This window comes from Gracilinanus agilis, chromosome 4, assembly GCF_016433145.1.
Source record: "Gracilinanus agilis isolate LMUSP501 chromosome 4, AgileGrace, whole genome shotgun sequence".
Taxonomy (NCBI): Eukaryota; Metazoa; Chordata; class Mammalia; order Didelphimorphia; family Didelphidae; genus Gracilinanus; species Gracilinanus agilis.
Window position 1 is genome coordinate 499883723 of NC_058133.1, and position 118490 is coordinate 500002212.

At 40.4% G+C, this 118490-nt stretch overlaps 1 protein-coding gene across 7 annotated transcripts; it reads right to left on the bottom strand.

Moving 5' to 3' along the window:
• Positions 1–12313: 12313 nt before the first annotated feature.
• On the bottom strand, positions 12314–88565 carry GTF2I (general transcription factor IIi). Of its 7 annotated transcripts, none has more exons than XM_044673067.1 (35): positions 88464–88565; positions 86265–86403; positions 84502–84636; positions 82711–82894; positions 82465–82493; positions 81288–81339; positions 80944–80984; positions 70670–70747; positions 61321–61380; positions 59063–59119; positions 57008–57070; positions 46466–46564; positions 42526–42591; positions 40914–41097; positions 39632–39690; positions 36248–36319; positions 34904–35087; positions 33161–33219; positions 32858–32929; positions 32207–32390; positions 30823–30881; positions 30499–30573; positions 26016–26114; positions 25482–25547; positions 24936–25119; positions 24236–24288; positions 23245–23382; positions 20659–20736; positions 20210–20293; positions 18985–19168; positions 16701–16729; positions 15790–15831; positions 15088–15129; positions 14501–14576; positions 12314–13517 (listed from the first exon to the last, which is right to left on the bottom strand). In XM_044673067.1, exons 1-34 carry the CDS (start codon positions 88560–88562, stop codon positions 14518–14520), a joined length of 3108 nt encoding a protein of 1035 aa, XP_044529002.1. In that variant the 5' UTR covers positions 88563–88565; the 3' UTR covers positions 12314–13517; positions 14501–14517. The 7 variants fall into 7 exon arrangements, with proteins under 7 accessions (XP_044529002.1, XP_044529001.1, XP_044529003.1 ...); XM_044673066.1 differs by having other exon boundaries at positions 14501–14579; XM_044673068.1 differs by lacking the exon at positions 61321–61380 and having other exon boundaries at positions 14501–14579.
• Between the last annotated feature and the right edge of the window lie 29925 nt (positions 88566–118490).

Genomic DNA, 118490 nt, shown 5'->3' on the forward strand with positions numbered 1-118490 from the left:
TAGAACTGTTATAACATAGATTACATATAATATAATATATATTATAGAACTATGCTCTAACTTATATATGTCATATAATATATCATATATTAGAAAACTATGTTATAGCTTATATGTTCTGTGCAATATAATATATTGTAGAACTGTTATAACATAGATTACATATAATATAATATATTATAGAACTATGCTCTAGCTTATATATGTCATATAATATATCACATATTAGAAAACTATGTTATAGCTTATATGTTCTATGAGATATAATATATTGTAGAACTGTTATAACATAGATTACATATAATATAATATATATTATAGAACTATGCTCTAACTTATATATGTCATAATATATTACATATTAGAAAACTATGTTATAGCTTATATGTTCTATGTGATATAATATATTGTAGAACTGCTATAACATAGATTACATATAATATATATTATAGAATTATGCTCTAACATATATGTCATATAATATATATTAGAAAATTATATTATATGATATATAATATATTCTAGAACTATTATAACAGATTACATAGAATATAATATATATTATAGGACTATGATTTAACTTTTATATCATATAATATATATTATAGCTCTGTTATAGCAAATTGTATGTTATATATCATATATTACATAACTATATTATAAGAACCCTGAGGATTATAGATTTATTTTTATGATTTATTTATAAACATTATATATTTTTATAAATAAAATGTATAAGTATATAATAATTATTATACTTGATAATGATGATAATAATACTGGTTACTCAGTTATACCTGTCTTTTTAAAAAATACATTACCTTCCAGTTTAGAATTGATACTAAATATTAGTTCCAAGGCAAAAGAGTGATAAAAATTAGTCAACTGAGGTTAAGTGACTTTCCCAGGGTCACACAACTACAAAGTATATGAGGCTATATTTGAATTTAGGACCTCTTGTCTCCAGGACTGGTTCTCTATACAGTGAGCCACCCAGTTGCCCCATTGTAGCCGTCTTAACGGAACAAAGTAGACAGTTTTCTCTCTCTTCCTTTTCAATTTAAAGCTCCTTTGGGGGCACAGTGGATGGAACATTGTACCTGGAATCAGGAAGACCTGAGTTCAAATCCTGCCACAGATACTTCATAGTTGAGCAACCATGAGAAAGTCACTTAACTGCTGTCTGCCTCAGTTTCCTCACCTGGAAAATGGGAACAATGAGAGCATCCCACCCCCCACCTCCCAACCCAAGGTTGTTGTGAGGATCCAATGAGATAACAGTGCTTGGCAGTCATGTCCCCCTCCCTCCCCCCTTGTGTTCTCTCTTCCTAGCAAAGTGCTCATTAAGCCTTCATTTCAATATGTGATCCAGAAATCCAAATCCTGGCCTCCGCTGCCACCAGCTTGGCCAGCTGTTCACTCGCCCTCCTCTTCGGAATTTCTTAATGTCAATCCGCAGAGTGTAGAGATGAAAACAACAACCGGCTTGAACTCCTTCTGTTCCCTCCCCCTGGCCCGGCCCACCACCTCACAGTCTGGAGCAGCTGTCCAGGAGGTTCCTTCAGGCCATAGATTTGTCCCTCATGAATCACTGGCTGCGTGGGTGCGGCCCAGGAGATGGGACCCACCTGGGGAGGCACCTGTCAGCGTCCCGAACACCTGCCCGGGGAAGACTTCGGTGCCAGCTCCTCAGTGGGTCACAAACTCCCACCACCCTGCGCGTCCACCTCCTGGTGTTATCTAGAGGAGAGACCCTTCCCAGGCTCTGGGGAGCCACCGGGCATCGTGTGTGTGTGTGTGTGTGTGTGTGTGTGTGTGTGTGTGTGTGTGTGTGTGTGTNAAGGAAAGAATGTGTGTGTGTGTGTGTGTGTGTGTGTGTGTGTGTGTGTGTGTGTGTCACACACACATATACGTCATTTACATTATCATTGATAGGTTTTGTTTCTACAGCCAAAGCCACAACAAACATCTCTTCCCCCCTTCTGTCCCTCCCCTTCTCAAGGAACCACCCTGGTAATGAAGAATCAAAGCTGGAGGAGGAGGCAGAGCAATTTAGCAAAACTGAGCAGCATGTCCACTGCTCCACATCCATTGTAACAAAGATGCATTTCTCCTCTCCTTTCTCTCTCTGTCTCTCTGTCTCTCTGTCTCTCTGTCTCTCTGTCTCTGTCTCTGTCTCTCTGTCTCTGTCTCTGTCTCTCTCTTTCTCTTTCTCTCTCTCTCCCTTTCTTTCTCCCTCTCTTTCTCTCCTCTCTTCCCTTCCCTTTCCTTTCTTTTTTTTCCTTTTTAAATTTAGAATATTTTCCCACGGTTACATGATTCATGATTCCTCACCCCCTCACCCCTTTCCTCCCCTCTTCTCAGAGCTGACAAGCATTTCCACTGGGTTATCCATGTATCATTGTTCAAAACCTGTTTCCATGTTATTCATATTTGCAATAGAGTGGTTCTTTAACATCAAAATCCTAATCATATCCACATCAAACCACATGATTAATCATATTTTTTTCTTCTGCTTTTGCTCCCACAGTTCTTTCTCTGGATGTGGATAGCATCTTTCCCATAAGTCCCTCTGGATTGTCCTGGATCATTGCATTGCTGCTAGTAGAGAAGTCCATTACATTTGATTGTACCACAGTGTATCAGTCTCTGTATACATTGTTCTACTGGTTCTACTCCTTTGGCTCTGCATCAATTCTTGGAGTCATTCCAGTTCACATGGAATTCCTCCAGTTCATTATTCCTTTCACTACAATAGTATTCCATCACCAACAGATACCACAATTTGTTCAGTCATTCCCTAATCGATGGATACCCCCTCATTTTCCAATTTTTTGCCACCACGAAGAGTGCAGCTATAAATATTTTTGTACAAGTATTTTTCCCTATTACTTCTTTGGGGATACAAACCTGGCAGTGGTATGGCTGGATCAAAGGGCAGGCATTCTTTTAAAGCCCTTTGGGTATAGTTCCAAATTGCCCTCCAGAATGGTTGGACCAATTCACAACTCCACCAGCAATGTATTAGTGTCCCAATTTTGCCACATCCCCTCCAACATTTATCACTTTGTTGCCATATTGGCCAGTCTGCTAGGTATAAAGTGATACCAGAGTTTTTTAAATTTGCATTTCTCTAATCAGGAGGGATTTAGAACACTTTTTCATGTGCTTATTGATAGTTTTGATTTCATAGTGCAAAAACTGCCTATTCATGTCCCTTGACCATTTATCAATTGGGGGAGGGATTTATATTGATATTTAGAATCAATATACAGTATTGATTCTAAAATGGAAGGTGAAGGTTTTTATTGAAAAAAAAGAGAGAGAGAAGTAAGAGAGTTGGGAAGATCTTTGGGTGTTGTTTCTCTTTACATTACTATAGTTATCATGTTGGGTTTTTCCTGTTCTATTTACTTTACATTACATCAATTGTAGGCATCTTCCCACATCTCTCTGAACTATCCAGCCCTCCTTCCCCAAATCTTACTCCAGTTCTGGAATCATGAACTATGAACAAATTCATTCTGTCATTGTTCCTGGACTGGGTGTGTCAATCTACTTCCTTATTATCCAATTTACTATTCTTTCACTTTCAAGAACAAAATAGCCTTCCTTAATCCCCACTCCTCTATGGATGCTGACTTCCTCTTTTTAGAATTACAACCTACAAAATGCCTCTCCCCAATTTGTGTTATTTTCCCCATTAAAATGTGAGCTCCTGGGGTTAGCTAGATGGCTCAGTGGATTAAGAGCCAGGCCTAGAGATGGGAGGTTCTGGGTTCAAATGTGACCTCAGATACTTCTAGCTGGGTGACCCTGGGCAAGTCACTTAACCCCATTTGCCCAGCCCTTACTTGGAATGAATACTTAGTTGTATAGATTCTAAGAATCAAAACTTAGTAAAGATTCTAAGCTACCTTGGAATGAATACTTGATATAGATTCTAAGAATGGAAACCCAGTAAAGATTCTAAGACTGAAGGTTAAGGGTTAAAAAAAAAAAAGAAGAAGAATGTAAGTTCCTTGAGGGCAGGAACCATTTTTTCATTTGTTATCCCCAGGACTTAGCATTGCCCTTGTAAGTATAAATAAGTGGTTTGTTGTGTTTTTTTTTAATCCATTCTCATTATCTTGTCACATTCCTACACCCTAGTTCTTGTAGCCATTTTCTCATGGAGGAGCCTCCATTTTGTTTCCAGTTCTTTGCTATCACACTGAAGCCATCTATGGCCATTTTGACATCTGGTACCCTTTGGTTTGTGTTTCTGACTTCCCTGGAGGCACACGTGCCCGGTATTAGGGTTGGGACCATCTAGTTGTTTTTCCTGTAAAGTTTCTGATTGAAATCCAGAATGGTGGGGACCAGGTCGTGCCGGACTAACCTCGTTCCTTTTTCCCCTCCAGAGTAGTCAGAATTGGCCGATCGATCGATCGGCAAAATTCTGTCCATGAACAAACGATGCTTTGATTTCAGCGATCCACGCGGCCACGTCTTTCATTCTCTGCTTGTGGACCAGGTAGAAGAACGCGGGCTGGAACAGAGCCAGGAGCGCAGCTTCGGAGCCAGCGCAGATCTGGTCAGATCTACCAGCGATCCTTGGAGGCTGGGGTCCCCTCGGAGGGAGACGTCTCCTGGGGTGCCTCTGGGGGGCTGCCTTTTCCTCGGGCCATCCAACCCTCTTATCAAGGACTGCGTGCAGCATTTGTCCAGGTTCCAAGCGGCCCAAAGCTGAGGGACGGCAAACACGCCGCCTTTCAGGATCAGAATTCACAAGGAGTTTGTCAAGCTAAACTTTAGGGCTGAATCCAGCAAGATGACATTTACTGGGAGGCAGCTGAGTGGCTGTGCTGGGAGAGAAGGCCAGGCCTGCAGAAGGGAGGTCCTGGGTTCAAATGTGCTCTTAAGCACTTCCTCGCTGTGTGACCCTGGCAAGTCCCCATCGCCTAACCCTTAAAGCTCTTCTGCCTTGGACCCAATATTTAGCACTGATTCTAAGGCAGAAGGTAAAGGTTTAAAAAAAATCATAGGTGTAGAGCTTGCGGGGACCTCGGGGGCCATCAAGGCTAGCCCCCTCGTTTTATAGATGGGGAAACTGAGGCCTCGGGAAAACGATCAGATCATAGACCTAGAGTGGGGAGGACCTCAGAGGCCGTCTAGCTCAATCCTCTTAGAAATGAAGAAGCTGAAGCCAAGAGATGCTTAATGCTTTGCTCATGGTAACCCATGGAATCCACGAAAGACACGACATTTGAACCCGGATCCTCTGGCTTCACACCTCTCCCTCTTTCCGCTGTGGTCCGAGGTTCACTGGCCGAGCCCTGAAGGCGCCGAGGTCCGCTCTGCCCCGCAACATGGTCTCAGGACAGGACAGGATGGAACGTGAGGCCCACAAGGCCGAATTCCGAGACCCGGCGCTGGAAGCGCTCAAAGGACTCTGAACACAAACACCGACTCTACAGATTAACCGTCCAAGAAACAGGGACCAGACCAGGCCGACAGCAGGCCAGGAGCCACCCTGGACCAGTCCCCAGCCCGAGCCCCAAAGCCAGGCCTTTAGGCCTTGCTGGTATTTTTTTTTTTTTGTATCCAAAACATGAAGTGGAAAATCCCCAGAATTAGACAATCCTCGGGAGAAAGAGCCGGGCGGGCTGGAGGCTGCGGATCAGCGTCTGACGGGCCTGCTAAGAACAATGACCCAAAGCCGGAAACCACAGATTTCTATTTCAGACCCAGAAATACTCGTGTCCTATTTATGAATCCGAGCAGCGAGGGGCCAGGAGGCCTGCTGAACCCCGTGTGGAAAGGCCCGCTTAGGCACGGACGTTTGTGTGGCGAAGAATGGAGGATATCAAGCCAGGAAAGGGAGACAGACAGGGACAGAGAGACAGACAGAGAGAGGGAGAGACAGAGACAGAGACAGAGACAGAGAGAGAGAGAGACAGACAGAGACAGACAGACAGACAGAGGGAGAGAAACAAAGAGAGGAAGAGACAGACAGAGACAGACAGAGAGAGGGAGAGAGACAAAGACAGAGAGACAGACAGAGAGGGAGAGAGACAGACAGAGGGAGAGACAAAGAGACTGAGAGATGAGAGAGATGGAGAGAGACAGACAGAGACAGAGAGACAGAGAAAGAGACAGACAGAGACAGAGAGACAGAGAGAGGGAGAGACACAAAGAGACTGAGAAACTGAGAGAGATGGAGAGAGACAGAGAGAGGGAGAGAGACAGACAGAGGGTGAGAGAGCAACAGAGAAAGAGACTGAGAGACTGAGACAAAAAGACAGACAGAGAGAGGGAGAGACAGACAGAGACAGAGAGACAGAGAGCAACTGAGAGACAGTGACAGACAGAAAGATAGAGACAGAGAAACAGAGAGATAGACAGAGACAGAGAGAGGGAGACAGAGAGAGAGACAAAAAGAGAGATAGAGAGAGGGAGACAGAGGGGGGCGGGTTGGGGAGCGGTTCATCATCAGCCCTGTGGATTTGTGGTTGGTTGTTCTATTGATCAGAATGCTTAAATTTTTCAAAGCCAGTTTTTTTTTGTTTTGTTTTTTACAGTGTTGTAGTCACCATATGATGGTGCTCTTCCTTCTGCTTACCTCATTCTGAATTAGTCCCGTTTGGATTTCCCACTGACTTCATCCTATTTCATCTTTTTTTTTTTTTTTACAACATGATTAACAGGGTCACACAGCTTGGAAATGTCTGAGAGATTTGAATTCAGGACCTTCTATCTCTAGGCTTGGCTGTCAATCTTCTAAGCCACCAGCTTCCCCCAAATAATTTTAATAATTATTACTTTGGATAATTTGAGATATGATCCTTTTAAGCAAGGCCCTTTCCTACTTTTTTCATTATTGCCTCTGAAATTTGTCTTTTGTTTCTCCAGATGAATTTTGTTAACACATTTTCTAGCTCTAAAAAATAGCCCTTTAGTAGTTTGCTATGGTAATGTAAAGATTCATCTATCTCAGTTAGTGATTTTTTTTGGTGGACAAAATCATTTTGAATGATTTCCTTTGATTTGGGGGGAATTCTTCATTTTTCATATTGATGATTTTATTTTTCTATCTCTTTTTAAAAACCAGGTTACCTAACAATTCATCTATTTTCATAGTTGGTTTTTTTTAAACCCTTATCTTCCATCTAAAAATTGCTAAAAAGCAATATTTTGTACTGATTTCAAAGCAGAAGAATGGTAAGGATTTAGGCAATGGGGGTTAAGTGACTTATCCAGGGTCACACAACTAGGAAGTGTCTGTGGCCAAATTTGAACCCAAGACCTCCCACAGAGAGACCTACCTCTCATTCTACTCCTCCCTGTTTTCAAAGGTTTTTTAAAATGACTGATTTGATCCTTTTCTTTCAAGGTGATTTATCTTCTTTGATTTTTCATAATTTTTTTCTATTTAGTTGCAGTATTCTGATTTTTTTTTCAGGTTTTGGGGGGGTTTCTTCCACAATTCATCGATCTTTTCTTTCTTTGGTGATGAAAATGTTTAAAGATAGAAAATTTTTCCTCAAGACTGGTTTGGTTGAATCCTAAACATTTTGGTATGTTATTTCATTGTCCTTTACTTCAATAAAATTATTATTTTTAAGAATTGTTCTTTGCCTCATCAATTCTCTTTAGGGTTAAATAATTAAATCTGTGGTTATTACTGAATGGGAATAGAAAGAAGTATGCATATTTCCCAATTGTACACGAAAATTTCATAAGAATTGCTGTGTACTAGAGTGTAAAAATGTGAAAACAAATGCAGACAGGTAGGAATATTAGCTACATTATTTACTGATGAGGGGGTGCACGGGGTGTTCAGGTAAAACTAATACCTGTTGTGAGGGCTGAGGAGCCCTTTTCAGGGCTGCTGTCCACTTGCCCCTCAGTTCTCACGTGTGGCTCCAAGAAGCTGCAGCACGCATAGTGGCCGTCCGTCCCCCAGGAAAACCATGTTGGCAGAAGAGAGCCTTGGGGGACACCCGCCTTTAGCAGCATCTGATAAATGCTTGTTTGACGTAAGTTAGCGCCGACATGGGTTTCTAGAATTGTCGATATTGCTGCCCCCTTCAGTATTCTACTGGACTGTCCTCGATTTGATCCCGTTCGGTTCAGTCACCCCCACTCCCCCCCCCCCCCCCGACCTGCAATGTATTTTGTCTTCCCAGAAATCCTTCTCTTCCTTTGAGACCCAGCTTGGGGGTTCCCTGCTTCATGACTTCCTTTGTCTTTCCTTCCCCAAATTCCCTCTCCTTGGTCCTTCGTGTCCTCTGCAAACGCTGTCGTACTTTTAGGTCGTCTTAGATTCTGCTTAGGTTGGAAGCTTTTGGAAGACGAGGACTGGTTCATTTGTACTGTATTTACAGGGCTTCACAGGGCACCTGGGCACAAGGTAGGTACTTAAGAAATGCCCCTCATTAGATTTATTTATTTATTTTTTTTTTTTTTGAAAAAAAAAATTTTTTTTAAACCCTTAACTTCTGTATATTGACTTATAGGTGGAAGAGTGGTAAGGGTAGGCAATGGGGGTCAAGTGACTTGCCCAGGGTCACACAGCTGGGAAGTGTCTGAGGCCAGATTTGAACCCAGGACCTCCCATCTCTAGGCCTGGCTCTCAATCCACTCAGCTACCCAGCTGCCCCCCCCTCATTAGATTAAAAAAAAAAAAAAAAGCCTTCTAGGGGCAGAAACGGAGTTACTCTGCTTTTCCAGCTTGATTATTTATTTCTTCCCTTCCCACACTTTGCTATCCAGCTATTGGGCTCTTTTCTGTGCCCCCCCCCCCCAACTCTCCTCTGTGCCATCCTTGGAGCCTCCAATGCAGCCCCCTCACAAATACCTTCTAGTTTCTCTCTTCCGTCAAGGGGCAGCGAAACACCTTTTATGTGAAGTCTCCTTCCCTGATCCCATCGGCTGGCAGCCTTCCCCACCTACTTTGCATTTATCTAGTGTCCTTATACAACATGGGCAGGCATCGCTGATGGAGGAATGTGTCGGCGTCTACCTACAGCTGGCCCTTCTAGCCAGACTACACCCAGTCTTGTGTTCGATTCTGGCCGCGAGTGTCCCAGAAGAGAGGTTGGAGCGCACCCAGGAAGACCAAGAAGACGAGAAAGCCAACGAGTCGGGAAGGTCTATTCTGGGGAAAACGGGGCTTGGAGGAGAACATTCAGGGTCCTGACAAACAAGAGAACACCAGGGTGGCGTGTGGGCTTGGATCTCATGCCATGACCAGTTGAAGGAAGTGGCAGCGTTTCATTTGGAGAAGATGGTGTCCCTTTTTTTTGTTTTTTTTTTTCCTTAAACCCTCAACTTCTGTGTATTGTCTCATAGGTGGAAAAGTGGTCAGGGTGGGCCATGGGGGTCAAGTGACTTGCCCAGGGTCACCCAGCTGGGAAGTGTCTGAGGCCAGATTTGAACCCAGAAACTCCTATTTCTAGGCCTGACTCTCAATCCACTGAGCTACTCAGCTGCCCCTCTTTTTTTTTTTTTTTTTTTTTTGGTTTAAAAGAAAAAGGGCTACCCTATGGAAGAAAGATCAGAGCTCTTCTGCTTGGGTTCCAATGGCAGAACTAAGAGAGGAATTTGCAGAGGCAGATGGAGGCTCCATTTAAGAAATGGCTTTTAGCCCAATTAGAGGCATTCAGAATCAGCAGGGCCTTCTTGGAAACGGGTGGGAGGCCTGTCATGGAAGGTCTTCAAGCCTTTAAAAAAAAATACTCAGCTCTGAGTGGGCCCAGGGGCTCCCAGGGGGCTCTAGAACTCTCCATCCCAAACACGGAGCCCCGTGATCTCCGCGGGGGGAAGCCTCTCGTCCTTCCGAGGCCAGCAGCCCCACTTTCTCATCATCCCAAGCCGACTCTGGCGTTGTGCACTACAAAATCGGCCGACCTTCTCTTGAGGTGGGGTGCGCAGGGACAATGGGCGTCCCGCTGGCTTCAGATCTTGGCCGAGCACACCGAGATCCAGGTACGACTCGAGGGAGGCCCAGAAATTCCCCAGAATGCCTACAGACTGCCTCGTGTGCCCTCACGAGTTAGTCCAGGAAAGGTGGTCTTCTCCGGGGAGCTCAACATGCTCCCCTCGTTCCTGCCAACCCTTTTCCATGTTAGTGGGTGAACGAGCGTCGCCCGGTGATTGGCGGTTGTACTGGATCAACGCTGAGGACCAGGGAGCTCCCGGGCCGTTGGGCCCCGACGTGGGGGATGTCGTGCGGCCCGTTCTGTGCAAACCCTCCTCGGCTTCCTTCCCACCAGGGTCCTCATCCTGGAGCCCCGGGCCAGAGCTAACTCACTAAAATCAAAGAACAGGGTTGGCGGAGCATAACTGGATGGAGAAAACCAAGTGGCCAGGATACAACCCTTGAGGCAGGGCTTATCCAGCTTGTTTTTGCCAGGTGGAAGGGACAAGATCTGGCCTACAGGGAGTCCGAGTCATTTTTGCAAAAGCAACCTTGAGTTTCCTTTGTGGCTCCTGAGATCATGGAACAAGCTTTGAAAACGTGAAAGCCTTAAACACTGACTAGAGTTAACATTTATCTCCGGGCAGTTAGGTGGCTCAGTCGTGTGTTAGGCTTGGAGTCGAGAAGCCCTGGGTTCAAATTTGGCCTCAGGACCTGCCTAGCCGTGTGACCCTGGGCAAGTCACTTCACCCCAGTTGCCTAGCCCTTGCCACTCTTGGGCAAACAGGTCAACTTCCCTGTTGCACTTTGGTCTCTCCATCCCTTTTCTAAGGGAGAGTCCCAGGCAGCAACATCCCAACACATTCACAATTCCAACATTTAAATTCCTAGATGAGAATTGTTGTTGCCCACGTCTAGCCTGCCTAACCTATGGGAGCCCATCAAGTTGGAGGGGCCCCAGCCCTGGCTTCCACTTTGCCAGCCAAGAGCAGGGGGTGCTACAAAAGGTGTTCACCAAGTGACGCCTGGTGGTGTAGACAAAGACCTGGTCATCACCAGAGCTTCTACAGAGGCAGCCCTGGGGCCCGCGGAGCCTCTGGCTACTGACCTGGTCCAGTCCACCTCAGCATCTCACCTAATGCTCTAAGCTACAGGGAGGAGGGAGCTTTAGTGGCACCCAGGCAGAAACACAAGTGGGTGGCTCTTTGGGACCTGGGGGAGCGTGGCAGGACCTCCCAGGACCCCCTCTCAGGGTCACTTCAGAGGGACAGAGCACCCATCCTTTGGGGAGAAGTCCTCTTCAGAGAGGGGGTCTCCAATTCCCTGAAGAGCCAGAGGCTCGGAGAGAGCGCCCATCTCAGGAGAGGCCAACAAGCAGAGCCCACCAGGCTTGGCTGGCTCAGAGAACACGCATTGTAATAACTGGGAAAGAGGGGCACCAGGAGCCCTGCTGCCCCCCTAAGGAACGAAGCCTCTCAGGAGAAGGCAGCCCACCATCTTGCCCTTTTGTCTATTTGAACTGGGATGTTTCCCTCATTTTATAGGACAGGGAATGGTCCAGGAGCTGTGCCTTGCCTTCGGTCACTCGGCTAGTGAGGGAAGGGCCAGAGACGGGCCCCACACGCATTCTCACCTCTGCCCCTCGGGGCCACAATCTGACCCAATGATTCTGCCTCCACAGCCTGGCGAGTTCCATTCATGGAAACTCCTCCCAGCTGTGCTCATCTGCGACTTAAATTGAGCTTCCTGGAGAAATCCAAGTCTGGGTGCCAGGAGGAGGGAAGGAAGCGGGGCCTCCCTGCCTCCAAGGCCAGTCCTCTCCCCACAGCAGCCCCTGCTCTCTGCACGACTGCTCGGCCCACGTGCAAGAGCTCAAACATCGACAAGTCCAGACTGCGGGCGTATCGCAGCCTGCACACACTCTAACCTGCTCGTCGCAGTGCTGGGGAGGCAGCTCTTGGGGCACGACCTGCCTCCCTTGGAGCCTGCTAATGCCGTCACCATCTGCCGTACAGGCTATGGGAAACCTTAATCTTTGGGAGGAAGCGACACTTTCCCCAACAATCCACCATCAGCCGGTCCTCAGCTCACTCGAGCTCTGGGAAAGCAGGATCACACGGCAGGGGATTTGCTCCCCCAAGTTAGTCTGGCAGAGATCAATGTCGAAATTCACTCACATTCCCCTCCCACCCCCGGAGAAATGGAGGGAACACGGAGGGGCAGAGCAGGAATGATCCTCCCGATGGCATTAGGTGGGGGCATCTGGACCCAGCTGCCCCCCACCCCAAATCTGCTCTGCCTAGGAGGACCCCTTCTCAGAAAATAATCTGCTGGCAGCACCCCAAGGCATCCCCCAACCCAACCAAGTATTCCCAGAGATGCGTAACCATAAAAGACTTTAGAAAGAAATTAGTGTGTGAAAGGCATGGATGAATTTTATTTATTACCCTATATCTACAATTTAATTTGAGGTAAAATATAAGCAACACATTAAAAGGTCTATTCTGCTACCATGTCATATAATTTTCCATTGTGAATATTGTGGCAAAGCTAATGAAAACTCTAAACCATCACATTTTCTAGCTTTTCATAGAGCTGGTATCATACAATTTTTTTTGTTTGTGAAATTTCAACACATTTAAAGTTTCTCCTACAAAGTGTGGGGAAGATATCAGAGGATGCGTAATTAGCTTCTAAACCTCTTAAAACAGAATACTGAAGCCTCTCTCTAACGCTGCTAAAGCCGCCACCTTTGGGAGAAGGGAGCAGGGCAGGTGAGCTGGCATTCTAATGTGGGGCTCTCCTAGCAATGAGACCCCAACCAAGCTGGACACCCCCCTCCCCCCCCATGCTACTGAATCCCAGCTGTAGCAGCTGGTCACGCTACAGGGAGGCTCCAGCGTAAAACTTAGCTTGCCCAAAATTCCATACCTGATTTTTAACTGTGCTACTATTCGGATACATCATGCACTCTTTATTTGGACAAAAATAAGTAAAATGGGAAGAGGGTTCATTGTTATCCACACACTGAGATACTGACCTCTTACTAACTGTCAGGTGAACCAGATGGTTTTTTATTTATGAAAAACATGAACCGTGATAGATAGCGTAGGAAAAAGTCCAGTCAAATATACATATACTATTGTCCACTCAGCCGTTAAGGAGAAACGGGAACCAAAAATCATTGAAATGATTTTTCAAATAGAAAAACTAAAGAACTGAACTATCGTAGGTGTTTTCGTCACTGCAAAAGCTGAGATGTGTCCAGCTGGAGAGATCTTCACTTGGCTGGAAAACGAACACCATTTCTGAAGTCTTTGCTGATTACGTAAAAAAAAAAAAAAAAAAAAAAATATCGATGAGATTCATCCCTGTCATTTTTCCAGCATTGCTGCAAAATCCTTAGAATATATCCCAAAGTAAACCAGCCATTCCAAATCTACAGTCACTCTGCTCTTTAATTCAATTCACAGAACTGCTGAAAAAGTAGACATTTCTATCTAAAAGTAGAAAAAAAGGTTTGTATAGAAGGTAATTCTGTTATACAATTATATTACACAGCTTCGGCTGTAACAGTTCCGGCAAGCTCTTCTCAACCACTGATACTTTTAAGCTAGAGAGGGAATAAAGAAAAATCTATTAACTTAAATTTCAGGAATTTCACCTTCATCCAGATCACAAAGTTTGAAGTCTGGTTGTGACTGCCTCGTTTATCACAGTCATCACAATTACTGGCATTCCAGTACTTAAATTAGGCCCCTGACACTCAAGTGGATGCTGGGCAAATGCCAATTACAACCCCAAAATCCATTTTTAGGAATTCAATCATCAAGGCCTTCAACGAATGTAAAATACTAACCCATAAAATAATTTTAAAAAACTGGACCCCCCACCCCCACCCATGAGTACTCATGATAATCCATATCTGGCATAGACATCAATGAGGAGGAGGCTGATCAACCAGAGCTATCACCCTTCTTCTTTGATGGGAGGGAAACTTAAGACTCTGGATATTATCTTCATGACAATGTACTAGCGTGTCTATGCTTTATTTAGTAAGGGGAGAGGATGGGCTTCCATTTCTCTAAGAACCCACCACTTTATCAGAATCCAAGCATCCTGATGCCAAATCAATGATTAGAAAAATCACAATTCTTATTTTCTTATTTTCATGGGAGGACCAAATATTAACCCAGAAAAGCACCTTCACTTGTACTTAGTTACAACGATGCTTCACTGATGATAAACATAAGAGCTGGCCTTCAGGTAGTACGTGGAGGCTTGCTTGCCCAGCATCCATACCTAGACCTAGCAAGGCCTCTCTTCCCAGCATTTCTGGAAAATGCTGAACAAGGGAGGGAGGTTTCAATCCTGCTCCAGGGTGGGCACACATCGAGCCAGAGTCCAACCAAGCTCAGGCCACAGAGCTGTGGGCATTTTAAAGAAGACTTCGACTGGGCTGGGGCTAGGGGCCTCTCAGCAGTGGCCGAGCACTCTCTAATCCTAACACCATTTGCTGAGCCCGCTCTCTAGGGATTGTAAAGTGCTTTACACAGTCTCTCCTTTTCATGTGACACACAACAGCTGCTCATTTACCCTAGGAATGAAGAGGTCTACCACGTTGGGTCTGGTTCCTGTTTGATCTGAGAACTTCCTTCTGTTTCCTTAATGTCTACTAAAAGAGAAGACAATAGTCACTTAAATCCTGCCAGGAAAGCAAATATGAATCAGTGCACCCATCACAATAAACTGCTTACTATATTAAGCTGTGATGTAATAATTTCAACATAATCAAAAGTCATAATATTTTCAAGGGAATAACTATTTCTCTGGCAATAAAACCAACTCATCATGTCTTAGGTATTTATTTATGGAAAAAAAGGTTCTGGGCATAGAGAAATACAGTGTGCAATTTATGCAACAACTATTCATGCATGTAAGCCTTCATCTTCATATCTCGTTTAAGATCCCTAAAATGACTAAGAAAATATGGCAACGAAAGGGCCCAAATGAATTACACAGCACTTCAGGTATCTTATAAAATGCTAAAAAATGTATTTATGCAAACGAGAACTAAACAGTCATTTGGTTCCACTTAAATACTTTTTACAAAGTCTACCACCCCCTAATCTTCCTCTCCTCATTAAGAGAGGCCACAAATTCCCTCTTTTAACCTTGAATACCTTCTGTTACAGGAACCTCCAACTGGCTTGGATCAGCAGATTCTACAGAGAAAAAAGAAACAACTTTTTTTTCCAGTGCCTTTAAAAGTTATTTTACAATAGATGTTGGATAAAAATTATGTACATGATAAAAGGGAAATATACCATATAAGATATAAAAATGATAAGTGACATATCAAAAATTACAATGTCCTTACAATGATGCATGCAAAATGGAGTAACTCTCCTTCATGAGACTTTCAGCAGCCTGGCTGCATATACCATCCTATGTGAGGAGTGAAAGCGCCCCTCAGAACTCTGCCCAAATGGAAAGCATCCCCACTGGTCACCCATAAAAAGCAATAGGAGCCATGTGGAATGTGTGACCAAGGCAGCTGTCCAGATTAGTGAACCCTTTAGAAAATGCCATTGCCTCTTAGTAGCATGCTCTAACCACCTACAGCCTGTCAGTGTACCCCCTCCAAATTTGCAGCCCTTCCTTTCTATCACGTCTCCCCCAAAGTGCCTCAGTGGAACCGGGCACACGTGCCACTGGGGCTACAACCACTCAAGAGGGCGGGAAGACGAGGTCCCTAAAAAGGTGTCTCTCTCCCAGCCACGTGGCAAACGGGCCCTAAACTACGGCATCTCATCTTTGCTGTGGGGTCTGTGGTTGATCAGAGACAATCCTGGAGGGGTGACAGCGTCTGTTATTGCACATACCTTGTATTACTGGGCCTTCCGATTCAGTTTGATCAACCAACTCTGGGAAAATAAGCGACATGATTGGATGAGTTCAAAAGGGAACATATCCTCGGGGCTTGTAATGTGTCCCTGTCTCTTGGTTAAGCCACACTAACGGGCACACAAGGAATCTACTTTGCCAAAACCTGATGAACTCTGAGGCATTCCATTGTTTGTATGTACACATACACACAGGTACATGCCTGGGGCCGAGGACACAATTTCGAATGTGGGCCCCATTTGAATGTTGCTGCATTTACAGGCTGTAGTTCGAGAGGTGTGAAATCTAGTAGGAGCTTTTGAGGTAGCAGCATTTTTAACTTGAACATGGTCAAGCTGATCTATAAACTTTTCTTACATGACTACCAGTCAAAAAATAAGGATCAGCCCACATCTAACAAATAAGCCCCAATCATACAACATGCTTTCCAACCTAACAAGACTGCTACCACCCTTTTCAATGTGGTCTCTGTCCCATTAATCACACTTTCTGATGACCACTGGAAACAAGAAGCTGTTGCTGGAGCACAGACTCTTCTGACTCTCCTTATTGTGTCCAAGACGCCTCAGAGCCCACAGAAGGCTGGCAGGTGACTGACTATGCCCACTATTCTACAGCCTTCCTTCCACCATCCCCACCTGTTCCCTAGGCTTTTCCTAAAGAGCTCTATTGAAAGGCTAAACTTTTAAAATTGAGGGGACAGGAGACCACCACCATGTCAGTCCAGCAAGTCCCAAGTGTCGTAAAACCCAAGCTCTATTTCAGGACAGGTGCTGGGTGCATCTCAGTGTAGAGACAGAGGAACAAGACTCCAGAGAAGTGTCACACACAACCAATGAGCCAACACTCCAACACCAGTCTCACTCCTATGATCTCTTGAAATACTCACGGTTATTAATGACAAGTCCTGGAAAAGGTCTGAAAAAGAGAGGCAAAATTGCTTTATGTTTTCTTCTATACAGCCTTAAACATATCCAAAATCAATTTACTCAAAAAGGAGTAAAATTACTGGCCCCAGAATCCCCGTTCACGTCCTTCTTCCCCACCTCTCCCATCCCCAACTTGCTCTTCCTTCTTGAGCATCACTGTCTATCCCGTGCCTCATATCCAAAATTTAGAGTTAGCAGTTACAGCTCATGTCTCAGAGACCAAGATTCAACTGCCACCTACTGCTTGCACCCACCCAGAACTTGCTTTAGACTCCTACTGAGATCATCCTAATCTAGGCTGGTGACTGATATGAGAGATTAGTAGGGATTTTAATAAGCAGAGAAAGTGGACCAATCATCAGGGGACAAAAAGCAGGTGGTTACCAAGATTAATAGAGACCCACGGGAACAGGCAAAAAAAGGTAGGTGCCCCCCAACAGATTCAAACCTATGAGGGGAAAGCAGCAGCTGTGACTCAGTGGCCATCCCCTGAAGCAGTGGCGTGCCAGCCATAATCTCCCCGACTGAGGCAAGGCTGCTATGGGCTGGGTCAGCCTAGATCCTCTCAGGAAGACATTAGTGCTAAGGGGACAGAGTTTCAACAGATCTGGCCAGGGTAGGGCATCAGGATAACTCCAAAAAGATGGTAAAATAACCAATGATCAAAATAGGGCCAAATACATGGTGTTAAACACAAGTTCCCAAAATGAACAACATTATGTGTCTAAGATGGCGGAAGCATGTGTGATCAGCAAGTTTTCTCTGACAAAGATCTGGGAATCATCCATGTCTTCAAGGACTGTCCTGTGGCAGAGAGGGAGACTTAAAGCAGAACCAGGAATATTGAAGGAAACTGAAAAGGGGCAAGATAACAGCCAAGGTCAGGAAAAATGTCTTCGTAACTAGAGCTGATTAAAAATAGCAAAAAGCTCCTTCAAGGGATGGGACTTACATCCAAACTTACACCCTATCCCCACCACTGGTGATCTTCAAACAAAAGCCAAACTCCTATTTGGGGGGTAGGTTATAGTAGGGACTTCTTTTCAGATTGCATTGAATGAGATATCCAGTGAAGGAAATCCCTTCCTACATTCCAATCCTGTGATTTGGGTTCATTCCCATTATTCTCTTTGGGCTCAGAACCCTCCCAAGTCAAGGGATGAATTCATAGGGGGGGGGAAACTATCCAAAAGTAAATGGCTCCATCACCTCCATGAGTCTAGAATCTTTGGGTTCTATCTACAACAGGTAGACTATGGTGAGGGGTCAGTGATCACTGAGGCCCAGTTTTCCAGGCCCAGAGTTCCATATATTCCTGTCAGAGGGTGCGCAGCACAATAGGTTGTGTCACTATTATCTGGGGTGGGGGGAGAAGTGGATAAGCAGAATGTGAGGAGGAAAGGGCACAGTCAGGCACAAGGTACCATTCCAGAGATCAAAACAGCAGCCAGTACACATCCCTAGAGCCACGAAGGCAAGAGATCCAAGATAACATGTGCAGCCCAAGTTGGGGTATGCCAAGTATGGAGGGAAGCCGTGCGTGCTGGGTTCCTTTCAGGGCAAGGTCAGAAAAATACCAGAAATCTCCAAGATAACCAGCCCCAAGACAGCACCATTTAATTCTGTCCCACTCTGCCAACAGCCACAAAGATATGGGCTAAGATCTACTCCTATAATCCACCTTCCAACTGATGCCAAACTAATTTTATGTTATCTAACAGTTTGCTGGTCACTTTTCAGCAGCCTTCCCCAATGATGACCTACCACATAATGCCAAGCTCTGGCAAGAAACTCCACATAAAACCCTCTCCAATTAGTGAAACCTAATTCAGAAGCTACCCATGAAGCCTCATGATGTCCTCCCGGTGTTGCAACCTCAAACAGTCCTCAGGAGATTGCTTTCTTATGTCTGTACCAGTCCTAGATCTGCCCTATATTTCATCAGACTAGAAGTTCTAGAAGAGGAGCCATTCCTGGTCTTCACTTTCTATCTGCCTCAGTACCCAAAAGTCTAGTGTGCTGAAATTGTTTTTAAGAGAGGAGCACAATTAAGTGAATTCTAAATTATAATTATATACCACCGACTTCTGCTTTTGCTCACAGTGAGGATTATGTGTGTGCCTTCCATGGGGTCAGTTGCCCTCACAATTTCACGGAAGCAGAAATTGCAATGTCAGAATTCCCCTTTATATATGGGTGCCACTCTTGGGACAGTTACTAGTGACAACTTTTTAGAAAACTTACCTAATGACAGTGAATTTGATAAATTCTGCTGAATCTAAGATCCTTCTCATGGAGCTGATTTCCAGGTAGCTGGGGGCTTTGAAGGCAACCCCAGGAGGCATCCCATCTACGACCACACAGCCAGGATTGATGGTTATTTTCCTATACGGGACTTTCACAGGAAAGCCCATGCCAATCGCTTCACCTGAGATAGAGAACACAAAGCAGGAGATGGGTAATTTTTTCACGATTTAAAAAATGAAATTATCCAGCTTTTCCCCTTCAAGAAATCACCTTCCATTTCCAACAGTAATTTTTAAGTATTGTCATGTGTCATTGAATAAGAATCCCCACGGCCCTTTTATATTTATTTGCCAAAGACAAACTAATTACTAGCTATTAAAGAGTGAACTTCATCACAATCCCATGAGTCGACTAGCATAGGAAGTATCATCACCATTTAAAGATTGAGAAAATCAAGGCTCAAAGCTTTGGCAACTGAAGAGATCATGTTGGTGGTGCAGTGGAAAGATCACTGGGGCCCAGAGGCAGGAGCCTCAACCTCAAAACACTTCCTAGCTGTGTGTCCCTAGGCCTGGACTCAAGTCATTTAACCTTTGTCTGCCTCAGTTTCATCAACTGTAAAATGGGGAAAATAACAGCAATGACCTCACAGGGTTACTATGAGGATCAAATGAGATATTTCTAAACTGTCTGGCACAGTGCCCAGTATAGAGTAGGGGCTTTATAAAACGCTTGTTCCCTCCCTCCCTAAAGATGATCTTGGATCTAGAGGTAGAAAGGAGGAAGGGTCCTCGGCCCCACTGTACTCTCTACATTGTCCTTCCTCCTTCTACAACTCCTCCAGAATGAGGAAAGCAAAAAGCAGAGTCATCATTGGCTGGTGCTACTTTTCCCTTCACCCAGTAACAAGGGGATCCAATAGCACTAAGACTTATCTTGGTAATTAGTGCTGATGAACACAACGAGGATTTTCTCAGTCTCTGCTGCCTTTTCCAGCACTGTTCAGTGGGAGGCACAGGACAGCCAGGAAATTCTTTGCAAATGACTAACTGGGAGATTCCTTTCCTTAAGTCTGAAGGGCCGTCTCTTAAGAGGGTAGTCCAGCAGTCTGGACACCACCTCCAGCTATGTCCAGATTAGGAGAACCTTGGGATGGAGTCCTCAAACCCTCGATGCCAATCAGATCAATATCCAGCCCTGGCCTGCAAAGCCCCAAACTCACCAAATTTGCGGCTAAAGAGGTCATTCACTTGTTCTCGCAGCTGCCGAGCCTTTTCCACTTTTGACAGCCTTTCACTCTCATCATCTAATAAGAATTTAAAGGGGAAAAAAACAAAAACCCAAGGCTATGAATGCACACTTCTTTACAGAAAAAGGCCTGCTGAGTGCATGATATAAATCCAATCCTTGATGTCACAGTCAACACTGCTAGTGATCTCTTGTAACTACAGGAGGATCAATGAGTATTAAGTTTAAATCAAGCTGAACACTGTTTCAAATTATAAAATCAATTCCGGAGAAGCTGAAGCCTCAATCTCCATCCTGAAGGCAGCAGAGCTATTTACAGGCTGGTCATTCATGACATCAACTCAATCACAAAGCCCAGGAGACCCAACTAGGTAAATGAGTGTGGATAAGAAGCAGGAAAAAAGAAAAAAGCAAGAATCATACCTGGAATTGTGACCTGAATGATGTTGAGGTCTTCCACTCCTGCTGCTGTGGTTGTGACATTGGCTGAATTTATTTTTCCTTAAAACAGAGAATCAGAGTTAGACTTGCCCAGGAAGAATACCTACATGTCTCTGCTAAGCATTTCTCTAGGGCCAGCACTCCCTTAGGACAGCATAGTAGGAAATGATTCTTTTTCACGTACACAGAGTATCTGATAAGACTGCAGGATCTGGGGATAGGGTCTGTGGCCTTCTCTTATCTTTTACTTTACCAAATAAACTAGTGTGCATGGGAGTACCATCCCCAAAGTACTTATTGAATTAAAAAATGAAAATTACGCCTCCCAATTCTAGACAATGAGATTTCTAATTTTGGATCAATCTCATTTAATTGATGATTAAACTCCACAAAGTCTCCCTCTGAAGCTTCACCCTGCTTTGGAGGTGACCCTGGACTCCAGAAGGTTATAGGGAGTTCTAGCAAATTTTGTCCTGCTGTCAAGACTCTAGTTGTGGTCCCATCAAATAGATTCTGCCCATTTCCCAAGGACCAGTTTGGCCTCTGAAAAGGCTCACTAGTCATCAGAAACTGGCCATGTGATAATGAATGCTTTGGCCATGACAACCCACGAACCAAACAAGATTCAAAATGGTGCCCATGCAGCCCCTTCCTCTGGCTTCAGTGGTAAAGGTGGCCACAGAGCAGAAAAGTAGAAGCACATGCTAAGACCTTTTCACAGCTATAAGATTGTTTGGAATGATTAACATGGTGGTTGAAACCCTGAATGTGAGATCTATGCCCAGTGACAAAAACAGGCCACTCTGGAATGCAACCTGGCTCGTCTGTGCCATTTTCCTGATAAACAAAACTATAAGACAGAAGGAATTTTCAGAAAAATGGATGGTTCACAGGCTTTTCTTAGAAAGACAAACGAAAGGACTTAGCTGTGGCTATTAATCCTGTCTGGTGCTCAAAGGCAATAGGAAATATCCCTATGAGGAACCTTGGGTCATCTCCCATGGTACTCTGTGCTCACAAGCTCATACTGACTGACTCTTTTCAAAAAGGACCTTCTGTTGCATAGGGTAGAAGCAGAAACTTTGTAAGAGAACTTAGGTGGAACCTCCAAATTCAATCACTATGTACTGACACTTAGTGGCTTCCACGCAAATGGCGAATGCAAAGGTAGAACAGGTGAGAGCAGTGAAAATACCAGGCAGAAATGGAGAATGAGAGAGGCCAAAGACTTGGAGACTATCCAGAAGCCTCACACATATTCATCATGGGAACATTCTCTGAGGAGAGAACAAGTAGGTCCAAGGAAATTCCTGAATAACATTTTAAAAATGACAGAATTTGCTTGTTACCACTGTGAGAGTCATTCCTTAATCAGCTCTACATATAATCAGATCACTACTGTTAAAGACAAAAATATAAAGCTTAAAAGAATTAAAAAAGGAGAAAAAGGTAAGAAATGAAATCAAAACAACTCCAACCCGACCTATTTAAACAAGGTACTGACACTTCAATACAAAAAAAAGAATGATAGGAAGGGCAATGATCATTATTATTACAATTTTGTATACAAATTTATCAAATGTAAATCTAGTGTCCATCAAGGCAGACCAAACGAGCCTTAAAAAATGTCATACTTGGTCAAACAGTAGGAAAGAGATATGGATAGGTAAAGGTGACACTTTTCAAATATGAACTTGCCTCTAAAATCTTATGGAGAAGTCTAGTATAAAAGATTAGGAGGAATGTACCCTCATAAAACAGTGAGAAGCAATAGAGAGGAAAACCAGTTTAAAAAAAAAAAAAGACTGGAAAGAGATCCAACTAAGTAAAGCAATTTTGAGGGCATTTAAGGAAGAAACTGGAAAGAGGAGAAAAAAAGAGATGCAAGATAGCAAGTGGCTGCTCCTCATTGAGGGACAGCAAAGACGCCAAGCTTGGACTCAGGTCTAATATACTAATTTTGGATGTGCTTTTAGAGGACATATAAGTGGCACTGAAGGAAAGAAAGAGGAGAAGCAGCTGGATCAGAGCAAATATATGTACAAAGGACTGTCGCTGGAAGCAATATAATTTTGAAGGATTCATTCTAAAGGAAAGGAAGATTTAACTAATGGTGCAAAAAACCCTCTGGTCATTATTACCCCCAAAAGGGACCCCCCTTTTCCCCCCCAATTTCCCAATATATGCATTCTTTATGAGAATAATAATCTTATGAGAATAATAATATGCCCCTACACATACCAAGGGCATGCCTGAAGAGGGTATCAAAAGGGAATAATCAGAATTTTGGAAACAATACAGTAGACTAACTCTATCATCACATAATAGGCTTACAAGAGGCAAGGAATACAAAAAAAACCCACTGGGCTACTAATAAAATGGCATTTGTTGGAGTAGAGCAAAATGGCACCTTAAAAGCTCTCTTCCAACAAAGCATCTCCCATGCATGTGTCAAAAATTTTCAAGATTCTTTTTAAGATATAACAGAGATAACCCTGTTTGACCCCCTGATCCTTTTATCAAGTGAGGCATAAAAGTGGGAGATGTATGCTCGCCAAAAGTGTTCACCAGTGTTATGGAGGAGATCCAGCGCAGGGTCCGAAGTCAAAGAGGGATTCCCTATAGATGGTGAAGTCCTCCAGATTGGTCCTTTTTGTGGGTGACACTGTGGAGATTTCATCAAGCCCGAGAACACTGCAGAGCCTCCTAAATGAGATCCAGAATCACTCGAAAGAATTTGGCCTGACCACCATCCATATGAGAAAAACCAAGTGGATGAAGAAGGACGGTTATCTAGGCTATAATATGCAGCTGAGTGGAGGACTGTTAGAGCTCATCTCGTGCCTCTATTTATTTATATGTACAGATACAGATAAATACAGAGAGAGATTGGCGGACACTGCAAAGGAACACTGCCTTGGGCTGAATTGAGTAGTAGGACAACAGGCTGGATGGCCTTTGGGAAATTGCAGTTGCCTTAATGATGCCAAACTTCTCCTTGAAACAAAGGCCTATGTTTTTAATACCAATATTCTGTTGCACGGCTGCAAGTCAATCATAGAACATTACAGTCTCCTAAGAACTGGAGCTGAGGATCCTTCAAGGACCATGAGAGGCATTTGGTAGGTGGGAGCAGGCTGCAGTACACCCCAAACAAGGCATTATGATGGGAGATGGGGCATAAAGGATGTCAACAAAGAACTGTAAGACTCAAAGACAGAAGGGGCTGGTCACATGGCTGGAGTAAGACTACATGACACCCCATTTGTTTCGTTGGTATGTTCACGGGGTCAAAAGAGACTGTGAGGAAGGCCCCCAGAAGGGTGGGCAGACATGCCCTTGGAGGAAGTTGCAGGAGGACATGGAGGAGTCCATGGGATGGGGAGGCACCAAGGAATTGTGATCTGCATCACTGGAGGGAATGCCCTGATCAATGAGCTCACAGACCCACTGGAGTAGAATTTTAAATGCTATCTTTGTAACCCAGATTGTTTAAAAAAAAAAACAACAAAAAAAACACCCCAACTCATCAAATATTCTTATTAGTAATCATACTTACTTGGAGGGCTTTTGGAAGTGCTTTCTTTAATGGCAGTTTCAAACATCTCAGGCCTAGGATGGAGGTAAGATGCAATTTTAATCAATAAAATGACACTGTAATTACTCAAATAGCAAACTTTAACCTAAAGAATATCATATCCCAAAGACCTAAAATATATACAAAACAAGTATATAAATCTTTGTTGAGAGTAATATTTCTCTTAATTCTCTTCAGTAATGAATGACCAGGGGTGTTATGTATAAGTGAAATCCAAAAATAATTATTTAACATTTTCAGCTTCTTCTTAGTCCTCTTCTCCTGAACCACACAACCAACAAATAGTCTTGAAGAAATCAGCTAAAATGACAGGCATTACAATTTCCTCCCTCATTTTTCTTGGCTATATATACAATGTTAATATACTCTCAAAACGTCAGAAAGAATTCTTGAGACACATTCAAGTCTTCCCAGTCTGGATTCTAAAAGGACAAGGCCTTGAGGAGGACATGCCCTTCCTGTGGGTTAAAACAGACATATTTAGTGCTTTTTTGAATAATTTTTCCATTGCTGAAGACTGGATCTCAACATTAACTAGCATTGAGTCTAACTTCTTAGAAAACAAACTAGAAGAGCATCAGGGTGATTCTAGCTATGCCTCACAGGAAGTAAGCCAAAAACATATTTAATGGAAGGGGTGGGATTAGCTTCACTCCCATACTTTTTAATGATAAACTTGATCTTGGCTTTATTTCTGAGTATCTTCTCCAGCCTTGGAATGCCAAAAGTTGATGGTCGTCTGAATGGCACACCCTCCGGTAAGCCTTCAACATAAAAATCTTCAGGGAAAGATTCGAATAATGCAAATGGTACCTTCACGGGGTGTTTAAGGCCAAGAGCCTCTCCTAAAACAGAACAGAACATTGAACAAATGCTATAATCATGGAGCACTGTGACTAAACCCACATGGATTGTGACACTCAGAAATGGGGAGGGGGAAGGAGAAGATGACACTGGAAGAAAATGGGGTCATGGCCACACACACACACACACACACACACACACACACACACACACACACACCCTCTCAAGTGGGGTAGAAAAAGTCTGAGCAACCAAATGGACACTTTAGGATCTCTGAGTGAAAGGAGCATCTATCTGTAGATACATTATTAAACATTCTAGGACAGCATACTTGGGATCTGGGATGCTTTCTTAAAAATCTTTAAAACCAGAAAGTGCTTACTTTATTTTAAAATATACTTACCACACTTTTCATTAAAGAGATTTTCAACCTTCTGTTTGAGGTCTGTAATTTTAGCATTCCAGGCCTCTGCAAAGAAAGAGAAGAACATAGCCAGGTCACGCCACCATAATTCAGTGACCTGCCAAGGAGCCCAGGAGCATGGAGGGAGTGATCCTTGTGGAGAATCTCAATGGCATTCTGAGAACACCCCAAGCCCCACCATTTCACAAGTCTAAAATTAGTGTGAGAAAAGCTTTGGAGACTTTCTCATTTTGAAGTGTAATACCAACAAAAGCAGATGCTCCAGTATTGCCTTCACAGATTATTTTGGCCCCTTAAAGAAAAGGCTATCCCACCAAGAATACTCATTATCGTCATCTTTACAATATCAATTTGACCATTTAGTGCTACCAAGTATAGGGTGTGAACTTCAGTCAACCAGAATTTTCTAAACAGACTCTTCAACAAGATGAAAGAAAATATTCTTATTAAAATTCCCTTTCATATGAATTTAAAATTATGAAATCCACTAAACTGAGAGGAAAAAAAGCTTACCAAATGAAAATTCTCTCCCTCGAGGCTTGAAGGGTGTATTGGAACCATTAGTCTGGGTAGGAGTTCGAACAGCTGTAGTTTGTGGCTTATTATTAGGACCTAGAGATGCATAAATAAGGATTATTCACCAATGAATATAATCTTAAGGGATAGCCATTATAGAGCAATAACTAATATACACCATCTATCTTAGAGAGAAATATAATAAGAATTTTTAAAATAATGTTTATTTAAAATTTCTCAAACCATTAATCACCCTTTCATTAGTTCTCTCTCTTTCCTTCCTTCGAACAATTAGTGAACCAGTTCAAGTCTACACTACTGTCATCTTCCAGTTCCTCACCGAGTGTGGCTTGCCAAGTGTCTGTTGTGAATCCTGCTGGATGAAGCTGGCTAATGTTATGAAACCCTGCTCACTAAGTCCATAACCAATTTCTAGTACATCATCTCGACTCGGGCCTCAGTGCCACCAGGCAATCCTCTGGTGCCCCTCTCTAATGGACTATCTCACTGACCACGCATCTCTTTACTTTTCTCAAGTGTCCTATAGTTCCCCATTCCTCCTCCCTCTCAGATGAGGAGGACCTCACCTCCTATTTCACCAAAAGATTTGAGGCCAGTCACTCACTAGCTATAGTGTGACCCTGGGCAGTTCATTTGTCCTCTGCTTGTCTCCATTTCCTCATCTGTAAATGGGGATATAAGTTCTTCCCTCCTAGAGCTGTGGTTGAAATCCAATGAGGTAGTAACTGTAAAGCACTCTGCCTGATGCTTGTTAAATCTTGCTATTCTTCTCCCCTTTTCTCACACTTGGCAAATCCCTCTACATGTATAAGTGACCCCATTCCTCTTAATAATATTTAATTTCTACCTGGCTCCTGGCTCCTTCCCAGACTCCATTTCTTCCCCATCTTATAAAAACCATCAAGTTCATCCATCCACCCTACTAGCTGGCCCTTTTTATCAGAGGGTTCAGAATTTTCTAGCTAATTCCATCACCTTGCATGGGTTAGACTGTCATCTCTAAGCAGATGGCTTTATCTGATTCTGCCCCAGCTTCTCTCCTGACCTCCAGGCTCAGTGCCTACTCAATAACCAGAACTGGCTGATTCAGGTGTTTCAAACTTTCCATGTGCGAAACAGGGCTCCTTTTTTCCAAAACTTCCCCCTCTGCCAAACCTCCCTTATTACTGCTGAGGGCACTGCCAGCCTCTCAGGCGCTCAAGCTTGGAAACTCTCACCTTCCCAACTTTTGCACTCCCCTCCCTCTCCCTTTTACACCCACTACTCTCCATTCACACAGCCTTTACCCTGGTATAGGCTCTCAAGACCCAAGGTACCAGCTATGCCCCCTCAGCTCCCAGTCTGACCATGCCACCTCCCATCCTATTCAATAGAGCTTGGACTCTGAAAGTCCTTCACAGAGCAGGCTCCTGTCCAGGCACTCTACAGTCCATGCACAAAGGCAGTCCTCCATCCTCAGACTAGGGGTGTCTGAGTGTCCCCTTCCCCCTCATACTTGGTCTTGTTGGTTATCTTTCCCTCTAAGCATGATGAAAAGTGACTGTGCTGCTACTAACTCATAAGATTGATAGGATTGTGGATCTAGAGCTGGAATGGGACTCGCTATTCCCAACCTACTTTGTTTTCTTTAAAAAAAAAAAAAAAAAAAAAAGGAAGGAAGGGAGGGAGGGAGGGAGGAAGAAAGAGAGAGGGAGAGGGAGAGAGAGAGAGAGAGAGAGATATGAATAGAAATTCAGGTGTGAAATAGCTAGGCCAAGGGGACATGGGTAGTAAAGCAAAAGCAGGATTTAGATTCAAGACCCTTAACTTTCCCCTAAAGATGTTTATATCACCCATTCTCCTTTAGCTTAGCATATAATAATAATATTTTTAATAAACAGAATGCTCATTCCCACAACCTATAAGCATATCACTATGGTCAAATACAACCAGAATTTTTGCAAAGATAATCTTTTCTTTTAAAGCCAGGTACATTTATTTAAATTTAATAAATGTAATAAATGATGTCAAAACAAAATTCCCACACATATACAGAAGCACACTTAAAGAGTTATGATGCTACCAGACATATACATATACATATAGGTATATATAGATATATACTAACATATAAATGTATATATGTATAGTACTGCAAAGACAATCTTAAAGAAAACCAAAAAACTGAACAAAAGGAAAGGTAGAACTTCTTAATAGTTATTATTGGCCCCAACAAAATATTAATAGTTTAGGTAAACATAATTTTTGGACTCCTAATGATTGATCTTTTTTTTCATAAGAACTCCAGTCCCTTTTCCCAAATATGAATTCCTTTTTTTAAGATTTTCTATTTTAGCCTACCATGTAGCTCCTATACATATTCTATTTTTGTAAAACATGCAGTTCTGCAAGCTATTTTTCCTCCAGAAACAAAAGGGCCAAACCAAACTCATAAATGACCTGAAGCAGAGCAGACAGAAATAGGCATGTGGACTAATCAGGTCTTTCTTCCTGCAGAATCAGAGAAAACTCATTCTAGAAAGGACTTTGAGGAATAATATTTCTGTTTGGCCCACCCTTTTGTCTTTAGATAGAGGTTAAGATGGCCTTACAATACTGATTGCTTTCTTCTTTCCTAAAGACCTCCAGGGCCAGCTACTTGGCTGGAAAAGTTGGTTGAAGGGAGATCACAGAGGCCTCAAAGGCCAGGCTTTAATGTGTAGAGAATGGGGAGCTATTAAAGGCTTTTATACAACAGAATGACAAGGCACAACCTGACACTGCACTCCAAATTGGTTTAGGGCAATTGGATCAGTTAGAAGGGAAAGAGATGGAAGGCAAGATACCTGTGGCAGGCATGGGATGGCAGCAGGAAAGGAAAAAGCTGAAGGCCAGACATGAGACAGGGGAGTGAACAGTCATCTGGAGAGCCATCAGACACGAAGGATGATGTAGCACTAGAAAGCCAAGAGTGGCTAGCTCCTGTGCTCTGAATTCAGCTCAATTGAGAATGGGGCTGCCAGAGTTGGGGAAGGCAAGAAGAGCGAACAATTGGGTGGAAAAAACACAGAGTTCCATTTTAGTCATATGAGCTCATCTCCAATACGAGATGCAAGAAGAAATGTCAAAAAAGATAGGAGTGCAGACAGCAGTTGCTAGAGATACTGAAGCTAAGCTATAGATCTGAGGGATGGATTTCCACAACAAACTGAAATCTTCTGGGCTTAAAGTGAAGTCATATTTCTTCCTTTTGCTCATGTGATTATCAAATGAGTCATTCAACTTTTCTTCTTCCTAAACAGAACCACCAAAAACACTTAACCACTTCTTCCAAATTCTTTTTCTAACCCTTTATCTGCTATTCTTTTTGAATTCTGTGTTGAACTTGAAGCAACGTGAGAAAAGATACTTCCCAGACTGCTAGTTACAGTGCTTTGTATCTAGTCAACCTGTATCATGCTGGCTCCGGCCTCTGCTTTCTGGAGCTTTAGCTGGTGAGACTTCATTTGTGCTGTGTACAGAGCAAGCCCTACAGAGATGCTAATTATTTCCTATTGGGTATAAGACCAGCAGTATAGAGAGCGGCCAACAGGTTCTTGGGACAGGACTGTTCAGATAAACCAGTGAGACTTCCTTCTGGTTCGGGCAAAGAATTAAAGCATGGTCTATTCCAAAAGTTAGTCCACTGGTCTATTCCAAAAGTTAGTCCACAAGAAAAGGAAGAAGAGCCTTCCTCAAAGAGGCTCCTCCATTCCCTCCAACTGGGCTAAGTAATAATTCTTGCTTTTTTAGGAAGAAACTTTGAACACTGAACCTGTTCCCAACAACCTGTTCCTGACATTTGTTACAGCCCCTCTAAGTGTTCAGCTTCCTAGGTCTAGGTCTAGGTCTAGGTCTAGGTCTAAGCCCTTTGACAGCTAGGGTAAGTAACTCCTAGTTCATCTACTCTGATCGACTTACTCTCCAATAATCTCAATGAAGGCCTTAGGCCATTTTCCAACAAACCTAATTTCTTCCTCAGGAAAGGAAAAAAATCAAATAAACGGGCCTCTCTTCACTACGTGTTGGCCTCTCTCCAATTAATAAAAGCATGAACCAGGAAACTTTGCCTCTTGTCTAGAGACCAGGGTAACTGTGCCCTTATGCCCACTCCTCCATGAAGGAAAGCTGGCTTCATAACAAAGGAGCGTCCTAACAGAGTGTGCTCTGACGACCCACACAAGAGGATGTACTTGTTACACTTGAGATGGCAGTGATAACCTTGGGGGCAGGGACTTCCCATTCAATCTGTCCAACAGAGCACTAGGGATGGACCAATGTGCTTCTTGAGCCTTGCCCTGTGGAAGGGCAGAAGAAAGAAAAAACAGAATCTGGTCCACCGCCATCACAACTCTGTCCATCTCAGGATCTCCAGTTCCTGATCAGACACCAAAAGAGTACTGCCCAGAAAGGCTGGGCAACACTGTCCACAATGACTCACCTTCCACGGTCACTTCAATCTCTGGCACCTTGGAGTTGCTGCCAGGGCTCCTTGCTCTCTTGGAGCTCTGCAAGGCTGCAAAGTAGAGCAAGCCAACATTGAGTGATTCGCTGTATGGGGAGGGGGGGGTGTGGGTGTGGGTGAGAGAGAGAGAGACAGACAGACAGACAGACAGACACAGAGAGAGAGACAGAGAGAGGGAGGGAGAGAGAGATCCATAGGGACATAGAAGGGAACAGGGCTCCACTGGGTCAAAGGTCCTGCCGTCCCAGGGCAGGCTGCAAAGGTTTCAATCAAAAGCATCTGGTACAGAGTCCGTCTTACCTTTAGTGTTGACTTTACTCGCCATTCCAGGGGGTAAATAGGAAAGAACCAGCTCTGGTCTACAAAGGGAAACAAAAAAGGCCATCTCAGCCAGCACGACTCAAGCCCACACTATCATGACCCGCCACAAAGCCCCATGGGGAGCAGGAGGCTTTCAGAGTAGGAACTCCAACATTAATCTGAGAAGAGGAAGCCACCCAGAGGTGGAAGGGACTTGCCCCAATTCATACGTAGCTAGGTAGTTACTGAGCAGGAGGTGATCCCAGGTCACCAAGGCTACTGCTGCCTGCCTTCCAGGGTTCTTCCTGTGATGCTGTGATGCCCTTTTTATCTCCAATTCCCTTATTTATGGAAACTGAGTGTAAGGCCCCTCAGGAGGCCAAGGTCGTTTGAAGCCTCTATATACAAGCATCTCCTAAGACAAAGGATCTGTCACAAACTCTTCCACACCTCACAACTCCCATGAGGTTTCTTCTTTTTTTTTTTAAACCCTTAACTTCTGTGTGGAAGAGTGGTAAGGGTTGGGAATGGGGGTCAAGTGACTTGCCCAGAGTCACTCAGCTGGGAAGTGTCTGAGGCAGGATTTGAACCCAGGACCTCCTGTCTCTAAGCCTCTTAATCCACTGAGCTACCCAGCTGCCCCCATCCCATGAGGTTTCAATAATGACCAATATGGGATTTAAATACTTCCCCCAACAGATGTAAAGGAACAAGCAATCTTTAGCCACTTTGTAATTAATTTTTTCCCAGAGTAATTAGTTTATGCCTTATTACCTGGTGCAGGATCCATGAAAGAACTGTTAGAATTAGCTTCAATATCTATAATACCTATTGCTCAGACCACTTATATAGCAAACACAAGTATGTGTTTTATTCTAATCAGGTCCAAAACTATAAAGGTCAATGCCTATGTCCACTGAAGATGGAGGGAAAGCATTGATTTTCCTACCTTTCTATCAAGTGGCTTTCTTTCATCCCTGAAATTCAGAGACTCCAGGAAAGCAATCTGATAGCTCTCACCACTAGGATTCAGTCACTAAAACATCAAATGCTAACAAGGAGAACAGCAACTATCATAATAAGAAAGGTCTCATTTGATCATATCTTTCACTCAAGAATTCTAAAACATTCTAGTAAAACGCTTTGGGGTTTTTTGGCTAAAAATCTGATGTGAGGCATCCATATTCTCCAATGAGGAAACTCAAACAGAGGTTGGATGCCAATAGCAATGGAAAAGACCAGAATAATAGGCCAGAAGTGTTCACAGCAAAAGCAGTATCAGAACCAAGGCTGGGCTAGGAGAAGAGTCAACTCTCTGCAACTTGCAATTAACTGTTCCTGGAGGACTAAAGGCAGACGGGCTATCATACACTACTTAACTTACTTTTTAACAACAAACTTGATCTTATTACTTCCACGGACAATCCTTTCAAGCCGTGGAATCCCAAACCAGGTGGGACTTCGGAAGGGGATTCCTTCTGGCAATCCTTCCACATAGAGGAACTCAGGATTTGATTCAAAGACTGGATAAGGTACCTTGACAGCCTCCGTAAGTCCAAGAGCTTGAGCTAAATAATGAAAGATAGCAACAGTTTGTTTTTTTTTCTGACTAAGGTAATATTTAAATTCAAACTTCTTGACTCTTTTCTTCTCTTCTCTAAAGTTCCATCCCCAAATTACAAAAACTATCTAACAATACAGATATGGATCCATTTTGCCTTTTTTTCCCCACACACAGAAAAAATTTCTTTGAGCCACAAAGATAACTGAAGCCCATGTTACTTCTTTTATCTTCCCCTCAGGATTGTCACAATCTAGAAAACCCAAGATAGTGGTCACCTAAACTGGCAAAAATTTGCTTTGTGACCTGGCATTCCTTCCTTTGGAGATGTTGTTCTGCTAGCATGCTGAGGACTACATCCCAGCAGAAGCCATTTTCAGGATTAGAAATGAGAAGAGAATTTGTTTAAGGAAAAGGAGCTAAAGTAGCCAAGAGCAGGATTCTCATAATTGCTTATTCATCATCTGAACGTACCAAATTTCAAATTAAAAATCTCTTCAACCTGCTTCCGAAGTTTAGTAATTCGCACATTCCAATCTTCTTTCACTAGGAAAGCAAAACAAAATCCAGTTAGCCATTTTTTTGCCCATTGCTCTCTTATAATCAACCACACAAAAGGTCTGAAGGAAGCTATTTCCTGTGTCTAAAATAAACATTTAATCATATGCTTTGATCCAAAGATATCTGAAAATCAATCTTGGAATGAAATTGAAAGGAGAGAGAAATTAAGGAAGGAGATATGTAACGAACACACAAAACACTTGAAGATGGTCTTACCTGGAGTATTGGTTCGGGGCTGAGTTATTTCTGGTGTGCTGTGAGTCAGCAGTTCTGGTCTGTAATTTCAGAAACATCGGCAAATTATTTGTGAAAAGCAATGATGGATTTTAAAAGTAATATACAGCTTCTCTTTTAAACCTCCTAAGGCAATTATTCCTTGATGCTTACACATACTAATTACTGAATGTTGGGATCATAATACTAATAAAAGAGACATTAGAAATTCAGGTTAGATTTGCCTTTTAAATCAGATAATCCCAAAAGGGGAAGGAGGAAAGAGAAAACCAAGGAGGCTGAGATCCAGCCAATAAGCTGTGGGCAAATGGAAATAGTCCAAGAACTACAAAGATAAGACTCTGTTCCCTCTCTTCTCACAATCTCACCTATTATCGTAATAATGATAAAATACAGTATTCTCACAGCCTGGCACCTAAAGTCCCTTCGGATCTCACTTTGATTAAAGCTTCATACCTCCTTCATACCTCCCCATCACTAGCCTCCTTTTAACACAAGGGACAAACTCCTTGCTCCTACTCCTGACTCCAAGGGACTACTGAACCCTGGAATGCACCCCTCATTCATCTCCACTGAAGATCATGGGCTCTGAGCTAGAAGCTATTTCAAGGACCACCGAGCTCAACCACAAAGGCTCAGAAACACGAAGGCAGGAACCCTGCACCTGTCCCTGACTAGTCCAAGGCCACCCAGGCTGTGCACAGGCACGATACTAGCTGGCATCCGACTCAAGTCCCCTGATGTCAAAGAGCCTGTTCTTTCCATCAGATCAGTCACTCACCCTTTACCCTCTGTCCTGTGAAGCATTCTTTGACCACCCCCACTCCCACCCTGCAGCTCTAAGGGCTCCCTATAACCTCCCCCTTTCATACATCTTTTTGGTTGGGTGTATCCTTCACTATAATCACCTCCTGCCTTTTACTCCCTTAGGCCTAGTATTATACTTGTGCCCAACCAACTAAAACAAGTGCCATCTCAGAACCCCTAGCAATTATAGGGCCTAGATACAGTGGAGGCCCTTGATGTGAGACACGTTAACTTCCAGTATTTCTCACTTTTAAGATGATTTCCTTCTTTCCAAAGAACTAACAATTACCTAAAGGTTTTTTAAAAATTATTTCTGGGTTTTTATTATTCTACGTAAGTTGATTTCTATCTTTCCGGAAGTGGCTTCCCCACCACTGCAGTGTCCCGAGAGTGCATTAGCGGTGGCACACGACCAGAACAAGGTCACTGGGGAACGGAAAGGACCTCCTGGCCATTAGGCATCTTTCCAAGGACAGCCTCTACAAGCAAGCTCACTCTAAGGTTCTTGAGACTCCACCTGGAAAACCTCCAGGAAGCAGGACCAGCTACCCCTAGAGGTGAACTCATCCCCAACTGGGGGCAGCCTCTGCTGTGATGAAGTCTGCCTTCCATTGAGCTGAAACAAGCTTTTCTTTGACTTCTCTCACTCGCTCTTAGTCCTAACCTCTGCAGCCAGGCTCAGCAAGTCCAGCCCCATCTGACCCTTCTACTGCCTGAAGGTACTTGGCCTCATCCTTCCTCAACAATGCAACATAGCAACATCACGATGGCTTGACAACAAGGGTAGAACTAGAAGGACCAGAGAGGGGATGGATGAGTGGTGAGCAAGGCTGGGGGTGTTAGAAATGTCTTCCCACTTAAGGCCCATGAAAGAGAGGACTTTTATTTTAATTTTCTTGTACCCCAATATTGACCTACCTTTTGATGACAAATTTAATTCTATTGCCCACTTGGATGATTTTTTCCAGCCTTGGGATCCCATACCAGGAAGGGCTTCTAAAAGGAATGTTTTCTGGGAGCCCTTCCACATATAAGTCATTAGGATGCGCCTCAAATTTCTGGTAAGGCACAGCCTTGGCTTCAGTGCTCCCCAAGGCCTCAGCTGTGTGAATAAAGAAAGCAAGAGTGCCTTTCATAAAAATCTCCTTTAGCAATAAGTAAGAAAACCAAAGCCAGAATATTCTAAGAATGAAAAATAAATCCATTTGAAAGTTCCTAACTCTCTACCCTGTAGCTATGGATATACAGTCATATGCAATGCTATTTGAGGGGGTAAATCTGTTGATTTTCTTTTTCAAGGCACCACTGATCTTCTAATCTTGGCCATTTCACAGCTACTTTTCCAGTCTAATTTCACCATTACCCCCTAAAATGTACTTTTCTATCCAGGGACACTGGCCTCCTGGCTGTTCCACAAATAAGACCCTCCATCTCTCTCAGCTCTGGGCATTTCCTTGAGGATATCTATGCCCTCTGGGCATGCTCTCTGGCTTATTATACTCCTACCACTGACCTTCTGATTTAGCATAAGGAGGTAGAAAAGGCCATTTTTTCAAAAGCCCCAAACTTTCTCAGTTTGTGATTTAATTTACCAATATATTCAAACTTTATATTCACAGACATTATGAGGTATTATTATTCTGTTTACCACATTTATTAACCAATGCTTCTTTAAAAGCACCACAGCAGGGGGCAGCTGGATAGTTTGATGGACTGAGAGCCAGGCCTAGAGATGGGAGATCCTAGGTTCAAATCTGGCCTCAGACACTTCCCAGCTATGTGACCCTGGGCAAGTCACTTAACCCCCTTTGCCTCCCTTGCCACTCTTCCACCTATGAGCCAATATACAGTATTGGCTCCAAGATGGAAGGCAAGGGTTTAAAAATAAAATAAAGTAAAATAAAAGCACCACAGCAAAGAAATTAATTTCAATCAATATAGTTAGAGACACCTAGTCATTTCATTTCTTTTTTGGGGGCTGGGAGGTAGAAGGGTAGTAGTACTGTCTTTTTATTTTAAACCCTTACTTTCTGTCTTAGTAACATCTCTAAGACAAAAGGGCAAAGGATAGGCAAATGGGGTTAAGTGATTTACCCTGGGTCACACAGCTAGGAAGTCTCTGAAGCCATATTTGAACCCAAGTCTTTCTGACTCCAGGCCTGATGCTCTATCCACTGAGCCACTCAGCTGCTCTAAGATCCTTAATTTTTAACATTAAATCACTTTAGTACAGAATACTTAACGACTGCTCAATGTGCTTACCAAATTTCTTACAGAACAGCTGATCCACCATCTTTCTTAATTTGGTGATCCTGGCATACCATTCTTCTTTCACTATAATAGTAACAGAGACAAAAAAGAAAACCATGGAACTACTTATTATTATTTTAAATAAATAGCTAAAACTTTATACATTGGAGTCATCATTTTTAAACTATCTTATAGCATAACAATTTTTTAAACTCTTACCTTCTGTCTTAGTATTAGTTCTAAGACAGAAGAACCACCAGAGCTAAACAATCAGGGTCAATCGACTTGCATAGGGTCACACAGTTAGAATATGTCTAATTTGAACCCAGGTTCTCCCAACTCCAAGCTCAGTGTTCAGTCTACTATGTCACCTAGCCACCCCAGACCATAACAATTGGATGAGGTATTTGATGTTCTTATTCATTAGAAAATGGCATGGCTACTTTGAAGTAACTGTTAGGTCAAAAAGTATATTTATTAAATAAACTTGTATGTATATTGCACTAGTTTTCCTGTTCATATGTGGGAGAAGGTAACTATAGTGTTTTTTGTGTATAAAAATAATCTATTTAAAATGTATTGACTATAATTCTGGGCTCTTCTGTTTTAAAATTTGAATACTTGGTGCAGATATCATGAGAGACTTGATTCATTAATTTATGTAATTGAGAATTGTTACAATGTCTTAAAAAATTAGATTGAAGCATTTTTTTGATTGATTTTGCTTTATTTTTTTTTAACTCCAGAGATGATTAGATCTATCTTACCTTCTTGTGTTAGCAAACAAAAGCCAGCAAGGTTGCATACAGATACCTTCAGGTATATGTACATGACTGACATGTGCTATCCTCATGTGTTTGTATATTTTAAATATATATTTGGGTGTATTTGTGTGTGTGTGTGTGTCACACACACACACACACACACACACACACACACACACACACACACACACACACACCCTCCCCTGATGCTTCATACTTATATTGATATAATTGCCTGAGAAGTATGATAAAACCTGAGAAATGAAAAAGTTGTTTTGTTCATATCTTGCTACTACATAAGAAACTAACCTGTTTTAGGAGACAAGAGGAACAACGTTCTAAGAAAGCATTTTCCTTTTTAACCTATTGACTATATATTTTTATAATTAAAAATCCTCAGTTATTGTTTTTAAAAAAACGAAAAGAAAATGGCATTGCTAAACAACCACTGAAAATCTCCCAAAGTAATACAACTCACAAATGACCATTTAATCCTTATATCATGATAAACAAAGTGGACAAGCCTGGAAGCTCCAATGTCTTTTTCCAGAGTAGAAGGGAAGGGTAAAAGGACAATTTTCAAATATTAGTTATGTAAGAAAGTACTTTTAATTAATTATAGTCTAGACTACAAGGACTGTGAAACACATTGGTTTCTTATTTCTTTTTGGTATCAAGATAAAAGACATTAATCCACCTCTGGGTAGTTTTGAAGTAGAGACTAAATTTGCACAGATGTTTAGGATGTGTCAGAGACAGAAATCTCTTCAAGCACTTTCTTGAAATTAAAGTATCAAATAAAAGGGAATTTAAATTTGGCTTAGTCACACTGAAAACATCCAAGTGTGCAACTGGAGTGTTGTTTATTGCCCCCAAATGAACACATTCCCTTAATATATACTGCCTTGCTGAAGCAACCAGGAAGAAAACAAGATCTTGCAAGAGGTTTTAGCTAACTGGCATTAAGGAAAAGAAGGAGACTCTCCCAAATGGTTTTACTCTGCTTACTCCAATCAACTAATGATTCCTTTCCAGGCTTGCCCATTTTTCCCTTCTCAATAAACCCACAAGAAATGGTGTCTCCCTCTCTCCTCTTTTTTAGTAATAACATTATTGCTATGTTATGTCCTCAGCACTTCATAGGTAACAAGTCACCTTGGATACACACTCTCTCATTGGAAATTCGCCCTCACTCCCTTATAGATATTTCTTTTACAGATGAAAAAACTGGGTCCTCGAGCAGTGACAGGACTTGGCCCTGGTCACAGAGATATGGATATCAAGCAGAGGTCCGGTCCTTCCTGACTCTGTGTCCTGAATGCTATATTCCCTATCCTGATGCCTCCAGGATCCAAGAGTAAGTTGTACTCAACAGAGCACCCTGAATTTCCATTCACTGAAAGAGTCTAAGGAACAAGCAGATGCTAAAAAACCTCACGCGAGGGGGCAGCTGAGTAGCTCAGTGGAGTGAGAGCCAGGCCTAGAGACGGGACGTCCTAGGTTCAAACCCGGCCTCAGACACTTCCCAGCTGTGTGACCCTGGGCAAGTCACTTGACCCCCATTGCCCACCCTGACCAATCTTCCACCTATGAGACAATACACAGAAGTACAAGGGTAAAATAAACAAACAAACAAACAAATAAATAAATGAAACCTCATGCGAGATATTTCTCCAGTTCTCATTGCTATGCACCAGTGTCATTAGGACTATAAAAATGGAATGTCGAAGAAAGGGGTCAAGTGAGACACTTTCAAAGAATTACTGGGTTGCTAAGTTTTAAGCTCCATTTAATTTCATTAGTGAAAATGCTCTGTGACTGCCTTGGGAAAAATAATAAACCACTTCGTGCCATTTCCCCTGGGCAGGGTGTTGGTGGGGTGAGAGGAGGAAGGGGTGCTCAGGGAGCAGGAGCACCACTTCTACTCCCTACCTGGCCCAGCACTACTTTCTGGGCATGGGAATGCTTAGACTTCCCAAGCTCAGAGGAAGCGGGGCTCAGACACTTAGCATGAACATCAGGAGATGGACTTTGGAAGACTCTCTACCTTTTCCTTATCAACCTTTCCTGCTTGCTTCATGTTAGCCAATTTAAGTTTCTTTCTTTTGTTTTTAGGTGTCCATTCACTCTCTACCCAAACTTTTATTGCATTAGCAGCCACACTGAGGAATGAGGAGTCTTGCCTGGAATTGCCATGTTGTTGTCACTAGGCACTAACCATGCCCCTTCACTTCCCTCCTGCTCATTTTTCACACTGCCTGTGAACTGCCCTGCACCTGAGTGGGTGCCCCTACCCACTCACCCTTCTCCTTTATCCTCTACAAATTTGCTATCTTTCTCCATTAGATTGTAAGCTCTTTGAAGGGGAACTGTCTTGGTCCCTGACTTTATACCTTTAGCATAGGGCCCGGCATATGCCAAGCATTTAGTAAATGCTCTAGCAATCTAGATTTCCATATCTAAATTTGGGTGAAAATGCAATATGTGAAAGAGAAAATTTATGGTAATGCAGATACATAACTAGATAAACCCAAACCAGGACATTATTCAGAGTACTGGTTATTCATTAACATGTGAAAGTCAATGCTTAAAAATACTTATTGATTTGGCCCAACAAATAGGAAACTCTCACCCCCTGAAGTTGGTTTTTCTAGCTGTAGGTCTTCTCGTGTTGAATTTAAAAGTTCATGTCTGAAAGATGAAAGGAAAGAAAAAATGAAAAGTCAGCGTTGTGAAGTTAACTGTTATTCAACTGTCAAAGCAAATCATTATGGAAAAAAACTACTGATTCCTAGGATTAGGCCCAACTGAATGCTTAATTCAAAATGGCTTAAACAAACCAATAAATCCAAAGGGTAAACTAAATCTCCTCCATCACTTAATTTTACAAATGTCAAGATCATAGTAGAGATAACTTCACAACCCAAAATTTTATTTTAAGGCATAAGGTGTCAATGGAATATTAGCATCTAAAAGTGACTCATTCTATCCATAATTTAAGACATTTTGGGGGTCTTATCTCTATCTAACCATACATTTTTATGTTCTAAGTATGTCAGGAAAATATTATTACATTTATATCATATATCAAAAGACGTGCTCAGCAATATTTTTAAGTGTCAAATTCTAACCATCTACTTCTAAGCCTGGTTTATTTCCATAAGATACCACTGAAAAGCTTAAGTTATTTGTAGTCAATATATTCCAGCCCAGAGTTTGGGTTAATGAAGTAAACTCCTATGCCACATTACTTCTATGTAATGAAGATCAGACTTTACATAAAATTCCATCACAACTTTAATTAATACCATTAAAGATTATCCTTAAGCACAATGGTTAAGTGAAAAAATTTGATACTTTAAAGATGGCGGAAACATTAAATATTTAATATTAAATAAACGAAACATTAAATATTAACAAGAATAGATGAGGTTTGAAATGGTTTAAGAAAAATAGGGTAGACAAGAGAAACTACAAAGGTTTGTCTGCATCATTTGCCTATAAAATCAGCCTTCTGGTTACAGAAAACATTCAGATTCAAATTTGTCCCGAGGAATATCCGGCAAATGACTGGATTCCTCTGGTCTAAGAGTCAACAGACATGTAATCACTTGACCGAGAAAGTACTTTATGTGCATTACCCATTTGATTCTAGTAACAACTCAATGAGGTAGACTGTACAGATTTCTTATTCCTATTTTTCAGACAAATAAACTGAAGAGAAAGTACCTAATAGGCAGAAGGGCCAAGGATTTGAACCCAGATCATCTGAATCCAAATACAGGAATCTTTGTACAAACACAGGAGCCCTTCTAAAACACGGATCCAATTTTTTCAGCACTGATTTCTAGAGTCAAACTACAAAATGTATGTAACTGATTAAGAATAAATTTACAATTCCAGACAATTCTTACTTCTTAATCACAAACCGAATCCTCTCTTTTGCAAGCAATATCCTCTCAAGGCGAGGAATTCCATAGGTAGATGGCCTTCGGAAAGGAATCCCTTCAGGTAGTCCTTCCACATACAGATCCTCCACATGAGATTGGAAGAGTGGATAAGGGATGGCCACAGGGCCTTTGGCTTTTATAGCTTGAGCTTTAAAGAAAGAGAGACTCAGGTCAGAATGTATAAATACCTGACTGTGTAAAATCACTAACGCTTATGCCTTTTCATCAATCAATTTCTGTAGTCAACACTCGAGTTAAAAAAAAGTCCTTAATTAGACTTCCCTTGAAATAAACAATTTTAAAATTATCTTTATTATGCCAAAAAACCTACATATATTTTTCAACACTTACATGGTTAGGCTTCCAAGAGGTCAACCCTGTTTTGATTTCATCATCCATTCTTTCCCTTAACTCTCTATAGTGCAGAGAGATCACCACTAGCGAGATGTCTCCACATATCAACTCTTTCTCTGTTTTATCAGATATTGCTATCATTCACAACAAATACTAATATCTTAATGGAAACATTCACTGATTGATCAAGATGTTAACGGTATTCAAAATGTCTGAATAGAACCCAATTGCAGGTTTAGCTTTAGAATAACAATGGTTATCCTTTATTGGTTATTTTCATATCTGAAGAAAAATGCTATAAAATTAGTCTTCTCCCAATATGAGGATATTTTTATCACTAGGCTTTGAAAAGAGCAATGAACTAAAATAGCAGATGATATTATTTTTATTCTGCTTTTTAGGAAACTAATGTATGAAGGCAAGTCACAGGTATTTTGTTTTTCCATGCCCTCAAAGACAGGAGTAGTACTAAGAACTTAAAAAGTTATGAAGACATAATTAACTATTTTCCATGAAGATGAAAGAATTCAAGAAGGATGATTAAGCATTGTTGAAAATTTTATTTAAATAAAATATCAGACAAGCTGATTAAGCAAAAAAAAACTTTTTGAAAGTGAAGAAAGGATTTAGCATTTCATCTCAGAATTTCATTTCAGTCATTCTATTATGTTTTATTGTGGGTCTCTGGTATTCCTTTTAAAGGAAACATACTTGGTTACTATTCAAACATAGTAAGCAGATTCTCATGTTGAAACTGATCTATTAATGGTTTTTATATTGTTATGCTACTTTTTATCATCAATAGTCAAATGCAAAAGAAACATTCCTCTGATTAGAAAATACTAAAACAGAGAAAATTGCCTGGGGAAACTTTCAGATGGGAACTCAGTAAATACTATGTGGGAGCTGAACTGCTTTTTAGGTGAAAAACTGTCAGGAATTACATAATAAAATTAGTTAAAACACTTGCATCTTTTCTTCCTTAAAAGACTTCTATCATCCAATATGGGAAGCAGCCGATTTGCTAGGGAAAGAGTCCTGGCCAGAGACTCCAGTTTACTTGGCCTCCTAAATATGTTCAAACTATCCAACAGTAAAGACCTATCCATCAGTGAGGGTGGTCTCAGCACAAGGTAAAGAGATTAAGCCTAGTCTAGCTAGAGCCAAAGGGATGGGGACAACTAATTTATGTATCAAATCAGTCTGGGTGGCTCAGACGTACCGTATTTTCTTTCAAACAATTCTTCAACCTGTTTTCGGAGATCAGTAATTCGAGCATTCCATTTCTCTGAAAATGGAGAAATGCTACATTAGAACATCACAGAAGAAACCTTTATTCAAGCATAGTAAACCAAGATGGTCTTCCTATGCATCCCTTCCCTCAAATGTGGAAGGGTAGCCCATCTCTCAATTAATACAGCACTGGTCCTGAAGAAATCCTCTAAAATGGTGAAGATCATTAAAATGATTCCTCTTACACACTAAGGATTTCCACAGTACTTTCCCATATATTCTGAATTTCCACTTCAAAATTCTGATAGTTAAATTGGGCCGAGTCCTCGTGGGAGATAAAAAACACATGTAGAAAGGACTATAGCATTTACTCAAAAGTTTCAAATGCTCATAGTTTTGTGTGGCAGTCAAGGTTTGGTCCCAATTTCCTACTCTCATATCAGTTTTCTTTGGTGTTAAACCCTATCTTTCTTCCTATGCTAATGTACTTGAAATTGAACATAAAAAAAAATTAGTGTGGCATACTTAAGTCAATATATAGTAATTTCCAGTAAGAAGTGATAAAATATTTAAAATATTCTTCCCAAACTTGTGAAAATGCCAAAACATTTTTAAAAATATAAGAACATGTTGAGTACATGAATTGTTTCTCCAACATTTCATTCAGTCAGTTCAACAGGGGTGTCATTTCCCAGGAGATGAAGCATTTGCTATCTAACAATTACAGATACCTAGGAAATGTCAAAATGTAGATTTTTTTTTAAGTTTAATAGGAAGATTTATATCACTTAGAATACTAATTTTCCAAACTATTTTATATTATATAATATGCCTGGAAACAGCCATGACATTTCCTGACATCAGGGCTACCACTGGGGCCTTACAATACAAGATATATAAATTTAATACTTAAAGCAAATAGAAATATATAAACTTGAGAATGGCTGTATTTTAGCAGCCACACTCAAGTAGTCTGAGGCAGTAATCGTGATGGAAACTTGAAACTGATTATCATAAAAGACTAATAAGAAAAACTCTTACTATTTATATATAAAAAACACCTTTTATGAGAAGCAGATTCAGGGTCAAGAAGTACACTGAATTTGCTACTGTTCACTGTAAAAATATTTCAGTTCAAAGATGTATGCAAATGCTAACACTTGGTGTATGTATGCTTAATAAAAACAGTAGGATCAGGTGGGATTTATACCGGGATTGCAAGGCTGATTTAATATTGGGAAAACTATCAACATAATTGACCATATCAATAATCAAACAGATATAACATGATTATCTCAAAAAAGCCTTTGACAAAATACAACACCCATTACTACTAAAAACACTGGAAAGCATAGGAATAAAAGGACCTTTCCTTAAAATAATAAGCAGTATTTATTTAAAACCATCAGCAAATATCATCTGCTATGAGGATGAGTTAGAAGCCTTCCTAATAAGATCAGGAGTGAAGCAAGAATGCTCATTATCACCACTATTATTTAATATTGTACTAGAAATGCTAGTGTTAGCAATTAGAGAAGAAAAAGAACTAGAAGGAATTAAAGTAGGCAATAAGGAAACTCAACTATCACTCTTTGCGGATGATATGATGGTATATATTAGAGAATCCTAGAAAACCAACTAAAAAACTAGTTGAAATAATTAATAACTTTAGCAAAGTTGCAGGATATAAAATAAACCCTCATAAATCAATAGCATTTCTATATGCTGCCAACAAAGCTCAGCAGCGAGAGTTAGAAAGAGAGACTCCATTTAAAAATCACTCTAGAGTCTAGACAGTATAAAATACTTGGGAATCTATTTTGCCAAGACAAATGCAAGAATTATATAAACACAATAACAAAACACTTCACACAAATAAAGTTAGTTGTGTAGGCCAAGCTAATATAATAAAAATGATAATCCTACCTAAACTAATTTAATTATTCAGGATCATACCAAACTACCAAAAAACTATTTTATAGAACTAAAAATAGCAGATTTCATCTGGAAGAACAAAATGTCAAGAATATCAAGGGAACTAATGAAAAAAAATGTGAAGGATGGTGGCCTAGCAGTACCAGATCTTATGTACTATAAAGCAGTAATCATCAAAACAATCTGTTACTGGCTAAGAAATAGAAGGGTAGATCAATGGAAGAGGTTAGTGGTAAATGACCTCAGCAAATTACGTGTTTGATAAACCCAAAGAGCTTTTGATAAAAACCAAAAGCTTTGGGGATAAAAACTCATTATTTGACAAAAACTGCTGGGAAAACTAGAAAACAGTATGGCAAAAAATTAGGTTTAAAACAGCATCTCACATCCTATACCAATATAAGGTCAAAATGGGTATGATTTACACATAGTGATGTTATAAGTAAATCAGGGGAACACAGAATAGTTTAGGTCTGTGGGTAGGGGAAGAATTTATGATCAAACACAAGTTTTTATACAAAAAACAATGCAACCAAGACTAGAAGGGAAACAATAAACTGGGGGAAAAATTTTATAATGAATTTCTGAATAAAGGTCTCATTTCTCAAATATATAAAGAACCAAGTCAAATTTTTAAGAATCCAAGTCATTCCCCAATTGTTAAATGGTTAAAGGATAGGAATAGACAGTTTTCAGATGAAGAAATCAAGGTTATCAATAATCATATAAAAAAATGTTTAAAATCCCTCTTGATTAGAGAAACGCAATTTAAAACAATTCTGAGGTACCACCTCACACCTATCAGATTGACTGATATGATAGTAAAGTAAAATAATAAATGCTGGAGAAAATGTGGCAAAATTGGGACACTAATGCATTGCTAGTGAAGTTGTGAACTGATTAAACAGTTCTGGAAGGCAATTTGGAATTTGATCCAGTCATATCACTATACTAGGTTTGTATCCCAAAGAGATTTTTTTAAAATGTGAAAGGACCTGTCTGTACAACAATATTTATTGCTGTGCTTTTTGTGGTGACAAAAAAATTGGAAACTGAGGGGGTGTCCCTCAATTGGGGAATGGCATAATTAATAGTGGTATATGTTGGTGATGGGATACTGTTGTGCTATAAGGAATGAATTCAAAAAGAACTGGAAAGACCTACGTGAACTGATGCAGAGTGAAATAAGCAGAACCAGGAGAACATTATATACAGTAATCAAAATATGGAATGATAAACAACAAAAAACAGGAGACCTTAGTCCAAAGATTTCCACTCAAATGGAATAGGGATAATATCTAAAGCTGTATACAATGGGAAAAAATCAAATATTCTTATAAAACAAAGAAGCTAAAAAGGCCACACTAAAGAGGCTGAGGTCCCAATCAAAGGTAACTGTGTTTCTTCCCATAGAGAACAACAGCCTGCTCAATTACCAGGCAGCACCTGCACATAAGGGCAAGCAGGAGAGATTTGTTCAGTGTGACTTGGTCACTGGTCTCAAGAATCCCACATGAAACCATATCCTTCAACCGAGCTGCTCACTCCACTGGCATCCACCCCTTTCAGGCTTGTCCATAGTGGTCACCATCACTACCATCTAGGAGAAAGAGGTGACTCGGCCTTCCTCTTCTCCCTCCCTACATCAGATGTGTGAACACAACTACATTCATTTCTACTTTAGACTTTCACAACATCTTTTTACTAGGTAAAAAAATGCCCTTTGGAGGCCTCCAAATGTTTCAGAAGGGAAAACCCAAGGTTCAAAAGTAAGCCTGAAATGTGCTGCAAACATGATGATGATTCACGGGCTTCTCACAAGAAGCAATACCAGAACAGGTCTTCAAAAAGATGATTCCACAGCAATAACTTCTTCGATTTTGTGGCTCACAGAATCAACAAGTGCTATATCTATTTTTTCCCCACATACAACCCAATCAAAGTACAAAAAATTAAATAGAAAAATCACATGACGGTTTTAATGTAAAACTTACCAAAATTGAATTCCCTCACTTTCCTTTTTCCAGCATTGGCCGCCTCATTGACTGGCTCAGGGTTCTTTGGTTTCTTGCTGGGTGGTGAATAATCATCATCTTAAAAAGAAAAAGGAGTAGTCACTACTGGAAGTGTTCAGAAATTTAGAAATCCATGGACAATAAGAAGGGGGCCACTATTTTAAAAATGTCAATTCATAAGAAAACATGCTACTCTTGGAGGTGTGTCAAATGTAGCTTTAATTTTGTTTTTGTTTTTCTTAATTCACAACTTTAAAGCCCCCATAGTCTCCAACTTTCTTCCTTAGGGATTGTGATCTTTGAAATGGTTGCATATGATCAAAGTCGTTTACTGACAGCAAGTCCAAAATATTAGAACAAAAATAAGGGATGATAATAATGATGGGCAACTAAAGCTGTCTAAAATATTCCTTACATCATCAAATGGAGTTCTGATATAGTAATTAGTGGATGTTAGTATTTGCTGAACAGATAAACTTTCTGAAAAGCGGCAGACCATAAAAGACCTTCTGAGAATGACCAATTCGCTAACTTCTATATGACAGACTAACTTTAACATTAAGTAATCAAAACTGTTATAATATTACCTAGTGCCAAGCAATATTTATTTTACTATTTCACAATTGCTTTTTCTCATTTTAAAAATCACAATTGTTTTCCTACCAGGCCCAAAATTATGTTCTTCCCTATGGAAGTAGCTGGAGCCAAGTTCTCCTTTAGAGGGTTCTACCACTAAATCCTTCTCTAAAGATGGGTTCCTAACTTTATGAGCCCTTGGCATAGTTCTTCACTCTTCACTCAGGGACCCCCTTTGTTCTGTCATGTTCAGGGTCCCTTACCTCAAAAGCCCTATAGATTTTTGGGGAGGGGTTAAGCACCCAGAAAACCCCATAGAACTTTATAGCAGGTATGAGTGAAGCACTTGTTGTTAATAGGCATATAAAGTGACTGACAATAGTTCTATGTGCTTATACACAAAATGCAACTACAAAAGTAAATTTAACTTTTCAGGACAAATAGAAACAAATTTGTTAACTAAAGAGAAGTGGTATTTAATTTACAAAGTATCAATAACTTTACAAGTCACAAAGAAAGGAATGACTATGGACTAGGACATCCTTGTGGAAGTAAAAAGGCCCCAGGAACCTTGCTCTAACAATCTTATTTAACAAGCCACATACAAAGCAGCCTCCAGCTCAGGCCTTGAAATGGGGGGAAAAGCTCCATATCTCTAAAGGGAGCACACTCATTCTTTGGAGAGCTCTTCTGGAAAACTTGTTCCTGTGTTATACCTAAATGGCCTCATCAACTTCCAATTCATGCCCTATAGGGCCAAATAAAAGAAAGCCAAATCTCAGTGGTCATACAGCCAGCCATTCAAATACTGGAAGTCAGGCTATCAAGTCTTTCTCAACTCTTTTCTTTCAAGTTTCTTTCGGAGAAAAAAAACCTCCTCCTTGAAAGATAAAATGAAAGATGACCTCCAACATTACTGAAGTAGATTTTAAGTGATAACTTTTTAAAGGAAATAATTGCAATTTGTCAGTACTGGTAATCTTCATTAGATATAGCAACAATTATTTAGGTCATCTCTATCATGTATGTGCAGTGCTGCCCTCACATTCTCTTCTCTTCCTCTGCCACCTCCATCTCACTACAATCAGCCCCCCACTCCTCTATATGTCTCTGACAACTACCAAGGCAGAGAGAAGGATTACAAATGTTTTTCTTGATAATGACATATTCCACACCCTGTCCCCCTTCTCCTCTAAACAATTTCAGATGAACAAAAGCATTTTGGGTAAATTCCCAGTTGAAGGGGTGGTAAAAGGAAAGTTAATAAGATTCCTAAAAACTATATAGATATCTTCAACTTGGGCAAATACTTTCTTTTAAAAAAAAATCAAGTAAACTTAAAAATCGTTCATCTTAACATTTTAAAGGGTCTCTACCTAATCTAAAATTTCTTCCACCTCTAACCTATTAACATTTTTATAATTAAATAGCAATAATTTAAATTTTGATAAATTTAAAGTAACTTGGTAAAATGGGGCCTGATGAGGATGAGAAATGGGGCCTGGAGGGAACTAAAAAACAGAAAATGGCAACTCCCAGAGACACAGAGGACAGAAGGACAATGAAATGAAGGCTGCAGGACAGCCTGAGATCACCACAGAACACTCCATTCAAGTTTAAATGAGCTCCATTTAGAGGCCAAGAAAAAGTGTGTGAGGAGAAAAAGGAAGAGCCTCAAGTGAGTTCCCTTTGACTCTCGAAAAGGAAACTCTGTGGGTTACTTAGTAAAGACAGAAAAAAGCAGAGCATAAGAACACAATACTTTCCATCTAGAGTTGTTAACAAATTTACCTCCCAGTGACATCCATTATCTCATTTAAAATACCACTAGGAGGAATGTGAACTCAATGGACTTTCGCCCTGATAAGAGATCTAAACCAAGTATCCAAGGATGACCTAAGAAAACACTGAATAACAACACCAAAAGGTGTGTTCGGTGGCACCCCATTTTCTTGGTAAAGGACAAGAGACCCAAGGCTCAACCAATGCTCCTATGGGAAGAATGCATACAGAAATGGGACCACAAAATGCCAAATGGTTGTTTTGGGGCTGGGAAACTTCCTCTACTCCCTAATCATGGGAGTCCCCAAAGGCTATGTCTTAGTCCCTCTTCTCCTTCTTTCATGGCTCTCAGGGATTCATTCAATCATCATCTCTATGCTCATGACTCTCAAATCTACTTACTCAGCCCTAACTTCCAGTCCAAATGCCTATTGAACAAGAAGCCTTACCTCTAGACATCTTAAATTCAACATGCCCAAAATGAACTCATTATCTTTCCTCCATAATCTTCCCCTACTTCCAAACTCCCCTATTACTGTCAAGGGAACTATACAAGCTCACAACCTAGGGGTTATGGCTCTTCCACACCTCATTCAAGTTCAATCTGTTGCCAAAGTCTATTGATTCCACCTCCAAAATATCTCTCAGATACATCTCCATATCTTTCGACACTGTGGCTACCCTATTATTTATCCTAGTTACCTCAAGCGTCACTCCTGCTGGTAGAATCCCTGCCTCAAATCTCTCCCCAACTCCAGTTCAACTTCTGTCCAACTCTTCTTCCCCTAAAGCACAAGTCCTAATCTTGCATTCCCTACCTCCCTCTGCCAGATAGCTCACTATCTGCTTCCTACATCACAAATCCTGTTTGGTGTCTAAAGCCTGTGGGCATTTCCTCTGGCCTATTCCTTTTTCTCCTCACCTCTTTCTCTGGGTCTCCCTAGCTTCTTTTAAGAGTCAACTAAAGTCTGGGCCATTTTCCTGCTCCTTTAACACTAGTGGATGGTCTCCAATGGATTGGTCTTCTCTGTACATACTGGCTTGCATATCATCTTTTCCCTTAGACTGTGTCCCTTTAGAGCAGGAATGGTTTTTTCCCCCTTTCTTTTTGTCTCTGAGTACCTAGCACAATGCCTGGTCCATAAGAGCTGTTAACTAAAGCGATGAAAAGGTTAGCCCTGGGCTCATAGATGGGAGCTGAATCCAGGTTTTCTGGACCCCCAGGACAGTTCTTGAGTTACTAAATAGAACACTGATCAATACTGTCTAATTAAAGGATAACTTCTCAGTGGTAGGCTTAATTATTTGATCTACAGTATTAATCAAAGGTAAGCTGTCCATATTAAAATATAAAAGGCTATAACTTGCTTGATATAATAAAAGTAACAATCCCAGGTTTTCCTTTCAAATGACTCATTGCTTTGTCAGCATTTCAAAGCAAGAATTGTTGGGGAACAAGGGCTTATTAAGATGATGCACTCTCACAATCTGGGGATATTTAGATAATCTCACCACCCTTTCAGAAAGGCCAAAGGTTGCTCATTTCTTTCTTTAAAAAACAAAACAAAACAAAAACAACAGAAAAGGAAACCCTTACTTTCTGTCTAAGTAACAACTCTAAGAAAGGCAAAGAGGTTAAGTGATTTGCCCGGGATCATAAGTTAGGAAGGGTCTGATCCATATTTGAACCCAAGTCCTCCTTATTTCCAGGCCTGATGTTCTATTCATTGTGCGGCCTCTACTGCTCCTAATAATGTACCAAAGGTCTGATCCTTGGGACAGCCAAATTCAGATTTTTAGGACATCTGTGGTATCTCAAAGCTGGGTGCAGCCTATTTCAAAAATTAAAAAAATAAATAAAAACCACCTCAGATTGCCACAAATTCTTAAATCCAAGCCAAAAATAAACTATCATCAACTCTTAAGTAATAAAAAGCCAGAGTTCAACCACTTCAAACTATTCTCAGCATGATTTTGTTACTTTAAAAAAAGGTGAGGCAGACAAGCAAAGTTAAAAGATATGGTTCAATTTCCCAAACTCAGACTTTTCAACCATGGATTATGTTTATCCATAATCATAGTTCAAAGACCTTTATAGATGAACGTTAAGAGAAAGATTAGAACAAAGCCATCTGGTATTTCTAAATAGATTTTAGTATACCTTTAACCTAATTGTCTACTTTTTTTGTAATCAGTAAATAAAATCTTAATTGTGTCAGGCCCCAAAAAGATAATTACCATCAAAATAAATAAAAAATAAAATGTTTCTTTTTTTTTTTTTTAAACCCTTACCTTCCATCTTGGAGTCAATACTGTGTATTGGCTCCAAGGCAGAAGAGTGGTAAGGGTAGGCCATGGGGGTCAAGTGACTTGCCCAGGGTCACACAGCTAGGAAGTGTCTGAGGCCAGACTTGAACCTAGGACCTCCCATCTCTAGGCCTGGCTTTCAATCCAGTGAGCTACCCAGCTGCCCCTAAAATGTTTCTTGAATGTGACTGAATCAGACCTTCCTAAAAAGTCCTTCATAATGTACAAAATATAAATTTGGAAATGGAAGCAACCAAGCCATCCATTACAGAGAGCACCCAACTGAGGTCCCCAAGAGAAAGGCTGTGATTATCCTCCCATGGCTAAATTAATGAGAGGCCGGGGAAATGATCTGGGTCTCCAGACTTCTTATCTAATTCCGTTTCATCAAAAAGAGAACTTTCTGATGAGTGATTCCTGATCCCAAATGTCATCTAGTTGTTCTCTTAATGTAAGAAAGGAGCACAGACAGAGCTACCAGGTCTGAGGTAGGGCCAAAGGTTCATACGGAACTGGCTCCATTGGCATTAACTGAACGGATACCCTTACTTCCAATAACCTTCCTAAAGGTAGGGTAGAAAAAGGAGAGGATGGAGGGATAGAATCTGGGTCATCCTAAGAAACAATTTCCCTAATTTCAATATTACTCAAACGGTTCTCAAATTGGATTGCAGTTGGAAAAGAAGCTAGAACATGGTTCAGGACTAGCCAAGTTATCTTGCCATAGAGACTGTATTTCTCTCCATAACGAGCCTTTTAGTTGTGGCAGTCATAAAAGAGTAATGCTATTCATATTTAATATAATCAAATTCTTCAAAATCCTAATACTATATGTGGCACAGAAACATCAAATTATAATTAAAATGAAATGCAAAATGTAACACATGGTAGTGAAACATACTTTGACATTGTCATCATTACAAAAATCAGTCAATTAGCTTGTTCATTCATACTTTTCCTGCATCTTTCAAATAAATGGAAGATTTTTTTCCACTGTAATGCTCTCAAAGTCTGAAATCCTCTGAAATTCCCATTTTAAAAAAACCAATTGGCTGCGTCTTTCCTTGTTTGCTCAGCAGCTGTAGAAACGACAAACACAGAAATCTCAACAACTAACAACAAAATTACATCCATCCTAACTATGAGCCACTACAAAAGCCTTCCAGGATGAGTGCCCTGTATCATAAAATTGAGTGAAGTCCATCATGTACATCCTGTAGGCTTCTCTCAACTTACACAGCTGAAGGAATAGAAGAATCAATTCTTCTACACTATCCTTTTATCCATAACCAATAGGAATAATGGGACTCCAATTGTCACTGGCTACAATGAGGGTGACATGATGTCTTAACCAAATTCAAGGGCTTCTTTCTGGCTAACTTGAGAAAGCAGGGACTTGAGCAGGATCACATGGCTCTAACAAATGGTCAAACCAATCAATATCCACCAACCAAATGAAAGATTCTATTTTGAGATGCCATCATAAGATTGTTCAGAACCTGGAGAGTATGCAGTCATTCTGTTCTATTCTTAAGTAAATACACTCCCAAAAGGTTGGCCAATCACTTCATGAATGGATGTCTGCAGTCATCAAGGAGACACATCAAGACAGCACAAATATATTCCCACTAATGGAAAAACAAATCAAAGGACACACTTTACTGACATTGTGCTTATTTATGAAGAACAGTATAATGTTAAATGTATCTGATGAAGTCTCCAAATGTAAATAAATTATTGAGGTCTCAAGTGTTTTATTAAAATGTTATTTAAAAAATAAGTTCTTATAAGTAATTAATAAACTATTTGACTTTGATTTGATTCTGAAACATAATAGGCTTTAGAATATTCTAAGATTTTTTAAAAAATCAAATATTCAATGTATGGAAATAGAAGTCATTATTTGAACTATATCTCATGCTGGCATCAATTGTAATTGTTGGCAAGCATCCAACATCAGCAGTTTGGTTTTGGCTAGCTGATGTCAATACAAAGTTGGCACTTGGCCAACCTTTGGGACAGGTCATTTTCAAAGATCAACTAAATTCTTTTTTTTTTTTTTAAACCCTTACCTTCTGTCTTGGAATCAAAACTGGGTATTGGTTCCAAGGCAGAAGAGTGGTAAGGGTGGGCAATAGGGGTCAAATGACTTGCCCAGGGTCACATAGCTGGGAAGTGTCTGAGGCCACATTTGAACCTAGGACCTCCTGTCTCTAGGCCTGGCTCTCAATCCACTGAGCTACCCAGCTGCCCCCGATCAACTAAATTCTGAACCTATCACTTTGGTAAAAGTGGGGCTAACTGGATTTTAACTCTAATAAATAAATATCTAAGTATTCTCACATACAGAGACTAGCTAAACCAGGAAAGGTCAGTCCAAAAGTCCCCTGTGTCCTCAAAGGACCAACCTACCAATGTTCAAAGGAGCCCACAACCATAAGTTCAGTGACCAGGCCAAAGCTACATTTTGGCCAAAGAAAATTAGGTTAAGAGGCTGGTTGAGATCAGCATCTGTGAAATTATACCTCCATGGGTGAAACCAAAGCTTTTCTGAACTACTGAAGAACAATCAGCACATGCAAAAAAAGGTCCAATCACAATAAATACAGATGCTAAAAAAAATCATATCAGATGGTTGGTCATGTGGCAACCTCAGGCATGAAAAATACATGCACACATACACACACATACACAGATGTATGTAGACAGTCAATGGGTTGTCATAAACGAAGCCAACTTCATTAAACAACAGAAAACAACTCAGAGTCCTACTACATAATACAGACAATGTGCATATTTATATACATACATATACACACACATCCACATAAACACAGACTGAATCTCACAATTTATATCTTTAAATGTATGAATGGGACTCAAAAATTTTTGTTTTTGTCTTTTAAAGCACAATATCTAGACCTAGAAACAAGAGTAAATTCAAACACATTTTATCACTTAGGCAGTTTACAAAATATCTTTTTAACATGTTGACAACCCAGGAAGATGGCAGCTGCCAATTTAAAAACCCATCAACTTCAAGTTGCCTTTAAGAACAGAAATGATAGTATTGCCACCATCTAATAATTTGCTAATATCCAGGAGATAAATCATAGCCCTGAAAACACGCACACATACACACGCACACACACGTAACAGGGTAATGTTTTTATTTTGACAAGTTCAAAAATCACTGAAAAGATGGAAGTTAATTAAAAAGATGGAAGTTAAATTAACCTAACAAATTCCTTTCCAAAAGACCTCATTCTTCCCTAAAGAGTTTGTTGCTCTTCTCTGGATTGGATGGCATCCAAAGAAGCCGGCTGGTCTACAGTTATCTTTCTCTAAGAGGCTCAAGTATAAGGGAGCTTCAGATGCTCAAGGTCATGGCTGCCACTGACAATGGTACCCCTCCACAGAATGACCTATCTTTGCCTTCTCAGCTTAATCTCACAAGCACAGGGCTGACTAGGTCAATGATGTTAAAATCCCAATGGGCTTGACTGCCATTGTCTTGGATTATTAAAACAAATCACTCAAATGTACTTCCTTATTCATTACCTTTTTTAAAAGGTCAGAAATGAAAAGGAGAGAATGTAATTCAGATGCATTTCAAGTCTTCTTTTTTCCTTTAAAAAAACATATTACTAAGACAGTTTGCTTATGGAACATTAAGGTAAAATACACCATTTCTAGGACTATTTCAGTAATTTTTGACACACCTTTTATCTACTTTCAAAACTAGCAACCACTTGGTCATCATTTTAAATTTTTGACACTGTTAGAATGTTAAAAAGAGGTGAGAGAGTGTTACCCCAAGGCAGAAAGTTTCCAGACTTGAAGGTATTTTAGCACTCAGTCTGGGAATACCTCCAGAGTTGATTTGACATGGCTGTTCCAGCTCCAGGATAAGAGCTTGGTCTCTGTGCATACAAGGTCTGCCCTGGTTCTCTTCTCTTCCAGCTCTGATTTCCTAAAAATCATAACCTCTAAAAGCTGTTATCCGACTAAGAAGGGATCTAGATAAAAGGTGATTTCTGTTCCCCCATTTGTTTTTGACATTCGCCTTGTTTTTGATTCTCTGCCCAGGTCCTGCTTTCAGGGATCTGGAGGGATATCTATGTTGCCAGAACACACTCTCTCCAGTTAAGGATTGCAGCGAACACAATATGTTGTCAATGACCAACCCAGGTATTAGCCAGGAGTCTTATCACTAGGTGGTGAATTTCTTGGACACAGTGACACATCAAAGAGATTCCAATAAGGAATAATAATTGTAAAACTAACTCTTAAGTATAGGCATTTGCCAATAATTGTGACCATACTAAAGTTTTTTTTAATTTTCTTTCTAATTATCAACTAAAAAAAGGAAATGATGAAAAGAAATCTTTTACTTTTGGAGGGAGAGGTGAAGAGTAGAGATCTGTGATTCCATCACTGGCCTGAACTAGTAAAAAGAGAACCTATCCCTTTACTAAGCAGATCACCTACTGTTTTTCCACTTATAGTCTTAGAGGTGTAGCAAAAGTAGACTTAGAGCTGACTCCAAGGACAGGTCTCTTTAACCTCACTCATTTAAGATTGAACAGGGACGTACAATAAGGACATGAATATGTCTATGCTCCTCAGATGGCCCTCTTTTACATACTCTTGTTAATAACAAATTCTTCTTGGCCACTTGTTAAAGTGGATGTCTGGACAGAACTTTTCATTCAGACAGGTCTCCTCCAATCTGTCTAAAATGTCACCAAATGTTAGAAGCATGCACAACATAAAGCTGAATGGGGAAATGAGATCAAGAATCGTGGGATTTAGGGGGGAAAGGGTACACAGATGGAGAAAAGGTTATGTGGAGACGTAAAGCAATTCACTGATCATTCCCAACACATGCACCTTAATCTCATCTGGAACATCACAGCTTCAACAGCAGCCAATGCCTTGTCCATCATCTGCCATCCAAGACCACCCATCTCAAATGCCAAGGTCTCAACAGAGGACCCAGAGACAAGCCTAGATCCTCAAAGACCATATGAGCCAAGCACAACATTTCTAAGGGATCTCTCTATGCCAAGTCACAAAAAGCATGCATGCGTAAGCCCAGCCACAGGAATAGCACATCCGTTGTCATAGCCCCAACCTCAGTCAATTTGGCTCTAGGAACCCTTAAAGACCATCTACTAAATTACACAAAGATTGTGATCCATACCAGAAAATGAGGTACCCAAAGTGACTAATTTTTTCAAATCACCAATCCTCTTAAGGTTCAATGATGTTTTTGAGATATACTCCTAGCTATAGCTGTAAGCAATATTGTTTTAGAAGAACAAACATGGGTTTATTTTATGAAGTAGACTAAGGAAAATAATACAAAACGTAGCTCAAAAATCTAACTCTAAGTTAAAAAAATACTTGGGGGGAAAAGAAAACTCTACTAAGAGACAATGAGTCTGCTGCAGTCCTTGCAAAAGGCTGTATACAATTGCTTAATGAACAACCAGAATTTCTTCTTAGAAAAAGCTTTCTGATCTCCCCATGTTCCTCTACATTAAGAGATAGCATGATTTGGTACAGTACAGTCTGGTCATGTTTTTGGTTGTGATCAGGATTTTGGCTTGTTCAAAGCATAGTTTCTTTTAAGTCCAACCTGTGGGCCCATGCCAATGTGCATGGTGCATATATGAAAATCCCACAGCTTGGGGGCACTCATGGGGGCCAGTGCTCAATCACACACACACTTACAGAATCCAATTTTTCCAAACATCCTCTTAAAAGAATGAGATGCACACTGCAATGTGAACGTGACAGGTCTTCTATGGCCAGAGTCAATTGTGGAATCAAGGCTTTTAGACAACTAACCTTCAATAGTCACCTCAACTTCAGGGTCCTCACTTGTTTCTGAAGGGGCATGCTGGGTAGAATCTTGAAAAAAATAAAATTCTAAAATGACATTCATTATTAAGCATTCTCCACATTTCCCAACATTTTCCAGATCTGATATTCAAACAGCAGCCTTTCCGGGAAGCCCACTGACATTTTAATGTATTTTGTGCACACTAATCATAAAATTAAACAAAAATATTTGTTGATAAGCCTTTTCTAGAGGCATAATGGGGGGAGACGGGAAGCAGAGATTTTCAGATTCTAACAAGTGCAGAGATGCTTTCGCTAATGTGGTCAGAAAAATTGTATTATATGGTTTAATAGGATTAACACAATCATAGATATTTTCCCATTGCTACCACAGATTACTAGAGCTATAAAAACAAATCTTTCTATCTGGTGATTCATATTTTCCCTCTTGTCTTTCTTCCAAAAGATAGGAGGAATGATTTTCATTGTTATTAAACAATTTTTTTGTGAAAACATTATATTGTCAAGAAAGAATTATGACAAATATATGTAGAGCCTCTGGGGGGGAGGGGGAAAGGCTTAAGTAAATGACAATAAAATAAATACATCAAACAAAATGCTTAAAGGCCCTGTGGATTGTGGATACTCCATAATGTGACTCTGTAAATTCAGATTTACACAACTGTACTACTTAGAATAGAACTAAATACAAGTCAAATTCCATTATAATGAAATCCTGCCTATGTTAAGAGAGAGAACCTTTCCAAAGATCCCATAAATGGCAGTGAATGACAACATTCCAACGCAATGAAATAACTTCGGTCCCCCCCTTTAAGTTGATTATAATGGTATCTGACCTGTATGTCTCCCCCTAAACAAGAGATTTGCCTATACACTGACGCGCTTTCCCTCAGGGTCAAGGTCATGGTCGAGTTACTTTTGCACATTTAAGAAACAAACTTTCACCACATGATCTCACTTGGCATGTCCTTCTTGTTAACACAATAGCATGTCAACAAGAAGAGACTAGACTACCATTTGAAGACGGTTATTCACCCACCAAGGAGCTGGGTTGTTTCCCTCTTCACTGAGAGCCAGAGGGTTTAGGAGAGTGTTGAAAGAAAGAGCAAAGAAAAAACCAAACAGCAAAAAGGTGAGAACGTCAGAGCAAAACTGGACTTTTTGTCCAAAAAAAGAGTATCCCCACAGGCCCCAGGTTTCTGGTGAGAAAATGCTCAAATAAAAAAGTGTGGATCAGAGATCTCTGCAAGCAGCTGAGAATGTGCCTGGAAGGTGCCTCTGTGAGGGAGAGAACCTACCAATTCCAAGAAGAAATTCTCTCCTGACCAAAAAAATTAAAACAAAACATCCAAGAGACCATCATCAGCTTGGCCACTGCAGAGTGAGCAGGAAATCAAACCAACTGGAGGGCCAAGAGAAAAAAGTGAATAACTGATATGTCCTTAAAGCAGGTGGTAGACTTCCAAAAAGTTTATTTGATAGAAAATTTTAATATCTCAATGATTTTGTTTAAAGGTTTGAAAATCTCCTTTGTTCATTTTGTCATTTATACTCAGAAATCACTCTAAGATTACAGAAAGATCTAAACATGATAAACAAAGCTGAAATAGAGGGAAAGAGTTGTTTCACTTAAACTGCCCCCTTTAGAGGAATTGTCAAATTCAAGCCCATCAGATACCCAGTTCTGGTTTTGGTATGTCCTATTGTAACTGGACGATGAGATAGGCAAGCAGGGACAACAACAGAAACATTAGAATCATCAACAAATTTCTACTTACCATTTAGCTCTTCATCCCCAACTTGTTTAAGGGGTCCTATATTCTGTCCCATTTAAGATCAGAATATTGATGATTAGTTATGTGACCTGGACCACAGTCACCAGAGATGCTAGAGCTAGAGTCAGCCTGCTGCTGAGGAGTAAGGCTGCAAAGCTGCCTTGAGAGTTAAATCTCTGAGATCTGAAGACAACAAGTCTCAGGCAAATAATCAGGCAAACACAATAAAAATAAAAAATGAAAAAAAGCTTCTCATTTTTCTAACCTTCCACTGGTAATTCCATCTCTGTTCCTTCATTGCCCTCCGAAGAGTGATGGCTTCCTAAAATGAAAGTAAAAAACCCACTTCATACTCAAAAAATTCAGTGAAATTTGAAATGCAAAAAACTCAGAACTCAAAAAATGCATGCATGTAATTAACTTGCATGGAAAACATTTATCATCTGACTGATGTTTCAAAATCAAACTTTCCTCTTTCACTGCTTTCTGAAAGCATTTTAGTAATAGGTTTTGGGGGATCTGGCAGGGGGAGGGATGTCATTCCTCCCCCACGCCCCAAAGAGAGGGAAAATGGTCAGTTACTGCTTTAAGAGGGAAAAAGACCGGATGCAAATTATTTTACTTTTTAATGACAATAAAAATTGTGTCCAATTAATTACTAATCAACATTATATTTTAAAACTACAATATCTGTGTTCCTAAGAAGCAAAAATAAACTTTATCTGTTAAAAAATATGAAAAACCATTATCTTCCTCCTTTGCTCTGATTGAAACCTAGATGGTCAAGTTAGGGTTGCCATATTTTCCCTTGAAAGTGCCAATCCTGCCTAGTATATTCTTATTCTCTATTTCCTAGAGAACAGTACAACTCATTCGATACTTTAATCAGAGTGGCACAGTCAGAACAGATACACAGAACTGTCATGAATGTTATGTGTAAATCAGATAGAAAAGAAATGTCTTGTTCAACTTTGAAAATAGGACTCTTGCCATTAAGAACAAATGATCCAAGTGATCTAATGGGGGAAATGAAAGAAGGAGTAAATAAATTTAAGAAGGAAAAATTCCTTGCTTGAGTCATCATCTGGGTCTCTCTACCACCTTGGCTGTTCAAAGCCACTGAGCCATTTAATCCTCTCTCGACTGACAATGTCATCACCTCAGCTTGAAGGCTGGGTCTTGTGTCATTCTCAGAGCTACAGTCCTACTTGGACACAGACACATATGTGGATATTGGTATATATGTACACACATATGCACTTACATACAGGTACACACATATGTATGTGAGGAGATGGATTTGAGGGGACGATATAAAATATGGGGAAAGTACATTATGCGTTCTCCATGATATTTCAGAACCTTCAGAACCTAATTAGAATAATTAATGTTATTCTACAATTCTGCTCATTTCTTCATGATTCATAAATGATGGAATCGACACGTGAATGCAATGCTCTAGCTGAGGCTATGAGCCATGACCACCCAAACATGTCATTAGCTCCTTTCAACTACCAAAAAGCACAGGGGAGAGATATGATATACAGGTCCACCCTAGATGTAAATGTGTTTGAAATCTGACACGTTAGCTTGGAAAACAATAGGTTTTTAAGGTGATGGTAATTAATGACGAAATTAGGAATAGAGGAATAGGCTTTATAAGGGGAAAGGAGAAAAAATATTCATAAGTACATTAACTCTTGCCATGCCTAGGGTTACTGCAAAGAAAAAAAGAGGGAACCAATATAAAGCCCTTTGAAGTCTACAAAGTATAATACAAATGTTCTTTGTGGTATTATTAAGATCTAAAACAAGGTTACAGCCATGTTGGCAAAGGGTCTGTCCCATAACAATGAAATAATCCAAATATGCTGATATATCAGCACACTATCCTTAATTTTTAGCAATAAAAGACGCATTTAATTAAATTTTAAAATTTTGATTAAAATATTATGCTTCTATTCTGAAACAAACACATAAAAAACAAATCAAGATCCATTCGTGGCCTCTGTGATACAGGGATTGCCTACAAGAGTCAAAACCAAACATTTGAAAACAACAGAATGTTTAATTATAGGAAAACTTAATCATCATGACTATTTCTAGCTTATTTTTTACAACATTATGTCAATATTCACACTCCTAACTATAAATGTATCAGAATTCCATGCACACCAATGCAGATTATTAGATAAATATTCATATTTTAAAAAATGTGTAGCCCCTTAGCTAAAAAAACTACATGGCTTTTTACTCTATGAAAAATTGGGATAATACTTTGAAAATGTGCTGGTCTTGGTCAAATTTATTTCTTTAAACTTGAAGTTCTCAAGCTGCTTTTGCAATATAGACAAGCTCTATCATTATAATAAAAGATCAATAAAGCTCAATCTTTCCTTTTCAATGTAAGAGATAGTGAAAAACTAGATAGTAATATTACAGAACCGTTTATTCAGTGTAGAACTCGAACATTAAAATATCAACCCTGCTGTCTCTGAGAAACAGAAGAGGAAAAAAGTATACCTTGAAAAGACTTCGAAAGGGGGAGTTTTTCATCAACACCACCAGTTTCAGAAGGGCCTGCTTTGGAATACAAAGATAATACTTGAACTGTAATCCCAAAAAATCTCTTTTGGGTCATTTCAGCCAACAAATTCAAATTTTTTTTATATGAAACAATAGTCTTTTCATGAAGATAAAAGACAAAACAAAAGGAAAAAGAAGTGGATGCATGAATGATGTCAGTTCATTGAGTTATATTAATGGAACAAGTACATTCAGTCAAATTCATCCACAGAAACAGTTAAGACAATTTCTAAATCTACACACTATATGACAATGAATGACAAGGAAGCATATGGTGTGAATGGAAATGATACATAAAAGACTTCAACTAGTTTGAGTTAGTTTAAATAAGATCCAAAGTTGATTAAAACAAACAAATTCTTTCTCATGCAGATGATAGAGGAAACAACAGTCATTCATACACAGCACCTATTTATTCCATCAAAATCTTAAAACAGTCCCAAGCAGACTGGCATGTTCATATTATTAAGTTTAAAATCCCAAGTGAAATGTAAACGTGTCAAACAGTATTCAAATTTCCTTTCCCAAAAACTACCTTCTTTCCAACACGATTAACTAATTTCCTTTAAAGTATCACTATTTCATAGGTCTTGATCAATGATACATGTAAAACCCAGTGGAACTGCGCATCGGCTATGGGAAGGGTGGGGTGGATTTTTTGGGGGAGGGAAAGAACATGAATCATGTCACCATGGAAAAATAACCTTAAAAATAAAAAAATATGATAAATTAAATGGATCTGAAAAAAAAATCACTATTTCAGAAAACTCTTTTTTTTTTTTTTTTTTAATTTTAAACCCTTAACTTCTGTGTATTGACTTATAGGTGGAAGATTGGCAAGGGTAGGCAATGGGGGTCAAGTGACTTGCCCAGGGTCACACAGCTGGGAAGTGTCTGAGGCCGGATTTGAACCTAGGACCTCCTGTCTCCAGGCCTAGCTCTCAATCCACTGAGCTACCCAGCTGCCCTGAAAACTCTCTTTTGAATTTGAAGGACCCTTCACAAAATGATGTAAATTTCTTAGCACTCCACTAGTTTAAAGCATCTTCTAAAAGTTATAGTAAACTAAGGAATTTGGCTTTTAATGGGTACTTTGTTTTTTTATTGGAGGGGAGTGAATGTCCAGACTTGCTAGTAATAATGTAGAGAACTCCCAGTGTAGAAGCTCTCTCCAGCCAGAAGGATGAGCAACAACGTCTCTGTAACTTCAAACTTAGAAAAGCTAAGGACTACATGCAAGGTGAAGTGACCTGCCCACGGATCATACAACTAGGAAATGTCAGAGACGGAATTTGACCCTAAGTCTTCCCAACTTCCCACTTCTCATTTCAATCCACCTCTCTCTTTGCTTGTATTTAGATAAGAATCTACATACTCTCCCCAGTCACCTTGGGATCACAGGGTTGGAGCTGGAAGAGATTTCACAACATCAAGGCTAAATCTTCTTAATTTTATAAAGATCCACAGAATTCTAGTGACTTGCCAAAGGTCACAAAGACAACTTAAAGCAGGGGTTCTTGGCTTGTGGTCAAGACTAGGAACTGGTTACAAGGAGTCCATGAATTTCAATAGGAAAAATAAAATTCTAACTTTATCTTTACTAATCCTAACTGGAATACCCCGTTTTATTCAAATGTTTAAAATCGTTACTCTGAAAAGGGTTGTATGGCTTCACCAGATCAAGCAAGTCCATCTAAGTACCAAATAGGTAAGACACTTAAAGTGAGTGGTGCAGTCTCATGTACATACATAGGCACAGATGAGTTCACTATATACTAAAGCTCTTAAAAATGAAAACAATCTGAAGTGTTATCAAGCACCAAACACTTTAAATGGAGGATGAGTCAACTATTGATTACCCCAAATCTTTTCTATTTGGAATTCACATGGGGAAAACAAACTCCAGGAGTACCAAGAGAAGAAAAAAGCACACTATGAAGACAAGGCTCAGGAGGTGCTTATTCAATGACTTCCTCATCTTATTTGCTTTTCATGAATTATTCAAGCTTTTCTTTTGGCCTAATCTATGTCAAGAAGTATTGATCCAAAGGTGGATACAAAGTTTCAGCCTAAGCAAAGAGGAGTACCATGTCCTACTACTTCTCTTCTTCCTTCACCCTTTTTTCTCCCTTCTCCAACTTTCACCAGGGCAGAAAACTACTAACTAGGATTTCATGGGACTTTCCAATATTGGTAGATGTAAATCTACCAATTGTTCAAGGAGCAACCAAGATGTGAAACTATTTTTAAAATAAAGTGGAAAGTAAGGAATACATCACCTAAGTACCTAGATAAGTAGCCTTTGGATGACAGAGATGAGGACCAATTATAGGTGGCAGCAATTAATGAGTTCCATTCCAAGACTGCTAAAGTTTTACAATGAAATCTTATCTAAGTATAGCATTAAATAGCATCATTGCAAGAGAAACAAGTATCAAAGTTAGGACAATACATCCAGAAAATGAAAACCTTCATGTTGTTACAAAAGAAACAAAATTCTAGAAAATTCCTTCACATTCTTTAATCTTTCCTGGTTAAAAAAAGAAGAAAAGCAAACAAAGCTATGCCCTAAACAAAGTAGATGCTCACAAATGGGAAATGGTTAAACAAATTGTAATACAAAGAATAAGAGAGTATTTTTGCCATCATAAAAGACAATGACTTTGAAGAATATAGAGATTGGTGAAGACATCTGAACTGATGCCAAGTAAAGTAAGCAGATACATGAACTCCCATGAATGAAAAAAAAATGAGATATTAAAACTGAAGACATAATTTTAATGGCTTGGCCTGAACATAAAAATATTCTACCTGATTTTTTTAGCCTAGAGGGGCCTACGAGTATGGAACTCTGCATACATCATCAGATTCAAAGGATAGTGGTTAGCTCTACTAAATGGCTTTTTTCCATTTTTCCCTTTTTTTACTCTGTTAAAAGGTATGACGCTCAAGATGAGGGAGAAGGGAGAGATATACTAAGAAATTTAGGTAATATAAAAACAGAACCTAGCAATAAAATTTTTAAAAAATAATCTGCAAAAAGATTTTTTAAAATTTATTCAACAGACTTAAAATTTCTCTTAAGAGCCAAAGTACATTTTCATAGAAGACAGGTAGTTTGGTGGATAGAAGGCTGAGCCGGGATCAGGAAGACCCATGTTCAAATCAACTTCGAACACAAGTTGTGTGACCCTAATTAAGTCACATAACCTCTACCTTAATCCAGGAGAAGGAAATGGCAAACCACTCCAGTATCTTTGCAAAGAAAACCCCATGGTCAGTATTGGAGTGCTATACTCCAGAGTTAAGAGTCTGACACATGTGAATGACTGAACAATATTTGCATAAAACTTAAAATATTCTTTGCTGACAAAACACATTGAAAGTCACTATCTAAAAGTACATTATAGGGGGCAGCTGGGTAGCTCAGTGGATGGAGAGCCAGGCCTAGAGACAGGAGGTCCTAGGTTCAAATCTGACCTTAGACCCTTCCTAGCTGAATGACCCTGAGAAAGTCACTTAACCCCCATTGCCTAGCCCTTACCACTCTTCTGCCTTGAAACCAATATATAGTATTGATTCTATGTATAATCTATATCCATCTGTAAGATGGAAGGCAAGGGTTTTCAAAAAATAAATAAATATGAAGTAGATTATAAGATTTTATTTTATTCATACATAAGTGCACACAAGCCTCTATGGAACAAATATACATATAGTTAATTCTTGGCCTTTTCTTTAAATAAAAGTCTAGAAACAAAAACCTATACTGGAAATAATTAAGGTAGATTTACCTAAGTGGAGCGTTTCCTGAGTGAAGGAGAATAAATAATTCCAGGACCAGATCTCTAGCATGACCTCAACTAAAAGCACACACCTGGTAAAGCTCTCAGCTTACAAGGTCTCAATCTTCAAACTGGTCCAAATACTTAGAAAATTTAAGTGATTTACTCTTAAGAACACGTCTCTAGACTATATTACACTAAAACTGTTTTAAAGTTAAAAATCACTGAACTTTGACTCAACTGTAAAATTTGGCTTTCAAGGGATATTTATTAGAAAGTTGACACCTGAGTCTCAGGGACACCTGAAGCTGATGAAACACAAGTTGGCTCACAGGCCTATGCAGCCTCTTCTTGCAGATGGGGGTGCTCTGGGTTGGAAACCAGGTCTTCTGACTCCCAATGATCTTTCACCATTGTTATCCTCCTTCTTCCAGAGATGTAGTTGTATCCTAGACACACTGGAAAGAGTCATTCTATTGCAATGTTTGCCCTCTCCCTTGCACCTTTCTCTCCATTAGATTGTGAACTCCGAGAATTGGGGATGTCTTTTATTTCTTTGCATCTCTAGCAATTAGCACAGTTATGGCACATAGGAAGGAATTCTGTCCTAGTATCAAATTCTAAGATAGAAAGCTAGCACAGGCTAGGCAATAAGGATTAAGTGTCTTGCCATGGGGCACACGGCTAAGAACAGTGAGTCCAGACTTGAACTCGGGTCTCTAGGCCTGGTGCTCTATCCACTGTGCTACTAGCTACCCCTAATAAATACAAGATGTCTAATTGATTGCTCCTCACTATATGCTTCCCTGTCTGCTACGGAATGGGAAACACACCATGAAATTACTAAATGCATGAAAAGAATTAAGTTATTATTACACATAGTGTATATCTAAATACAAGTAACAAACTTCCTTTTGAGGTTAAGTATATTTATTATAAAGGCATAAGAGACCTTTGGGTTTACTGATAAGGTAAAATTTACAATTTTTATATTCATAGTCACTCTATTTCTAAACCACAAAGGTATTCTTATATAACTATTCAGGGATTTAATAAAAGTAACTCAAGTCTAGATCAGGGATTGATCTGACTTTGTGTCATAGACTCCTTTAGCAGTCAGAAACTGGATCCCTTCTCAAAATAATGTTTTAAATCCATACAAAAGAAACCAAAGTTTACTAAAAACAAAGGTGTTATCTTTGCCCTCCTCTTCCCATCTAAAGTTTATGGAAGACCTGAAATCCCTCTGGAGATATGCTCACTACTCAGAATCATGCTGATTCCCACAATTCCTTTGCCTCTTCCTAAAGACAGACATGGTTTCTTCCAGTTCATGCCACAATAACTTATTAAATGCCTACTTATATGCAAGGTTCAGTGAAGGACAGAACTATGTCTGCCCTCTAGGAGCTTACATTCTATCGAGTAGAAACAACAGGTATGCAGACCAGTAAGGAAAGGGAGCTCTCTAACAAGAGAGGAAAGAGACACACTTGAGCTGGACTCTGAGAGAAGAGAAGATAAGGGAAGGCAAACAGCCCAGGAGTAGGCCTACAGAGCTCCAGGCCAGGGAGAAGAAATGTCAAGCCCAGGGAAGGCGAACATCAGTTAGTCAACTACCACTCAAGCAACTCCTGGGTGCCAAGCCCTGCTTGTCTGGAACCTGGAATGTATCTGAAGTAATGTGACTTTAGTCTGGAAAGATAGGTGCTAGTCTGCAAACTTTCTCCAAAAAGGAATTTGTGTTTTATATTAGAGACAATAAAAGAGAGCCAACCACTGAAGCACTTTGAGCAGGGGAGTAAGACGTTCAAACTATGATATAAGACTACAAGAGGGCATCTGCATGGAAGATGGATTGGAGAATGGAGACAGCAAGTAGATAGAAAGATTAGGAAGCTATTACCAGACTCTAGGCAAGAATTAAACTAAAGTCTGGGGAAAGAGAAGGGAGATGCCACAAGAATTTGGGAGGTAGAATTACCAAGATTTGGCAACTGACTGGTCATGGAGGCTGAGGAACAGGGAAGAGTTTTTAAATAATTTCTGCTAATAAAGTATGGACTTGAGCTATGTAAACATCAGCTATTTAAGCATATTCAAAAGAGGTGGCCATGTATAAAAATTACATCATAATTTTAAAAACTTTCCTTTATTTAAGAACAAAAGAAGACATCACAGGAAGCAATACTTTCACAAGGCCACAGATTTAAAAAAAGTTTTCCAAAGCACTGAAACTGATCAACAGCCAAATCAATGGAAAAATAAACAACTCTCATGTTCACCCTCACACACTGAAATGACAAAGATCAAGAAGATGGGCGGAGAATGTGAACTGACCCAATAATTCTCACTGAGGAGATAAAAACAACTAGCCAGGGATTCCATTCCTGGACCTGTAAATCTAAAGGCAGCCAAAGACAAAAAAGACCTCAACTCTTCCTAGCAGTACTTTTAGGGATAGCAAAAACCTGCAAACAAAGCAAGTACTCACTCACTAAGAAAAACTGAATAAATTGTGGTTTCTAAGTGTAATGATTATTACGCTGTCAAGAAATAAGAAATTCAGAGAAACAGAGAGGTATATGATGTGATTCGGACAGAAGGAAGCAGAACTAAGAACACAAGATACAAAATTTACAAAAATAGCACAAAGAGAAGCATGATATGAAGGTAATCACTGAGGAGTAATCATAATGACCAACAATGGCCCAGGAGAAGATGACATGAGAAAGCACCTTGTTCCTTGTAGGAAAGAAGTAAAAAACTAGGTACAGAATGTGGAATAGTTAGTCCTATGGTCACTGGGTCAAGTGGGCTTGATTTAAAACTGTTTTCTTTGGCAACAGGCAGGGTTCATTTTCAAGGTAGCAGTGATGATTATGTGTGTGTGTATGGAAAGGAAGGTTTTCTTTGAAAAATAATTATTGATTTAAAAACAAAGTACCAATACAATTTATTTTAAAAGAATAGGTGATAGGGTCCAATGTGATCTAAAGTGTTGAGGAGAAGGATTTAAGAACTACTGGGTTCACCAACCGCCTACACTTTCAACAATGCAAGTACAATAGCAACTATGTTCCCAGGGCCCCTGCTAGTCTAAGGATGTAACACATACATTATCACTGTCAATGTTGTGAGTGACATTTAGTTTTGTTCAGGTTGTTATAGCTTCCAATACTTTTCGAGTTAAATTCTACAATGAATGATACACAGAATGCACATTACGATTACGATGCTTGTTTTAGGAACACACAAAATGAGAATGCAGAGAATTGGCACAGAATCCAGGACATGGGAACTTTCAGATATATTTAGGCATGCATACCTGCAAAGTGTTAGCATTTTTAAGGGAAAGAAAACCTTCATTAAACACATATATTAAAAGTCACATTGCCCAATCAATCTCAGCATTTTACTATCTACAATGAAACATTAGCGTGTAAATACACTGGTAAATTTACTTAGAACCTTTGATGAAAGCAGTTTTCACCAGAGGATACTTCTAGAATTCTAACCAGCCTTAAGGTTTTTATGAATAAGGTTCAATTACTGTTTCCCTACAGTTCATAAAATCATAAAAGAATGGTTACCAATCTTGGTGTGTTACTAGAGACAATCCAACACCTACATGCCTCATTCTAAAACTAAACACCACATTATTCAAGATTGCTTTCTGATGCTTCTGCTAAACCAATGAACCTGTGCAGACTACATACATATTTTCACTAAGGCAAGATCACAATGCATTACTTTACCTATTTCTCTATCATAACATTGTTAATTATGACCCACAAACAATTCTCTTGCACCTTCAGCCATAAATAACGATTTTTTGAAAAAGGATCACAGAGAGCAGATACAAAGCCAAAGTCAGCAGGCACCAGGTACCAGGAAGATGGTTCCTATATACATATACATTCTTGGTTTCTAAAATTCTTCACACCTGTCATTCAGGATTATTATAGAAAGGGAAGAGTTTACAGGTACTTCCCAAATTCCAAACCAACAACTTCCAGAACACCCTATTCAACCACAATATCTCTTTGCACTTATTCCATCTCTAGGGAAAAAAGAGGAAATTACGTTTTAAAGAGAAATCAGACATACTAAAGAATAGTAGCAACTTCTAAAGATCTTAAAAGTACCCAGAGACCTCTTCTAGTCTCCAAGTTTCTCTGAAAGAGACCTACTTTCTCTTCTCCAACCAGATTCTGATAACTTTGAAAAACGCTTTCTTACTATCCATTTGGGTAGCTATTAATACTGTAATGTTCTCTTCTGTGACTTTTCATCATATACTTTAGCTACATTACTGATTAAATCGGACTCTTGTGGGCTAACCTCCATTTACATAATTGTGACTGTGAGAAAATCCTAATTGAAAAAGGAAGTTTTAAAAACCTAACTAGTTCAAATTTGGAACAGCCTGTATCTGGAATTCTGGATCTGGAATAACCATGTTCAGACAACATATGCACAACAATTAATAATAGACAACCAAGTACAAACTGAGCTCATGAACTTCAAAAATGTTAATAGCAAATAAACAGTAGTTGCATCAACTTCTAATAAGTTAATTAATTCAACAAGCATTTTATTAAGCCCAGGCATTAGGGGTACAAAGACAAAAAGGTTCACCCCTACCCTCCAAGAGCTACATTCTATTGTATCCACCCCAAAGTTATTCATGGGCACAAGTTTCTGAATGGACACAAAGAATAAATAAATTAAGTCTCAATCTGCTCAGTTTTGACACAGAGAAATGCTTATTTGATTTAAATGGTTACCACAAGCAAGTCAATCCAGGGATCTACTTTGAAAGAAAAACAGCTTAACATACAATCAACTTGGGAAATCTTGAACAGGGGGGAAAAAATCCCAGGCCAAGTTTTCTGATAATAAAACGTTCATTTTAAAACAGAATCACAAAACAAAAGGCTCTCAGCCAAGAAGCTAGGATCTATATCAAGGAATTTACTGAGGTAAACAAAATTTAGACTCACTAATTTCAAATCAACACCATCCTGATTCATGAAAGGGAAAAGTAAAATACAAAAGTGGGCTTCAAATAGTGATTAATCCTTAGCTTAGATTTGTAGATGATGCAGGCAGCTACAGATGACAGACCTGAAAATGTTACTGTCCATCTCTGGGCCAAGCAACAAAGTCACTTTGGGGGAGAAAAAGCCAACCCAATCTTAGTGGTTAACAAAACACATTAAATTTTAATCCATCAATCATTACAATATCCTCATCCAAAGAATTCCCGAAAAATCTCTCAGGCTTTGTCAACACACAAGCCAAATAGGAATCCAAGCTGAGCTTCCCTCTTGTATCCTTTCTCTTCCTTGAAGGTTGTTTTGGATCTAAATAACTAATCTGCCCACTCAAATTTTCACATCTTTACCAGCGACTCTAGATCTCAACAAATCAGCTGGAAAGGAAAACATAGGTGAGCCCCAAGCTTCTCAAAGGACCTGGGGATAGGAGGACATTACCTTGAACGTTGTATTGGTAGTAGTCAGGGTCTTCCGACTCCTCTTTAACTGTAACAGCTGCCATTTCCAATGAAATGCCTTTAAAAACAAAACCAGACATTACCAAACTTCAGATCAGATTCCATGTGAAGGAAATCCCACTTTCTCACAATTTTCAAATCCCAAGGTTGGCTTAACATGAGAAAATTAGGATAAGATGAAGGTTGGGTCAACCCTTTTTCCTCAGTGTTACAGGATTGAGGCCACGTTCTGGTAACTGAATGATCTGGATTTGTCTGCTACTAATAAAGAATCTTCTTCAGTTTTGTTGCATTTTATCACCAATTTTTAGCCACTTAGGGAAATATAGTCCAACTACAACTACATACAACCTATTTAAAGAAATATCCTCTTTAGCCCATGGGCTTGTTGCCAACCAACTCCCACTTATACCTGGATGTGTCCAGACTAGAAACTTCCAGTCTCAGGCACCTCCCTGTCCTGATGTCAGGGGTGGGTAGCCAATGAGGCTGCACGACTTCCACGCCTCCCTAAGAAAAGGAAGACTCACCAGTCAGGAGTCCCACCCAACCCCCTCCCCCCAATCATCACCTTGATGCATATTCAGAACTCTGGACTTCCCTGGGAGCTAGGCAGTAACCAGAAACTATGCCGAGAAGGCAGGCCGGACCAAGATAATCAGATGAATTTATTTCCCTCCACAATGGCCGGAGATCAGACTTTTTGTAATTAGCTCCCACTTTGGAAATTGGCAGCTTTGGCTGCCCTCAAGGCCTGGTAGTCCCAGGGCATGCTGCCCTGTTAACTATTTCCTAGACTCCACTGGGCCAATCTTCACTTGAATACATCAAAAGGCCAGGCTTTCAGCACTGATTGGCTCATCTTAATTCTTTTATGAAGCCCTAGCAAAAGGCCCCCCAAATCTGCACCAGAAGAGTTAAGTTTTTGATCACATGAACAAAGCTTGAGTTCCCTCTCTTATCTTTTCTTGTTTCTCAATCTTTTGGGAGGGGTTTCCCCTCCTTTTGACTGGTATGTATGGTGTTTCCCTGGAAATTAAGGAATGTGGAGATGGAGGCTTTTTGGGGGGCCCTAGAAAAATCAGAGTTTCAAAAATGGCTAGTTTTTTGGCCTCGGGCCTCTTTCTGAACTGACTCAGCCAACTGCACTTCGGAACTAAACAAGTTTGACTTACATAATATGGGCTCCTTAGAGAAATGTCAGTGAAAAGGCCAGAGGAATATCACTTCAATTTATATCCCAAGTCCTGAATCCTCAGTTTCCCTTCTATAAGATAAGCCCACCCCCCTCTCTGCATTCCAAGACCTTTAGACTCAAGGAAGTCCCTGGAATAAAGGTTGGCCTTTCAGAATCAGCCCATGCCCCCAAGGGTCAGTCTCCACTTCAGCACAATTTTCCAGATATCCTTCCTTACTCCACCCACCACTCTACCAAGTATAATATAAACTGCTTGAAAGCAGGCATAGCCTAAAATTAGGTACTCCTCCAAACCCATGCCCAAATTAGTGAATGCATCCCAGTTTAATTTGGTCCAGGCCCACAACCACCAGGCCCAACAGGCTAAAGGACTTCTTTCATTGCCTAAGGGGAGCCTACAAAAGAAATTCCAAGAGAAGTCACAAATGGAAAGGCTAGGGCTTGTAAACGCCTTAGCTTAGCCATTAAATTTGTGTTGGAAAGAGGGCCCTCCTATCCCCTGGGAGATTAACAAAGCTCCCAGTATGGAGGGGTGGCAAAAGGCCCAGTAACCAGTTACTGATGGGGTTCCCTTCTGCAGTTTGAGGCCAACTCAAAGGCACTTCCACAGTCCCCTTTCCACTGGTATGGCTGCTAGATTGTTCTTCCAGGTACTGAGCCCCTTCCAATCTGCACTTGTGGCTCCATAACCAATTAAAGCCTCCCCACAACCCCCAAAGGAATCTTGAATAGTGGCATCTTAGAGCTGATTGCCATTTATGTCCTGACCTGTTATCATTCTGTTCTCTAGGGTCGGAGCAACCAGGTCCAAAATGTTACACACCCTTGGCTTTTAGATCTTCAATGCCTAGACATTTCTCATTTCCTGGCACCTACCTGCCTATAATTTCAGAGGGAAAATGTTTACCTGTGAAACATCTGAGCTCCCCTGGTGTCAAGAGTGAAGATAGAAGAGTGAAGAGGGACCCAGAAATCTCAGCAGGTTTCTGCCTTGGTCTGCAGGAAGACCATCATGCCTGAGGCTCTCTGGAGATTGTCCCATTTCCTTTGGAGGTGTCAATTCACTGGATTCTTGGGGTGGAGGGGTTGCTAGGCTACTTACTATACTACATTCCTAGACTGTCCCAGCCTCCCCATAACCTGGGCCCCCACTGAACCTGCCAATAATAAAGGGCCTATTGTTTTCAGAATCTTTAATCCTTCTTTGAAGCCCTTGAAAGTTCCATAACACAAAACTGAAATAACTGTCTAAAATGGTGCAGAATTTCCTACCTGTATGACCCTGGGCAAGTCACTTAACCCCAATTGCCTAGCCCTTATCACTCTTTTGTGAAAGCGATACTCAGTATCAATTCTAAGACAGAAGGTAAAAGTTAAGAAAAATGTTGTAGAATTTGCTTCTTTAATTAAAGTAATAAACTCACTTCCACCCCTAGAACTTACTGGCAAACCACTGATCCCCTGGATTTTATCATTTTCTCCATCCCTAAAGAAAACTCTAGGGCTATATTCCTCCCCCTTCCAACTCCCCCTCCTCCTCCTCACAATACACCTCAATAGAATAAATGCATGCCTGCCCCCTAAAGTGGGAAAGGGGAAGTGAAGGAGAAAAAGCCAGTGAGGACACAGGGCTGTCAAATCTCTGAAGCCACATGGTAACTGTGTTCCTACCACTGGAATTTGGGTTAAAATGAGAAAGTAATTGCAAAGGGAGCCTCTACTGGGCACCAAGTTAACACACTACTTAAGAGAGAATCCTTAGGCAGGAGCTGTATATTTTAAGGTGTGGTGGGAGAAATTTAAAATTTTAGTCTTTTGTGATCAAAGAAATCTTGACACGATCTTGATTCTAAGAAGGGTGCACGAGCAAACAGTAGGAGCTTTGCCATTTCAAGTTCTGATAGTTTGTAAGGAAATCTCTCTCATACTGATCAACAAAAGTAGTAAAGTATTCAATTTTGGCAATAATCAAATACAATGATAAGTTGTGGTGGAAAGGATGTGGCATGAGTGTATAAATATACACTCAGAGAATCTTACAGAGCTGACTTCTAAGACACTCAAAATCCTACTGATGAATTACTTGATAAGTAAAGCAACAATCATTTATTAACAAGCAGCTACTTTGTACAGGCACTGCATTGTCTCTCCCAGAAAACTTTTATTTAGTGTTCAGTGAAATTATTACTTTCAACTAAATAATTTATTCAGAGAACGGTGTTTCAAAGGTATATAAAGCTTCATTTGAGCATATTATATATGACCTTTTAATTGATTTATCTGACAACAATCAGGAACAGAATTTTTGTTGTCAAGAGTCTCAGGGGCAGCTGGGTGGTTCAGTGGACAGAGGTCCTGGAATTAAATTTGACCTCAAGCACTTACTAGCTAAATGACCCTGAGCAAGTCACGTAACCCCCCCCCCCCCATAGCCTAGCCCTTACCACTTTTCTGCCTTAGAACTGATATTTAGTATTGATTCTAAGACAGAAGGTAAAAATTAAAAAAAAAAAAAAAGTTCTCTAAGAGCTTCTAACCCCCAAGCAGGGAAACAAACCCAACCAACCACAAGAACAGCCAGAAATATCAACAGTAGGATCCAGGTGTATGGGATCCATGTTGCAAACTGAGATATTTAATCACAGAGATATAGTCAAAAGTAATGAGGGTGGTACTGCTACGCTAGTATTTCTTTGGGAGGGTTTGGTGGGAACATGATTTTTAAAGAACAAAAAAGAAAAGGCCTAACAGATGGGAAGAGGCGTACCATGGAAGATGTTGAGAAAAACTTGCCTATGATAGTCTGCAAATTAGTGAGGACTGGGTAATGAATGTTGTTCTGTAGAATGGGAAAGGAACTGGATTAGTCTAGGGCCTAGGCAAAATGAATGACAGCTTTCACTAGAAGTCCAACAGCAGAGCCCCAATCCTGGAGATGTTCTGGAGGTAGCAGTGGCCAGCTCTGGCCTTTGAGAATATCAGAGTGGGAAGGAGTAAGGAACCAAAGGTAAGCTCAGAGAACTGCCCAGACTGTTGTGTACAGTAATAAAAAATGTTCTTCCAGGATGAGAAAACTAAAGAGATGCAGGATTTTTTTGTTGCCAAGTTGAGCTGTAAGTGTCTAGAAACTGAGTTATCCTAAAAGCAGGAAAGCTCTTTAGTTTTCCAATCTGAGGTGCTTCAAGGAAACCACTTAAATCCAACTGAAACTGAAGAGCCACAACCATCCTCTTGTTTAAGAATGGCACTGAACCATTCACAAGGGCATCATTACATGACCAGATCTTGCCATGCCAACCTCAGAAAATCATTTTTAGTAGTCAAGAAACCAATGATAACATAAATCAAATTATATTAATTGAAAAAAATAATTTCATAACACAAGGAAAAATAATTAAATGAGCTCTCCTTATAAAAACAAACAAACAAAAAACATTACCTTCTGTCTTAGAATCAATATTGTATATTGGTTCCAAGGAAGAAGACGAGTGCTGGGCTAAAGGGATTAAGTGACTTGCCCAGGGTCACACAGCTGGGAAGTGTCTGAGGTCAGATTTGAACCCAGGACCTCCCATCTCTAGGCCTGGCTCTCAATCCCCTGAGCTACCCAGCTGCCCCCATGAGCTCTACCTTTTGAAAAAATAGTATTAGAAATTGAGGGGATGTCTATCAATTGAGGAACGGCTGAACCATTTGTGGTACATATTGGCAACAGAAAACCACTGTGCTATAAGAAATGATAAGCAATCAGAAAAAGCTGGAAAGATCTATGGGAAATAATGCAATGTGAAATAAGCGGAATTGGGAGAACATTGTACACAATAACAGCAATATCAGACGATCATTTGTGAAAACTTGGCTACTTAGCAATGCACTGATCTGGGATAATCCTGAAAGACATGATGGGGAATGCTCTCCAGCTCCAGAGAAAGAACTACTGTAGTCATCTTTCACATCAGTGTATTTATGGTTTTATTTGGGGATTTTAGCTAAGTATGACCTTGCTCTTACAACAATGACTAATATGAAACTGTGTTTTGCATGACAACAAAAAAATTTTAAATTTTGAAAAAAGAAAAAAAAATTAAGCTTTAATCTGGGAACAAGGTGGTTCTCTTACTCTTTGTGCTACTTTGTGCTTTGGGGGAGGGATCAGTGATGCTCTTCAATGTGAGGCAATATTTGCTTCTTCACCAAATTAAACCAAATGCTTAAAAGAAGATTATGGGGCAACAAGGGAACACATTGAATAGAGTACCCAGCTCAGAGCCTGGAGGACTCAACTTCCTAAGTTCAAATCTAGTCTTAGACACACACTAGCTGTGTGACCTTGGGCAAGTCCCTTCTTTGCCTCAATCTCCTCATTTGTCAAATAGGCTGGAAAAGGAAATGGTAAACCATTCCAGTCTCTTTGCCAAGAAAATCCCAAACGGAGTCATAAGGAGTCAGACATGACTGAACTACAAAACCCAATTTGAATGGGCTTTGAAAAAAAGTTAAAGGATCAGAATTTTTGGATTAAAAAAGATACAAAATCCTTAACAGAACAAACGAGTCCCATAATTAATTTATATTTTGTTCAGTGATTTTAATATTTTGGTTCCTTTACACATATAAATTCTTATTTAAGGAACTCCTTTCACAAGGATTCACAATTTAATAAGCAGAGAAAACCACCTATCTCTACATACCAGGAACTCCTCAGCACTTCAGCATGTCATTCTTTTCCATTTTTTCAGGGAGGATTTCCCCAAAGAGCACAAAGCCTTTCTCCTAGTGCAGCTAGGATCAGGGAGCTACTAACCCAGCACCTAAATCCTCATTTTCACAGTGGTCAGTTCTCTGCAATCAGATATCAAGTCCTTCCAGTCAGGTCAGCGCATGCTCACTGATAATGAGAACATGCTGATGCCTACTCACCATCTTTTCATTTCCCTTTGGATTGTAATTTAAATTTTTTTATATATTCTAAAACTCATAGCTATTAACAAAGGACGAGCTTGTATGAGGTTGGGGTTACAGCTTTTGGGATTACTGAAAGCACTGCCCCTGTCATTCAGCCTCCCCTCCTCTGCAATCATAGCCCAGGACCAAGTATTTATATTGTGCACAATCTAAGACTTCAGGAGCACCTGGACTCCACACTTTCAGCAGAGTTCCTTTCCTGTACGTTTCAATTGTATTTCACCAACACCCATAACTGTTTCTTCTGTCTTCCCAAGACAAGGAAACCTGACTGGCTGGATCTCTACAACTTCTTCCCCTACACCGAGATGAGGCATTATTTGTGAATACTGCAAGGCAAGATGACCAAAGTCCCATTGAACATTATGTATCCTATAACCTTTGCTGACACCTCCATCAATCCCTTTATTTTTCTATCCAAGAGATAAGGAACCTTCTATCTACCTGCAACTTGATGTCTTATCTTTTCACTCAAGACTATCCATAATGGCATAGTTGAGTCCCTTCAGCAATGCAAGCTGGTCAGTCAGTTTGATGATGAGCAAGCCAACATTAACAGTCATGTTTTTAGATGGTTTAATGAATGTGATTCTTAGTCTCCTCATGTGATCCATGACTGCCACTACAGAAGAGGACAGCTAGTAGACAACAAACTGGGTGACATTTAAGTCAGCTTCATGGGTTTGTGGCTTAAAAAAATGACACCTAGGAGTGATAAGCCTCTTCAAAAGATAGTTCTCAGACAACATCTGGTACATGAGATCACAGAGTCTCTGACAACAATCATCGAAAGACTGTGGGGAATGGGAGAACCAATGTGTGAATGGAAGGGAGTAAATGGTGTCCCAGTTTTTAAAAAGGAGGAGGAAAAGGCTTCATGGGACCGAGTTCAATTCTTGGCCAAATTCTAGAATTTATAATATGGTGGCTGTGGTGGCTAATGGGCATCTCAAAAAGGACACACTCATACAACACAAAGACCACCAAGTTTTCATCAACAGGCCAGGTCAAACTATATTTCCTTTAGTGAGAGTGTCACTAAAGCTGGTCCATAAGGGGAAGGCTATAAATACAGTTTGCACAGACTTCCATAAAACATTTAATAAAGCAACCCTTCTCCCCCACTATTCTATAGGAAAAGCTAGAAAAATGAGCGATTAAAGAAGACAATGATATGGACTTGGAACTGAACAAAGATACAAAAAAGATATAAATAATCCTAAATGGTTTCAGGTTGGCTTAGCAGGAGATCTCCAATGAAAAGATCCAGGAGTCTGAGCTTCCTCCTGTGCTGTTTATCTATATTTTACCAATAAATCAGATAAAAGAATAGAAAGCATGCTAAACAAATCTATAAATGGCAAAAGCCTGGAAAGGTGAGATGCAACATTAAATGAGGGGCGGGTTTCAAAAAGGTTCCAATAAGAAGCTGAATTGAAGAAGGTGAGTTTCACAGAGATGAATGTAAGGTCTTACATACTGATTCAAAAAACAAACTTCTGAAGAACAATATGGGGGAGACCTGGATATAGAGTAGTTCATCTGCCAAAGATCTGGGGCTTAGCAGCTACAAAGTCAACAGGGGTCCACAGCATGTGATGGCAGCTCAGAAAACTAATGGGCTGCTTCTAAGGCTGCATTAAACAAAAGATGCCTGCCAGGAATAAGGAGACACAAAGTAGTCTCACTGTCCTTGGTAATGATAACACCAAACTGTGACAATGGCAGTGCCCAATTCTGAGTACCACACTTCAGGAAGGACATTCTAGACAGGCAATTAGCATGTGGGAGGGTCTCAAGTTTGTTTCACTTGAGTCTCAGTTATAGAAATTGAGAACACTAAAACTGGAAGAGACTCATTTTAGAAGTGATGAAATGGAGACCCAGAGAGGGTAAAACACTGGCCTTGGAATTATGAAGACCAGGGTTCAAATCCCACATCTGATGACTTATTCCTGCAACCCTGGGCCAGCCTCTTAACCTCTCTGGGTCTCCATTTCGTCACTTCTAAAATGAGGCAGCTGAACCCAATGTCCAGCTCTAAATTCCATTCCCTAGGAGCAGCACTAGACCCCAGATGAACATTCTGGCTTGACATGACTGACCCTACATAAGGATAAACTTCTCAGGGACACAGAGTGATCCAGAAATAAGATTATTAGCTCAGAGGAGTCTTCAAGCTGAGGTTGACTGACTGCTTGCTGGGCATGGTATCAAAGAGCATTTATTTAAATAGAGTTTGCTCTGAGTATCCACTGAAGCCTCAGAAATCCTGATACTGCAAATGTATGGTCAGATAGGAATAGGCCACCAAGAATGTGGATGAATAATTCTTTTATAAAGTTGGCAAACAGGAGCAGGCACACCTGCTCCTCCGGAGACTGCCCAGGAAAGACCACAGTTGGCAACAGGACACAAGGTGGAATCATACTTTAATAAGGCAAAAGAGGAACCCAGGCAGATGATTGTGTGGAGATAGAGAAGGGGGTGCTAAAGAGCGGCTGTAGAGGGAAGAAGATGGGGAACAGGACAAGGCAGACATGTAATTATAGATTAGAAGTCAGGAACTCTTAGCAGCATGGACCCAACAGAGCAGAAAGCCTTCGAGGAGCAGAATGGGGACACCAGTTGTGAGGCCTTGCTTTTAAAGGGTTTGGGGGGAACAGATAAACACCTAACTGTGCTGTGTTGGGTTTAGTTCATTAATTTCTCCAAAGCATCTTAAAGTGATCAGCAAAACCTCAGTCATCATCCCAGTTATCAGTCCCTTTCTGATGTTCTGCAGTTATGTCTGGAGCTGTGGAGATCTAGATTTTGTCTAGAATTAACATATCTTGGGACAGAACCCTGATAACAGCCCCTAGATGGTTTCCCCTGATTTAGCATCTACTACCAGGATGTGAATTTTGGTCAATATAGAGTACAGTGTGTAAATGATGCTCCTCTATCTTTGGGATAGCCTATACATGACTTCCAATTTCCCCTTTGCAGTCTTTCCTTTTAAAACTGACTGACTAGAAGGGGGTGGAGGGACCAGAACAAATACAATTTCTTTTTTATAACTTTTTTTTTTAAAACCCTTAACTTCTGTGTATTGACTTATAGGTGGAAGAGTGGTAAGGGTAGGCAACGGGGGTCAAGTGACTTGCCCAGGGTCACACAGCTGGGAAGTGTCTGAGGCTAGATTTGAACCTAGGACCTCCCGTCTCTAGGCCTGGCTCTCAATCCACTGAGCTACCCAGCTGCCCCAACAAATACAATTTTTTTTTTAAACCCTTGTACTTCGGTGTATTGTCTCATAGGTGGAAGATTGGTAAGGGTGGGCAATGGGGGGTCAAGTGACTTGCCCAGGGTCACCCAGCTGGAACAAATACAATTTTAACACCGGAAGTTACCATGAACAATCCAGGATGATTTGTGAGGCAGCTAGGTGACAAAATGGACAGAATGATAAACTAGGGAATCCCAGAGACCTGTGTTTGTTTGAAGCCTTCCTTGGACATTTAAAAAGAATTCTATAATTCTTGGCAAGTCCCAAACCTCCCTCAGCCATGGTTCCTTCATCTACAGCAGTGATTCCCAAAGTGGGTGCTACCGCCCCCTGGTGGGTGCTACAGCGATCCAGGGAGGTGGTGATGGTCACACTTTTTTTTGTATTACATTCTATTCTGAGTTCAATAGTATCATAATTTCCAGGGCGCCAAGTAATATTTTTTCTGGAAAGGGGGCAGGAGGCCAAAAAAGTTTGGGAACCACTGATCTACAACAAAGGACTGATCAAATCAAATTGGGCAAATGCATATAAGGCACTTGCCAACCTTAATCTCTGTAAATATAACCTACTGTTTCTTCATTTTAACTTATCCTTCTGAATACTTCCTCTGACCCACCAAACACAATGTATAGACAAGTCACAGTTTTATGAGGTCAGGTTATTATTGATCTGTGATCTGTTTTATTTCATATTTACTAAATGCTCCTATTTACATCAAATGGCTGCATTGAACCATAGCTCTTCCTTTCAATGGAGAGAGCTGTCAGTGTTTTATTTTATATCTTACTTTTTAAAAATCCTAATCAATTGTACATACCTGAATCTTCAGTTGGTTCGGTTTTCACTTTGATGGGACAACTAAAAGAAAAAGAGATAGAGGAAAAAAGAATCAGCACTTTCATGCAGAAACAACTAAAAGCAATATTACTGGGCACTGAGGCACTAGCTACACTGGATTGGTCATAATGGAACATGGCACTCAAGCCTGAATTTTTAAATTATCTTTATATCATGTATTGGATAAATATTTCCCAAGAGAGAGTATGCCAATTCCCCCAAATGTGATGTTAAAATCTATATACATCTAAAGTGCCTTTTTAATACTATTAGGAAAACAAAACACTTTTCCCCTGTAGGAAGTTTTGAGTAAAAGACCCTTACCTTCCGCCTGGTGATGATATTCTCGAACGTTCCGAGTCAGTGACACGACCACCTAGATGGGAAACCAAAAGGGTTATACTGTCTTATCACCCTGAAATAGATCTTCAATTTCCCAAAGGATTCACAAATTAATAAGAGATACTAAGAAAACAAGAAAACATATTTTATAGATGAATGACAGAAGCAAAGTTAGGAGATAAAATTCTAACAATCCCTAACAACTATTCACATCACCTGACTCTAAATATCCCTTGAATCTGAGGAGTCCATCCTCCCAAACCTTGTCTCTTTGTGGATGGAGGGGGCGACTGGGGTTGGGGTTAACTAGGACCAAAGAAGTTTGATAATTATACTCAAAGTTATGACAAGACTACTCAACTGAGCAACAGAGGGGTCACATTGAATGACAAACTACTAATCATTCCTGGACGTGGCTGCAGATGGGATAATAAAACAGAAGTCTGACTTAAAATAATGGGGAAATGTGAGAGTGGTTCCCTCCTGGCCCAACTAGACCACCTCACATTGAAACAAGTAAACGTCACCTCACTCAGTTTTCACTCTGAATTCCAAGGGTGAGAATAAGGAAGAATGAAACCTCACCCCAAAGGTACTGCTCCAAGAGATGACTCTGCAAGGATAAAATGCCTTTCATCGTAGCAGGGAACAAAAAATGGAAGGTGATTCTGTTCCTTCTCACTTACAGATACCTTCCTTACAGATTTCTTACTAGGCCTTTCTTAAGCTCCTTTATGACATCAGTTTAAAAGTAATCTGATCCCCCATCTTCAAGAGCTTCAGACCTAAGTAGAAAAAAGCTTACTTAAAATAATGCCTTGCAATCTCCAGAGTCCAAAGCTCTTCCACATATAATCTCATGTACCCTCCCAACATCTCAAAAGAAGTGGGGGGAGGGGTACTGGTCCTATTTTTTCTTAGTGGAGAATCTGAGGGACAATTGCCTTGCCAGAGAATGCCAAGTGTGGCAGAACTGACAGCAGAACTTGTTTCCAGATCATCAGCCCCAGACTCCTTCTACTATCTCTACAAACAGAAGGATCTGCCAGGAACAGAGATGTGCAAGCAATTTTTTAAAAGCCAGAAACTGAATTCAGAAAGACATTGAGTTGGTTTAGTATCTAGATTAAACTACTTTTTAGGCTAAGCGGTCACTTACCTAGCTGCTTCTTTGGCTCTAGGAAAGGTCTGCATTAAAACAAAGAAAAACCATCACTCAACATTAACTTTCATTGAGCACAGCAAACAGTTATTCATTTGGTTAAAGACAGCTAGTATGTATTGAACATCATTACCAAAGATGATAAACTGCAAGGAAGAACAAAGAAAAGGCTCTACAAGAAAGATCTGTGCACTAGGACTCATGTCAATGAATGGCAAAGGAAGAAAATACCCAGCATATTACCTCTTAATGATGAAAGAAATCCCTGCCTTATTCTCCAAAATCCATTTCAGAGTGGTGACATCATAGTTTTCTGGATGTTTGAAAGCCACTCCTTCAGGAAGGCCCTGCACGACAACAGCTGATTGGTCCCTTAGCATTTTCTCATATGGAACAGGTACCACTGTGGATTTGCCTAGGGCTTTACCTAGGGGGAGAAGAAGAAAAAAAGCATCCTTAGAAGAGGGCAGAGACCATAAAAACCTACCAGCCAAATTCAAGTGTTTGCAACATGTGTGAATAAGGAACAAGCTGAAATCATGAAAATGCCCTGTGGTTCTAAAAAGAAAACAAAACTGTTAGATCTTTCATTGTGAAACCACCCTGGAGATGATGGGAGAGGAGAGCAACTCTGATCTCCCCTATTCCCTTATGGGGACAGTTAGACCCACTGAGTGATAGCACAGGTTGGGCCTGAGAGTAGGTCCTGCCTGGCCATTTAAGCTAGGCCCTTGGGAAACAAAGACATGCCAAAGCAGACACACATTCAAGCGTCAGGAGGTTTTAAGCTAGCTTTCTCTTACCAAAAAACCCATTGGTAAACATGCCCTAGAGTTCAATGATTAACTTCCTAACACACTCTAGAACCTAATCTGGACCTGGAATCCCATTCCCCAGATGTAGGTTTACCATTCAGCCACAACAGACATGGGGATTTACACATATACCCCAATATAACCCTCCTCCAAACAAAGAACCTAGGCTAGCCTGCCTTACTGGGATCTGCTCATTCAAAGTGACTGGCTTGGCCAAAGTCTAGATGCACAGTTTCACCCTTCAAGCAAACAGTAGATACCCTCTAAGAGGTGCTTTTTGTCTAGCAACATGGAAGCCCAGATAGCAATGAGGGCAAAAATTAGAAATGTTGTTGCTTATTGACTAAAGAAGACACAAATCTTCCATGAGGTCACATAGATATCAAAAAGTCTTTCTTCCTAAAGATCATTTATTTGAGTATCTGCAAATCAGATCTCTTACAAAGTTCACAAGATAAACTTAATAGTTAAAACAGAAAACATCTTTTAAAAAAGCTGGCTAAGAAGTGAAATTACCTGTAGCATGGACTTGTGTTTGTAAGAAAAGTGGAACTGATTAAAAACTATCATCATTAGAAGTTCTACTTGGTGATGTAAGAATTAAAATTTAGTTATTATAATTATATCTTTAAAATATGTGGCCGCCAGGAATCAACAATTCAGGTTGATTCCGTAATTAAATCAGACCCAAGTCAGCATCGGGTTGAGGAGTTTATTTACAATCAGGAAAGTGAGTAGGGATAAAGAGAAGAGGGAGGTAGAAGACTGAATAAATGAAGCTGTAAGCCGCAAGGCCCAACAGCCGGATCGGCAGAGTTTAGAATTGGCCCAGCTAGGCCAAGGAAGCCAGCCTAACTTACCCACGTGACAATACAGAGTGTAATCTGTCTGTGGTCTCAGGAGATGCTTCTTCTTCCAGTTCCAGACGCCAACCAACCCTACAGGAAGTTCACTAACTTACTTAAAGAGAATGTGTCTTTCATCACTTCCTGTGGTCCACCTCTAATTCAAATGGACAAATGGCAGTTTCTACATTGATTTGGACTGCCCAAAGGGCAGTCCCTTATTCTTGATTTGTTACTTATTGTCACGTGTGGGTAACTCGTCTCCCCTCCCCACTAAGGGAGGTGGGAGTGACATCATTAGCACGCCTGTGTTGAGTAGATTCTTGACTATTAAATGGGATCTGGCTATTCTATTTACACAGTGAGTACTTTACCATAGCAAAAGCAGAAATAATCCTCCACTGTTTTTCTGAGAGTTTCGATCTCTACAGCATCTACAGTCGTCCTATTTGGGTGGGAGGCAGATCTCATCTTGTGAAGCTCTGCAGCCTTTTCACCTTCTGCAACGCCTGCAATGACACAGGAAGGATCAAAATCTCCATGTGTCTACAAGAGCACACACACACATTTCTACTACAATCCAATGAATATCTCAAATGGGGGAGGGAGGTACAAAAAGATCATGGTAAATAAAAGTGATAACTAAAAAATGGTGAAGATCATGACAGTAATAATCTTAAAATTCATAAACCTTTTCAGATATAGTTTTGAGTCTTACAAAGAAATATTTGAGAAACACAAAGAAAATGTATGAAGAATAGAGTCTGGCCATGGAAAAAGATGTACAGATTGACTTTCCTCAAAAGATCCAGCCTAGGCCCAAATAAGCCTACTCAAGAATTCTGCACCTTAATCAATTATGACAGAAAGTAGCTTCAGAATAACTTGCATCTTCAATGGTTCCTTATGGTCAAAAGAATTAACAAAGAAATTAATACATATACCCAAAGAATAGCATTGACTAGTCCATGATAACCTATGTTCTGGAGTAGTCCTCTATGAAATCTAATTACTAGTAAGTGGAAGAAACTACAAATGCCAACGAACAGGCAGGAGTCAAATTAAGGATCTTCAAAGTTTCTTTATCAATTCTAACAGGAGAAGAATACATAACTAGTTAGTAATAGGGGAAATAATGTAAATATAGATGCCAAGAGGAAAAATCCTATTTTTGTGGGTTCAGTTCGTAGGTGACACCAAATGAAATCAATACTTAAAATCCATATATATAAACTACAAAGGCCAAGCTATCTCCCAGACTCGTCATATCAGACAGATCTGATAACACCAAATGCTAACATGCAACTCAGAATTTTCTTTACATCCTATAAAAAGGATATAAGAATAGCTATTAATGGGCATTAATGACCTGCTAACTTTAAGTCATCAATGAGTTACTCTTCTTTATTATTTAACAAGATGCCTCATACTGGATTCACATCCCCGATAATGGAGAGAGATCCTAGCCAACCCTCAGAGGGAAACTGTTTTATATACACTAGACTCCCCCTCATTACGAATGTTTTCTTCCCAAACCTGGTTCAATAGAATTCTCTGTCAGTCAGTACTTGGTAGAATATTCTCCTATTATAGAATTTACACAGAGAAAACTATAAGCACATACAGTTGTTATCAATGTTCTGAGGCATGTTATAAAACTTAGAGGTTGCTCTTAGGAAAAACATTTCTCTGCCTTACCTTCAAGCTATTCTATACACTAAACCAGTATGCGGAGTCTTAAGGAATAAAAAGGATCAAAGCCATTTAACCCTTTTATTTATTAAACTTTTTTTTTTTTAAACCCTTGTACTTCGGTGTATTGTCTCATAGGTGGAAGATTGGTAAGGGTGGGCAATGGGGGTCAAGTGACTTGCCCAGGGTCACACAGCTGGGAAGTGGCTGAGGCCAGCTTTGAACCTAGGACCTCCTGTCTCTAGGCCTGGCTCTCACTCCACTGAGCTACCCAGCTGCCCCCTAAACTTTTGTTAAATGTTCATAAGCCTCCTGATTCACATCACTGTAGTCTTTAGTTATGCTCTACTAAACTGAAGGAGTAAACTACAGAAATGTTTTTTAGGTACAAATGCTATGAAATCCACAATCTGTGAAGTATAAGAGACATTCTATAAACACTTACAGTATTTCACAAAATCCTTCTGAAAATCTTTCCTTGTGTTGACAAAGGCCCGTCCTCGCTCAGTGCCAACAACAAACACATCTGTCTCGTATACAGCAATGCAGGCTACTTCTGCCTTCGATTTGGCAAGTTCCTTACACTAAAAAGAAAACAGGGAAAAAAGTTAAGATGGATGAAAATCATACACATGCACCAACACCTGTGTTTTAACTAACAAAACAGCCAAAAATGGATTATTCTCTATAAAAATAATATGGAGGATATTACATTTTTTAAAAGCCCATACCAGTCTTGGAATTAATACTGTATATTGGTTCCAAGGCAGAAGAGCAGTAAGGGCTAGGCAATGGGGATTAAGTGACTTGCCCAAGATTACATAGCTAAGAAATGTCTACTGCCACATTTGAAACCAGGACCTTTCCATCTCTGGGCCTGGCTGACAATCTACTGAGTCATCTTACCTGCCCCTGAGAATATTACATGTTCAAGGAAAAGCGGTCACTTCCTACCTTTTGTTTTATTACTACAGAAGCAATCATTTTTTAAATTCCATACTCAAACCCACCACTGGAATATATTAATTTCCAAAAATCAATGTGAATAATTTAAAAAGTTAATGTAACATATATGAAATTTTATGTTTTTGTGCATAGCTGGATGAGACACTTTAGAGTTAACCAAACCTTGGGTAGGAATCACTTGACCTCAAATGAAGTCAACAAATGCACCTCCCTGTCATTACTCTAAGTCATCCTAACAATGAATATTTTTAAAGTACTAACTATCCATCAGTAGAAGACATTTTAAAAAATGTTATCCCACTAATAGCAATATGTAATAATGTGTCCATACTCTCATTGGGTCCACACTTGAGAAAAACCATTCATTAGGCTAGTTTGTGGTCATTGGTTATTTCCAAGTACAAACTTAGGTACGGGTGAACCTGAAACTTTGGCTTCAGTAGAATACACTGCTTTAAGCACTGCAATGAAGAAATCACAATCCCCACTCAAAGGTATTCAAAGGGCAGATGATTAATCTAAATGACTGAGACAGGAATAATGGTATTCTCCTTAATTTGAATACTACCAAGGGAATGCAGGTAGAGTACAAATGGGTGACTTTTTCCAGGGTCCTGGGAATGAGAACAAGGCTACTCAAAAAAAGACTCCACCATCCCATGCTTTAGGACCAAAGGCTTATAACATTTACAATAATTTTGTGGACAAAAATATTTTATAAAATTAACTTTTCTACCTAATTAGCCCTGTTTCATTTATAATAAATGACAAATAAAGTTCACTTTAGATTGATAAAACAGAAATAAGGGGAATTCAGAAAATTTAGTTATGATTTTTTTAAGCTTTTTTTTTCTGGGCAATTTAGCTTCAGAGATATATTAAGCCATGGAACTGGATGAATTAGAGAAAGTGTGGAATAAGACTGTGGCGTAATATTTGAAAGCCTAGAGTCATTCATGTTAAACAATGTATCAGTACAAATAATTAAACTTGACCCTTCCTTATTCTGGATCAACATTATTTGAGTCCATAAAATATCACAATCAGATTACTTACTATCCTATCATAATGTGCCCAGCATAAAAGACATGAAGGAAGTAGTAATATTTCATTAGCTTTGTTAAGAACCATAATTATACATATGACTGAGTGGTGGATTATTTTTTAAATGAGCCTGAGAAATAGTAAACATATTTAACCATTAATAGCATATAATATAATCCTTTTCTAAGATAGGATATCAAGTAAATCATGAAAAAATTGATAGACAACAAACACCATAATACAATGCTATGATATACAAATTCATGGATTCAATTACATCTTTAAATACAAATCCAAAGTTAGCACACAAAGATGAATTCACCACTTGCACAACTAAAACCAAGGTTTAGGGAAAACTTTCGCAATGATAACAACAAAATAAACAGAAAATTCTAGAAAGTAAATTAATGCTTATGTTTTTTTTAAAAAAAGATTCATCGTCAAGATCATTTGCACCCCTTAGGCAAAGATAGAATTACCAAGTTATGAAAGACCAAGTTATGAAATACAAATTGGCCATGAAGGAGATGGCCACGCTTTGGGGATTCACAAAAGCTTAACCTAATCCATACCTGTCAGGAGATGGTTGCCCTAATACACAATTTATAGTTAACTAGTATTAGTGCCATCTTACCATTGACTCAAGGGCGGACATAAGGAATGTGACCACCATTCTGCTCTCTGAAGACTCCTCGTCATCTACTGACACTGTAGACATTGCAACTTGCGCCATGATTCCTGAAATGGAAACAAAATGAGCAACTGAGTAGGAAAGTTTCGCTAGAATGGCAGAGCTGAGCATCTTCTTAGAAACCGACCTGCCCAACCCCATCATTTTATACAATAAGGAAACAGGCCCAGACAGAAGACATTGTTGCCCCAAGTTCACACAAGGAGACTGTCACAAGCCAGAGAGCCAGAGGGAGATCTCTGCATATACAATATTGCCCCTCAGTCTCAATCCAGGAAGCACCAATGTCCCAAGACCTGTTTTACTTTCCTTTCAAGGGAAGGCAAACCACTCCTCACTCTCCACTAAAGACTTAGTCAGAATGTCCCTCCCGCCATTCTGTTCTATCAACTGAGAGTAGATGAAGATGTATATACTGGGCTCAAGAAAAGCAAGAAAGTCTGCCTTCCACCAATCTACTCACGAATCCAAAACAGAAAAATTGTCACCAGGCTCACTGCTTTAGCTGGCACTATTAGGTCAATCTTAGCCAAGTTTATAAATACACGAACACTTAAGGTCACTGTAACAGGACATTAGAGAAAATTTAACGATGGGAAACTCAGAGGGATCTCGAAACCAGTATTATCATTCTGCAAACCAAACCTTATGAAATTTACCCAACTTCTAAATGCACTAAGACATGGAAAGGATCTTAGAAAAAGGAAAGGACCTTCTCCAAGTCCAACTCTGACTTAACACATAGGCCTAGAGAGGGGCAAGTAACTTGGTTTGGTTGCAATTTTTTCTCCCCATCAACAAATAACGAAATACTCATAGTAAGACTTAAAATGTATATATTAAAAATGATATGCTTTTATAATATATAACTATATGTAAGGCTGTAAACAGCAGAACAACTTTCTTAAGAAGCATTTTGTTTCATAAAGCAGAATTCCACTGAAATAAGCACTTATCAAGTCATTTATCAAATGCTTAATATATGCCAGGCATTGTGCTCAGCACTGGGACACAAAGACAAAAACAAGCTGTCAAGGAGGCCAAAGTGCAAATAAATCTGTGCATACAAGATATACATGGTATAAATGAAAGGTGAATTCAGAGAAGGGTCTTCTGGGGACTGGGAAAGAGCTCCAGCAGAAAGGTAAGATTTGAGTTGAATTTGAAAGTCAAGAGGGAGAGCAATCAAGGCATGGAGTCAGGAAATGGAACATGTAAGAAGAATAGCAAGTAGGTCACAGAAACTGAAGACAGTTTATGGAGATGACTAGAAAGGTAGGAAGAGTCAACAACAAGAAGCACTCTTGCTGCAATCTGCCACCCAAAGATCTGACCCAGGGAATGTAGCTCCTTGCTCACCAAGTTCCTATGGTTTTCTATAGCGCCAAAGCTTTGTACGAAGCAATGATTAGAAACTTTCCTCTAATCACATCTACTCGCCAAAGGTCTCTTGCTTCTCCCAAGCTCCCTTTTTGCCAGTACCCACCAAATCTTATAAGAAACGACGGCCACTGAAACTGAAACACAGCAAATGAGGGATTCAGAATCAGAACCGCCATTAGAAATCATGGAAGTCACTATTCTAGAAGAGGAAAATGAGGTTAAGTGACTTCCCCAAGCCCCTGAAAGGTGTGAAGGGCTTTAAATGACAAAATGGTAGTCTCTATTTGAGTCTTAAGATCCTCTGGAGTAAGTAAGCATTGATGTAAATTATTGAGTAAAGGGGTAACACTGGCCCCATGTATGCTCAAAAATTAATTTGGCAGGGGCAGCTGGGTAGCTCAGTGAATTGAGAGTCAGGCCCAGAGACAAAAAGTCCTAGGTTCAAATCTGGCCTCAGACACTTCCCAGCTGTGTGACCCTGGGCAAGTCACTTGACCCCCCATTGCCCACCCTTACCAATCTTCCACCCAGGAGCCAATACACAGAAGTTAAGGGTTTAAAAAAAAAAAAAAAGACTTTTCAACTGTTTGAACACATGGGTTGAGGCAGACATGATTGGGGATGTAGACTCGAAACTACCACACCAATGCAACTATCAACAATTTGGAAATAAGTCTTAATTGATGACACATGTTAAAATCAGTAGAAATGCGCACCAGCTATTGGGGGGGGAGGTTAGGGGGTGAAGGGGAAAGTAAGAGCATGAATCATGTAACTGTGTTAACTTTTCTAAAAAATAAATATTAAAAAATAAACAAAAAAATTTACTTTGGCAGCAGAGATGGATTAGAGGGGATAACCTTAATTAAGGTTTCTAAGAGACCAATTACAAGAGTACTTCAATAGTTTAGGTGAGGGGTGATAAGAGTCTATACAAGAAAGAGACATATACCAGAAATATTGTAATGGTGGAAAAAAATGACAATAGATTGAATATGTTCGAGATGAGGATGACACCGAGGTTGTGAGTCTTGATAAGATGAATGGGAGAGGGGACTGTGATCCTCTTGACAAAGAAAAAGAGGATAAGCTCTGTTTTGGATATGGTGACTTGAAGGTGCCTACTGGGAATCCCAATTCCAGAAGGTCAGGAGCTCAGGAGAGAGACAAGGGTTGGAGAGAGAGAGAGAGAGAGAGAGAGAGAGAGAGAGAGAGAGAGAGAGAAAGAGAGAGAGAGAGAGAGAGATGTATGTGTGTGTGTGTTTTGAAGTGTGCTTATCACAATGCTCATGTTATATCTATATCTATATCTGGGAACCATCTACAGATGAATCAATGAGAACTGAGGAGATTCCCTTGAGGGACCACCATACTCAGTGGGCATGATTTGGATAAAGAGCCAACAAAGGAGAACCAGAAACAATGGCCAGGATGGTTGAAAAGAACCAGAAAAGAGAAGTACAATATTATAAAAAACATAGGAGGGAAAAATATCCAGGAAAAGAACATTATCAATAGTGTCAGTGGGCTTCAGACAGGTTAAGAAAAGATGAAAACTGAGAGCAATTAAGAGCTCACTGTTATTTGTGGAGAAGGAGGCTTCAATTAAACAATGAATTTGGAAGCCAGAATTATGAACTGAGAGGAGAGGAAGTAGACAATGTATAGGTAGTTTTTTCAAGGATTTTAACTGAAAAGCTGAGCAGAGATGAAGGAAAAAATTACAGAAGGATCAAGGATTTTTTTACAGATGGGCAAACATATGATTGTAGGCTGCAGGGAAGAAGCCAATAGGTATAGAGAAATTGAAAATCAGAGAGTGGGGTGATAATGAGGGCAATCTTCTGGAGAAGACCAGAAAGGAAAGGCAAGGGAGCATACAGATAAATTTGGATTGGTAAGAAGAGGGGTCACCTCTTCATTGCAAACAAGGGATTAAGGAAGAGATAGAGGGGAAAAGATTCTGAGTGAAGTCAGAAGAGGAGAGGGAAAGAATAAGCATTTATTAAGAACCCACTATGTGCCAAGCACTGTGATAAGCACATTATAAATATTATATCATTTGATCCTCACAACAACCAGGTGAGGTAGATGCAATTATTATTCCTATTCTATTTGTTGAGAAAACTGAGGGAGATATATTAAGTGACTAGCCCGATGTCATACAACTAGTAAGGTTCTAAAAGATGATTTGAACTCAGGTCTTCCTCAGCCAATAGCTCTAAACAGTATACCACCTGGAGGAGAATTAAGGAAGCTCTCAGTGAAAGTTCTACATTTTCCCAGTGAAGTATGAAGAGAGGTTCTTTCTTTCTTTCTTTCTTTCTTTTCTTTTTCTTTTTTTTTTTTTTTTTAAAACCCTTACCTTCTGTCTTAGAATCGATACTAGTTATTGGTTCTAGGGCAGAAGAGTGGTAAGGGCTAGGCAATGGGGATCAAGTGACTTGTCCAGGGTCACACAGCTAGGAAGTGTGTGAAGCCAGATTTGAACCCAGTCTCTGGGCCTGTCTCTCAATCCACTGAGCCACCCAGCTGCTTCTGAAGAGAGGTTCTTAAACAGGAGAGGAAGGAAGGAATGCTATGCGAGGCAGGAGATTACAATGAAGATAGAAAATAGAGCTGAGGCCAAAGCACTGAGCAAGATGTTACAATAAAAGCTCAGAATCAAATAAAGGAATTGCAGAGTTTGAGAACATGAAAGTAAACACTTGGGAGGGAGGGGCAAGATCAAGGAACTGGCCTTATTTTTAAAGTAGGCAAATGTCATCAAATCAATATAATTTGATTACAAACACTTTTGAAACAACCAAACTACTGGGAAAACTATTCATATTCTTTACCTCCTTTATCCACCCCTCTATTGGATGAATGCCAAGGTTCTCTTGGTCCTGAACGCTCTTCTCTTCTATCTTCTCTTCTACCTGAATCCTTTTCTCACTTTGAAGCCTCATCAGTTTCCATGGGTTCATTTATTCCTTTTGTGCAAATGACCCTCAGACAAATCAAGTTAGTCTCTTTCTTTGGCTTTGTCTGTATTACCTCCTAGTCACTGGGCATCTCCAATTGAATATATCATAGGTATGCAGAACTCAGCTTTCTCTCCAAACTACCTCCTACCTTCTCTATTTCTGCAGGGGGAGGGGCAGCTACCACCATCTTTCCATCCCTCACTTACCATCAGTTTTTTCTTTTCCCTTAATTTTCAGTCATTAAGTCTTATTCCTTCTAGCTTTGCATCCACTTTCCTCTCTCCAAACACAAGGTCATTTTATAGTCCTATCAATGGCTATATCTGCATTTTCCTTCTCCTAGGCCTTTGCATTGGCCATCCCCTAGACCTCAAATGCCCTCCCTCCTTCCTCACCTCTGCCACTGAATTACAATCTCCAGTTTCATTCAAAACTATATTCAAGTTTATCTCCTCTTCCAAGGGGGCCCTTCCCTTCTTCCTTCAGAATCACCCAAGTGCTAGGGACAGTCTCCAACAAATTACCTTGTATTTACATGTTTCTCCTAATAGAATATCATCCTTGAGTGAAGATATAGTATAGTTTCTTTTGTTCACTTATCCGCAGTGCCTGGCACATAGGAAATACTTAATGAAGCTTTGTTAATTGATATAGTTAATTCAAATGGGGGGGGCAGCTAAATGGCACAGTGGATAGTGTTGGGTCTGAAGTCAGGAAAATTAATCTTCCTGAGTTCAAATCTGTCCTCAGACACTAGCTGTGTGACCCTAACTAAGCAAGTTACTTAACCCTGTTTGCCTCCATTTCATCATCTGCAAAAATGAGAAGTAAATGGAAAACCATTCCATTATCTCTGCCAAGAAAATCCCAAATGGGGTCACAAAGAATTAGACACAACTGAAAAAAAAATTCAAATGAACTGAAATTTTACTTTTTATTCATCAGAAATGTTCTCCAATAATGACACCAGATCACATTATTCCAAAAAGCTTAACATTTTTCACAAAACTAGTCTCATTTAACATCTCAATAAGAAGCAAATGTGTTCCTATTTGACAAATGTCTTTTTTGCCTTGGATTAAAAAAAAAAAAAAGCAAGAATGTAAGCCACTTGAAGGCAGGGACTATCTTTGCTGTTTCTTTGTATTTGTACCCCTAGTACTTAGCACAGTGTCTGTACACATAGTATCAAATGAATGCTTTGTCTAATCTAAAAAATAAGAGATTTGTTTTATATAAAAAATAAGCAGCAAATAGTAAGAGAAATCTCAAGTCTTCTAATCCAATCCAATACCAAATGAGTTTCTCTCATAAGGAATAATAATGTAAGTTGAATTAATCTGGCCTAGACACCCAGAAAACCCAGATTTTATAAGGCATTCTATGCATTAATGGAGTTGTGGTTTACTAAATAAACACTAATAATACAAGGTCATAAATAAAAAACAATAATTAGAATAAAATAACTTTAACTTTACCTGGTTTGAGAGGAATTCATAATCTAAGGGAATGGTGGGGAGGAGAAATGTTAATTGTCTAGAAGAGGACTCCCCTTCCAAGATATGTGAGAGCAACTACCTTTATGGAATTCTCTTTCTCTTTTCTGACTTATCACCATTGACCCCTGCCCCAGGGGGACGCTTCACAAGAAACCTATCCAGTAATGTCTGTTTTTGCCTATGTTTCAAAATTCCTCTCAAGTGGGAAACAGTCTAGACATCAAATGTACAATTCTGTTCATTAAAGCTTTAGCACGGTGAGCTTTATCCACAAAGTTTTGCACTTCCCCCCATTTTGCACCCATTTCCTTGATTAATGAAGTGTGACATCCTCCTTTGCTTCCTCCTCACCTGAAGAACACTCCCCCACCACTAGCTGCTGCTGCTGCTGCCTCTGAAGTTCCTGCAGCTCTTCAGTGTTGAGCTCTTCTTTATGCTCCTGTACTAATTCCTCCACATCATCCCCATTGACCTCCAGACCCATGGACTGGCCCAAAGTCACAATATCCTCCATAATTGGGGTAGGCTCAGTCTCAAAGCCTTCAAAGTCCCTTTGAGTTACAGCTTCTGGCCATAAGTTCCTCCAGGCAGAGTTCATGGTCCTGTAAGAGACTTCCCCCCAGGCTTTATCAATAAGATGAAGGCAGTGGAGGATATTGAAATGATTCTTCCAGAATTCCCGTAGAGTCAACTCTGTATCAGAGGTCTCCTCAAAGCACCTCTGGAAAAGTGCCCTCGTGTAGAGTTTTTTAAAATTAGAAATGATCTGCTGGTCCATGGGCTGGATCAGAGGAGTTGTGTTAGGAGGCAAGAACCTCACAGTTATAAAATTGAACTCCTCACATAAGTTACCTTCCAAGCCTGGTGGGTGAGCAGGGGCATTGTCTAATACAAGGAGAGCTTTCAGAGGCAAATCTTTCTCCTGTAAATATTTTTTCACAACTGGTCCAAACACCTCATTCATCCACTCAATGAAAAACTGCCTCGTCACCCAAGATTTAGTATTTGCCCTCCACATTACCTGTAACTTTCTTTTTATGACATTATTTTTCTTGAAAACTCGTGGGTTTTCACTATGGTAAACTAAAAGGGGCTTCAGTTTTAAGTCCCCACTTGCATTCCCACACAACAACAGAGTCAGCCTGTCCTTCACTGGTTTGTGCCCTGGCAATGCCCTCTCCTCTTGAGTGATGTAGGTCCTGTTCGGCATTTTTTTCCAAAATAAGCCAGTCTCATCGCAGTTAAACACTTGTTGGGGAACGAATCCCTCGGCCTCTACATAATCTTTAAAATCGCTCACAAATTCCTCAGCAGCTTTGATGTTGGCACTGGCAGTCTCTCCATGCCTTACTACACTACGTATACCACTTCGCTTTTTAAAATTATCAAACCAGCCATGACTGGCTTTAAATACTTCCCCACTCTCAGCACTGGTCATTCCAGACTTGTTTTTCAACAGATCGGCATGCAACAGTTTTGCCTTTTCACAAATTATAGCTTCAGAAATGCTATCACCTGCTAACTGTTTTTCACTTATCCAAATCAATAGCAATTTCTCTACCTCCTCTAATGTCTGGGATCTCTGTTTGGTCACAGCTTTTACTCCTTTAGCAACATCAGCTGCTTTGATGGCCTCTTTATTTTTCACGATGGTGGAGATTGTTGTTCTTGGCATATGGTACTCTAACGCGAGATCAGAAACACGGATACCGCTCTCGTATTTCTCGATGATTTCTTTTTTAACCTCTATCGTGGTCCTAACTAATTTCCTTTTCTTCTGGGTGTTATCACCAACTTTTATAGGACCCATAATGATTATTTTCATAAAAGTATCTCCAAAATGTCACAAAAGCCACAAAAAGTGAACATAAGATGGAGCAGGGTTATGAGCTGTAAGAGCTATACCGAGACTAACGTGATCCTTTGTTTCAGCTTGAGTGGACAAATGCTTCCTGAGATGGAGACACCAACAAGTTCTAGCAAGTGTGTTGAATGCTAAGGAAATGTTGAATACTGCGACAATTTTTTCTTGTCAAAATGTGCTGAATACCAAATTCGACAAGTTCCGAAATCATTGAGTACCAAGGTTTGACTGTATTTTCTTTCCACTCCTTCAAGTCTTAGGGAACAATTTACAACATGATTTAAACTTGAAAAATGTATTTTTATATATCATATATATGTAATATATATATATATCTGAGGCATGACAGCAAAGAAATCATCTGAAATTGACATTTTAAAAGAATTGCACCTCCTATAATCTCTCTCATTTTTGTCTCATTCACTCCATTACAAAGGACAGCCTTAATCCAGGCCCCCACCACCTCATCTGGACTACTGACAATAACCTCCTTGCCCTCTGTCCCACCCCATTCCAAAGCCAAAGCAGTATTTCCAAAACAGTCACTCTCTTGCTCGGAAACTTTCCCTATGTCCCTGTTGTCTCTAGAATAAATACAAATTCCCAGTATGGCCCTGGAAGCCTATTTAATCTGGTCTACCTTTCCAATTTACTTCACTTTATCCCTACTCTTCAAAAGTTGATGCTAGGGATTCTTAAACTTTTTTTAGGTCACAGACCATCCTCCTATCTGTCTTCCCCTTCACCTCTCTGACTTTCACAACCCAATAAAACCTATAGGTCTCTTCTCAGAATGCTTCAAACACAAAAAATAAAATATACATTGGATTACAAAAGAAACCAACTTATACTAAATATAGTTATCAGAATATTTTTAAGGTAACAGACCCCAGGTTAAGAACCTCTGGCTATTTTCTTGCTACCATGGACAACTTGCTGTTGCCTGAAGTCAACATTCCATCTCCAAGCTCTGCAGCTTCCCTTAGTCTGCCCCTAGGTCTCCCCATCTCCTCAGCTCTATCTTGGAATCAGATTCCTTTGATACTCTGCACAAGACTCACCTTTCCCTCAGCTGTCAGGACTCTCTCCCACCTCTCATTGCCCTGTAGTTTTCTCTCTCTCACTAGGGCAGATGGAAGTTCCCAGAGGGTACAAGTCTGTTTTCATTTGTTGTCTCCCCATATTCAGTATAGTGCCTTGCTGGTAGGAGACAATGTTTATCAAAGTAAAGCTCCCATTTCAACTTTTAAAAAAGTCTGAAAGTATCACTTTGTAAAATAATTCTCTTTTTTATTATCTTCCATAATCTGAAGCCTTGACCTTAAGTTTAATTTCATGGGGTTTTTTAGAAATCATGACTCTAAATGGCAGGAGCCCCATATACTCACTCAGGCCAAGTCTGTCGCTGTTGTCCAGCTCCAGTAAAATATACACCTGGTTAAATAGTATCCAATGCAGGCCAGAAGACGAGTTTCTGAGAAAGGCAAGTAAGGGAATCAATCTCCCAAGGACTTGGCCTTTGGAAAATTTCATTTCTTTGGGGGATTTTTTAGAGGGTGGGGAAGGAAGAAATGAACCTGAGAAAGAAGGTTCCAATTCAGGGAAGGCCTGGCATGGGCACTGTTTACAAGCCCCCAAGGACAGACCACTTGGCCCCTGTGGACTCTGACCAAAATCAGAATGGAAAATTTCCCCATTGGTACATATGACTTTATAATGAAATTCTGTTCAAAAATAAAATTTACTCCATTGGAAGGACCTTATTCCATAAACAACACTTTGTAACCTCCCAGGAGGCCACAAAAAGAAATTGCAAGTTTCCCTGAACCCCTTTTTCATTTCTCTACAAGATTCTTTTGGTGACAGCCAAATTATTATCACAATTGTACATTCAGGGCTGTAATAAATTGTGATAATGAAATTAAATCTACCCTGCCCATCTTTAGATTTAATCGCCAAAGGTGAAAATATCTCCATTTTGGGTGGTCTGTAGCCCACAGTGTGCTAGAGTAACAAATCAGAATTTACTGACTGCCTCCTGGGTAGTCTAAGAAAAACATCTGTTGTGATTGGACACATAAACTAAAAGGAGGCCACAGGAAGTGATGCAAAAGAGGCCCCATTAAAAAGAGACCTCAGTCTGCTGGGCTTGCTCTTCTGGTTCCTGACAGGACTTGAAGGAGGTCTGGAGCTAGACTGTTCTATGTGGTGAGTGTTAAGACTGACTCTTTCTGAACATCTCTTAAGGAACTTCCTTTTAATAGAGACTCTGAGGCTAAAGCTTTTGCTTCCTTGGCCTTCAAGACATTTCTGGCCTCTGGCTTCCCTGCCTCGAGGCGGGATTTCCCTCACACTGGGGGTTAATTAGATCTACCTGGATTGAACTAGGGGATCAGAGTAAATTACCTACTGTGTTAGATTATTTATCCTATCTTATCCTCTCTCTTATTTCCTTATTTCTACTTCCTTTTTTCAATTGTAAATAAATTTCTATAAAAGTCATTTTAACTTGAAGTTAATCTATAATTGGGGACTGATAATTGTTCAAACCCTTGGCGACCAACCTTTTAATATTTACCCAATAAAAACCCCTTTTCACCCCTTACAAAATCATGAGATGAGTCATAATAGCACATTATATCAAATTCACAACCTGTTATCCTTTCTGATTTTTTTTTTCCTGTAACACGTACTTCTCAAACTTAAAGTTTCTCTTTGTGTTCCATTTTTAAATCTTTCTTTAGGTCCTATTATTGGAAATCTTTTAAGGGAGAAGAGCCACATCAAAGTATGTGTGATGTTGACTGACACATCCATTAGGATGGTAAGGCCATGTAGACCAGTAATGCCAGTGATTTCACAGCAACCTCATCTGTATTTGCTTATACATATTAACAGACTATAATAAAACCCAAAATTATACTTATTTCATATAATTACTTTTTCATAATTATTGATAATTATATTTCAACAAAGACTTACTTCACATAAAAATAAATCTTTTTTTTTTTTAAACCCTTGTACTTCGGTGTATTGTCTCATAGGTAGAAGATTGGTAAGGGTGGGCAGTGGGGGTCAAGTGACTTGCCCAGGGTCACACAGCTGGGAAGTGGCTGAGGCCGGGTCTGAACCTAGGGCCTCCTGTCTCTAGGCCTGACTCTCACTCCACTGAGCTGCCCAGCTGCCCAAAAATAAATAATCTTAAATAACCATACAATATGTGTTATATTGGAAACCTCTAAATAAAATGTGAAATGAATAGTTCAAGACTTATGGCTGTCAGTTGGCTTCTCAAACTCACACTTTATAATAGAAAATGAAGTCCAAATCCACCTACTTTTCAACTGATTATGGATTTCTAGTAACAATTTTATTTTTAAAACTGCATCGTTTCTGGGGGAACAACAATGGCTTACAGAGCATAAATCTTCTGCAAAAGTCTTACTTTAATATTCATTATACTATGTATGGAATAGTTCCCCTCACTTAACATCTTGCAAACTGGAGGTAGTCTGACTGCCAATGAGTCACAGGGGGTTCTTTGGAATCTACTCTGCCTCTCTTTCCTAAATGTTTACAGACTCCTCAGTGATATACTTTCATACCCCCACACACAGAGAGCTAGAACAAAATACTGTTCTATACTTTATTGTTTTACTGTTTGTTTCACCATACATATGAGACTCAGGAGGATGCTGTTCAGCCAAATTTGCTATAAATGTATACATAAGATTCAGCTCATTCAATCTGAAACTTGGAGAATTCATTGTTTTTCCTTCCCTGTAGTCATTTCCACCTTTAAAAATACTTCGCCTGAGGCGGACATGATTGGGGATGTGGACTCGAAACTACCACACCAATGCAACTAACAACAATATGGAAATAGGCCTTGAACAAGGACACATGTTACAACCAGTGGAAATGTGCGTGGGCCATGGGTGGGGGGAGAGGAGGGGTGAAGGGGAAAGTAGGGGCATAAAGTATGTAAACAGGTTAAAAATGAATATTAATAAATGTTTAAAAAAATACTTCGCAACATTATTGTGGCATCAGGCCATATAGAATAAGCAATGGGCTAAAATAAAAAAACACTGACAGGGCTATAAAACTTCCCAAATCTAAGTCCAGACCAGTTAGGGGCCCAGGCAGCATCCAGGAGCCCTCACTCTCACCCAAAGGCAACTGAAGAGAAGTGGAACAGGAGGGGTACAGTGCCTCTGCACCAACTTCAGGCTGGCAGAGGTGACCAATTCGTCTAGGCAGCCAACAATTAGGAACAAGCCTGTGAGATCCACCTCAGCAGTCTATAAAGGCACACAAAGGAGGTCTAAGCTTCCTAAACTAGACCTATTAAGTACCATGTGGAATGCACTGATTAACAGGGAAATACCTCCGTGGCTACATTTGTGTCCCCTAGGATTCTACAGAGGTGGTCTGGAAAGTCTCATCTTATCCTAGGTTTGCCTACACTACATGCTGTCAGGTTCCAAGGCATAGCTTAAACCAAGGGCCTCTGAGAGACCTTTCTGTCCTTGGTAACACTTTCAAATCCATTTTTCAACACCTTCAGAGTGTGCCCAGGCCAGAGTCATAGGGCTCTGGCCATTAGAAGGTAAGAAACCCTGGAAGTAGGCAACAAAAATCCCAGGACTCAGTTCATCAAATGAATAGGGTCCTGGTTTGACAAGACCCACATATATAAATCTATCACTTCCTCACTATTAGAAAACATTCTGAGGCATTTTTGAAGCAAGGTTGACAATAGAGCCTTAAACAGTTAATAATAGAAGTTAATGCTCTCTCAGTTGGGAGGGTTGCATTCACACTGTATATAATATGAAAGCTATCTGCCCCAAATTAAAGTAAACTAGAACCTTAGCACACTCACTTGTTTATTTTTGCTCAAAATATTTATCTCCTAATCCAGTCCAATCCCCCTTCTTTTTGACACAGCAGTAAACTGAGACCCAAAGAGCTTCTGTGATTAGTCAAGTGCCATACAGTGAAAAGTGGAGATGGATTTCCAACTGCTCCCTAACTCTAGAAGAAGCAAATGTGGGAATGACTAGAAAGCCTACTCTGAAGTCTCTTCTAGCTTTAGAGCAGTGGTTCCCAAACTTTTTTGGCCTACCACCCTCTTTCCAGAAAAAAATTACTTAGCACCCCTGGAATAATTTTTTTTAATTTTAATAGCAATTAATAGGAAAGATAAATGCACCTGTGGCCATTATCGCCTCCCTATACCGCTGCAGCACCCAGCAGGGGGCAGTGGCGCCCACTTTGGGAATCACTGCTCTAGAGCAGGGGTCGGCAACGTATGGCTCTCAAGCCATATCTGGCTCCACCTCCCAACCTGCCAGTCCGGGCAGAGCCCCAGAATGTGCCCCAGGGGGCCCTTCAGCCCCTGCCCCATATTCCAGCGCCTTCCACAGGCGTTTATGGCTCTCATGGCCAAAAAGGTTGCCGACTGTTGCTCTAGAGGGATGATCCTAGAAATGTGGTATGGCACAAAGAGACCTCTTGGGAATTAGGAAGACCTGGGGCCAAGTCCTGACTCTGACACATACTGGTTATTTCACGAGTGTGAGCAAATCACAATCTCTCCATATTCCAAATAACTCTCTCAAGTGTATATAAACAGCCAAGCAGTTACTGCCCTACAGGTAGAGGGGGCTTTCCAGAAATGGTCCAAGCCAATGGACAGCATTTCTACCAGACCAGATTGACTCCCTAGCCTTTCCTTTTTAATTGGTTGATGGGCAGGACAAAATAAGCTATTAAATCAATCTTTGTTCAATTATGCATAGTGGCTATGGTGGCAGATATTGATTGGTCAATCTTTATGAAAAAGGAAATTATTCATCATTCTTCATATAACCTAGACTTGCTAAATATTGGCCAGAAGAGTTTTGTTTTTTTTTTCTTTTTTTTTTTTTAAACCCTTGTACTTCGGTGTATTGTCTCATAGGTGGAAGATTGGTAAGGGTGGGCAATGGGGGTCAAGTGACTTGCCCAGGGTCACACAGCTGGGAAGTGGCTGAGGCCGGGTTTGAACCTAGGACCTCCTGTCTCTGGGCCTGACTCTCACTCCACTGAGCTACCCAGCTGCCCCAAGAGTTTATTTTCCCAAAAAGCAATTCTCTAAAACTTTGGTGAATTATCCCCATATCAACCATTACTAAGATAGCATATACTATTTTAAAAGGAGGTTCAGTTTAAAAAAAAAAAAAGACTTTTGAAAGCACATTTATCTTAATGAATATATTACTTATGGTTGCAAAGCAGCAGTGACAGGCACAGAAGAGAGTACAAACCTCTCTTCTGTGATGCTGAGAGGGTCCTCATAATGGCTGAATTGAAGGGTTGATCAAAATTCTGTAAAACCTGGGGCTATTCACCTCTTGAAAGATATAAAAGTCCCTTCTGGCTATTGGGCACTGAATGAAATTGAGCAACATTTTGCAGTTTCATTCAGAGATCTCTTAAGTTATGCAGATAAGAGTTTTCTGTAAACCAAGGTGTAAGTTTTCTCCATTTTATTTTTTGTAGTTTTGAACATGCAAACCCAAACCTGGCCTGGTAGTTAAGTGCATTTGTTTTCAGGGAAGGCCTTTGTGAAGATGACATTTAGATTTAATCACCAAAAGTGTATACACCCCATTTTATCCTTAAGTGGGGGAGGTCTGTGACCCACATGTAGGACAGTGAGTGGCAAATCAGAATTGACTGCCCCCTGAGCAGTCCTTAGCAAAGCTATAGCTGCAATTGGTCCACATAAAGTGGATGGAAGGCACAGGAAGTGAAAAAAGGAAAGGTCTTTAAAAGTGGCAAGAACTTCCTATGACCAGCTCTTTCTCCTTTGAACTAAACCTTGAAGGAGCTCCGGCTTGGGATCTCAGAATGCTCTTCGATTTTCCCTTAGAACTACCATGTGGGTGAGTGAAAAAAACTGACTCCCTTTCCTGGCTTTTCTGGAGGTACTAGCCTCCGGAAAGGACCCTCGTCTTGGAGGAGGTCTCGTGGCTAAAACTCTTGTTTAATTTACCTCTGGGTCCCCTTTGCTAGGGCCTCTGAAGTCCTGCCTGGTTCGGATGGGGCTCTACTCTCCCTCTTATTTCCTTACTTTCACTCTTTCCCTCTATTTTATAAATAAGTTGCTATAAAGTCCTCTATTTTATAAATAAGTTGCTATAAAGTCATTCTGACTTGAGTAATAATTTCAGCAACTACATTTTTATATAGTTAGTACAACCATTTAATTTTGTTGTTGTTGTTTTTTTTTTTTAATTTTAAACCCTTAACTTCTGTGTATTGACTTATAGGTGGAAGATTGGCAAGGGTAGGCAATGGGGGTCAAGTGACTTGCCCAGGGTCACACAGCTGGGAAGTGTCTGAGGCTGGATTTGAACCTAGGACCTCCTGTCTCTAGGCCTGGCTCTCAATCCACTGAGCTACCCAGCTGCCCCCTCAACCATTTAATTTTTAACCCTTACACCTTTCAAGACTACAAGTCAGGAAACCTCAAATTCCCTTTATATAATGAACCCTGCCTTCCTTTTTTAAAGAAGAAATGATATTAAAGCAAGAAGTAGAATTAATAAATCCCGTTTATCTCAAGTCAACAATATTAAGCTCCTACTTACATAGCATGTACAGCACTTTAAAAGATGATTAGGATTTTAAATGGAGGATATTGTAGACACCCACACAAACACACACCTTTTCTAGGCCAAAAACTACTAGACATAGTCCAGCTCGGTAATTGAAATAATGTGGGATTTGGTGTTAAGAGTCCATCCTTTTGAATCCTGGCTCTGCAACTTACTCTCTGTGTGATCTTGGGCCAGTTCCTTCCTATCCCTGGGCCTCAGTTTCCTCCTCTGTAAAATGAGTGAGTTGTACTAAATGGCTTCCCAAGGCCCTTCCAGATCTAAATGTATAAGTGTAGTAGTATGGAAGCAGATATGAAGCTGACTATAAAAGTCTTGGGAACCCAGCACAAGTCATTTCAATTCTGATCAATGCAGGCAGTGGGAGACCATGAAGAATTCTGAATAGAAGCTACTTATCAGCTTTAAAAGCCTGTAGTCCCACTAAAACTTAACAGGGCCCTTCCTTACATGCAATCATCCAATCTAAAAGAAAATATTCAAAGTGATTCTGGGAGACTGAAACATACTATGTTTATTTTTCCCATAGTGTTTGGCTTTGGGGGGGGGTCTGTTTTCTTTCACAACATGAATAATATGGAAATGTTTTGCATGACTGCACATGTATATAACCTATCTCAAATTGTTTGCCATCTTAGCATGGGAGTGGAGTGGGAGGATGGAAGAGTTTGGAACTCAAAACTATAAAAAATGTTAAAAAGTGTTTTATATGTATTTGGGGAAAAAATTAGTAATAATAAAAGTGACACCGGGTGGACATTCCTCAAAGCTACATTCCAGGTCCCTTCCTCTTCAGTCTAGAGCAGTGATTCCCAAAGTGGGTGCCACCGCCCCCTGGTGGGTGCTGCAGTGATCCAGGGCAGGGTGGTGACGGCCACAGGCACATTTATCTTTCCTATTAATTGCTATTAAACTTAAAAAAAATTAATTTCCAGGGGGCTAAGTCATATTTTTTCTGGGAAGGGGGCGGGAGGCCAAAAAAGTTTGGGAACCCCTGCTCCAGATCCTCAATCAGTGGCAATGGCAGCTCCTAAGAGTTCAATTACCACTGAGATTCCCAGGTCTGGATAGCTTCTGCCTCCACAATGTTCCTATTAGACATTTAACACTGGATGCTCCAGTTCAACAGAATCTCCAATTCAACACATTCAAATCACTCCCTCTCAGGAACCCAGGCTCTCCCTCATCTCCATATCGCACCAATTACCCCTTCTCTTTAACTCGTCACCTCTTACACAGACTACTGCCACAGCAGCCTCTTCCCAGTCTGCTCTTTCCTCCGCACACCTGCCACAGTGATCTCCCTAAATCCCAGGTCTGCCGGGACCTTTCAGTGTTCCTTCCTAACCATGCCATTGATACATATACTATTATAAGCTCCTCTAGCCTGGCATCTAAGAGTTTTTTCGCAAATGTTTTAATTTTAACTATGCTTATTCTAAGGAAAGGCTTTTATGAAAGGAAGAAGGAATGGAGACTGCAGAATGGCGAAAGAGATGCAGGGAAACAATGTCAATGAAATCTTTTTTTAAGCTGTATTAATTGATGCTCACTGTTTCACAGATAAGTCTTCTCTGCTCTGTACTCCTTGAGAATCAGCCTTCTCCATAAAAGGTATCAAGCCCTGGAGGCCTCATGATGCTTTTCCTGATGACCCAAGAGTTAATGCCTGCATTCTGTACAGCCTTAAATGTTACATATGTTGCATCCCCAACAGAATGTAAGCTCTTTGAGGGCAGGAACAGCTCTCAGTTTGTCTTTGTATTCCTAGTACCTCACACAGCACCCGAGAAGCTTCCTGTCCATGTCTAGTGTCCCCTTTCTGAAGAGCTAATTCCCAATGAAAGACGAATGATCATGTTTACTCATCTTTACCATCTGTTGCTGCTCTCCTCTCCTCATCTTTTTCCATGTTCCTTACACTCCTAGTAGGGTAGGCTAGGTCAACAAAACCACTCGTCCTGGGACCTTTTCTTTTAGGAATTTGGATTAGAAAATTCTGGGGACAATTTATGTTCAATTATTTGTGCACTCCTTCCCCTAGTCTGAATTCAAGTCTACTATACCACAGAGGTGTCCACGAGACTGCAAAGGCTGAGCCCTCTATTATAGCTCAAGCTCAGCTCACAAGCTACCTAACAGGACTACTTTAGACTTATTTATCATCCCCAGAAAGCTGTCCATAATAACTCTGGAAAACAAATGGGGTGGGTAGAGATATGATACACTTTTCTGGAAACTCAGGTCATAGGCAGAAAATTAAATTCTTCAGAAATATTAAAGTAGATCACCTTTCCAGCCCCTAGCACAATATTTTATATAATGGACATTCAAACGGTTGCTCAATTGAGGTTTTTTTTTTTCTTTTTTTTTTTTAAACCCTCACCTTCCGTCTTGGAGCCAAGGCAGAAGAGCAGTAAGAGTAGGCAATGGGGGTCAAGTGACTTGCCCAGGGTCACACAGCTGGGAAGTGTCTGAGATCACATTTGAACCCAGGACCTCTTGTCTCTAGGTCTGGCTCTCAATCGACTGAGCTAAGCAGCTGCCTTCAATTGAGTTTTAACATGAAAAATATTCTAAAATAAATGAGTTACCATCACAAAGATTATGGTCATTTCCTGGTTGCTAATTCCGAAATGTTTCAGTTTAGTTTCAAAATGTCCCAATTAATTCGATTCAACAATCATGTGGCACAGAGGAAGACATGACTCTGGAGTCAAAGAGACCGAGTTTGAAATTTGCTCTTTGAATGGTTTACCAAAGATAAGGCACAATGGGAGAGGTTCTCTGTAGAGCAGACAGACAGATGACAAGCTTCAGTTAGGAAACAACCAGAAAGCTAAGCTTCTTTGGCTAGAACATCAAGTACAAGAAAGGAAGTAGTATGCATGTCTAGGAAGGCCAGCAGGCCCCAGATTGTAGAAGGTTCTTAACAGCAGGCAAAGGCTCTACTAGTTTCTTTACAGGCTCTAGGATCATTTGGGTAGCCAGTGACTCCTTGTCATGCCTAGCCATATGTCCTAGGAATATTCAGGTGGTGGATAGAATGGGGAGCAAAGCCTAGAAGGAGGATGCCCAACAAGGAGGCTGCTGCAATAGTTCAGTTCAGAAAGAAGGGGAAGATGAGAGATGGTGTGGAGGGAGGATTCACAAAAACAGCCAAATCTTAGTCCCTTTTCTTCTTCCTTACAAAGTGAAATTGTGCATATGCTGTTTTGTTGGTCGTTTTGCTTCTTTTTCTTTGTTCTGAGAAAGTAATCAATAATTAGATGGGAGGTAAAATAGGAAAAATTAATTTTATTGCTGTTGTTTTTAAGTGATCAATAAAGCTTCCCCATTCAAATTACCAAGACCTAGAAACTGATTTGGATATATAATGGATGAGAGGACAGAAAAGAAAGCATCAAGGACAAGAAATATGGTGGTACCTTCAGTGAAATTAGGAATATGGAAAAATGGATTTGGGAGGAAATTATGACTTCTATTTCATACACACCAAGTTTGAAATGCTGTGTTTATCAGAGAGTCCATTGAGATATCAAGATGGCACTACTGGATTAGACTTCACAAAAGAGAGAGGGTCCTGGTATATTAATTGAGAGATTCAGGAATCATCTAGAGAAAACAAGGAAATCCTTGGGATCTGAAGAAATCACTCTGAGAGTACATAGGAAAAGAAAAGGGTTATATAAATCATCTGAGGCAAAAAAAAAAAAAAGGATGTCCTCTTTAAATATTTCAAACAAAATTAGATTATTTTTCAATCAAGGGGAATTGCTAGAAGAATGAGAAGTGAGGAACTGAACAAGTTGAGAATGTCATGATAAGCAATAAAACCATTCTCCTGACTATGGCGTGTTAAAGCATCTTTAGTTATTATAGAAAGGCCACCATTTCCCATGGATGTAACCAGCTCCCTCATAATTCACGTCATACATTTGGAAGACATCTGGGTAGCATTAGATATATAGTTTTTGAGTATGTAAAAGAGCTATGGTTACTGGCCAACCCAGAATCCTTGAAAATGGCCTTCACTAGTCATAGATTCATTAGTATATCAGTATGGCACTGTATTAATTGGGAATTTTATACCTTTGAACCACATTCCCCAGAACTCCTTTCTATATTGCCCAGTCATCCTTTTCCTTTCGTTTACCTGCCTACTAACATTGTTTGTTTATAAGTTCTGAAACTCCTCCCTCTCTCTCTTCTCTTGCAACCAGGCTGAGTTAGTTAACTTTTTTACATTAGTTATTATTAATAAACTTTATAAAATTATAATACTTGGAGTATTGTATATTCATTTTAATCTTTATAGCACCCAACACTACAGTGACTCATTGTAAAAACTATCACAGTAGAATGAGTCTCAGATTTTAAGAACATTAAAAGATTCATATGATGCTTAGACTTTCCTAATATCTCAAATTTTTATTTCTTTTTTGCAGTGAGAATACACAAATTAATGAAAACTGATCATGGCAATCTCTATTTCAAATTCCAATACAACCTCCATAGTCAAACACGAAAAGTGTTAAAACACACACACACACACACACAAATTACCAAATATTATGAAGACTTTTGAGAATAAAAGAAATACAACCTTTAGCATCCCTTTGAAGCATGATTTCAAAATGCTATCATTCTCTCTTATGAATGCTCACAAAGTAGCTCTCACTGAACACGTGAGGAGTTCAGCAGCAAAATAAGCCTAGTTGTTACCTAAAAATTCAACAATGCTTTTTACATGTAGGGACTATTTTTGCACGTATGTACTTCCCCAAAGATGGATGTTGTATATAAAGTAGGCTGTAGACAAAGTTGTAAGTATGCCAGAATGCTTATCTTTTCTCCATATAGTCTCCTGAATAGTTAATTGTGAATACATACATGAAGCTTTATTCTCTAAAATATTCTGTTCATGCTAAGCTGGCCCCTTCAGCTGTTGTTCCCAACTCAACATCTCATCTCTCCTCACCACAACTTTGCCCCAGCTTGTCTCCCATGCCCAGTGTTCCATTCCCTACTTGACCTCTACTTCTCAGAAAGAAGCCTTCCCTGAACCCATACCCCTATCTACAGCTCCCATTTAATGTTCTCTACCTTCCCAAATTAAATTGTTTCATATTTTAAGTATAGTATTTTTATATTAATATAGTAGAATATGAATTTTCTGAAGTAAGCCTAGAACTCATGGCCAGGCCTTTTGCACATGACAGACACCTAAAATTTGCAGAATTAAGGGTGTGCTTAAAGTATGCAAAAGGCCCAATGCTGCAGGGAAAGCTTCTCAGCAGCACTGGCAGGTGCTCAGGATAACCCTCAAAGAGAAGTGAGGAAGCAGATTGGGGATAGGGAAGGGGCACAAGTTGGGTTCTAGAACTGGCCAGCAGTTCAGTTGGATTGAACAGAGAACAAAAGCACAAAGAATCAGCTGAAAGAAACAAGGTTGTATAGAAAGACAAGCTGGAGCTTTCCAAAAAGCAGGTCCACCACTACTACAGCACCTGTCCCAGAGACTTCAGGGTTACTCAACCAATTTGGTTGTAGTAATAAGTCCATGGTCCAAAATCTCCTTCCCAGACTCCATGGGGGGGTTAAGCAGGCAAAGATTTAGAACTTTATAAAGCCAAGCAAGGGAAAAAAGATCCAAAGCAAATCCCCTGAGAGCCTCGGGCACCCAGTTCCTTCTAAAGCTTGGGATCTTGTCTACCAACTTTGTGATTCTTTCAGGGAGGGGTGTTTTATTTGTAAAGGCCAGGAGGATGGATCCTTCTGTGCTTCCACCACCCTAAAGAACAAAGGGGCTCCAAAGGGCTCAGGTTTCCTCTTCTCCACCCTCGTGGTGACTGAAGCAGGACTCAGAACTTAAAGAGGTAAATGGGACCCCGAGGGCAGAGTACAAGCAACAAGGACCCAGGCTGGGAAGGAGCCAGCCATTGGAAATGTGCTACCAACAAGAGAACCATAAATTTTCCTATCAGCTAACCTTTAATACCTTTTAGAATAGATTTTTAAAATATTAAAAGGACTAAAAACAAAATTCAGAGACATTCAAGAGACAGAGTAAGGAATTGGGAATTATTTTATCATTCTAATTGATCGATTTATTAAGCACCTGTGGCATACAGAGTACAACTCCTAACCTAGGGGGAGCTATGACACAATTTCTGTCCCCAAGGACTTCCAGGAGGGTGATGGCACACAAATAATTAATACGAAATACATGCCTTCCACTAGAGAAGCATAAACAAGGTGCCAAGTAAGGGAAAGAAAAGTTTGCCCAAAAAGGTAAACATTATTTTAAAGCCATTTTCAATTCTTCTTATTTCTCCACTACCAATGGAGGTTAAAAAAAAAAAAAAGAAAGAAAGAAAAAGAAAAGGAAAAACAAAAACCTTGTAACAAATACAGGTAGAGCAAACTAATCAGCTGTCTGAAAACCTGTCTCATTCTGAGTAGTTAGTCCCACGACTCCCTCCCTGTGAAGGGGTCAACAGTTTCAGCTTCACAAGTCCTTGGCACCACAGTTGTTCATTTTCGCAACATTTCCACAAACCATTGCTAAACCAGTCTATTTGGTACAAAGCAGCAGAGGCTCCTGATATCTGACATCTACCCCAACGTGCCAAGGCAGAAGACAAAGAATTCCAATAATTAAGGGGGTTAGGAAGTTAAAGAAGTAGAGAGCAATGGTTCCTTACAGACTTTAGAGGTCCATAAGCTGGTCTCTCATTATTCTCTCATTATACAGATGAGTAAAGTGAGGCCCAGGTAAGTGATCTACACAAGGTCACACAGACAATTCTAACTCACATCAATATGTTCTTTAAGGTTAGAAAAACCCAGCTCCCAACCGGTCTCTCCTGCCTCTGATTATAAGGTACACAGAGACCTGATTTCAATCTCACCTCTTCCTAGTTGATCTAACTATGAGGCTAAGCATATCACTTTTGTTCTGTGTGAGCCAGTTTGCTCTTCCATAAAATTAGGATTACTACCTAGGACACAGGCTGACAAACTAAAGCTCCAACATACATGACCTTTTTTGCTCCCTACCTTCTGACACCCAAGGACTGCCCTGATCTCCTTTATTCTATCAAATTTATATTCTATCAGTTGTTATATAAACAAAGCAGAGGCCTCTAGTCCTCCCCCCTCACAGAAAAGTGAAGCCCAGGAAGGTCAGGTGCCCAAAATCACATGGAACAGAAACTTCAAAATCTAGATTTGAACCCAAGTCCTGGTCCAACACTCCTTACATGGTACCACTGCTACAATTCCTCCTACCCCTCTAGTGCTGGCATTCACTGTCCAGCACACCCAGCAGTCAATAAAAAAACATACTTCCTGGTATTTCCAAAGCTTTTACTTCTAGAGGAAGATTACAGAAATCAGTAGTCAAAGCTGTTACAAAAACTATAAACAGAAATGAATAACATTTTCATTCAAATTTGTTCTGACAGTTCAACTATCTCCTGAGTGAACTAAATTGTGCTTATGTTTCTCTCAGCTAGAATTGCCATCCTGTAAATATTCCACAGCAAGATGTCAAATTTGATAATGTATGTGAAAGAAAAGACATGTATTTCAGCAGATAATTACAATAAGGGCAGAGAGCCTTTCTTTTTAAGGTTGGGTTATTATTTGAATTTTTTCTAATTTTTCTAATTTTTCTAATTAATCTAAGGTATTCAAAACTCAATTGTATTGAAGTAAAATTTTCTAAATTACATGTTGTGATAATACCAGAGAAGAAAAATTAAAATCATTTATCTCAGAATCAGTGGATAAAAGTCAATGATTTTAGGGGGGCAAGTTTTATAAATAGGTCCTAGTAGGACATTAACTCATTTTCTAAACAGTAACAAGTTAATACTTAACTGTTAAAGAAGGAAATGCAGTGAACACTCCTCTAGAAATAAGATAAACTTTTGAAATTAAGGGAAAATAATCCAAGAAATTCATGCTATTGAATTATGTCAGGCTCAGCCAAGTAACTAAAGACTTGCACTGGTTCCCAAGATCCTGAAGCAGCATTCTGCGAAGCTGTGGTTCCTCCACTTAACTAGCTTTACAAGTGTGAGCAAATCCCTTACTAAGACTTCATTTCTTCTTCTGTATAATGTGAGCCATTACTATTCTGCCTGAAGATTCACTTGTTATTTTATAGCCTTATCAGAATACTGAGTGACAATTTGGTTATTACTTTATTTATCCAAAGTCACTGAAGCAGGGCCTGGGTGACAACAGACTGCACATGTAGGCTGTTGCTCAGATTCTGTTGACACAAAGACTCTGCTTCAATTATTTTGGACAGAGTAAATCACTTAATTTCCCCAAATAAAATAATAAATCATAACTTTAAAACAAATTGTTTTCATCTTCTAAAATTTCGTAATGGGGGGCAGCTGGGGAGCTCAGGGAATTGAGAGCCAGGCCTAGAGATAGGAGGTCCTGGGTTCAAATCTGGCCTCAGACACTTCCCAGCTGTGTGACTCTGGGCAAGTCACTTGGCCCCCATTCCCTACCCTTACCACTCTTCTGCCTTGGAGCCAATACATAGTATTGACTCCAAGATGGAAGGTGAGGGTTTAAAAAATAAAATAAAATAAAATAAGAGTAATGCCTTGAACAAAGACTAAAACTTGGAGTTGAGAATGGAATGACCAAGGAATTTAAAGTCAGAAGACAGAAAGTTTTCTCACTTAGGCAAAAGCAAGTAAATAATGAGTCTATACATAAGCCTGCCTTCATAGGTAACAGTGACAATGACTTTTCTCCCTACCCTTTCCTGGTTGATGTGGGGACCAACAAGGTCCTTTGTAGCAATAAGTCACTCTATGCCTATAAGTTATTATTAAAATAATATGGGAGGGGGGGGCAGGCAGCTGGGAAGCTCAGTGGATTGAGAGCCAGGTCTAAAGACAAGAGGTCCTGGGTTCAAATCTGGTCTCAGACACTTCCTAGCTGTGTGACCCTGGGCAAGTCACTTAACCCCACCATTGCCTAGCCCTTATCAGTCTTTTGCCTTGGAAGTGATACATAATATTGATTCTAAGGTGGAAGGTAAGGGCTTAAAATAAATAAAGTAATATTGGCTGCCTACTAGGTGAAGATGAAACTTTTATGCATCCCTGAAATGTCTATGTGTAGAGAATCTATAAAGTAAGACTCCATTCTTGGTAATGGAAAAATTAATTACATCAACTTTTCTTAGAGATTTAAAACCTAGTCTCAATAGATTTAAATGAAATTCATACAAATCTTGATAGAGTAAAATAAAAGACTTTGTATTTATTTTTTAAAGAAAAATCCTCTTGCTCCAGAAAGGGAAGGCTTGCTCCCAAACTGACATAATAGGGGGAAGGGACCCAAATCTCCATTCTTAGCTACAATAAAAATAATTTATCTAGACCAGTGGTTTTGAACGAGTCCCAATAGTTTAAAAAAACAACAACATTATAAACCAGAGATCCCTCCCACTGATTTAAACCAATACCTATGTGATAGAGTGTGAATTTAGATATAGCATGTAAAAAAAAAAAATCCCATTTTTTCCCTCTCTGATGTTCTAGGACACAACTTTCCAAGAACTCTATTTTGCTTTCAGGGTCCATCTTTACAAAATTCTCTTAAATGAGCTGGGCTCTTTCCTCAGTGATGTCAGCAACTTTCTATCTTTATGTATTAGAGTAGGTCACAATAAAAGCTGTTAAAAGACTGGCACCTCTTCGTGGTACCCCAGAGAATTTGCATCACTGCCCCCAAAAGCCACAAATTTGGTCATTCTTTCCCCTAAGCTGACAGATTTGATGACTTGGATGATTTCCTTCTGCTGCTATTAGTGCCCAAGCTATAGAAGAGAAGAAGAGTAATGGATAAGCAGGCAGGCCAGGACTGGCTCCCCTCTACTTACTGCCCTCCAGGCTTCTCTGAACCTGTTTCCTCTTCTGTAAAATGGGAGGTCCGGCCTAAGAAATGTCTGTCTGCTCTAAATCCTGGGATCCTACTGTGGGGGGTAATCTTTGAAGAAGGCCACATACTCCTTAAGTTGTTTTTCCTGAAGAGAAGAGGTGGTCCACTCAAGTTCCTTTTTCTCTCTTGGTCACTTGACAAATGGTACTCAAATGCCTACATCTGGAGTCAGAAAGTAGATTAGGTATTGGGGGTTGGGGGGCTGCAAAGGCAAGAACCAGAGAGCTCACTGAATGAAGAAATGACCAATCAGGGAAATGCCCAGGGATGGGGCTGATGAAGAGTTCTGGCTGGGCACTCTGGGTCCCCACAACATCCTCAAAACCTTAACCTTTGGCCCCTTTAGCAATGCCTATTTATTTAACGAATTGACCTAAAGAATAAACAGGTTTCCAGAGACTGGCAAAACTACAGTATTTTTCTCTTCTATTAGATACGGGTGATAAATACACTATCCTTTTCTCAAGAAAGGAGGATCAAATGAGAAGACAGATGTGAGTATACATATATACACTATGTATTTTACAAATGCAAGCAAAGTCTTCCTTGTATAATGAAAAGATTTGGGAGCTCCATTATCTTTTACCATTATTAGCCCAACCCTCTAATGTTGCAGGTAAATAAATCAAGGCCACACAAATCCCATGCTTTTCCACCTTCCTGCTACCAGAGCACAAAGCCTTCAAACTTCAATGCCGCCAACTGCCCTTTGCAGGCCTCTCACACTCACACAAACCCTGCCCAAGCCTCTATCCTTCACCTCAAACACCGCTTTTAAAAGGTGTTCAAATTCTCTCCCCAGGCAAAAAAATACCACCACGAAAAAAGATTCAGCAATCTAAAGGAGGAAATAGGTGGAAAAAAGGTGTTTTCCCCCATAGGATTTAGAAATTGGTCCCATCTGCTAATTCTCTGTATAATTTTTTTGAACAAGGAACATACAATAGAATATTTATCATAGTCCCCCAACTCCTATGAGTTCCAAGAGGCCCATTAATGAGGACCAATGTCTAAATCTGTATGTCCTCCCTCACACTTTGAACTGCACAAAATGGAAGTGACTGGGTTTTGGCTCCAATTCAATAGATGAGCCCTGTGTATCTACACTTCAGTCTCCAGGCCCTGAGGGGAACTAGTTTTTGCTTTTTTAAACTAAACTGAATTTTAAAAAATTAGGCACCCCAGGAGTGTAAGGCATTATATAGGTACCACATAAGGACAAAAATGAAAATGGGCTATGCCATCTCCTCATCAGATTCTTCTACTATAGAAAGCAAGCTCCAACTTCTACCATGAGATCTGTCCCAGGTTTTGTTCTCTTCCCTGCTCTTGAGATACTCTCTGTCATCTCATCAGCTCCCCAGGGTCCATTATTGTCTCCATACACAAGATCCCCAGATCTATAATTCAGGGAGGCTTAGTCTCTCTCCTCTACCCCAATCCTGCCTAACTCTATGGCCCACTTAGGCTCTTCCAATCTTCCTTATCCAGGCCACCATCAGCCATCATCCCAGCCACCTTGGTCCAAAAGGGCTGCCAATCTCTACCCTTTGACCTCTCACATCTCCTTATCTAAATAGTTGTCCAGTCCAGTCACTTCTACCCTCAGAACCTTTCTCTGGCACTCAGTAACAACAAAAGCTAAAGTATGCCTTCAGTTTTTGCAAACCACCTTCAGAGTTGCTTCATTACCTGGACTACGCCAGTAACCTGCTAAATGGTCTCCCCAGTTTCTCCCCTTTCTGACCCACTCTAGTTGGAGACAACAGGTTGGACTAGATCACTCCTCTCCCTGCCTAGTCCCCTCAGTAGCTCTCTCTAGGACAGAATACAAACTCCTCTGTTGGGCACAGAAAACCATTCCAGGTCTGGCTTCACCTGACTTTTCCAGGCTGATTATCCATTACCTATTTTAGTACAACTTGCAGGTGAGAAGACTGAGGCAATAAAGGAGTAAGTGCCTTGCCCAGGGTCACACAGCTAGGAAGTGTCTACTATAGAATTTGAATCAATCCTCCTGAATCCAAGTCAATTGCTCTACCCCCTAAACCACTCTCCCCAGGGACAAGATCTGGGTACATACTAGATGATTAATACAGGATTGTTGAATGATTACTCACAAGGAGTTTTCACCTAAGTGATACAAACAAGAAAGCAGTTAAATAAGGAGGAAGAGAGGGAGAAAAACAGAGAAACACGCAATTCCCGGTAGGAGGGAGCCCTTGGACTAGGGAATCAAAGAAATGGGGGCAGGTGCATTCCAGGCACAGGAGGTAGACACCAAAATGACCTGGAAAAAGGAAATGGAATGCCAGATTAGTGGAATATCAAGAAGGTCAATCTGGTTGAAAATGGACACATATTAAGGGTAGTAAGAACTTAAGTCTAGAAAGGTGGCTGGCAAAACTTTAAATGCCCAAATCAGTTTGTATTTAACTATAGGAAATTGTTAAGCAAAAGACTAATAAGTCAGATTTGTGCTTTTGGAAGACTTTTCTGGTAGCTGCATGGAGAACAGCTTGACATAATCAAACTTCTACTACTGCTTTGTAAACTTAGCATCTCAGAGAATGAGAATTTAAGGACTAGAAGGAAATATAATCTAGCCCTCCTTTTATAGATGGCCCTGAAAGGTAAAATCACTTGCCTAAGATCACACATTAATCAAGAAGAGAAAACTGGGGTACCAAGTGCTGGGCTTTTCCCATTCCCTCACACAGGCACTTTCCAGTGATTGCTTGGCTCAACTTGTGCTTCTAAAATGCCTAGAAAATCTTCTGCACAAAGATCGAGGAGAATCAAAGCCAAGAAGGACATAGAATGAGAAGGCAGGCAGGGACAAGGGGGAATAAGAGCCACAAGAGAACACACAAAGATGACATTGGGCCTCCATTCAAGTATTTCCATCCAGTTTTATTAACTCCCTCGAGAAAGAATTCTTGGCATGTTGTAACCATCCCTTTATGCTCTCTTTGTAAGAGACAACCCCAAACTCCTGTGCTTCAGTCATGGTTTTTGCAGTATCTGGTCAGTATGGGCTAGAAGGACCAACATCGAGAGGAAACAAGTGTGGGACAGGAATTAAAAAAACCAGATTGTAGAAACAAAGGGAGAGGGAAAAAAAGGGGGGGAGGCCAGAGAAGGGGAGACAAATGGCAAGGGTTAAAATGCCTAAAGATAGGAGGGAACACGAGGGAGCAAGGGAGAGAAAAGAGAAAGTAGCACCCAACTAAAGAAAGCAGGTTTTACTTCTAATTTAGGCTTGCATTACAATGAAGAGCTGCCAAAAAACAAAAAACAAATACCTTGTTTTGTATTTTATTCCCCAGGGCAGCCAGTAGAAATTCATTACAGTTTGCAGTGCTTTTTACAGTTAATCATGATCAGGAAAACAAGACTTCGGAAAAGAACGCAAAATTTCAGTGCATGATCAAATAATCACTAGGAAGTCTTTCATCCAAAGCCCAGTCGGAACCGTTAGCACGAGAAGGTGTAAAACAATTATGTAGCATTGTAGCCTCGGGCTATGGATCAGGCCGGGCGGCTACCTCCATTTTGTGAAATCCAAGAAAGTTTATTCGATTCAGCTATCACCGCCCCACTCCCAACCGGAATCACAACCAAAAATTTCCCCTAGGGAGGAATCCATTCGAACTTATCCAACGGGCCTTTCCCCAGAAAGAGAACCCAAATCTAGCCCTTTAATTCTTCCCCAATCCCTAACTAGGATCCGCTCAGAGAACTCTCCCAAGCCCAAAGGTCTGAGTACCTCCCGAGTTGCCCGGTGGGCCAGAGGGTCACCAGAAGCTTCGGGATCCCTCAATCTAGCCCCAAGAGACCTCCTCCCCCAGTTCTGCAGAGGAGCTGGGCAATATAGACAAGGCCCGAGGGGAAGTGTCTCAGAGATGTACAAGGGGGGCGGGGCTTCACATCAACCGGCAGCCCCCCACGCCCGCTACACCTCACCCCCCAACTCCCGTCGGAAGGGGTCCCTCGGCCTCAGTCCCTCTCCTGAGGGGGGAGCCACCCCGGCCAGGATCAAGCCCTGGGTTTGAGTTAGCATCATTCACGCTCCAAGCTAAAGCTGTGCTGAGACCTACGGTCTCCTACGAGCCCCCAGAAAGACGGAAGAAAATGCCTCGAGGACCCTCTGAGCCCCTTGGGCCTCCCGGTCCCCACCTCAGCCAGACCCACCGAGGACAATGGCCTCTGCAGGCCCCACCTGGCAGGGGGCGTGGAGCGCAGGACTGGGGGCGGGGCCACGATGGGGCGGGGCTGACACCTTCACCTAGCCCGGCGGTAAGCCCGCCCCCGGCCCCGCCGGCCAATCCGAGCGCGCCGCCGCCGAGCCTGCGCTCGAGTCTCAGGACTGGGTCCAGTCGGCGCGCGACCCCTGCTCGGCCCCGGTCCGAGGGGAGAGCGCGCCACCCCAGGCGGCGCAGCCAATCAGGATGCTCCTCTCTTCTCCCCCACTCACCGCTAACCCCAGCGCGCGCGCGCACGGCCCTCTCCGGCCCTCCCCGCCCCCACCCCCTGCTCCGCGCGCGCACTCCACCACCACGCGCGCGCCGCCGCGGCTCGCGCGTCCAACCGTCGCCCCTCGC

What these genes read in the sequence shown, in the direction of transcription:
- GTF2I (XM_044673066.1), bottom strand. Translation starts at nt 88,562, where the DNA reads ATGGCGCAAGTTGCAATGTCTACAGTGTCAGTAGATGACGAGGAGTCT. An exon ending in GCCCCGAACCAATACTCCAG is followed by an intron (nt 32,930 to 33,160) that starts GTAAGACCATCT and finishes TTGCTTTCCTAG; the next exon opens with TGAAAGAAGATTGGAATGTG. An exon ending in CACTTCCAAAAGCCCTCCAA is followed by an intron (nt 23,383 to 24,235) that starts GTAAGTATGATT and finishes GATCTCATTTAG; the next exon opens with GAGGCTCTGCAGTGTTCTCG.